General features: G+C 35.3%; 3 protein-coding genes across 5 annotated transcripts; all 3 read left to right on the top strand.

Moving 5' to 3' along the window:
* The first annotated feature begins 21,661 nt into the window (after positions 1-21,661).
* On the top strand, positions 21,662-28,549 carry LOC129259249 (uncharacterized). Its single transcript, XM_064099003.1, has 4 exons — positions 21,662-21,807; positions 23,572-23,948; positions 24,730-24,831; positions 26,633-28,549. The coding sequence occupies exons 1-4, from the start codon at positions 21,748-21,750 to the stop codon at positions 26,649-26,651; spliced, it is 558 nt and encodes a 185-aa protein (XP_063955073.1). The 5' UTR covers positions 21,662-21,747; the 3' UTR covers positions 26,652-28,549.
* A 31,600-nt stretch (positions 28,550-60,149) lies between these two features.
* LOC129259254 (uncharacterized) lies at positions 60,150-116,331 on the top strand. Its single transcript, XM_064098722.1, has 16 exons — positions 60,150-60,503; positions 62,443-62,759; positions 63,262-63,422; positions 63,784-64,043; positions 64,508-66,096; positions 71,730-71,882; positions 75,284-75,472; positions 82,272-82,460; positions 95,117-95,281; positions 100,794-100,958; positions 101,679-101,843; positions 104,421-104,585; positions 106,274-106,438; positions 111,879-112,252; positions 113,004-113,105; positions 114,940-116,331. The coding sequence occupies exons 1-16, from the start codon at positions 60,161-60,163 to the stop codon at positions 114,956-114,958; spliced, it is 4,521 nt and encodes a 1,506-aa protein (XP_063954792.1). The 5' UTR covers positions 60,150-60,160; the 3' UTR covers positions 114,959-116,331.
* Positions 116,332-127,778: 11,447 nt separating this feature from the next.
* LOC129272648 (uncharacterized) lies at positions 127,779-140,872 on the top strand. Of its 3 annotated transcripts, none has more exons than XM_064098720.1 (10): positions 127,779-127,888; positions 129,811-129,938; positions 132,748-133,062; positions 133,763-133,905; positions 134,907-134,991; positions 135,730-135,898; positions 136,225-136,409; positions 137,201-137,366; positions 138,133-138,251; positions 139,765-140,872. In XM_064098720.1, exons 1-10 carry the CDS (start codon positions 127,825-127,827, stop codon positions 140,083-140,085), a joined length of 1,695 nt encoding a protein of 564 aa, XP_063954790.1. In that variant the 5' UTR covers positions 127,779-127,824; the 3' UTR covers positions 140,086-140,872. The 3 variants fall into 3 exon arrangements, with proteins under 3 accessions (XP_063954790.1, XP_063954791.1, XP_063954789.1); XM_064098721.1 differs by having other exon boundaries at positions 127,802-127,888; positions 129,811-132,504; XM_064098719.1 differs by lacking the exons at positions 127,779-127,888; positions 133,763-133,905; positions 134,907-134,991; ... (3 more) ...; positions 138,133-138,251; positions 139,765-140,872 and having other exon boundaries at positions 129,921-132,504; positions 132,748-132,822.
* The last annotated feature ends 3,307 nt before the right edge of the window (positions 140,873-144,179 follow it).

Here is a 144,179-nt window from a genome sequence, read left to right as displayed (position 1 = left end):
GCAAAGAAGAAGACTAGAACTGCAATCGTTTCCGAACGATGTGCATGCATTGACGCGTCTGATTGAAAGGTCAAGTCCACCTCAGAAAAATCTTGATTGGAATCAAAAGGGAAAAATCTGAAAAGCACAATGCTGAAAATTTCCTCAAAATCGGATGTAAAATAAGAAAGTTATGACATTTCAAAGTTTCGCTTATTTTTAACAAAAGAGTTATATGAACGAGCCAGTTACATCCAAATGAGAGAGATGATGATGTCACTCACTCAAAATGGCGCATGCACTGTCATGCATGAATGATTTTAGAAAATGAAATAAGAGGTACACAATAATGCATCATGGACAACATGTCTACCAAATCGGAATGAATTTGGATGAGGAGCGGAGGCAGGGGAGGACTAACAAAAATTACATGTTAATCAAAGTGGATTTTGGTACATTTTGCCCTCCATAGGAAGTTACATTCTCGAGTCAAACAGATTTCGTCCATTTTTAGACCACATGGCCGCTCGACAAAGAGAGAGAAAGACAGAGAGAGAGTGATATGAATAAGCCTACAAATTTCCCTGACAGTTCATTAACGTAACTCAGTGTAAAGTACATAGCTGAACGATGTGCATGCATAATACGTTAAGCCATAGACATTGTGTACAATTCTGTTGTTGATAATGTGTGCATTGTGAGTAGTATACCATGTGTTCAGATTGGCTTATCTTGACATTTTCTTTTGTAACCTATGTCGTATTTGGTATCACTGGATAGAGCATTCCAATGCGGTGACATTGATACCACTTTTATTTGTGCGCAAGCACTAGACCGGAAGTAAATGCCATATAAAGAAAGACATTAAAAATGACAGTTTTGCACAAAAATTTTAGGCTGACGTCAGCTCTATGTCAGTTTCTGTCACAAAAGGTTGACGAACGGTTAAAGTATATATCAATACTCATATCTGACAAGTTAGAAAGAATAAGCTTCAATAATAAGGAAATAAGAGCAAGTTGAAGTTGTGCTGGCATTATAGTGCATTTTTGCGTATTTTGCTGATTTTCGGGAGCATTTTTCAGATATTTCGTCAGTGGTAAGGTATATATTTTTCTAAATGGCATGAAAGGGCATATCTTGAACACCCTAAATCTAAAAAAAGGTACGGGTTTGGCCATGCATGACGCAACGAGGAGCATTCAAAGGTAAGCGTTTTTTAAACTTTAGAGGGCGCTATTTCAATACCGGAAGGTCAATGATGCGTGAAAAATAACTCGTATGTATGATATGTTGCCAGTATTCATTCCTGAATATATGAGCTCGAATTGCAAAAAAAACAGAAAGTTATGGCAATTTTACGATTTTTTGACTTTACATTTCAATAAATATGAAGTTTTTGAAGGAAGGCTATTTCGGATTTGCATTTAGGGCATGAAGATGGCATTTAAAAGGTCAGGTTATACGTTGCAAATGATGAAGCAACTCTTTCACTATCTATAGCAATTTGTTAGAAGTCTGTAGCATGCAGGATGCGGGAGTTAGGACGAGATTAGTAATGGTATGCAAATGGACTTGACATTTACAAAATGGCGCCTGGATGGTCATGCATGAGTGATTTTGGAAAATGGAAGACGAGGTGCACAACTAGGGATGCTGGACAAAATTTCTACAAAGTTTGGATGAATTTGGATGAGGGACAGAGCCAGGGTAGAGCTAACAAAAACCATGTGTTAAACAAATGGGATTTTGTGGAAGAAGCAGAAGAAGAAGACTAGAACTGCAATCGTTTCCGAACGATGTGCATGCATTGACGCGTCTGATTGAAAGGTCAAGTCCACCTCAGAAAAATCTTGATTGGAATCAATAGGGAAAAATCAGACAAGCACAATGCTGAAAATTTCATCAAAATCGGATGTAAAATAAGAAAGTTATGACATTTCAAAGTTTCGCTTATTTTTAACAAAATAGTTTTATGAACGAGCCAGTTACATCCAAATGAGAGAGATGATGATGTCACTCTCAAAATGGCGCATGCACTGTCATGCATGAATGATTTTAGAAAATGAAATATAAGGTACACAATAATGCATCATGGACAACATGTCTACCAAATTGGAATGAATTTGGATGAGGAGCGGAGGCAGGGGAGGACTAACAAAAATTACATGTTAATCAAAGTGGATTTTGGTACATTGTGCCCTCCATAGGAAGTAACATTCTCGAGTCGAACAGATTTCGTCCAGTTTTAGACCAAATGGCCGCTCAACAAAGAGAGAGAAGGGAGAGAAAGACACAGAGAGAGTGATATGAATAAGCATACAAATTTCCCCGACAGTTCATTAACGTAACTCAGTGTAAAGTACATAGCAGAACGATGTGCATGCATAATACGTTATGCTATAGACATTGTGTACAATTCTGTTGTTGATAATGTGTGCATTTTGAGTAGTATACCATGTGTTCAGATTGGCTTATCTTGAAATTTTCTGTTGTAACCTATGTCGTATTTGGTATCACTGGAAAGAGCATTTCCATGCGGTGACATTAATACCATTATTATATGTGCGCAAGCAATAGACCGGAAGTAAATGCCATATAAAGAAAGACATTAAAAATGATAGTTTTTCACAATAATTTTAAGCTGACGTCAGCTCTATGTCAGTTTCTGTCACAAAAGGTTGACGACCTGTTAAAGTATATATCAATACTCATATCTGCCAAGTTAGAAAGGATAAGCTTCCATAATAAGGAAATAAGAGCAAGTTGAAGTTGTGCTGGCATTATAGTGCATTTTTGCGTATTTTGCTGATTTTCGGGAGCATTTTTCAGATATTTCGTCAGTGGTAAGGTATATATTTTTCTAAATGGCATGAAAGGGCATGTCTTGAACACCCTAAATCTAAAAAAGGGTACGGGTTTGGCCATGCATGACGCAATGAGGAGCATTCAAAGGTAAGCGTTTTTCAGACTTTAGAGGGCGCTATTTCAATACCGGAAGATCAATGATGCGTGAAAACTATGTTGTAAGTATGATATGTTGCCAGTATCAATTCCTGAAAATATGAGCTCGAATTGAATAAAAACAAGAAAGTTATGGCCATTTTACGATTTTTTTACTTTACATTTCAATAAATATGACGTTTTTGAAGGAAGGCTATTTCGGATTTGAATTTAGGGCATGAAGATGGCATTTTGAAGGTCAGGTTATACGTCGCAAATGATGGGGCAACTCTTTGACTATCTATAACAATTTGTTAAAAGTCTGTAGAATGCAGGATGCGGGAGTTAGGACGAGATTAGTAATGGTATGCAAATGGACTTGAAATTTACAAAATGGCGCCTAGATGGTCATGCATGAGTGATTTTGAAAAAAAAAAGACGAGGGGCACAACTACGGATGCTGGACAACATGTCTACCAAGTTTGGATGAATTTGGATGAGGGACGGAGCCAGGGCAGAGCTAACAAACACCATGTGTTAAACAAATGGGATTTTGTGGAAGAAGAAGAAGAAGAAGAAGACTAGAACTGCAATCGTTTCCGAACGATGTGCATGCATTGACGCGTCTGATTGAAAGGTCAAGTCCACCTCAGAAAAATCTTGATTGGAATCAATAGGGAAAAATCAGACAAGCACAATGCTGAAAATTTCATCAAAATCGGATGTAAAATAAGAAAGTTATGACATTTCACAGTTTCGCTTATTTTTAACAAAATAGTTATATGAACGAGCCAGTTACATCCAAATGAGAGAGATGATGATGTCACTCACTCAAAATGGCGCATGCACTGTCATGCATGAATGATTTTAGAAAATGAAATAAGAGGTACACAATAATGCATCATGGACAACATGTCTACCAAATCGGAATGAATTTGGATGAGGAGCGGAGGCAGGGGAGGACTAACAAAAATTACATGTTAATCAAAGTGGATTTTGGTACATTGTGCCCTCCATAGGAAGTTACATTCTCGAGTCAAACAGATTTCGTCCATTTTTAGACCAAATGGCCGCTCAACAAAGAGAGAGAAGGGAGAGAAAGACACAGAGAGAGTGATATGAATAAGCATACAAATTTCCCTGACAGTTCATTAACGTAACTCAGTGTAAAGTATACGTATCAGAACGATGTGCATGCATAATACGTTATGCCATAGACATTGTATACAATTCTGTTATTGATAATGTGTGCATTCTGAGTAGTATACCATTTGTTCAGATTGGCTTATCTTGAAATTTTCTGTTGTAACCTATATCATATTTGGTATCACTGGAAAGAGCATTCCAATGCGGTGACATTAATACCACTTTTATTTGTGCTCAAGCAATAGACCGGAAGTAAATGCCATATAAAGAAAGACATTAAAAATTAAGGTTTTGCACAATAATTTTAAGCTGACGTCAGATTTTTGTCAGTTTCTGTTACAAAAGGTTGACGAACGGTTGAAGTATATATCAATACTCATATCTGCCAAGTTAGAAAGGATAAACTTCAATAATAAGGAAATAAGAGCAAGTTGAAGTTGTGCTGGCATTATAGTGCATTTTTGCGTATTTTGCTGATTTTCGGGAGCATTTTTCAGATATTTCGTCAGTGGTAAGGTATATATTTTTCTAAATGGCATGAAAGGGCATATCTTGAACACCCTAAATCTAAAAAAGGGTACGGGTTTGGCCATGCATGACGCAATGAGGAGCATTCAAAGGTGAGCGTTTTTTAAACTTTAGAGGGCGCTATTTCAATACCGGAAGGTCAATGATGCGTGAAAACCACCTCGTTTGTCTGATATGTTGCGAGTATTGATTCCTAAAAAAATATGAGTTCGAAATATATAAAAACCAGAAAGTTATGGCCATTTTACGATTTTTTGACTTTACATTTCAATAAATATGAAGTTTTTGAAGGAAGGCTATTTCGGATTTGAATTTAGGGCATGAAGATGGCATTTTGAAGGTCAGGTTATACGTCGCAAATGATCGAGCAACCCTTTGACTATCTATAGCAATTTGTTAGAAGTCTGTAGCATGCAGGATGCGGGAGTTAGGACGAGATTAGTAATGGTAAGCAAATGGACTTGAAATTTACAAAATGGCGCCTTGATGGTCATGCATGAGTGATTTTGGAAAATGGAAGACGAGGTGCACAACTACAGATGCTGGACAACATGTCTACAAAGTTTGGATGAATTTGGATGAGGGACGGAGCCAGGGTAGAGCTAACAAAAACCATGTGTTAAACAAATGGGATTTTGTGGAAGAAGAAGAAGACGACGGAATAGGAATACGGAACAAGAACAATGCATTGTCGCCATTGGGCGTCAATGCAAAGACGACGAAATAGGAATACGGAACAAGAACAATGCATTGTCGCCATTGGGCGTCAATGCAAAGAAGACTAGAACTGCAATCGTTTCCGAACGATGTGCATGCATTGACGCGTCTGATTGAAAGGTCAAGTCCACCTCAGAAAAATCTTGATTGGAATCAAAAGGGAAAAATCTAAAAAGCACAATGCTGAAAATTTCCTCAAAATCGGATGTAAAATAAGAAAGTTATGACATTTCAAAGTTTCGCTTATTTTTAACAAAAGAGTTATATGAACGAGCCAGTTACATCCAAATGAGAGAGATGATGATGTCACTCACTCAAAATGGCGCATGCACTGTCATGCATGAATGATTTTAGAAAATGAAATAAGAGGTACACAATAATGCATCATGGACAACATGTCTACCAAATCGGAATGAAATTGGATGAGGAGCGGAAACAGGGGAGGACTAACAAAAATTACATGTTAATCAAAGTGGATTTTGGTACATTTTGCCCTCCATAGGAAGTTACATTCTTGAGTCAAACAGATTTCGTCCATTTTTAGACCATATGGCCGCTCAATAAAGAGAGAGAAGGGAGAGAAAGACACAGAGAGAGTGATATGAATAAGCAAACAAATTTCCCTGACAGTTCATTAACGTAACTCAGTGTAAAGTACATATCAGAACGATGTGCATGCATAATACGTTATGCCATAGACATTGTGTACAATACTGTTGTTGAAAATGTGTGCATTGTGAGCAGTATACCATGTGTTCAGATTGATTTTTCTTGAAATTTTCTGTTGTAACCTATGTCGTATTTGGTATCAAATAGGAATGAATTTGGATGAGGAGCGGAGGCAGGGGAGGACTAACAAAAATTACATGTTAATCAAAGTGGATTTTGGTACATTGTGCCCTCCATAGGAAGTTACATTCTCGAGTCAAACAGATTTCGTCCATTTTTAGACCATATGGCCGCTCAACAAAGAGAGAGAAGGGAGAGAAAGACACAGAGAGAGTGATATGAATAAGCATACAAATTTCCCTGACAGTTCATTAACGTAACTCAGTGTAAAGTACATAGCAGAACGATGTACATGCATAATACGTTATGCCATAGACATTGTGTACAATTCTGTTGTTGATAAGTGTGCATTGTGAGTAGTATACCATGTGTTCAGATTGGCTTATCTTGAAATTTTCTGTTGTAACCTATGTCGTATTTGGTATCACTGGATAGAACATTCCCATGCGGTGACATTGATTCCATTTTTATGTGTGCGCGAGCAATAGACCGGAAGTAAATGCCATATAAAGAAAGACATTAAAAATGATAGTTTTTCACAATAATTTTAAGCTGACGTCAGCTCTATGTCAGTTTCTGTCACAAAAGGTTGAAGAACTGTTAAAGTATATATCAATAATCATATCTGCCAAGTTAGAAAGGATAAGCTTCCATATTAAGGAAATAAGAGCAAGTTCAAGTTGTGCTGGCATTATAGTGCATTTTTGCGTATTTTGCTGATTTTCGGGAGCATTTTTCAGATATTTGGTCAGTGGTAAGGTATATATTTTTCTAAATGGCATGAAAGGGCATATCTTGAACACCCTAAATCTAAAAAAAGGTACGGGTTTGGCCATGCATGACGCAATGAGGAGCATTCAAAGGTAAGCGTTTTTGAAACTTTAGAGGGCGCTATTTCAATACCGGATGATCAATGATGCGTGAAAACTATGTCGTAAGTATGATATCATGCCAGTATCAATTCCTGAATATATGAGCTCGAATTGAATAAAAACAAGAAAGTTATGGCCATTTTACGATTTTTTGACTTTACATTTCAATAAATATGAAGTTTTTGAAGGGAGGCTATTTCGGATCGGAATTTAGGGCATGAAGATGGCATTTTGAAGGTCAAGTTATACGTCGCAAATGATGGAGCAACTCTTTGACTATCTATAGCAATTTGTTAGAAGTCTGTAGCATGCAGGATGCGGGAGTTAGGACGAGATTAGTAATGGTATGCAAATGGACTTGAAATTTACAAAATGGCGCCTTGATGGTCATGCATGAGTGATTTTGGAAAATAGAAGACGAGGTGCACAACTAGGGATGCTTGACGACATGTCTACAAAGTTTGGATGAATTTGGATGAGGGACGGAGCCAGGGTAGAGCTAACAAAAACCATGTGTTAAACAAATGGGATTTGGTGGAAGAAGAAGAAGAAGAAGACTAGAACTGCAATCGTTTCATTACGATGTGCATGCATTGACGCGTCTGATTGAAAGGTCAAGTCCACCTCAGAAAAATGTTGATTTGAATCAATAGGGAAAAATCAGACAAGCACAATGCTGAAAATTTCATCAAAATCGGATGTAAAATAAGAAAGTTATGACATTTCAAAGTTTCGCTTATTTTTAACAAAAGAGTTATATGAACGAGCCAGTTACATCCAAATGAGAGAGATGATGATGTCACTCACTCAAAATGGTGCATGCACTGTCATGCATGAATGATTTTAGAAAATGAAATAAGAGATACACAATAATGCATCATGGACAACATGTCTACCAAATCGGAATGAATTTGGATGAGGAGCGGAGGCAGGGGAGGACTAACAAAGATTACATGTTAATCAAAGTGGATTTTGGTACATTTTGCCCTTCATAGGAAGTTACATTCTCGAGTCTTACAGATTTCGTACATTTTTAGACCATATGGCTGCTCAACAAAGAGAGAGAAGGGAGAAAAAGACAAAGAGAGTGATATGAATAAGCATACAAATTTCCCTGACAGTTCATTAACGTAACTCAGTGTAAAGTACATAGCAGAACGATGTGCATGCATAATACGTTATGCCATAGACATTGTGTACAATTCTGTTGTTGATAATGTGTGCATTTTGAGTAGTATACCATGTGTTCAGATTGGCTTATCTTGAAATTTTCTGTTGTAACCTACGTCGTATTTGGTATCACTGGATAGAGCATATCAGTGCGGTGACATTGATACCACTTTTATTTGTGCGCAAGCAATAGACCGGAAGTAAATGCCATATAAAGAAAGACATTAAAAATGACAGTTTTTCACAATAATTTTAAGCTGACGTCAGCTCTATGTCAGTTTCTGTCACAGAAGGTTGACGAACGGTTGGAGTATATATCAATACTCATATCTGCCAAGTTAGAAAGGATAAGCTTCCATAATAAGGAAATAAGAGCAAGTTGAAGTTGTGCTGGCAGTATAGTGCATTTTTGCGTAATTTGCTGATTTTCGGGAGCATTTTTCAGATATTTCGTCAGTGGTAAGGTATATATTTTTCTAAATGGCATGAAAGGGCATATCTTGAACACCCTAAATCTAAAAAAGGGTACGGGTTTGGCCATGCATGACGCAATGAGGAGCATTCAAAGATAAGCGTTTTTTAAACTTTAGAGGGCGCTATTTCAGTAACGGAAATTTAGTGATGCGTGAAAACTGATTCCTATGTATGATATGGTACCAGTATCAATTCCTGAAAATATGAGCTCAAAATGAATAAAAACAAGAAAGTTATGGCCATTTTACGATTTTTTTACTTTACATTTCAATAAATATGACGTTTTTGAAGGAAGGCTATTTCGGATTTGAATTTAGGGCATGAAGATGGCATTTTGAAGGTCAGGTTATACGTCGCAAATGATCGAGCAACCCTTTGACTATCTATAGCAATTTGTTAGAAGTCTGTAGCATGCAGGATGCGGGAGTTAGGACGAGATTAGTAATGGTAAGCAAATGGACTTGAAATTTACAAAATGGCGCCTTGATGGTCATGCATGAGTGATTTTGGAAAATGGAAGACGAGGTGCACAACTACAGATGCTGGACAACATGTCTACAAAGTTTGGATGAATTTGGATGAGGGACGGAGCCAGGGTAGAGCTAACAAAAACCATGTGTTAAACAAATGGGATTTTGTGGAAGAAGAAGAAGACGACGGAATAGGAATACGGAACAAGAACAATGCATTGTCGCCATTGGGCGTCAATGCAAAGACGACGAAATAGGAATACGGAACAAGAACAATGCATTGTCGCCATTGGGCGTCAATGCAAAGAAGACTAGAACTGCAATCGTTTCCGAACGATGTGCATGCATTGACGCGTCTGATTGAAAGGTCAAGTCCACCTCAGAAAAATCTTGATTGGAATCAAAAGGGAAAAATCTAAAAAGCACAATGCTGAAAATTTCCTCAAAATCGGATGTAAAATAAGAAAGTTATGACATTTCAAAGTTTCGCTTATTTTTAACAAAAGAGTTATATGAACGAGCCAGTTACATCCAAATGAGAGAGATGATGATGTCACTCACTCAAAATGGCGCATGCACTGTCATGCATGAATGATTTTAGAAAATGAAATAAGAGGTACACAATAATGCATCATGGACAACATGTCTACCAAATCGGAATGAAATTGGATGAGGAGCGGAAACAGGGGAGGACTAACAAAAATTACATGTTAATCAAAGTGGATTTTGGTACATTTTGCCCTCCATAGGAAGTTACATTCTTGAGTCAAACAGATTTCGTCCATTTTTAGACCATATGGCCGCTCAATAAAGAGAGAGAAGGGAGAGAAAGACACAGAGAGAGTGATATGAATAAGCAAACAAATTTCCCTGACAGTTCATTAACGTAACTCAGTGTAAAGTACATATCAGAACGATGTGCATGCATAATACGTTATGCCATAGACATTGTGTACAATACTGTTGTTGAAAATGTGTGCATTGTGAGCAGTATACCATGTGTTCAGATTGATTTTTCTTGAAATTTTCTGTTGTAACCTATGTCGTATTTGGTATCAAATAGGAATGAATTTGGATGAGGAGCGGAGGCAGGGGAGGACTAACAAAAATTACATGTTAATCAAAGTGGATTTTGGTACATTGTGCCCTCCATAGGAAGTTACATTCTCGAGTCAAACAGATTTCGTCCATTTTTAGACCATATGGCCGCTCAACAAAGAGAGAGAAGGGAGAGAAAGACACAGAGAGAGTGATATGAATAAGCATACAAATTTCCCTGACAGTTCATTAACGTAACTCAGTGTAAAGTACATAGCAGAACGATGTACATGCATAATACGTTATGCCATAGACATTGTGTACAATTCTGTTGTTGATAAGTGTGCATTGTGAGTAGTATACCATGTGTTCAGATTGGCTTATCTTGAAATTTTCTGTTGTAACCTATGTCGTATTTGGTATCACTGGATAGAACATTCCCATGCGGTGACATTGATTCCATTTTTATGTGTGCGCGAGCAATAGACCGGAAGTAAATGCCATATAAAGAAAGACATTAAAAATGATAGTTTTTCACAATAATTTTAAGCTGACGTCAGCTCTATGTCAGTTTCTGTCACAAAAGGTTGAAGAACTGTTAAAGTATATATCAATAATCATATCTGCCAAGTTAGAAAGGATAAGCTTCCATATTAAGGAAATAAGAGCAAGTTCAAGTTGTGCTGGCATTATAGTGCATTTTTGCGTATTTTGCTGATTTTCGGGAGCATTTTTCAGATATTTGGTCAGTGGTAAGGTATATATTTTTCTAAATGGCATGAAAGGGCATATCTTGAACACCCTAAATCTAAAAAAAGGTACGGGTTTGGCCATGCATGACGCAATGAGGAGCATTCAAAGGTAAGCGTTTTTGAAACTTTAGAGGGCGCTATTTCAATACCGGATGATCAATGATGCGTGAAAACTATGTCGTAAGTATGATATCATGCCAGTATCAATTCCTGAATATATGAGCTCGAATTGAATAAAAACAAGAAAGTTATGGCCATTTTACGATTTTTTGACTTTACATTTCAATAAATATGAAGTTTTTGAAGGGAGGCTATTTCGGATCGGAATTTAGGGCATGAAGATGGCATTTTGAAGGTCAAGTTATACGTCGCAAATGATGGAGCAACTCTTTGACTATCTATAGCAATTTGTTAGAAGTCTGTAGCATGCAGGATGCGGGAGTTAGGACGAGATTAGTAATGGTATGCAAATGGACTTGAAATTTACAAAATGGCGCCTTGATGGTCATGCATGAGTGATTTTGGAAAATAGAAGACGAGGTGCACAACTAGGGATGCTTGACGACATGTCTACAAAGTTTGGATGAATTTGGATGAGGGACGGAGCCAGGGTAGAGCTAACAAAAACCATGTGTTAAACAAATGGGATTTGGTGGAAGAAGAAGAAGAAGAAGACTAGAACTGCAATCGTTTCATTACGATGTGCATGCATTGACGCGTCTGATTGAAAGGTCAAGTCCACCTCAGAAAAATGTTGATTTGAATCAATAGGGAAAAATCAGACAAGCACAATGCTGAAAATTTCATCAAAATCGGATGTAAAATAAGAAAGTTATGACATTTCAAAGTTTCGCTTATTTTTAACAAAAGAGTTATATGAACGAGCCAGTTACATCCAAATGAGAGAGATGATGATGTCACTCACTCAAAATGGTGCATGCACTGTCATGCATGAATGATTTTAGAAAATGAAATAAGAGATACACAATAATGCATCATGGACAACATGTCTACCAAATCGGAATGAATTTGGATGAGGAGCGGAGGCAGGGGAGGACTAACAAAGATTACATGTTAATCAAAGTGGATTTTGGTACATTTTGCCCTTCATAGGAAGTTACATTCTCGAGTCTTACAGATTTCGTACATTTTTAGACCATATGGCTGCTCAACAAAGAGAGAGAAGGGAGAAAAAGACAAAGAGAGTGATATGAATAAGCATACAAATTTCCCTGACAGTTCATTAACGTAACTCAGTGTAAAGTACATAGCAGAACGATGTGCATGCATAATACGTTATGCCATAGACATTGTGTACAATTCTGTTGTTGATAATGTGTGCATTTTGAGTAGTATACCATGTGTTCAGATTGGCTTATCTTGAAATTTTCTGTTGTAACCTACGTCGTATTTGGTATCACTGGATAGAGCATATCAGTGCGGTGACATTGATACCACTTTTATTTGTGCGCAAGCAATAGACCGGAAGTAAATGCCATATAAAGAAAGACATTAAAAATGACAGTTTTTCACAATAATTTTAAGCTGACGTCAGCTCTATGTCAGTTTCTGTCACAGAAGGTTGACGAACGGTTGGAGTATATATCAATACTCATATCTGCCAAGTTAGAAAGGATAAGCTTCCATAATAAGGAAATAAGAGCAAGTTGAAGTTGTGCTGGCAGTATAGTGCATTTTTGCGTAATTTGCTGATTTTCGGGAGCATTTTTCAGATATTTCGTCAGTGGTAAGGTATATATTTTTCTAAATGGCATGAAAGGGCATATCTTGAACACCCTAAATCTAAAAAAGGGTACGGGTTTGGCCATGCATGACGCAATGAGGAGCATTCAAAGATAAGCGTTTTTGAAACTTTAGAGGGCGCTATTTCAGTAACGGAAATTTAGTGATGCGTGAAAACTGATTCCTATGTATGATATGGTACCAGTATCAATTCCTGAAAATATGAGCTCAAAATGAATAAAAACAAGAAAGTTATGGCCATTTTACGATTTTTTTACTTTACATTTCAATAAATATGACGTTTTTGAAGGAAGGCTATTTCGGATTTGAATTTAGGGCATGAAGATGGCATTTTGAAGGTCAGGTTATACGTCGCATATGGTGGGGCAACTCTTTGACTATCTATAGCAATTTGTTAGAAGTCTGTAGAATGCAGGATGCGGGAGTTAGGACGAGATTAGTAATGGTATGCAAATGGACTTGAAATTTACAAAATGGCGCCTAGATGGTCATGCATGAGTGATTTTGAAAAAAGGCAGACGAGGGGCACAACTAGGGATGCTGGACAACATGTCTACAAAGTTTGGATGAATTTGGATGAGGGACGGAGCCAGGGCAGAGCTAACAAACACCATGTGTTAAACAAATGGGATTTTGTGGAAGAAGAAGAAGAAGAAGAAGAAGAAGAAGAAGAAGAAGAAGACGACGGAATAGGAATACGGAACAAGAACAATACATTGTCGCCGTTGGGCGTCAATGCAACTAGAACTGCAATCGTTTCATTACGATGTGCATGCATTGACGTGTCTGATTTAGAGGTCAAGTCCACCTCATAAAAATGTTGATTTGAATCAATAGGGAAAAATAAGAAAGTTATGACATTTCAAAGTTTCGCTTATTTTTAACAAAAGAGTTATATGAACGAGCCAGTTACATCCAAATGAGAGAGATGATGATGTCACTCACTCAAAATGGTGCATGCACTGTCATGCATGAATGAGTTTAGAAAATGAAATATAAGGTACACAATAATGCATCATGGATAACATGTCTACCAAATCGGAATGAATTTGGATGAGGAGCGGAGGCAGGGGAGGACTAACAAAAATTACATGTTAATCAAAGTGGATTTTGGTACATTGTGCCCTCCATAGGAAGTTACATTCTCGAGTCAAACAGATTTCGTCCATTTTTAGACCAAATGGCCGCTCAACAAAGAGAGAGAAGGGAGATAAAGACACAGAGAGAGTGATATGAATAAGCATACAAATTTCCCTGACAGTTCATTTACGTAACTCAGTGTAAAGTACATAGCAGAACGATGTGCATGCATAATACGTTATGCTATAGACATTGTGTACAATTCTGTTGTTGATAATGTGTGCATTATGAGTAGTATACCATGTGTTCAGATTGGCTTATCTTGAAATTTTCTGTTGTAACCTATGTCGTATTTGGTATCACTGGATAGGGCATTCCAATGCGGTGACATTGATACCACTTTTTTTTTTGCGCAAGCAATAGACCGGAAGTAAATGCCATATAAAGAAAGACATTAAAAATGACAGTTTTGCACAATAATTTTGAGCTGACGTCAGCTCTATGTCAGTTTCTGTCACAAAAGGTTAACGAACGGTTGAAGTATATATCAATACTCATATCTGCCAAGTTAGAAAGGATAAACTTCAATAATAGGGAAATAAGAGCAAGTTCAAGTTGTGCTGGCATTATAGTGCATTTTTGCGTATTTTGCTGATTTTCGGGAGCATTTTTCAGATATTTCGTCAGTGGTAAGGTATATTTTTTTCTAAATGGCATGAAAGGGCATATCTTGAACACCCTAAATCTAAAAAAGGGTACGGGTTTGGCTATGCATGACGCAATGAGGAGCATTCAAAGATAAGCGTTTTTGAAACTTTAGAGGGCGCTATTTCAGTAACGGAAATTCAGTGATGCGTGAAAACTAATTATTATGTATGATATGGTACCAGTATCAATTCCTAAAAATATGAGCTCGAAATGAATAAAAACAAGAAAGTTATGGCCATTTTACGATTATTTGACTTTACGTTTCAATAAATATGAAGTTTTTGAAGGAAGGCTATTTCGGATTTGAATTTAGGGCATGAAGATGGCATTTTGAAGGTCAGGTTATACGTCGCAAATGATGAAGTAACTCTTTGAGTATCTATAGCAATTTGTTAGAAGTCTGTAGCATGCAGGATGCGGGAGTTAAGACGAGATACGTAATGGTATGCAAATGGACTTGAAATTTACAAAATGGCGCCTTATTGGTCATGCATGAGTGATTTTGGAAAATGGAAGACGAGGTGCACAACTAGGGATGCTGGACAACATGTCTACAAAGTTTAGATGAATTTGGATGAGGGACGGAGCCAGGGTAGAGCTAACAAAAACCATGTGTTAAACAAATGGGATTTTGTGGAAGAAGAAGAAGACGACGGAATAGGAATACGGAACAAGAACAATACATTGTCGCCATTGGGCGTCAATGCAACGACGGAATAGGAATACGGAACAAGAACAATGCATTGTCGCCGTTGGGCGTCAATGCAAAGAAGAAGACGACGGAATAGGAATACGGAACAAGAACAATGCATTGTCGCCGTTGGGCGTCAATGCAAATAGGAATACGGAACAAGAACAATGCATTGTCGCCATTGGGCGTCAATGCAAAGAAGAAGAAGAAGAAGAAGACTAGAACTGCAATCGTTTCCGAACGATGTGCATGCATTGACGCGTCTGATTGAAAGGTCAAGTCCACCTCAGAAAAATCTTGATTGGAATCAATAGGGAAAAATCAGACAAGCACAATGCTGAAAATTTCATCAAAATCGGATGTAAAATAAGAAAGTTATGACATTTCATAGTTTCGCTTATTTTTAACAAAATAGTTATATGAACGAGCCAGTTACATCCAAATGAGAGAGATGATGATGCCACTCACTCAAAATGGCGCATGCACTGTCATGCATGAAAGATTTTAGAAAATGAAATAAGAGGTACACAATAATGCATCATGGACAACATGTCTACCAAATCGGAATGAATTTGGATGAGGAGCGGAGGCAGGGGAGGACTAACAAAAATTACATGTTAATCAAAGTGGATTTTGGTACATTGTGCCCTCCATAGGAAGTTACATTCTCGAGTCAAACAGATTTCGTCAATTTTTAGACCAAATGGCCGCTCAACAAAGAGAGAGAAGGGATAGAAAGACACAGAGAGAGTGATATGAATAAGCTACAAATTTCCCTGACAGTTCATTAACGTAACTCAGTGTAAAGTATACGTATCAGAACGATGTGCATGCATAATACGTTATGCCATAGACATTGTATACAATTATGTTATTGATAATGTGTGCATTCTGAGTAGTATACCATTTGTTCAGATTGGCTTATCTTGACATTTTCTGTTGTGCACTGTCATGCATGAAAGATTTTAGAAAATGAAATAAGAGGTACACAATAATGCATCATGGACAACATGTCTACCAAATCGGAATGAATTTGGATGAGGAGCGGAGGCAGGGGAGGACTAACAAAAATTACATGTTAATCAAAGTGGATTTTGGTACATTGTGCCCTCCATAGGAAGTTACATTCTCGAGTCAAACAGATTTCGTCAATTTTTAGACCAAATGGCCGCTCAAAAAAGAGAGAGAAGGGATAGAAAGACACAGAGAGAGTGATATGAATAAGCTACAAATTTCCCTGACAGTTCATTAACGTAACTCAGTGTAAAGTATACGTATCAGAACGATGTGCATGCATAATACGTTATGCCATAGACATTGTATACAATTATGTTATTGATAATGTGTGCATTCTGAGTAGTATACCATTTGTTCAGATTGGCTTATCTTGAAATTTTCTGTTGTAACCTATGTCATATTTGGTATCACTGGAAAGAGCATTCCAATGCGGTGACATTAATACCACTTTTATTTGTGCTCAAGCAATAGACCGGAAGTAAATGCCATATAAAGAAAGACATTAAAAATGAAGGTTTTGCACAATAATTTTAAGCTGACGTCAGATTTTTGTCAGTTTCTGTTACAAAAGGTTGACGAACGGTTAGAGTATATATCAATACTCATATCTGCCAAGTTAGAAAGGATAAGCTTCAATAATAAGGAAATAAGAGCAAGTTGAAGTTGTGCTGGCATTATAGTGCATTTTTGCGTATTTTGCTGATTTTCGGGAGCATTTTTCAGATATTTCGTCAGTGGTAAGGTATATTTTTTTCTAAATGGCATGAAAGGGCATATCTTAAACACCCTAAATCTAAAAAAGGGTACGGGTTTGGCCATGCATGACGCAATGAGGAGCATTCAAAGAACAGCGTTTTTGAAACTTTAGAGGGCGCTATTTCAGTAACGGAAATTCAGTGATGCGTGAAAACTAATTCCTATGTATGATATTGTACCAGTATCAATTCCTGAAAATATGAGCTCAAAACGAATAAAAACAAGAAACTTATGGCCATTTTACGATTTTTTTACTTTACATTTCAATAAATATGACGTTTTTGAAGGAAGGCTATTTCGGATTTGAATTTAGGGCATGAAGATGGCATTTTGAAGGTCAGGTTATACGTCGCAATTGATGGGGCAACTCTTTGACTATCTATAGCAATTTGTTAGAAGTCTGTAGAAGGCAGGATGCGGGAGTTAGGACGAGATTAGTAATGGTATGCAAATGGACTTGAAATTTACAAAATGGCGCCTAGATGGTCATGCATGAGTGATTTTGAAAAAAGGAAGACGAGGGGCACAACTAGGGATGCTGGACAACATGTCTACCAAGTTTGGATGAATTTGGATGAGGGACGGAGCCAGGGCAGAGCTAACAAACACCATGTGTTAAACAAATGGGATTTTGTGGAAGAAGAAGAAGAAGAAGAAGAAGAAGAAGAAGACGACGGAATAGGAATACGGAACAAGAACAATACATTGTCGCCGTTGGGCGTCAATGCAAAGACGACGGAATAGGAATACGGAACAAGAACAATGCATTGTCGCCAGTGGGCGTCAATGCAAAAAAGGAAAGAAAGAAAAAGAAGGGGACAGAAAGAAGGAAAACGAAAAGGAAAAAATAACAGGAGGAAGGCGAGTAAATAAGATAAAGTCAGGGGAAGTCTTGGAAAATTATTTTTTTTAATAGTTCATATCTGTGTATTAAATGTTCGCTTGCGCTTCGCCCTCGCATTGCCTGTTCGATGAGATACACATCTTGCTCAATAGGCTCATATGTAGCTTAAAATATCAAGTTTTGAAGTCAATATACAAATCATAGTTCAGCTCGGACATCGAGCTTTCATTATTTTGTATGATTTATAAATTTATTTTTTAAGTGCTCTGTAAAATGTCCGTTTCATGTTGTGCAGGGGCGTAGACAACGGGGGGGATGAGGGGGATGGCATGTACAATCATCCCCCCCAGGTTTTGGGGAATGATATTTGGTTACTTAATAAGTCTTAATGATGATAATAATAGTAATAATAATAATGATAACAATTATAATATTAATAATAATAATAAGTATGATGATGATAATAATAATCCTCATCATTATTGTAATTGTGTTTATTGTTATTAGCCGTTATGGTTCCGATTTCTTCACAAACTTACAAAGCAGTATTGTTACTCCATGGATCATAGTGATACTGTTTATGTTTTTTGTATCTGTATGTTAATGAGCCGCCAGCCAATATCCATCTATGGATACTATGCCTGTTTCTTTGAGGTAAAAAAAGCATAGTATGTACGTATTCATTATGCTTTATAATGAACAGACATATTGTTATTTGTTTGTTGTTTATGTGTTCTATTCACAAATGGCCACAGAGGCTGTTTTCATTCATAACTACATACCCATATCAAGACAACAAAGACTATACCTGCGTGTACACAGTTGACATTGTTTTTTCTTTCTGAAGAGGTGTAACAGCAAAATTCACAGAGATAAATAAATACGTAGTGTGGTTCAATATGCAATACTATGTGTCAGTCCATTCTGTATTCGTATGCCACGGTGTGTAGATCTTGTCGATGTATGTCTGTCCATTCAAGGCGTAGTATGTGTGTGGTGCGCGCACCCGTGTGTGTGTGTGTGTGGGTGTGCGTGTGTGGGTATGTGTGTGTGTGCGTGCGCGCTTGTGTGTGTTATTTTACCTCATTAAGTATGCATCATATTGCACGATTTCAAGTTCAAAATTGCAAAAGCTCCCTACCGTGGGAGGGGGGACACCCCCCTCCCACACCCTCCCCCCGCTCGGGCGCTTCGCTCCCTCGCTCGGGCGCTTCGCGCCCTCACTAGCGTTGGCAGCCCAGTCATCCCCCCCAGGTGTACGAACCTGTCTACGCCACTGATGTTGTGAATATCCTTTGCAGCTTTTTGCACTGTGCGCTCGCATTGTTTGATTTGCCAAGTATTCCTATATATTGTCTATGTTTATTCCATAAGATTCTTTATATATTAATTCTATAACAAACTGGTTAAAACCCCCCTTTTATGACAGTTTATCAAAAATTTCGTCTCGTGATTTGCACTCGCATTAATTATTACAAATATATCAACGCATGAATCCAAGCCTCAATGTCAACAAATTTTACTCACTCATTAGGCTTATTACATTATTAAATATGATAATAACATTTTCATTAATTCCTAATGACTGAATTGTCCCTTTTCAGAAAGGAATATAAACAAGTGTCATATCGCGCTTAGGAAGAGGAATAGGAAGATCATTTTCATTTGATTACAAATTGTCCTTAGGTCTAGAATATCAAGGTTCTAGGTCAAAAAAAAAAAAAAATATCAGTCCGCGCTTTGGACTCACATCATATATTAAGTGTTATCCACATCCACTTCACAATTCCCCTTCACATTGCTTCATACCGGATCCAATATTTTCCGCTCTCTCTTCGCACTCTCGTTATTGATTTTCATGATAACAAATGAAATGTATTCAGAATGTCCAGATTCTGTCTTACTCTAAAACACACGCACACATTTAATTGAAATACCCAGCTTGATCTATATTCAGAACGTGCTAAAATTATCCAGTTTCAGATCAGAACATTAAAAAAAATCTGCTCGGGCTTTGCGCTCGCATTAATAATGTAGGAAAATACCAAATTACCAATCCTTTTTCATGATTTATAAAACATAGGGTGTCCCATTTTTAGGTCTGAAATATTTTTTCCGCTCGCCCTCCGCGCTCGCATCAATTGTTTGGTTATTTTCCTATACCGTTAATGATTACAAAAAGTGATGAGAATGTCAATTTCTTCGGTCGGAATGACAAAAATTTCCAGCTCGCGCTTCGCGCTCGCATTATTCAATAGTTAAAATATGGATCGTCTTAACCCTAACTAGGCCGGGCTTTTTTGGCTGTTCTGTTCCTCTGAGATCGCGCTCGCGCGAGCGCCGCAAAAATTTGCACGTTGGTAGTGTGCGATATAATCTACAAGGCCGTATGGTAAAATTTTCCAAAATAATGAGATTTTTATTTTTTATGAATTAATTATGATAAATTATGCATAAATCATACTTTTTGCTCTAATTCACTAAATAAAGCCTCTAGAATGCTAATTTTTGGTAAAAATATTCTTTGTAGCATTGTTAACAATGGCAATTAAAAAAAACTTCGGTTTGGAAATCAATTTCTTATGTATTTTATTGTTTCATGAATTTCTTATGTTTTTCCGTGTTTTTCAACCTTTTGTTTTTCTTTATTTTTTTCACCAGTTTTATTGCACAACTTTTTGAAGCATAATTATGCTAAAATCAATTGCTTTCAGCTATTTAAAGTAAAAATAATTATATCTTTATAAATAAGATGAGAAATCTCAATTTGCACTGACTTTGTACATAAAATCACGTTTTGGAACAATTTTTGGTCTGACATGCACTTACAAAATATTGCCTAATTTCGGAACCGCGTACCCGGGCGTCGTAAATTTGGTCTCAAAAGATGCGCAAGACTTCAAAGTATAAACTCTGCAAGTGGCGCGGTCAAAAAAATTCTCGCAGCGGAATGATCGCAGAAAATGATGAGGGGGGGGGGGGTTGATTCAACCCCCGGCCATTTTAGGGTGAATGGCTACCTGCTAACAGGTCCCTTTTCGATCAAGCAAGAACCCATATAAAAAGTTTCAGCTCGCGCTTCGCGCTCGCAGTAATTATGTAGTTACACACGCATCTTGTTCACGTTTACTAACATTGCTCAGAATGTTCATTTTTCAGGACAAAATGCATGAAACTCCCAAAATGTTTAGCTTCGCGCTTCGCGCTTGCACTATCTAAATAAGGCTTGTGAGATTATTATACTTTTATGTTGTTTCATATGAATAAAGCTTAGAAATGATTGCTAGGACTTGTGCGTTTTGCCCCCCCCCCCCATTTTTCATGACCAAGAGAAAAAGAAAGGGATAAGAAAGAAATCAAGAAATCTTGATTTTTGCAATAAAAATTTGCTTGCTCGCTTCGCTCGCTCTCAACTTCATAATAATGCTGCGTAATACGCCGTATATCAAGCCCCCCCTCAAGATCTTTGGCTCATTACGCCACTGGGACAACCCCCTCAAAGAAACAAACAAAAATAAACTTTTTAGCGGCTGATCGGGGAAAATATGGGTAAAAAAAAAATCCTCCCCCCTATTGGTGGAAGCTGGATCCGTCCCTGTATTTGTGTATTTCTATTCATTCTGATATTCTACTTAATTGTATGATGATTATTTTCAGTGTACGTATATTAAATATTGTTACGAGTGTCATGTTCTCGAAAATGAAACGAAAAAAACATGGATTTTTTTTTTCGGTAACCTAAAAATGCAATGTTAAATACATACCCTTAACAATTATCTAAATAATAATAATTCTTATACCATGATTACTAAAATATCAGATCTGTGTATTATTTCGTGAATAAAATCAACGATATGTAACTACAATGCTCATAGTTACGACAAGTGATTTTAACTTTCATTTGATATTACTATTATAGCAAAGAGACACTCTTGATCTCTATGCTGATCCCAGTGAACGTCCGTCTGCATTACGTCACCTCGCTCAGTGCCTTTGTACATGTTGTAAGATGAATCAGCATCATGATGACTTCTACTCTTCATCATCATCGATGGCCTCGACTGCAAAGGTAATATCTAGAAGGAGGTACTTACATGTATATGTAGCAGTACTTGAAATCAAATCATAGATTTTTTTTTTCATTTCAGGGCTAACAACACCAACTTTAAAGGGTGTGGTAACGTAAGGGTCCTTTTGTAAATCATTTTTTCGTATACCTAAATATTCGGATTTGACGGTTTTTTCAATTCGTTGTTTAAATTATGATTTTCAGTGACTGTTTAGTTGGTCGTTTATACCGTGGTCACATTTGTCCTACGGCGGCCGTACGGCGAGTTGAAAACAGCCGTTTTAACTTTGTCTTTGCCAACTACATATACGTGGTTTGAATTAAAATTAATTAAACGGCAGTTTTCGATTCGCCGTACGGCCGCCGTAGAGCAAATGTGACCAAGGTATTACGAATATCGTGATTTCACCTTTTATAGTCAAACAACAGTTTTGACACAGGGGCATGTGCGGCTCAAACAGAGCAAGGATATACATGTAGTTCGTCTTGAAGTCCGGTATAGTAGAAAGTTAACATCAGAGTAGGCCTACAGATTAAAAGAATACAGCCAAATCATGTTGGTTTTTTTTATAAAAGGAAAATAAATTTGTTCACTGTCTTCCGTCTCACATTTTTTTATTTTTTTTATTATTATTATTATTATTATTATTATTATTATAATTTTTTTTTTTTTTTGGGGGGGGGGTTGAAATGTTGCCTCTCATGCCATGTCCGCTCCCTTAGAATATTTGGTTCGTTCCACTAAATTTGATTGCACTGATATATGTACTAGGGAGTGGAATAGAAATGAATTATCTTTTTCAGCCATTCATGTCTAGCCCGTATTGCACATAAATAATAATAATAACTATGATGATGATTATATATATTTATTTACCAAGGGAAGCCACTTCATTTTACTGCTCTTCGAAGAGTTACATTGAATTAAGAAAAAAAAAGCGAGCTTCTTTCCTGAATCGCCCCCACCCAAATCGGACGCCAAATACGACTTTGTTCAATTTCACAAATTGTTTATGTAGGACCTACACATCGTGATTGGCATGTAAATGAGGAATCTGATGAAGCCATCCCTTACATTATTGTATTTTGATTTTTTTTTCTCTCTCTCATTACAATGTTGAATAATGTTTGATTTTTTCTTGATCAAGGTAAATTTCTATTGTTTTGAACTATTTTGATTTAATGAAGGGTCACTGTACTGTGAAAATGAAATATTGCATAGTGCGAACAAAAAATACAATATGGACAGACTATCTCGTTTGCCTATTGCTATGCCATGCATAAAATTTATAGTGCATACCTTTCTAATTTTACATGCAGTTTTGATTAAATTACAGATTCTACTCTAATTTTTGTTTCATTTCATTTTGTTGTGAAATTACCGATCTTCTGTTTGTATTCATGAAATGAAATATGTGTTTGCAAGAACATGTTGGTTTATGTAAATTTATCATAAAAATAATATGGTGTGGTACAGGAAAGTTAATACAGAATCAACCTTGGTGTTTCCTAAAAATTATGATTAACATGATAAAAAATACAATCATACTAAGGAAAATAGATTATTGATGACTTGCATTTTTCTTGTGATGTGGTTTGGGTGTTTTTTTTTTCATTTAGCTTGTTACATTGTTTCTCTCTTTCCTATTCTATTTTGTTAATTGTCAGCCGATGGCATATGGTAATCATTATATATCATGTTTCCACTAGCATGATCTCTTGCCATCTATTAGGTTTGTTTCATTTATTTTGCATCTATTTTAGGATGATTGTAACACGAGCTCAACTGCGACTGATCTGACCGTTACTGATACGACACTAGAAGGATGGCAGGATTGTGGATCGATGTTTGACAGTGTGAAGAGGTTCACCATACAGGTACGGTACGCGATCACATGTGACGTCATCCACAGGATCCATCTACCAGCAGTAACAGAGCTCACCATTCAAACACATGAGTATACTGATTATCCGGCTATTCTCCACGATGATCCCACCTCACTACCCAATGCTCTTCACCAGGTCTCATCTCATCTTGTCAAGTTCACATTCAGAGATATCGACATCGGTAACGATCAGGCTGAATGCATCATTCAAGCTTTCAGATCAACACACGATCTCAAACATCTGAGGATCCTGGGGTGAGATGTCTTTCTTTTATTTCTATCATCTTTTGATTAGCGATGACCATTTATTGCTTTGATTCAGCTACACCCTTTCTAAATATCCATTGTTCGGTTCTTTATTGTGAAAAATACATATACTGCTGAAAACATAACAAGAAATGCTTATGCAACTCGGTGGGTAATGTTATATAAACGATATTTTATGTATAACGTAAAATAAATACTCATAGAAAGAAGCTCATATCCGTTGTCTAGCATGATTTTATGTTGTGTTTAAGCATGAAATTAAAGATATGGTAGTTATTAAGATTAGAGTTAACCCCCCCCCCCCTTTACTATGATGTCTAAAATGCTCGACCGCACGTATCGACGTAATGACACATACTTTCATTTGGATACTACTCCGAATGTTCGAATGTGAATTACCGGAATAAATGATTGTCTTGCATTTATCTCGGGGCCATTTTGATTTGATGGGCCATAGACATGGATGGGTAGATGCTCTTCTGCTTAAGAATGAAAACACCTTGCTTTTGTAATTCATTTTCTTTTTTTTATTTTATGCAAATCTATTTGTTGTATACTTACAATCTTAACCCCTCATACTTTTAACCTATTAAAGGGCATTCAAATCTTGTCGGTCCATTATTAAACCATAGTTTTGTCCCCGCCTTTGCCGAAGTTTTACTTCGCTTTCCATATAGAGCCCAACCACAAAATATAAACCTCCCCATAACACGCAATACACTCTATTCCGACGAATGTATCTTTTCTTGATGTTAATATATACTATTAGGTTCATAAGATGTGGGACTGATGAGAGTTTTGATCGTTCTATTTTTGATTCCGATGATGAACATAAGATAATAGTGGAGATAGTACATGGCGAACCAATTAGGTAAGTCATAAGACCTTATTTTATCAAACATTTCCTTTTCTTTCTAATTATGCAATCAGATCCCCTCTCCAATGGAATTATCTACGTGTTTTATTTGTTCGTCACTCATGTTCAAATGTATAATATAAAATTATTTTACACTTCTACACTTTCCAAGGAAAGCTGGCTAGAGCCCATTATATTTTCCGATAAATATTATGAATTATATAAAACCAATCATCTCCCTGTCCTTATCATTCTAATCTCATCATAATTCATATTAAATATTTTGACAGAAAGTATGTTCTTCAATACTTGTAGCGGAAGGTATTTTTGGTCGATTAGTCTGGCCAAAAGGAAAGCAAATCACATTTTAAAAATGAATTCAAGGGCTGATCACAAAAAAAAAAAACCAGATGAGAAAAATGAAGATTGTTGCCAAAGTTGAATTTAAATGACTATTCAAGAGAGAGCATGACCACGTTACTACAATGATAAGAGCTTCTACTTATATAAAGTTTACTTCGTTAGCTTACAATGCATACCTGAAAATTGAACATTATTTTAACAATTAATTGTGGTAAGATATGCGTAAAGAAATATATTCATCTAATCGCGTTGGAATCTTATTAAAGCGCCTTTCATCATGGTACACGCGGATTTACAACACTCCCTATACTAGATATTATTGCTAGTTCGAAAACCATCCGTCCTACAGAGTCTCCACCCAAATTGTGTGGGCGTGCGCTCTCTCCCTCGTCCCTCTCTCTCTCCCTCTCTTGACTTGTCCCCCCCTTTTTTTTTTCTAAACTCCATACATGTGAATGTCTTTTTATTACTATTCAAATTATCTTCCCGGGGGGGGGGGGGGAGTCAAATGTATTACTGTAGACACGTGTAGCCAAAGTTTTTCCAAATATCCCTTAAACGAGTTTTTCTCTGAGCGCAAAATAACCCCCTTAACAGGTTTTTCGCGAGCTTCATTAACACATTTCGTCCCCTAAACAAGTTGTCGCCAGAATATGATCCCTAAACAAGTTTTGTCTTCTTGCTAATAATATATTTAAATATAGACAAATATATTTTCATGGGTATTACATACCCCCCCCCCCCCAGCGGCGTACCCAGGATTTTACAAAAGGGAGCAAATTTATTGGAGGATATTTCGTCCGCAAAAAAGAGAGAAAAAGGTCTTCAACCGCAAATAAAAGAGATTTCATACCACACCAAAAATTGGACAAGCCAAAAAAAAGGTCTTCAATTTGCAAATGTTACATAAATTATTAGTCTTGCTTCTCAAACGGGGGAACACGTCCCCTGGATCAGTTGTGACTCGTCAGGACTCGTTAGGTACGCTAGTGTCCCCCCAAGTGCAGTTAAAATTCCACAACAAGGAAGAACCTGAACAGTTTTCAGAAACGAGGAGGAAAAAGCCCCGGGGAAAAAGCTTGAGGAAAAAACATACCCTACACACGTTTGGCTTGTCTTAGAAACGAAAGCTTTGGAAAAAAAAACATACCCTGATACGTTTGACCCCGCTATTGACAATTGACCAGTCTTTCAAAACAACCCTTATTTTTAAAATAGGTGTTCTTAATACCGTTAACGAGTGCACGCGCGGCCAGTGTCCAAAACTGAAAAAAAATACCCCTTTAAACCCCCTTTTTTGGTCACACGTGTGTACAGCAATATTTGAATGCACCCCCCCCCCCGCTTCTCTTTCGCCATTTCCTCATGTTCTTATTGGTATTTTCCTTCCAATTTCTAAACATTCTTATTAATATGTATGTATCTCTCTCTCCTCTCATACACCACTATACAGTAAGCTCTTTCCAGAATGAAGTTGCGGCATCAAGATCATGAAGAATCAGACGATCCTAACATGGCAGCAAACTTGAAAAACAGGGTTCTTTCATTTCGGTTTACCGTAAAGTGGTATATGGAATAGTTTTAGAGGTAGAGATGCTCCCGCTCTCGATCAGTTAGTTTGCCATTGTCATGACCTACCATGACGTAATGACCTACCATGACGTCATGACATACCATGACGTCATGACATACCATGACTGTACAAATAACTGACATGCATGGGCATTAAAAAATGAGAATAGATTTACACTAATGATATCATTCTTTGGTCTCCGTAGACTCTGTCTTGGGAAATTTAGGACAACGTATGTTTGGAGCCAGTACATGTAGTTCTAAAACATTTGCTCCGGCGACAAGCTCCGATGCAAAATCTGCAGGTTACGCCATACATGAAATATAATCTGCAAAATTCTATAAGCCCCAAATCGTTATCTTTGCATTAGTTTGAACCAAAAACTATTATACAATCCTTCTCTAACCTATGCCCTCTGAGATATTAAGACCGGAGCAAATGTCGCATGCAGGAGCAAATGTTGTTTACCCGTTTATTTAAGTGATCCGTCTATTTTTTTTTTCATAGCCATAGTTTGATAATGGGATAGGTCATGTACTGGACAAGATGCTCCACGGTGAACGGTCCTGTGCAGAAAGTATGAGCTAAAGTCCGCCCCAACGAAAAAGGGCATATCAATGAGAAAAAAAAACCAAACAATATAAGACGCTGAAAATTCGTGTAAGCTGTGATATGAAAGAAAACATTTGACATTTCAAAGTTCTTGTTTCATTTCATTCATTTTTTATTTCCAACATATTGCATTTTTCTTCGTACAATATTACATAATATACAAGCAATGAAACAGCATCTTATTCGTACAAAAATTTTAGTTGCGATAATAATACTAGCAGGTTTGAAATGGAGGAGGCTGCTAAAAAGAATAGCTTGTAGGGTGCAGCCTCCTCGTAAAAAAAAGTTCTTGTATAATAGTATATACCAAAACAAAAAAACACACAACACAACTTGAGCATCCTTCTCACTTATTGCCCCGAAGCTCAGGAATAATCTCCCCATTAATGTACGTGAGGCATCATCGTAAGAACTGTTAAGTCCCTCCTAACCCCCCCCCCTTTTTTAATTAAGTTTCACTTGCCTATTGTTCGCTTCTATTCTGTTGTGTTTGAACTTATCCCCCTCAGGTAATTTGCATTATCATATTGTGTTCAGATTTGTTTAAGTCAGATTGTAAGCTTATTTATAAGGATCATTTAAATTTACACACATGATTATCGACCCGTTATATTTAAGCTGTATATTCGCCGATTATCTCTTTATTTGTACGTGTAATTAATTTTTCGTAATGGTGTTTTCACTTTCAATTCCTCTGTTGTTCTTTTTTCTGAGATATCTTGTATTTTTCCCCTTCTTTCTTAGCGCTTTAAAACTTTTGTATTAAGCGCTCTATAAATTGTGTACATCATTATTATTATTATAAAACCAGTTAAAAAAGAAAATGATAAAGATAGATAAATTTGGTTACAGTTACATAACAATGGCTTCGCTAATTCTGATGGTAGTGGAATTCAAATGGGGGAAGTAATGAAGTGACCTACTCACTATTTCTTGTGTATTTCTTGAGAAAGTATGGAATGCCTTAGTGTTTCTTCAGAATAATACCAATATGCTCATATCACTGTCAAATCACGTAAAACAGGGTTTTGTTCCTTCTTGAATAAGTTTCATCGCCATTTGTACACCCATTTGTCGTATATTGGAAATGCTTCCTAAATATGAAAACAAATAAATTCATTGTGATAATAACATTCAAAATAAATAGTGAGTTTATGTTACTATCCTGCTTGGGGTATAACTGTTTTGTAGAAAAAAGCGAGTGTTTAAACTAGTATAACTTCCGCATTTTACATGTAATTTTCTTGAAATGTCCAGCGTTACACTTTTTCAAATCTCCATATTTATTCAAATTATTTTTTCGTTGGGGTGAGACTTTAAAGCGAGACTTTAAACCAATATAACTTCCGTATTTTACATCCGATTTTCTTGAAATTTCCAGTGTTTCAATTTTTCGAATCTTCTTATTTATTCAAATTCATTTTTCGTTTGGGTGGACGTGCCTCTCAAGTTCCTTTCTCCCCAACCGATTTAAAAACTAGTCGAGGATAAAAAAACAACCTTGGCACGGCGACTGGAAGACCGCCCTTACCATCGAGGCTTATAATTGGCCGAATATTGTATTTGTTGTTAATTTTATTTCAGATATTCCAAGGACAAGTCCATCCAAAATAGGTTTATTATGAATAACAGAAAAAAACAATCCAACGAGCATACACTGACAATTTCATCAAAATCACATGTAAAGTAAGGGAAAGTAAGAAAGTTATGACATTTTGAAGTTTCGTTTGATTTCACAAAACAGTTTTATTTACATCTTGGTCGGTACGCAACTGAGGGGAATGGTGACATCACTCACTCACTATTTCTTTGGTATTCTATTTTATGAAATATTAAAATATTCGCCCTCTTGTCATGTGAAATCCAGCTGTTTTCCTCTTTTTTGTATCTGGAATTAACATTGTTAAATATTATGTCGTTCAATCATGATTTACATTTATTGTCAATTAATTAAATATTGAAATATTGTACAATTCAAACAATAAAAAAAGGTGCGTGATGGACAACATCGACTCTCTCAATTGCATATCACTGAGTTATACATATAACTGTTTTGAGTAAAAAGAAATTAAAATGTCGTTTTTTATGTGATTTTTGATAAAATTTTCAGCGTAATGCCCAGTCGTTCAATTTTTCTTTATTAATTCAAATCAACCTTTTTTTTTTCTGAGGCGGACTCGACCCTTTTTCTCCCGATCAGCGATAATCTTTCTTTAACAAATTAATGGATTTTCGTTCACAGTCAATTTTTTATGCCAGGTACCGAGATGCTAATTTCTGGTTTGAACATTTATTTTACATTTATTTTTCACATTGCTATGATCTTGGTTAGAAAAAAGTGATCGTTTTAAATAAAAATGTGATAAAAAAGAATGATGTTCAACATGTTCAACAATCTTTACACACCTCGCAATGTTGCTGGTTGCTGTTAAATAGTATCAAATCTCACAGTATTGGGTGTAAATGGTAAAAAAAAGTGGTACATGTATATACTCATGAGCACTATATTGCATGAACGTAAATATATGTGTATTTTTTTTACATTGCTGTAGTTATTGTTGTTATTTTAGGGGTACGCCTACAATGGCACGTGATATGATGTTTTAAATACATGTGTATGTTTATGGCAAGACAAAAAATAGATTACGTTATCACTATAACCTTATATTGTACTTTCATAAAGTTTGTATATAGGATAAGATCAGACTGTTGAACTGTTGTAAATGTTACCATTCATGCATTTTGTGTTTTTTTATAATTATATTTGATTAATATGCCTAAAGTAGGTCCATATGAGCTCATGTACAATGTGATGTATGCGTTTATATAATTATGTATGTTTACCGCAAGAAAGGGACATTTATTTATGTAATCTATGAAACATTGCATTGTAATTTCACAAAATTTGTACATGTATACAGTTTCTCATAACGTTTTCTAAGATTCTGGTTACTCAGTTATTATCATATTGATCATCGGCAAATTACATAATAATTGAAGGTCATGCATTTGATAAATAATATCAGATTGTTTCACTATTGTAAATTTACTATTCCTAGGCCCAGTTTCGAGGTTTAGTTTAGTTGAATACTCGAGTTCTAACCAAGAAACAAAACCCCTTACTGTTGATGCAACATGCTGCATAGAAATGCCTTAAATAAATCGCATACATTCGTAATTCCGAAGCTTCGTTATTCCGAAGGTTCGGATATTCCGAAGGTTCGTATTTCCGAAGGTTCGTATTTCCGAAGGTTCGTAATTCCGAAGGTTCGCTAGTCCGAAAAGGAAATGAGGTTCGTAATTCCGAAGGTTCGTTAGTCCGAAAACGAAGTGAGGTTCGTAATTCCGATGGTTCGTTAATCCGAAAAAGAAATAAGGTTCGTAATTCCGAAGGTTCGTTAGTCCGAAAACTAAATGCTTAGCTAACCTTATTTCGTTTTCGGACTAACGAACCTTCGGAACAACGAACCTTATTTCGTTTTCGGATTAACGAACCTTCGGAACAACGAACCTTATTTCGTTTTCGGATTACCGAACCTTCGGAACATCGAACCTTATTTCGTTTTCGGATTATCGAACCTTCGGAATAACGAACCTTCGGAGTAACGCCACAAATGTTCGGATTAACGAACCCTTTTACGTTTTCGGATTAACACACATCGAGGTCTCGGCAATTTACGTGTTTCGGAATTACGAACCTTCGCAATAAAGAACCTTCGGAATTACGAAGTGTAACCCAATAAATATATGTAATTATGGTCAAATCTATACATACTGTATTTTCCATCAGTTATTCATGTATTCTCTTTCAGGGTAAAGAAAAAGACTAGAAAGAAATGAATAAACAATTCAAATGAAATAATGAGTTAATGTTATTATCATGCTGGGAATATACCTGTTTTGTTGAAAAAGTGAGACTTGATGAACCATTATAACTTTCCTATTTTTCATCCGACTTTGACAAAATTTCCAGCGTTGCACTTTTTCGAATCAACCTATGTTATCCAAATTAAGTATTCGCTGGGGTGGACGTGCCTTTTAACTTGTTTCTGACCAACCGATTTACAAATAGTCGAAGATAGAGAACCAACATGGACAGGGCGATTGTAACACATCCCTTCCCACATCGTGGTCTGTATTTGACCGATTGTCATTGCGATAACTGGTTTTTCCGATTGTTAATTTGTACTGATCAAATACTGTATAATCTTTCTTTAAAGAAATGAATAGATTTTCGGTCACATTTTTTTTATGCCTGACACGATAAGCTAACTTCTTGGCTGAACAGGCACTTTTCATTGTACTCTTGCATTGTTATGATCTTGGTTAGAAATAAGCAATCAGTTTTTAAACATATACCGCATACGAGGTTGAATGTGGTTTGAAAGGTGTATAACGTTTGTAAATAGAGTAGCTAAATGATGTGTACAAAACGCAATTTAAGCAGAGAAATTAGAACTACCTAATATGTTTTCAGTAGATTAACAAATTATAACTTTGTATTGCCGAACACATTGGTTTGATGCCTTGTTTTTGTAGCATTGTATGTGTAGAGATTGATTGGTTGACCTTAAGTTAAATAGAACACAATCCGATGACTTTATTTTATCTCATAATATCATTTGATATTTCATATCGTTCATTCCCACTTCCCGTGATTTTATTATAAGGCTTTGTTTGTACATCTTGACATAATAATCAATGCAACATACACTGCAAAAACTCTGGTGCTGATTTAACATGTTTAACACCAGCCCGGAATCTATACATGTCCACACCAGTGAAGTGTTAAACAACACCAGTATAGTTTTGATCTAACACCAGATAGGTGTTTATACAACACCGTTTAGTATTAAAACAGCATCGGTTTGATTTTAAAGTGGTGTTGTTTCAATACTTCTCTGGTGCGGATATATATATAGATTCCGGGCTGGTGTAAAATCAGCACCGGAGTTTTTGCAGTGTAATGACAAAACAATGAAGAGCAATCGTACAAACTGGTTATGAATGGAGGATGCTGCTACAGAGCAGAGCATGGAGAGTGCGGCACTCTCTTTTTGAAATATCCTTGTAAATGTTATAAATTATGAAAATAAACACACACAATCCGATAAAAGGAAAAACCTTATTGCCTACGAATTGCAAGGAATTAACAAGAAATAGCACAAGAGAGATCAATATAACAATTTCTTGTCAATAAGGACAGTATTTAAAATGAATGTAAGTGTGCGTGACAAACGTAACATATCTTAAACGGGCGTGCTGGAAAAGATAGGTAATCAGTCATAAATCGCTAAAGTTGAAGTTAAAAAAAAAACGGATGACGTTCAACAATCCTTGCAACCTCACAATATTGCTGGTTGTTTTCTTAGTATCAAACGCAGAGTATTGGATGTAATTGGTAAAAAGCTGATATCTTGTATTTTTTATTGCTTTTTGTGAATAATTTTACATTACCGAAGTCATTTGTTATTTTGTTTTGAGTACGCCTACATGGGCAAGTGAAATGTCGTAGTATGTACATTTGTATGTTGACGGCAAGAAAAAAAAATCACTATAACCTGATAACCTTACATTTTAGTTTCATAAAGTTTGTATATAAGATAAGATCAGGCTAGTGCACTGTTGTAAATGTTACCATTCATGCATTGTTTGGGGTATTGCTTTAATGATTACGTTTGATTGGTATGCTTAGAGTAGGTCCACATGTACACGTGGTATGATGTGGTGTATGCAATCATATATGTTTACAGTAAGAAAAGGGACTGAGAAATCCCTATAACCTAACATCATGTACATTGTAATTTTCTAAAATTTGTATATAGTTTTTTCATAAATTTGTGTAAGATTCTGGCTGCTCCAAGTATTATGATATATTGACCATCCGCATGTTACATAAAGTTTTATTGAAGGTCATCCCGAAGTTCAGTTTAGTTGAATACACAGGTTCTAGCCAACAGAAAGAAAAACAACTTATGTTGATGTAACGTGCTTCTTAGAAACCCAATATATAGAAATTCGGATTCTTAATATGTTTTTAAAGAAAAGCCCCAGCACAGTTTACATGGTCTCATCTACTGTATATGCACATTATTTCTTCAGAGTTTAAAGGGCAAAGAAAAAGACGGGGATGAATATTATACGTCATCATTAAATGATACACGATTAGAGTGTGTGTGGTGTGGGTTACATGCTTGTTACCAGTGCTTATCGATGCTAACCACAATCGTGGTAGTTGTTAATAGATTTGTTATTGAATGAAAATGTTGCCTGGAGTAGGATTCTAACCTACGACCCACTAATTGTAGAGGAAGAATCAAAGCCACTGCTATTCTGCATTATCATCCATGTTTATATGACTTGTTATGTAGATTGTACTGACTGTTATTACATGGATGTGCGTTCCAGCTCAAAATTATAAACCTCGTGGACGCATTTTGTTGTAAATACTTTGAATACATCGCCCTATATCACTGAGAGTGCCTTAGACCTTTTTTGCCACAACTTTTAAGTTTACTCTTTCTGCTCTCCATTGGAATTGTTAATTTGCGCTGTCTATCATGAATAATTTGATTTCTGATGTGTAATATATATTCTTTGTATCTTCTTCTTTTTCGGAATGTAGAATACAAATTGAGAAAACAATATATGTCGAAAATGTATTTTTTGTTGAGTTGGTATACATGTATATATTTAATGTAATGAGTTTTAGGCTCGGATAAACATTGCTTGAAAAACAAACACCTTCATTTTGAGGAAATGCCGTAGGAAATATGTTTTTTTTTATGTGTGATGAAGATCTTGATTAATGACAGAAGCTATTTTCCCCCTTCAGATGACACAAAAATATATACAAGTATTTTAAAATGCTTGAACGAACACTATTATTTTTGTTTGTTTTCTAGGATACTTACAAAATATGGCCTGCGCCGAATGAAAAGAAAAAGTTCATATCGAAAGTAGCATTCTCAATCTTGGATTCTCAATGAACATATATATTCATTCATGATAGTGTGGGATTGATGGGTCAATTTATCATCATTAGTGTAATGTCCTTTTTTTTGCATTTTGCTTGGCTGAAGATTATTGACATGAAATTATACCCCCAGTATCTAACTGGGTTTACATGTACACGACTTCGAATTCAGACAGTGAATTTGGTTTTGACAATTGAGTATCACAATCTTTAATAAGAGTATTTTTTTTGTTAAATATGACTCTGAAAAGGGGTATATGTGAGTGAATGAAATTTATTTTCACTAGAAAATGACAGCTGAATTTAAAAATCTTCTTCATAATTGAATGGCCGGTACGTTAATTTGATTTGTCTTACTATTTATAATATTACATTGTGTATGTTTGAGTGTGTGCTGTGTTTAAAAAGCAGCCAACCTGATTATGAGAGCATCCCTGGTATTTTTATATGACATCGGATGAACAAATCTGGGTAAAAATAAGAAAAAATAATATAAAGTAAATTTTGAAAATTTAAAACTACTCCTCCCTCCAGCACCAAAGGTTTACGACTGTAAAAGCTTTATTGGATAGTTGAAATGAACTTGCATGTTTGTAAAATTGATCGCAATTCGGCCTTTGGCTGCAATGATCTTTTAAATAAACAATTTTGTTACCTATCTACTATAGTTATAGTTACTTTTAGAAAAGGGGTTTCTGGTTTCCTTCATTCCGCTACTACCCATTATCATGCTTAAAGGGGAAGTTCACCCTGACAAAAAGTTTATTGTAAAAATAGCAGAAAAAATAATTAAAACAAATTGCCGAAGGTTTGAGAAAAAATCATCAAATAATGAACAAGTTATTTGAATTTCAATTATTTCATTTGTGACGTCATATGCGAGCAGCATTCCTACATAGCGAATGGTAAAAAATCAATGAAATGTCATTTTCTCAGAAAATTGAAAATGGTTTTTACTGTACCTTTTGTATATCAATAGACAAATCATTTCACACCCGATCATGAATGGAAAAAACAAAATTAAGTCATCAGGAACCAAACAATATTTGAAATTCATGCATTTTATATTACATAACACATGGGGCAGCTGCTCGTTTATGACGTCACAAATCCAAAACTTTGAACTCTAATAACTTTCTTACTATTTAATGGATTTTCCTTAAACCTTCACCAATATTTTTTACAATTTTTTCTGCTATTTTTACAACAAAGTTTTCTTCAGGGTGAACTTCCCCTTTAACCCTAAATAGACTGGGCTATTTCGACGTCTAAGAAGACTGGGGGGGGGGGGTTATGATCTCGGCCGTCGATCGCGCGATCGTGACGAAAATTGGCACACTCATTACCCATGGCATTATCTACAAAGCTATAATATCAAATTATGCGAAAAATCTCATTGCTCATTAATTATGCTAATTTATGCATAAAATCATAAGTTTGCTCTAATTAATAAAATAATGCCCCTAAAAGGCAATTATTTTCTTATTCTATTGTTTTCTAAATTTCTTATGTATTTCTTTGTTTTTCGACTTTTTGTTTTTTATTGTTTTTTTCAATGGAAATCGACAGGGACTTTATTTTGACCGTAAAAAGGATAAAATTAATTGATTTTAAGCAGTAAAAGTAGAAATAATGATACATTTATGAATTTTGGCTAAAAACACCATTTGCATTGGATTTGTACACAAATTCACGTTTTTGAGTAATTTTGGGTCTGCATGCACTTACAAAATGCTTTGTAATTTCAAAACCGCGTACCCGGGGGTCACAATTTTGGTCTCAAAAGTTGCGCAAGACTTGAAAGTAAAAAGTCAAAAGTCAGCGAGTATGGCACGCTCATAGGGAAACAATTAAATATATGTTTCACTTGAAAAAAATATGTTTCTCTTCCACTAAACCATTTCACTCAAAGAAATTTATATTTCACTTATCAAAAAAATATGTTTCACTTTAAGAAAAAAATATATATTTCACTTTTCAAAAAAATATATTTCACTTTTCAAAAAAAATATATTTCACTTTTCAAAAAAATATATTTCACTTTTCAAAAAAATATATTTCACTTTTCAAAAAAATATATTTCACTTTTCAAAAAAATATATTTCACTTTTCAAAAAATAATATATTTCACTTTTCAAAAAAATATATTTCACTTTTCAAAAAATATATATTTCACTTTTCAAAAAAATATATTTCACTTTTCAAAAAAAATATATTTCACTTTTCAAAAAAATGTATTTCACTTTTCCAAAAAAATATATTTCACTTTTGAAAAAAATATATTTCACTTTTCAACAATTTTTTTTTTAATTTTGAGAGAAAACAAATCCTTTCACTTTTGTTGGATAACACATGCGGCTGCCGTATTCGACCGTACGTAGAATTCATCTATCTACCTACATGATATATCTATCTATCTATCTATCACTCTGCCTAATATATATCTATCTGTTTAAATATGTCTATCTATCCATCTATCTGTCTGTCTGTTTATCTATCTATCTCTCAAACTATTTATTTTTCTATCTATCTGTCTAATAATTATCTGATTAAATATGTCTGTCTATCTATCTACGAATCTATCTATCTGTCTGTCTGTCTCTTTATCTATATATCTATCTAATATTTTTTAATATGTCTGTATATCTGTTTATTTATCAATCAATCAATCTATCTATCTATCTTATGATTTATCTGTCTTTTTATCTATCTGCCTATTTATCGTTATCTATCTATCTTATGTCTATCTGTTCAAAATATGTATGTCTATCTGTATGTCTACCTTTCATCTTTCAATCTAATATCTATTGATCTGTTCTAATAATCATGTCTGTTTATTTGACTGTTTATCTATTTAATATATATCTATTAAATATGTTTAATATGTTATTCTATCTGTCTATCTATCAATAAATATATCGATCTATTTTCTCTCTATCTATACATCTATCCATCTATTTATCTATCTGTGTATGTACCTATGTATCTATCTGTCTCTGAATCAGGGGCGGAAATCTCTCCCAAAATCTAATACCTATTTATCTGTTATATATATATATATCTATCTATTAATATATATCTATCTTCTATTAATCTATCCACCTATCATTTATCCCTCCATCCATCCATCTATTTATCTATCTTTCTTATATGTATCTGTTTAAATATGTATGTCTATCTGTCTGTCTATTTATCTTTCATACTTATATCCACTCATTTGTTTAAATAATTATGTCTGTTTATCTATTTATCTACGACAGGCCACCTAATTCGTCCACACGACGAATTAAAATCTAGTTTCACTTGTTACATTTTAAATCTGAGAGAAAACAAATCCTTTCACTTTTGTTGGATAACACATACGATGGCTGCCGTATTAGACCGTACGTAAAGTTCATTCCTCACATAAAATCCATTCCTCTCGCGCGCTACGTAAAACATTTCACTCTTGTTGCAAAATTCATTTCACTCAATTGCAAAAAATACGTTCCTCTTTTTTCTCGGCCTGTAGGCGGCGCGCTTCATTGTTGGCGGGAAATAGAGATGGTTGCAAAATTTTCGCTGTGCTGAGGGGAGAAATCATGAAAGCGGTTGCAACTCACAAAATGACAAGGATATGGGGATATCAGCGAACGCAATTACGTCACTTTCCCACGTGCACGAGAATGCACCACGAGGTGGGCCCATGAACACAAAACGTAAAGTTTGATTTTATCGCTGATTATGCACAATAGCCAGTGCAATCAGCCGTTGCATTCTGCCCTACGATCAATCACTAACCTTAGCACGGTCTGGCTATACGTTTTGTAGGCATGGGGCATGAATACTTTATACATACACTATCTACAGAGCTGAATGGTCAAGGTAAGTGTTGAAATTTCCCTTTTCTCCATTCCGTCTGTCTTTTACTTCATTGACATGCGATGATCGTAATGATTGATTAAATGAAGCTTACAAAGAGCTACAATTCACTGGTCAACTCGCTTGTACCTGCACTGCAAAACCAAATTCTCTCCAGTTTGTCCGAGACATGAATGGGGGTTTTCCAATGCTACTCTCAGAACGGGCAGTACTTCACCGTCTTTTGAACAGACATGAAAAGTGAGTATACGAGACTGAAGTTAAGTGATGACGTCATCGCTCAACCCTAAAAATTTGGTGTTAGCCGAGAATGTCCACCGAAAGCGATGACGTCTCCACCCATTCAGTCATGTATGCTTTACCGCCTATGTCTGGTTTGAAGAAGCACTGCCCGTGACAAAATGGTGAGAATTTGGCTTTGCAACGGAAGTACAAGCGAGTTGACCAGTGAAATGTAGCCTTTTGTAAGCTTCATTTCATCAATCATCGCGATTATCGTATGTCAATGAAGTAAAAGACAGACGGAATGGAGAAAAGGGAAATTTCAACACCTTGTCCATTTAGCTCCGGAGATAGTGTAGTGCCATACGTGGAGCTATTCATGCTTCATATCATGCCTACAAAACGTTAGTGATTGATCGTAGGGCAGAATGCAACAGCTGATTGCTAGTCTGCAGGCACAGACCCTGATTGGAACTTTGATCAATAAGTGTGCCTCCACGCAAAGACTAGCACATAGCGAAAGAGCCTTCAGTACACAAGGCATGAGTAGGCTGCACATTCAGACCCTTAACTCGAGTGAAGTGTTTGCCCAGCAGACTAGCTGATTGCACTGGCTATTGTGCATAATCAGCAATAAAATCAAACTTTATGTTTTGTGTTCATGGGCCCACCTCGTGGTGTATTCTCGGGCACGCGTGGGAAAGTGTCGTAATTGGGTTCGCTGGTATCCCAATATCCTTGTCATTTTGTGTGTTGCAACCGGATTCATGATTTCTCCCCTCAGCACAGCGAAAATTTTGCAACCATCTCTGTTACCTCGTCCTGCCAACAACAATGATGTGCGCCGCCTACAGGCCGAAAAAAAGAGGAACGTATTTTTTTGCAATTGAGTGAAATGAATTTTGCAACAAGAGTGAAATGTTTTACGTAGCGAGAGGAATGGATTTTTACGTGAGGAATGAATTTTACGTACAGTCTAATACGGCAGCCGCCGTCGTATGTGTTATCCAACAAAAGTGAAAGGATTTGTTTTCTCTCAGATTTAAAATGTAACAAGTGAAAAGGAAACTAGATTTTAATTCGTCGTGCGAACGAATTAGGTGGTCGGTCGTAGATAAACAGACATAATTATTTATACAAATGAGTGGATATAAGTATGAAAGATAAATAGACAGACAGACAGATAGACATACATATTTAAACAGATACGTATAAGAAAGATAGATAAATAGATAGATAGATCGATGGATGGAGAGATAAATGATAGGTGGATTGATCAATAGAAGATAGATATATATTAATAAAAGGGATTAATATATAGATAGATATAAACAGACAAATAGGTATTAGATAGATAGACAGATAGACATTAGATAGATATTGATTGATGATAAAAAATACGATGAGGAGGATGATGCTGATGATTGATGGCAAATATGATGATGATGATAACGGTGATTATGATATTATATTTGATATACACATAGATTCAGAGACAGATAGATACATAGATACATACGCAGATAGATAAACAGATGGATAGATATATAGATAGAGAGAAAATAGATTGATATATTTATTGATAGATAGACAGATAGCATAACATATTTAACAGATTTAATAGATAGATATTAAATAGATAAACAGACAAATAAACAGACATGATTATTTGCACAGATCAATAGATATTAGATTGAAAGATAAAATGTAGACATACAGATAGACATACATATTTTGAACAGATAGACTTAAGATAGATAGATAGATAGATATATAAATAGATAGATAGATAGATAGATAGATAGATAGATAGATAGATAGATAGATAGATAGATAAAGATAAATAGGCAGATAGATAGAAATTAAGACAGATATACAGACATTTAAACAGCCGGATAAATCATTAGATAGATAGATAGATTGAATGATAAATAAACAGATATAGACATATTAAAATAAATAAATAGATATTAGATAGATAAAGAGACAGACAGATAGATAGATAGACAGACATATTTAAACAGATAATTGTTAGATAGATAGAAAAATAAATAGTTCGAGAGATAGATAGATAAATAGACAGACAGATAGATGGATAGATAGATAGATTTAAACAGATAGATATATATTAGGCAGAGAGATAGATAGATATATCATGTAGGTAGATAGATAGATAGATGAATTTTACGTACGGTCTAATACGGCAGCCGCATGTGATATCCAACAAAAGTGAAAGGATTTGTTTTCTTTCAAAATTAAAATGTAACAAGTGAAATTATTATTTTCAAAAGTGAAACATATATTTTTTTGAAAAGTGAAATTAATTTTTTTTTTTTAAGTGAAATATATTTTTTTGAAAAGTGAAATATATTTTTTTGAAAAGTGAAATATATTTTTTTTGAAAAGGGAAATATATTTTTTTGAAAAGTGAAATATATTTTTTTTATAAAAGTGAAATATATTTTTTTGAAAAGTGAAATATAAATTTCTTTGAGTGAAATGGTTTAGTAGAAGAGAAACATATTTTTTTCAAGTGAAATATATATATAATTGTTTCCCTATGGGCGTGCCATAAGCGAGTGACGCGGTCAAAAACTTTCGCACGCCGGATTTATCGCGAAAAATGTCGAGGGGGGGGGGGCTGAATCAGCCCCCACAGCCTTTTTAGGGTTAAGAAGGTATTATTGCTGGTGTCCAAAAGTTAGAAATTACTTCTCTTGTCTGTCGCTCTCCTGTATGGAAGAAAGACAAACTGGGATGATATTTTCATATACATGGACCGTACGTTTAATCACCATGTTTTATACTGGAAAATTCTTAATAACAGTATAGGGTGATATTGCATGCAACCGCCATGAGGGTATTACGCGTGTGTTTACGTCTTCATACAAAACTATTGTCCAATCTTCCGCTGTAACAGGGAGAAAGAGAGAGAGAAACATTATGACCACTTGAATGCTGAAACCGTTGCACCATATATACAACGCCAACACGCACGCACACATCTCCACAAACACAAGACCATGTCGTACACGATACCTAGCCATCAAATCAGAAATAATATTAAACATTACTTTAAAAACAGTCACATTGTTATCTCTCTCTTTCTCCCTCTCTCTCTCCTTTACAACCCATTTTCTAATTATGTCTGCCTCTTTCTTTCTGTATTCTATTTCTTCATGCAGTTGGGTTGTTGGACGATCTATTTACATTGAAACACATGAATTATACAATCCAACCCACGATATTTATTAGATAACTAAAAGGGGGTTTCCTTCATCGTTTGTACATTATTACCCACTATATACCAGAAGTGCTCTTAAAAGGTTTCAACAGCACATGCCAAGCGATTTAGAAATGACTTCTCTTTGCATTTGCTGTCCTGTATGGGAGAAGGAAAGACGCATCAGTATATCGTCCCCATCCTTCATGGTATATGCTACCTTGTGCAATTGCGTCATCAAGCTAAACTGTATTATAGAAACAATCACCGAATTTTAACTTGAACTTGTTAGAATATAATTTAGTAATTATTTCCAAAAGACATTATATCCCATTCAGAAAGATCATACCTTCGCAACGTACACACATAAATAACCGCCAAAACACATGCATCATAACGTACACACAAGTCAATTGATGTTATCAAATCAAGAGAGATTATTGTACACGTTCGTTAGACATGACTACACATTGTGCAGTCACATGATTGTCATATCTCTCTTTCTCTCTCTCTCTCTCTTTCTGCCCTTCCATCTGTTTTTCTTTCTTTCCATTCATCCACACCAAACGAAATAATAAATAGTATAGTATATGAAAATTTGAAAACACCCACTCTCTGTTTTGCAAAGTCTAGTTTCCTAAAATCTTTACAGTACATGTGCCCCAAATATACTATCTAGCACACACAATACCATGTCCCGGTTGATTAGGCACATTTTTCAATGTCATATTATGGTGAACCTTTAAAAACTAACCCATTTTTTTTTTATTTCTTTCGGGCGTTAAAAAGGTTTGCAATCGGGTTTAGCAATTGGCAGTGCATAAACAAAGTTTACCGAAAGGCGGGACTCTAAAAGTGTCCTAACTGTTAGGATACGTTTAAGAGGAAGGATACCAATTGACGTCGTATACATCTTAACTCTTAAATGTGCTTGAATGTGGGAGATAAGGTACAGATGAGTCAGCATGGATGGTGACGAAATACAGCAGGAAATTGAGATCTATTTCATCTTTGATATTGGACAAACCTGTTATTAAGTGGTAAGCATTCATATATTCATATCCATACATCTTTTGATACAGATATCCACACACACCAACTACTTAGCGGGGCAAACCGTTTCGTTTTAGGAAGGTTATTTAAGTTTGCAATCTAATCAAATGCACTGAATTGCAATGGTACTTGTGCACTTGTTTATTTTCCTCTGCTTTTTGTTTTGTATCATTATTATTTTTTTTTGTTCATTGTTCTAATTAATTTATCTCATTTCTTTCCCTTTTCCCCCCTTTACAAACCATCCGTTTTCCTTTTGTAGTACAGTTTAAATTGGGTTGGGCTTAGTCTTTCAAAATGACAGGAGGCAAATTTAAGGTTAGACGACTTGTTATTTAGAAGTATATTTCTATTTAGAAATATTCCTAGAGTCTGGGAACATTCCAGGAATCACATATTTTTGGCATATTGGCGCTAACGAGTTGAATATTTGTTGTATTCCATGAAATAAAGCCATTTGATATAATTATTATCATTCCTCTCCGAAGGAAATAAATTAAATTGAGCAAGTCATGTTACTTACCCCCCAAAAAACATCAAACTCTTAAAATGGCTGCCAAATGACGATAATGATAATAATAATAACAACAACAATAATAAAAATAATAACAATTATGTATATATATATATATATATATATATATATATATATATATATATATACATATATACATATATATATATACATACATGTAATATATATGTAATATATATATATATATACATGTATAAGAGGACTAGGGGTGAGATAAGGACTTACATGGGTGAAGAAGGGTGATGATATAAATGTCAGCTTATTTTGTACGCCATCGTCATTTTAATCTTATATTGTCATCCGTTATATCATGGATGTTTTGTTATGCTAAATATGGATAAAAAGGATCAATAAAACATGAATTACAAAAAAAGGTCAACAGAACAATAACCCCCCCCCCCCCCTCCTTCTCCCCGACTGATAGAGTAAGCTTGACTGGGGTTGGCAATATTAAGCCTTCCAAGTTTTTTTTTTTTCATATGGTTTTTTTAGAGTAGAGTCCTCTGGAATTTGCAAAGTTAAGTATGTTATTATAGATCAATGATCAATCAAATTTGAGATCAAAATCGGTTTCTTGAGCAAATTGCAGGAACTGCATTTGTAAGTGTATCATTTTAGCAGTGTGTGTCCATGGGCATAATGGGAGTCGGTAGTATAATATATTGGTACCTTTTTTGCACGCAATGGGGCGAAATAGGGTAAGACTTGGTTAAAAGGACATTCTTCTCCGTGTTCTTTTACACATTTCAAATCATGTACCTCCAAACTCCATCTCCATATCTCCCCCATCCCTCTCTCTTTATCTCTCTCTCTCTCTCTGTAACTCCCTGGCTGGTAATCAAAATTTAAATGCCTAGTGACCGATATTTGATGGGTAAGTTTTTTTTTTTTGAATTGTCCTTAAGAAATTGACTAATTATGATGAATTATGAAAGAATAGAGTGAAAATCTGAAAGGTAAGTGAATGTTTAATTTATCAGATTGATAGCTGAGATAAATATGTGGCAATATTGACGCAGCAATACATAAGAAATAATATTAAATAGTAAAGCAAAAAAAAATGATTAGGGAGTCAAAAAAATTGAAGTGAGGGCTCTGTTTATATAACGAAGTTCCAAACTCGAGTTGATAATTGAAAATAGATGTAATCAATATTTGAAATTATGTAACAGAAGGCAAAGTAATCCAACTCGAGAGCACAGGTCAGCACTCACAGTCCGCACAGTTGTGTTATTGGGGAAACGGTGAAGACACCAAGAGGAAAGAAGTTTATTTTTTCCCAATAAACAGCACAGCCATGGAGCTGGCACATTGGTGCAGGCATCGAATATGTGCTTACGAAAAAAAAAGGAAACAAACACACAAGACCTATAAGTATCTAGCAAAAGTCTTACCGTTAACACAGATATCCCCATGTACCCACAACCACACCAACACACCCACGCACACACCTGCGCTGCAACATTGGGAAAAGAATAGAGAGGAATGAATAAAGTATACACAGAAGAAAAGAAAGAAAAAAAAACAATGAAACGAGGAAGAGAGACCTTGGGAAGGGCAGAGAGGTTAAACAGACATGAGAAGAATGGTACTGGAAGAGAGTTACAACAAAGGAGCTTTGCATGTACATGTACAAAAATAACCTTTTGTATACGCGGCAATGGTACCCGAAACGAGTAATTGTGGTACATTCCTTGACGCTCTCGTCGAGAGCATTCAATTGGTGACTCTGGCATTGAAGTGAAAAGAATGTTGAACAGCGGTGATGAAAACCTTTGGCTTGTTGAAAAAAATGCCAGAGGTAGTAAAGGCAGAGGTAGGGCCTATACCCCATATCAAAAAAGAATGCTATCCGTTTGCCACCGGATAGTCATCCGATGGTTATCGGATAGCATTTAGACAATTATTTGGTAGCTATCAGCAATCATCACCTATCGGATGTCTTCTTGATAGTTTCTTGTCCAGTTATCAACAAGACATCGGCTAGCCAATGGCCACAATAAATAATAGAAACACGTCAGCAAACTCATTTTTTTAAACAGCGTCTCACTCAAACATCAGGAAAGCATCAGCTAGAGGATGTCTTCCTGATGGCTAAGCAGTTGGTACCAGGATGACATCAGAAAATTTAGTTTCTAAAAATCAGTTATCACGAAGCCTTCATGTATTTTTTTCAGTTACAGAATTGGCGGGAATTTCAGTTTTACAAATGGAAATGGACATGCGTCCTACACACGTATGTTCACGGCCTCAACTCAGTGGAGCGCGCCATTGAAAGGCCTTTTCGCCTAGCAATATTGTTAGCGACGTTTGTTAGCATCACTTTGCTCACTCTCCAAAATGTCTGCGACATTAAAATTCTAAAAACAATGGATTTGTTGAATTTTAGTGAGGCTATGAATGTTTATCATTTACATTGACTATCAGTGTACCAACATATACCGAATTTACAAGCAAGTGTGGGTAAGACTTTGAATTATCAGTCATTTCGATGCAATCCCAAAATTGATGAAAATATAACAGAAATTCGATATAGCATTGCAAAATCCTTATTTTCATATCCCCTTAATTTTTAATTATTTGCAAAAGCATCTTAGTACGTTTCCTATAATTTTTCACAACTGATAACGGTGGTGGCTTATTGATTCTAGTTTTTTTTAAGAAATGGCAGGCATTTGAAATCAGGTAAATTGTTGTTATATTTTTAAAAGAAAATCGTTAGATTCGAACAACTTACTAATAGTTCTCCAAAAGAAGGGTTATATTCTATTATCTGTGTGTAAATGATACATGACGACAAATTTTACGAGTATATCATTGCATGTTGGATAACCTTTTCCACGATGAGTTTCGTAATTGAGAGAAAAATCAAGTTCATTCCTAGCACGCGAGCCTGTTTTTGATCAGATCAAAACATATATTAAAATTTTCTGTTCCCGCTTCGCGCTCGCAGTAATTATTATGTAGTTGCGGTGGATACACATATGTCTTAGGATCACAAACATTGCCCAGAATATTTAGATTTTAGGACAAAATACTTTGCACTCGCACTAATCAAATAAGGCTTATGAGATTATTATATATTTATGTTGATTTATAAGAATAAAGCTTAGACTATTATAATAAAAGACTACCCCTTCAAAGATACAAACAAAAATCAACTTCGAGTGGCCGATCGGGAAAATGTGGCTTACAAAATTCTGCTCCCCCCCCCCCATATTGGCAAAGGCTGGATCCGCCCCTGTCTACTGATAGCTCTTAAGGGGGGGGGGGGATGAGTTACCCTTGAATATTATTGTTGAATATTCAGCTCAATATATTGCTTTGACCCCCATCCCTTCACACACGTTTTGTATATCCCCGTCTACTAACAGCTCTGGGGGGGACTGTTGCACCCACAAATGTAATAACGCCCACAAATGTAATAACACTTTACCCACAAATGTAATAACGCCCACAAATGTAATAACACTTTACCCACAAATGTAATAATTTCACCCACAAATGTAATAATGCACTTTACCCACAAATGTAATAATTTTTGATCGCCCACAAATGTAATAATGACTTTACCCACAAATGTAATAAATTTGAAGGGATTCTTAAGCGAATCCGTTCTAAACTAAAATCCTATAGTAATGCGTTCATAAAGCACAAAAGTGCAGTCTTTTTTCCAGACCCGGTTAATAAAACATCATAGTACAAGTCCAAAGTCTTTTTCCAGACCCGGTTGTTTCAAAATTATAATATACGTCCAAAGTCTTTTTTCCAGACCCGGTTAATTCAAAAATGATAATGCAAGTCCCAAGTCTTTTTTCCAGACCCAGTTGTTTCAAAAATTATTATATGAGTCCAAAGTCTTTTTTCAGACCTGGCCAGTTGTTTAAAAAATTGTAATATAAATCCAAAGTCTTTTTTCCAGACCCGGTTAATTCAAATATGATAATGCAAGTCCCAAGTCTTTTTTCCAGACCCGGTTGTTTCAAAAATTATTATATGAGTCCAAAGTCTTTTTTCAGACCTGGCCAGTTGTTTAAAAAATTGTAATATAAATCCAAAGTCTTTTTTCTAGACCCGATTAATTCAAAAATGATGATGCAAGTCCCAAGTCTTTTTTTTTTAGACCCGGTTGTTTCAAAAATTATAATATAAGTCCAAAGTCTTTTTCCAGACCCGGTTGTTTCAAAAATTATATTATTTGTCCAAAGTCTTTTTTCCAGACCCGGTTGTTTCAAAAATAATAATATAAGTCCAAAGTCTTTTTTCCAGACCCGGTTGTTTCAAAAATTATAATATAAGTCCAAAGTCTTTTTTTCAGACCCGGTTGTTTAAAAAATTATAGTATAAGTCCAAAGTCTTTTTCCAGACCCGGTTGTTTCAAAAACTATAATATATGTCCAAAGTCTTTTTCCAGACCCATTTGTTTAAAAAATCACAATATAAGTCCAAAGTCTTTTTTCCAGACCCGGTTGTTTCAATAATTTTAATATAAGTCCAAAGTCTTTTTCCAGACCCGGTTGTTTCAAAAACTATAATATATGTCCAAAGTCTTTTTCCAGACCCATTTGTTTAAAAAATCACAATATAAGTCCAAAGTCTTTTTTCCAGACCCGGATGTTTAAAAAATTATAATATAAGTCCAAGTCTTTTTCCAGACCCGGTTGTTTCAAAAATTTTAATATAAGTCCATACTAAGATACGATAATGATATTCCAGTGGAATAAAAATGAGAATCGAGCTTAGTCTTTTTTCCAGACCCAGTTAATCAAAACTAATGGAATTAATGTCTTTGTTGTTGTTTTAACTTATACGGCGTATATTGTGAATATATGCGCTAAGGGTAAATTGGGAATCAAGCGTACTCTTTCCTCCAGACCTGGCTATTAAAAAAATGAATAAAAAAACTCCAAATCTAAGACCAATTTTCCAAAGTTTCACCCAGTAAAAAATATGTCTCTATCCCACACCCATTTTTTAAAAATAATACTACGACCAGGGGCGGAAATCTCTCCCAAAAGGTAGGGGGACAAGGGTCTGGAAAATTTGACAAGCAAAAAAAAGGTTATCACCCGAAAGTAAAATCATCTCGTCCTAAAATACATGTTTTATTTCGATTTTGAATGATGAATTTCTTACCATCATAAAAGACAAGAAATAGTAGGGGGGACATTTGATAGTGTGTCCCCCTACTATTTTGAATAGGGGGATACGTCCCCCTGTCCCCCCTGGGATCCTTTCTCCAGACTTGGTTATTATTTAAAAAAAAAAAGTTTTTACAAATATTCTAAAACGAATACCCAATAATCTAATTACTGTGGAATAACATGAAGACCGACTGTCGAAGATCGACTTTCCTCCAGACACAATTATTTCAAGAATAAAAAAATCAATAAAACCCAACAACGAATCTGAGAACCAACAATCCTCCAAATTAAGACCATGCATATAGAAAAGCACATGTTAAGAGCGTTGTCTTTATTCGAGACCCAGTAATTTAAAAATGATTTTAACAATCTTAAAAACAAAAGACTTTGTCATATTCTTATTCTTGTGGAATAACACGAGTATTATGCTTAGTCTTTCGTCTAGACCCGGTAATTTAAAAGATAAACAAATATTGAAAAAAATCACAGCTAAGACCAATCTTCAAAATTAAACCCACTTAAAGTGCTTGGGTTTAGAGTGTTGTCTTTAACCCTCACACAGTTCTCTTAAAAATACAAATTAAGCGAAACATTAATCTTAAAACTTAGACCCCAGCATCTTCCAAACTATAAAACCCTTGTGATAACGCATACTTAATTTGACCAGACCAGTTTATCAAAAAAAAAGAACAAAAATTGTTTTACCCTCTTCCAGCCTAACATCCTGTAATAAATGATGTAATTAAACATTCACTTTTTCTTCCAGGCAAAGGAATTTATAATAAAAAAAAACAACATCAAAACTTAGAGCCCGGGGAGCATTTCATGAAAAGAGTTGTCTGACGTTTTATCCGACACTTACCATGGTAGCACTGCTTCTTAGCCAATCAACATCAAGGACAGTTGTCAGATCTGACAACTTGTCGGACATTAATGTTGATGAAATACTCCCCCAATCATCTTATTCATGTTGAACAGGCACAAGAATATGTCTTAGTTATGAGGATTTCATTTATCTTATTTTTGAAAATGACAAGGTCTGGAATAAAGAAAACTGTCTAAGCTTTTATTTATTGAAGGTTCTTAGTTTGAAGGATAGTTGGGTCTTAGATTCTGTTATTCTTTTTTAATGATTTTGGTTATTTTGAAATAATTGGGTCTGGAGGAAAGACTACGCTATATTTCCATGTTATTCAACATATATAGGATCATGGGTCTTTGTTTGCTTTTTTATTATTATTAATTTATTATTATTATTCATCATTTCTTATTTGAAAGATCTGGGTCTGGAGGAAAGACTACGCTATATTTCCATGTTATTCAACATATATAGGATCATGGGTCTTTGTTTGCTTTTTTATTATTATTAATTTATTATTATTATTATTCATTTGTTATTTGAAAGATCTGGATGAAAGACTACGCTATATTTCCATGTTATTTAACATTAATAAGAGAGTTGGGGTCTTTGTTACTTTTCCACCAGTTTTAATTGACTGGGTCTGGAGAAAAGACTAAGCTCGATTATCATTTTAATTCCACTCGAATATCATTATCGTATCTTAGTTTGGACTTATATAATAATTTTTTTAACAACCGGGTCTGGAAAAAAGACTTTGGACTTATATTATAATTTTTTAAACAACTGGGTCTGGAAAAAAGACTTTGGACGTACACTATAATATTTTAAACAACCGGGTCTGGAAGAAAGTCTTTGGACTTATAATATAATTTTTGAAACAACCGGGTCTGAAAAAAAGACTTTGGACTTGCATTATCATTTTTGAATCAACCGGGTCTGGAATAAAGACTTTGGACGTATATTATAATTTTTGAAACAACCGGGTCTGGAAAAAAGGCTTTGGACGTATATTATAATTTTTTAATTAACCGGGTATGGAAAAAAGACTTTGGACTTGCATTATCATTTTTGAAACAACCGGGTCTGAAAAAAAGACTTTGGACTTGCATTATCATATTTGAATTAACCGGGTCTGGAAAAAAGACTTTGGATGTATATTATAATTTTGAAACAACCGGGTCTGGAAAAAAGACTTTGGACTTATATTACAATTTTTGAAACAAATGGGTCTGAAAAAAAGACTTTGGACTTGCATTATCATTTTTGAATTAACCGGGTCTGGAAAAAAGACTTTGGACGTATATTATAATTTTGAAACAACCGGGTCTGGAAAAAGACTTTGGACTTGTACTATAATGTTTTATTAACCGGGTCTGGAAAAAAGACTTTGCACTTTTGTGCTATATGAACGCATTACTATAGGATTTTAGTTTAGAACGGATTCGCCAAAAATCCCTTCAAATTTATTACATTTGTGGGTAAAGTCATTATTACATTTGTGGGCGATCAAAAATTATTACATTTGTGGGTAAAGTGCATTATTACATTTGTGGGTGAAATTATTACATTTGTGGGTAAAGTGTTATTACATTTGTGGGCGTTATTACATTTGTGGGTAAAGTGTTATTACATTTGTGGGCGTTATTACATTTGTGGGCGATTATTACATTTGTGGGTGTAACAGGGACCAATTTTTTTAACTCAACATAATTATTGCTCTCACACCCCCCCCCCCGATCAGATGAATTACGCCACTTGGCGTGCGTGATTTCAATTGCAATATAGCCCCAAGATCCACTGACTATTTATTTAGCATACACATTAAAAAAACTGGAGAGTTGTCAAACTCAACACAAATATACAATAAAATAACAACAAAATAACATACTATAGAAAGAAAGTATTAAAAAATTTGAAAACTTAGTACAATAAAGATAATAAAATGTTTAAATTTTTTACCCCCGTCTCCCACACTCGATCTATTACGTATTAGATAATGATATGAAATTATGCTGATCTGCCTTTATTTGCGCACGATATTCTTAACTAAAGTCATGATATGACCATTGATATAATGGATTATAAATTTTCATAGTTTGATCACACCATATCCACTTTAAATCCCTTGAAATTCCAGCAACAATACATGTTGTCATGGTACGACACACATTTTCTTTATTGAAAAGTATCACGACACCAACGTTGAAACTGTGCAAAGGCCTTTAATGGCGAACTCCGCTGGGTTGATACCAACGAACGTAGAGGGCAGCAACACACAAGCGTCAAGGCCCTATATTTTATATAGGGCCTTGACAAGCGTGTGTTGCTGCCCTCTACGTTCGTTGGTTGATACATAGCCTATGGGTGATGAACATACGTGTACAGCTGAAGATTTATAGTGGTGCAATTCTTTACAATTTTTGGACCTAAACTACCTTCTTTGGCATAAGTTAGGAACTGATCCTTTTGTTTCAAGTACAGTAAGTGATCAGAACTGTTTTATTTCATATTACATCCAAAATGTTAAATCAAAGGTACCGTAAGGGCACTAGTAGTAGTATTCAACCCGTTTGGAGAGTTTCCTCAAATATATAGAAATATAGAATTTACCTGAATTTCAGACCCGTCTTATTTCCAAGAGCAAATGCTGGTTATTTTTTTTCCGTTATTTTTTTCTTCAACCAGTTGACTGTGTGCGCGGGCGATCGAATTATACGGCGACGGATTTTGGTACTAGTATTCAACCCGTCGGCACTAGTATTCAACCTAGCGATGAAAGATGTCCCTGTCTCTCAATCTGCCCTTGTCCCATCCGACTATGGACTAGACCATTTCAGATGAGACCAAACAGGGAATTAATCAAAGCAAGAGACTTACATAGATCTAGATCTAATTTAGCAATCTAAACCCTTTTGAGATTTGCTATCAATCCTCACTAGGTTGAATACTACTAGTAGTATTCAGTGCAAAAGGCCATCGCCGCATAATTCGATCCTCCACGCATACAGTCAACAGATTGACAAAGAAAATATCGACAACAGATTACCCTGGAAATAACAAAGGTGTGAAATTAAGATAAATTCCCTATTTCTAAATATTTTGGGGAATATGTCAAAATCTTTGAATTATGCCGGGTTGAATACTAGTACCCATACGGTATATGCACTCGTACTCCCCGACCATTCGCCATATAACCTCGTTCGTAGGATGAGTGGGTTTATGTTAGATCATGCACAAGTGCGTGATCATTCATTGAAGTCACATGCCTTGAGTTTTATGTAGCGGTAGTCATACAAGTGGAGTGTTCAATTTGTTACTTACAGGTAATTGGTCTTGCATTGGCTTATGTATTAATATTTGGTGTGTATGTGTAGCCTATATGCAGATTTCGAAGGTGCATTGGATCCAATAAAAAAGTGGGGAATGTCATTGTTTTGCCTTTTTAACAGAATGAGGGAAAATATGACGTCATTCAAACTATACAGAAAATATTACGGTTATAACTTATAGGCAATTCCATCGTTACACAGACATTACATTCAGCATTTTGTTTTCGAATTTGGGGGCTGACTGTATCATTGTCGTTCTTTGAACGTTGTATTATATAAATTTTTCAGGGCTGCCAAAACTCATGCAATGAGCGAGAGACTCATTCGTATTTGATCTCACCCGTTTGGACCCTTCCAATTTATCATTGCCATTATTCCGATAGTTATCGCTTGGCATCATTCGATAGCCATCTGATAACCACCAGTTAGCCATCTGCAATACACATTTAGCCATTAGTTAATATCGGATGGCATAGGTATCCGATAGTTCTATCGGATGGCCAGCCGATAGCATTCCACAGTGCACAGCTTGTTTCATATAGGTAGTAATTAGTGGTAATGGCAGTGGTTTAAATTGCAGAAATAATAATTACAGAGGTTAAAATGGCAGAGGTGAACCCCCATGCAATACATTGCCAACAAGCACCTGCATGTACATAAATTAAATAAGAAAGCTTCTGACAAGATAACTAAAACTTTAATGTTGGACTAATTAAAAACAGTAGCATTTTTTTAAATCGTAGATCGTTTGCACCAAATTGATAACATTTTGGTTGGCATGGTTGGTGAGTCTAATCACCCCCCCCCCCCGGAATTGCATGTACGACCTTCTCATCAATTTCCTTAAATTTTCACCAATATATTTTTAAAACTATTTGCATGTCAGGGCGAATTTCCCCTTCAAAAGAGGTCAGTAGAATGGTAGGCCTAACTAAGAAACACCTATACATTTATACCCCTCCTTCTTTTTATACCTCTGCAATTTTTGCCTCTGCCATTGTACCTCTTTCTTTCTCACCTTTTCTTTTTCATTTGCCATTTTTACCTCTGCCATTTACCTCTATCATTTTTACCTCTGCTATTTTTCACCTTTGGAATGTGAAGTTTACAACTCTGTCAAGTGTGATAAGAATGCACATCACAATATGGATTAAGTAAGTTTTTTAAAAGGCCATGTAATATTTTCACATAATTGATGCCGCAAATATAATAAGTGATTTCAATGGTACTGTTTCAATTAGTCCTGTTAGTGATATATTGAAATAATGTTATGAAATGTAATAGAATATATATTTTTTTCAATATTAAAAGCACTGGTTGATGATATGGAGCTACCCCTTGCAAATCCGCCATGCTTGACATACCATGCATACCGAGGATCAGTAGAATTGAATAAAGTTGGAAATATGTTTGAAAGGGACATGTCAGTGGCGGGTCCACTTTAGAGAAGCACATTTTTGGGGTCTTACTGGACGGTGTCATGGATAGGCGATTGGGGATCTTTTTCATTTTTTTTTTTGCATGTCAAATTTCTCCTTGAACAAATTCCCTAGATATTGTAGTAAAAATGTTTTTTTATTTAGTTTGTCAAACTTTTCCTTACAAAATTCCCCCCCCCCCTTCTGGAAAATCAGTAATCTGTCCTTTCTTGTAAAAAACGTTGAGCAGACCAAAATAGAAGAAAGTAAGTATTGATGAAAATGCTCACATAGTCAGTATTGTCGTGTGAAAAGGAAAAATATAGTATTACCCTTAACACCTTTGTAAACGCACCCCCCCCCCAAAATGTATGAAAAAAAGTTTTTTTATGATGAAAAGAACAGGCCAAAAAAGAAGAAAGTAACTCTTTAAATCAGTTGTCTGTTTATTTTTTTTGTTTGCATTCTTAGTGGTCAAATTTGATTAAACACAATTTCAAGTAATAAAACGAGAGAATAAATCGGTATATGACAAAATGAATTCGTCATTGAACATTCATGAAGACATACATAGAACTGTTTCACCGAAATAATGTAAGTCTTTAAAATGTCGAAATTATAATTTGTGTCATTCCTGGTCCAATTTTGAAATACCTATTTTAGTATTGCAAGAGATATAACAAAATTTCAATTACCCTTCTGTATATTTTCAGTAAACACATTCATTCAATTCATTATAAGGGTACATTGACATTCGTATTTTCAACAGAAATTTTCACAAAAAACGTATTTGAAGATTCACATTGTGTAGATAAAGCGTTAATGTAGTAAAAGCAGGGACGTGTCCCTGGTTAAAGAAAGTATAGAGATATTAATTGAATTCAATCAATAAATAGTATTCATTAAGTATGATAATAATAATAATAATACATTTATTAATACTAAGATAGGTATATTTACTGAGGCCGTGAGGGTATCCACTTCAGTTCTGAAAACTGTTCTCCCAGCGGGCCCTGATATCATTATTACCTCGGCTTTAGCTGGGCTGCCTAGGCGCTCAAGCATTCAAGGAATTCCTTCCTAACGGGTAGCCATTCACCTCACCTGGGCTGAGTGCAGCACAATGTGGACAAATTTCTTGCTGAACGCCACAAAGTAATGAATCTTGGTTAACAATTGATAGAGCATAAAATCAATTTCCTGAGAGAAAAGCCTCTCCATTCTATAACAATACTATTTGTGTGTGTGCGTGTGTGTGTGTGTGTGTGTGCGTAACAAGGAAAAAACTACTTGGCTCATTTTTACTATTTGCTCATTGTGTAAATGCATTTTTTCTGCAATAAAGGTACATTGCACTGTCGAATGGTATGTAGCTACAGATGTAATAATGTTACCATTAACATTTAATCTAGGGTATTCTTAATTTGAAACCTGACCTTCCTCATGTAAATCTTTTTGATTCAGGATATTTTTGTGTTGCTTTATGACGACCAGGTTAATTTCCAGACACTTTTTTGTTGTTTATTTTGCCATTGGGGCACACGCGCTTTCCCTAACTCTTCTCAAAGTACTTCGGATGAGGCAAATTAATATTTGTTAGACAAATTAATCGATGTGATAAATGGACTGACTAAAAATGAAAGTTCGAGAATGCCAATTAATTGCAAAAATATTGAAACAATACATCTCAATTTCCAGTTGGTTATAGAATTCATGATGATATGGTTGCGAATGCAAGTTGGAGAAGATAATGTTTACAAGAATAGGAATAGTCACGAATACCCCAAAATTATGAGAAATACAGCTTTGACGACGTGGCCGAGAATTGAACAAATGTGCAATTAATATCTATCGACCAATGCATAAATGTAATGAATTTACTGATGAATTCACAACAATTTTGTCATGTCACTTTTGATGATAATGGTGATATTATTTTTAGTAATATTATTGCTAGTATCATAATAGTGTTGTTAATATCATCAGACTGCTACTATCATAGACTGCAACTACTACTACTACTACTACTCCCACTACCATGACTATTATCACCATGAGTTAATGCATAAATGGAGTGCCTAGTCAACAATCACGCTCCATATCATTTCGCGTTCATGCATCACACATGCAATCAAACATCATTCTCATTGCACTGATCAATCAGGCTAATACAATGTATGTGTTATTTTAAATTTCAGTATTGTTAAAAGATTTGACCATCACAAGAAAGAGGATCGTTATGGAGTATAATACCAACAATTCATGGGCCCGTATTCTGAAGTCGTGTTTAAGTTAAACGTAGGTTTAAAGTTGTGGTTTAAGTATGGACAGCCAATTCTTACATAAATCACTAACAGAAGAGATATAATATTTCAGCCCATTTGGCTCTCAAATCATTCATAATTGTGTAGGAAGTATAAATAAATGATTTAATTCACTACGATTAATCAGGAAAGGGCACAGTAAACATAAGAAACATACAATTAATTATAATTTTGACACGTTTGGCTTCCCATAATTTTAGCACACTAGACCGGGGTCTAAGTTAAACCTCACTTCAGGATACGGGCCTTAGGGTTTTTTTTTCGCGGGTAACTTCCTCTTTCTTTGTGTCTGATGATACTGGTTTTCCCCAAAGTTGTTTTCTGTCGAAATTGTGTAACTGTTCTCATTCTCGTTCAAATCGAATTGGAGCAATATAATAGTAATGGATTTGTTAAAGGGAAGCATACATGTCATAGAACAGAGAACAAAAAATAACTTATCTGCACGATTTTAATATTGCAAACCCTAATAAATATCGCAAATGCTAAAATGCACTATTTTCCAGACAACCAAATACAGCTTAGTAGTATGAACATTATGAAGGAAAGAGAAAATGTGTGCCGAAAGAACTGCATCTTTTTTATTGCAAACGATGCTCGCATGTCATATTTTACCAGCCGCTCCAAATCAACAGCCTGATTTGACAAGGGAAAGCTCTCTGTAAAAAGCTTCCTAGAAAGTCTTCCAAAAGAGAAAAATTGAAAATCAGGTAATTCTTCAAAGGGCAATTCTTCTTCTAAATACTGTAAACAAAGCTTAGAAAGGTGAGTGATAGAAAGGATGCAAGAGTGCTTAGGCACAATTTTTTCGGACTGCTTGGAAGTTTCTTGAAGATTGCACAAGATTTGCTTTTGGTTTAGAATGATATAATAACAATGAATGACTAGGGTTTATTTAGGTTTTGATGTTAGTTTTTTTGTTTGCCATAACATGCAGAGTTTTCGTCGGAGCAAATGAAATGGAATTAAGAAAAGGTCGCGTGACAAGTGTACATGTAGGTTGCCTTCTTTTTCCCAGAAAAAAATTGCACAAATTTTCTCGTACAGTACCAAACGTGACTTGACAACCTAAATCAACAATAAGTTGCCAAAAAGAAGTCATCAGTGTTTAACGTGGAAACGAAGCTAAAATATGAATCGTCAACTCCAAGATCAATACGGACATTTCCCCTGCATGATTGATTTTTCAAAAAGATTAGACCGCTGTCATTACGCTGTTATCAGCATATTTTATATGAATGATTATGTTTTACAATTAATTTCCAGACACTCTTTGTTGTTTTGTTTGCCATTGGGATACGTTGGAAGGTCATCCCTTACTTTACTTGTGTTACTTGTTTTTGTATGAGGCAAATGATTATAGTTAGATAAATCCATCGATGCAATACATGACGTAACTATAAATGATATAGTCGAGGATGCTAATTTCTTCCTAAATTTTGAAAGAATTTATTTCAATTTCAATATTGTAATATATTTCCTGATTAAATGTTTGTTTATATAAGTTGGAGAAGATAATGGTAACAAAAAGAACTGTCACGAAAACTGCGCGTACCTACGGGGGGGCGGAGGGGGCAGTCTGCCCCCCCTGACGAGCCACAACCCATGCAAAGGATGCATCCCTGCCCCCCCCCCCCCCCTGACGAGCTTGAAGACCTTTTTTTTTTTTTTTTTTTTTTTTTTTTTTTGCTTGTCAATTTATTTTCTGGTACGAAATCCTTCATTTGTGATTGAAGACCTTTTTTTTTTTTTTTTTTTTTTTTTTTTTGGCTTGTCAAATTTTTTGACAGAAGGTTTTGCCCCCCCCCCTGTGAAAAATCCCAGGTACGCCACTGCGAAAAATACAAAGTAAATGACGAGTTCAAGGATTGAACAAAGGCGCAACTAATATCTACCAACCCATGCCTAAATGTGGTGAATTTACTGATTCATAACAATTGTGTCATATATTTGTATCATTATTTATAGTATTGTTGTTATTATCATTATCATTTCTACGACTGCGACTACTGCTTAAACCACTACTACTACTACTACTACTACTTACATAAGTAATATATTGCCTATATAGTCAACAGCCATACTCCAAATCACCTCGCTGCAATTAAACTTCATTCTCATTGCACTGATTCGCCAGGCTAAAATGTTTTTCTTTTTCAAATTAAGTAAGATGAAAAAGCTTTTACCATCATAACTGAATGAAAGATGAACTTTATGGAGTATAATACCAACAAGTCATTTGTTTTTCGCCAGTAACTTCCTCTTTGTTTTTGTTTTATACTACTGGTTTTCCCCAATTTTGTGTTTTGTCAAAATGATGTGTTTGTTTTCGTTCTCGTTCCAATCGAGTTGGAGCAATAGTCATTGGTTTGTTAAAAGGGAACCATACATGTCATAGAACAGAGAAACAAATTACTTATGGCAAACTCTAATAAATATTAAAAATGCTAAAGAATGCAAGACTTTCTTTGGCACCATTATTGGACTGCTTGGAAGCTTCTTGGAGATGCCCGTATGTCGCGAATTTGGTCTCAAAAGTTTCGCAAGACTCCCGAAAAAACCCAAAGCACTGCATTGCAAAAAGAAACTACGATGATTGCATGCCAGTTGTATTGTTTACGGAAGTGCTTGGAAGGTCACGTAAGCTCCACCCCTGTCAAAGGATGGTTTGGAGGTCCAGACGTATTTGTACCGTAGTTTGAGTGAAACTTCACTGGAATTTACCTCCTGAGTAGAGTTTGACTTCGTGATTGTGATTAACGTTCGTGATTCTAGTGTGGATTCACAAGTGCTAAAAATTAGTAATTAGAATTATTTTTCACTGGAATCATCGTTCAAACTACAATGTTTGTACCGTGTGAAAGGGTGGTCGATGTTATTGAAATACTCATGGTCGTCAGAGCAGACGATTATCTGTTGTATTTGGGCACGCAACAATAGATGCACCCCATGAACAAATAAATATTTTCTGAGCTAAAAGCCATTGAAACACAGAAATAGTTTTTTTTCACATATTACTCATTTAAAGGTTGTGCGTATGACGTATTGCTTTATGAAAATGCTCATGTTCAATAATGTTTTGTCGTTAGCTTGAGCAATTGGGTAGTCTTATTCTTCGTTTATCCCTTATATTATCAATGTTCCTTTTCAACACTGGTACAATTAATTGAATTGGAATCATTTATGTAATAAACCTAAAATTATCAAACAAATCTACACAATGGTTCAATTTCTGAAATCCAGTTTAAAAAATACAACGTGATCTGGGGTTAAAAACTATGCGAAGCTAAGCACAAACAAATCCTTTACCCAATGCGCCTCATTTGATTTTAATGAGATTTTTCCTGTATTCTATACAGCGTAAAAATGAAGTGCTAGTTTGTAGTGCTTGTAGTGCTTGTATAGTGACTGCACTACAAGTGCTGATTTTCTAGTTTAAATTTGAACTAGAACATCAGCACTCGTAGTGCAGTCACTATACAGGCACTGTAAGTGCTAAATATTTTTTTTAGCACTTCATTTTTTACATTGTATGGTGAAGATTCTTTTTTTCATTTATAATAACACGATTTTCTGACTGTTTGAGTGCCAAAACATGCAAAATGCGATGATAACATTAATCATGTGGTTATGGAGACCTGCGTTACTTGTGGTTCCCTATAATCGAACCCCATCTTAAGACTATGAGTTCAGAATACTGGCCACTATGCCATTGTATGTGTTTATTTAAAGGATAATATATTTTGAATTTTAAACTGATTCTTTTAATACATCACTACATCAATGTGTCCACTATTTATCAATGGTACGTGTATGTTTTCTTATGCCATGCAGTCTCCTGATGTCACCATGCCCGTCTCTCTTAGTGTCTGGCGTGTCAGGATCGGCACGTATCTCGGGAGGTATCGTCATGACCCGAAGAAAGAAACTGAACAATCAAACGAAAATGACAATGCCAATAGCAATAACCCATCTTGCAATGGTTCTTCAAAAGATGAAAATAGCCAAAATGTCAACAAGTCTTCTCAACAACCCCCGTCTTCAGACGTTGTAGACCTGAAAACCTCCCAAACCGAATTTCCAACTAACATCGACAATACAAAAGTCGATGTGTATGGTCAGACTCTGTCGACTTTGGCTATTCCTGGTTGTGCCGCCGTCAATGGATCATCGTGTGATATCAAAAGCCCAGGTAATGTCACTCAACACGCTCAACATGGATCATTTACTATGTGTAATATCGTTACGGTTTGGCCAGCTTGTCCAGGCTCTTGTACTACGTCATCTAGGTTACTGTAATAGTTTACTCTACATGATGCCCGATTCCCAAGTTAACAGGTTACAAGTAATTCAAAATTCTGCAGTACGACTAGTTAACCGTAAAACAATATTCCCACATCACACCTGTCTTAATTGGCTCCTGGTCCAGTCGCGTGTAATGTTTAAAGTACTGTTTTTAACTTATCATTGTCTCCATGCAATGGCTCCAAAATATCTTATTAAAGGGATGCTCCGGGCTGAAAATTATATGATTTAAACAGATAAAGAAAAGTCGGACAAAGAAAACACTGAAAATTTGAACGAAATTGAACAAGGAATAACAAAGTTATGGCATTTTAAACATTTGTATTATTCCGGTGAAACAGTTCTCGGCATGTCTTCATGAATATTCAATGAGCAAATTGATGATGTTTTATCCCCACTTGTTCTTTTGTATTTTATTGTATGATTTTTTAAAACTTTTTTTACCAAGAACTAAAACAATTGGATTGACAGCTGATTAAAGAGAAATGCCAGTAGTTGCAGTAAACACTGATTTCATGAGATAGTCTGTAAAACCAGGCTTAATTATCAGTATATCATCGGGGATCTAGATCTGGTACAGTTACATACACTGAACTTTGTGAAATCTTGAAATCTACGCTGAAAAATGTTCACACTGAAGATCACAGATAGGTACACGTGGGACAGTGTATTATTATTGCAGGAATAAAGATCCGACGGAAGTGACCGAATCCGCGCTTATTTTGCTTATTTCTCAGCAATTTCACAATTTCTTCCAAAATCCTTTGGCACATATTTTTTATTCATACAAACAGACACTTGGGTGGTCATTATATTAGATTCTGTAAAAAGTCATTTTGAGATCGTTACCAGAACTGGAATTTATCTTTAAGTGTATTAGGTATTTATTGTTGCAGCTTATTTCATCATATTGAAGACGCATCATAAACACACATATGAAGAAAATGAAACAATTATGATTTAATGTAATAATATAAGAAAAAGGAAAGTGGGGATGTGACATCATCAACCTACCTAATGAATATCCATGAGGACGTGCATTTAACTGTTTTTTTTTATAAAATTTTGCTAAACTTTGACATTCAATTAATGTGTTATTTGTAATTAGCAATTTGCTCTGTGAATTTTACCCTATTTAGTTATTAAGAAATATCTTCAGCCCGGAGCATCCCTTCAATTGTTTAGTGAAGTTTGTACCTGCTCACAATCTTAGATCAGCTTAAAAGGATCGTTTGAATTGTCCTATTGCTTAGATCACGTTATGGAGAGCGATTATTTGCCCATGCTGCCCCTTCACTTTAGAATACCACCTTATCATAATTATGTCAAGAACTCTTCTACACCCAAGATGAAATCCATTTGGAAAAACATACCTAAGAAAAAAAATATTGAGTTTTTAATAGTGCCACGATGTCCAGAAAATTTTCTTTGCTTTATCTTTTTTTTTTTCTAAAATAGCATATGGACGCAGTTGACAGTGATATGTGCTATATACATGATATAAGAATGTTGGTATTATTATAAGTGTTATTATTATTATTGTTACACTAAAAAACGAAGGGTTAATTTAGCTCTTAACGAGCGTGTATAATGACGGCACTTCGGAGTGCTGATTTGTCTAGTTCAAAATTCAGAACGAGAAAAATCAGCACTCCGAAGTGCAGTCACTAAACACGCTCTTTAAGAGCTAAATTAGCTCTTCCTTTTTAGATTGTATTATTATTATTATCATTATTAACATTATTATTATTATTATTATTATTATTATTACTATTATTATGAATCTCTGTGCGCTGATGACCGTACGCTTTGAACATGTTCCACAGACAAAGAATCCAATCCTGTACCGGATCCTTCTGACGCTAAACCTACCAACCCTTGTGACGAAGACGAGTTGGACATGAGATATATAACCATTCCTCACGCATCACGTGAACTTAGTAAACCAGACCAACCAGACTGCTTATCGGATTCAACCCCACAGTTGCATGTAGCTACAGCCATCACTGGTGATCAGGATGACAGCAAACATGACGAGAAGGAGACATCAAACCCTTTACCATCAGAAACATATGACGAATCTCCGCCTAGTTCTGTGATGAATCTACTAGGTAACGCTGAAAACGTATCATCTTGTACCAGGGTAGGTGTGATATCTAAAATTCATTTTTTTACCAGAACTATTTTTGTCTCACTTAGAATAAGTAGAAACACAATGTTATCAGGATAATACGAAAAAAAAAGACATCTGAAAGCTAGCTGTATTTTTTTTTAATATTTACCTACCGAGATATATCAAGCAACAAGTAAAGAAAGAGCGTGTCTGACGAGTATTATAGAAACTTCTGATAGTATGAGTTAAACATACACAATAATCATGATAATATACATGTATAACAATTTATTTAGTTTGGACATTGTATTCTAAAGATAATTCAGGATATTAGTGCTGGTCATTTTGGCACAACCACTTATAACTAAAAAAAAACCGTCATGTAATGTTTAGTAAAATTTATGTTGGGTTTAACATTTGCAAAAAAAGGGAGTTTGAAAAATATGAATTTCCTAGAACTACCAAGAACAGTTTGCAAAGTAAATTGTGTTTTACTGTTGTCTCTCCCTCTATGTTACTCCCTAATCAAAAGGTCGCAGAGTATCATGAAACACCAATTTCTCCAGTCGTTGGACATGCCAGATCGCCTCTATCGCACGGTGATGTAATCAAAAGGACTTACTCTTCTCATATGACCAACGTGCTCCTACTAAGGTCTGGTGACGTGGAGTCTAACCCGGGTCCAAATACCAAGTAAGGAAATTGAATTTAGTTCCTTATTGTGACAGTATAACAAATTGATTCATAATGTCAATATTGGATGATTATATTCTTGTACAGTCCAATGGCATTTGACGGAAGTCGAGTGCGTCGCTTGATTACGCAAACACTCCTTTTGAGGAATCGTTCAGCCTCAAGCTGCCACAGTTCAGTTTTTGCGTCATATATAATGATTTTTGTTATTATTGATGGGTAAAAATGTATTGCATCAATATGAAACACTTAAATGGATATTCATAATGCGAATCTTTTCCCCGAACATATTCTACAAATAGAAAAAGTAATGTGGGAGCGAACACGATTCTGATTCATTCTCTATACAATATAACCCTAGGAATCTAACTGAACATGAGTTAAATCTCCTTGCTGATGGTATGGATCCATCAGACTTCAGGAAGGTGGGGCTAGCTCTAGGATTCACTGAGGCTCAACTAAGTCGGTTTGAGAGAGATAACACTAGCAACATCATGGGAGCTACGTATAAGATGCTTTGCGAATGGCTGAAGAGAGTGCGAGATTATGAAGCGAGGGAGAAACTATCCAACAAGTTAAAAGACATCAAACTGGTACAGCTTGCCGACAATGTACTGAAAGGTGATTAAAATCACCTATCCTACTGCTGTGTAGAGTAAATAGAATAATGATAATGTTATATAAATGGAAATAATAACAATGAGAGTTTGAGGAAGGATGATGGACACAATAAAGTCGATAATGATAAATGATACGTAATAGTAAATGATATTTATAAAATGAGAATGCAAATGACGATACTGATAAAAAAATGTTCGTTAATATAGAATTTGAAAAAAATTAGTAATCACGAGAGTGTAAAGGTATTTCTTGTTTTTGTTTGTTAGCCATAATGAAGTGGAAAACTCAAATAATTCTGAAATTTACATTAAGTATTTCCAAAGTCATGAAAGTATGCTAAAAACAGCAGCAAGAAAACATAAAGACTATTAACAAATAACACGAAATATCAACTAAAGGTATACATATTTAATTACATTTTATTAGTTAGTCTTAATGACATGCTATTTTCTATCTTACTACAGGTCAGGTTGGTGATCACATACCATCACTGACGGAAGAGGAATTCCAGAATGTCATAAAAGCGGTCAAAGAATATTATTTAATTCACAACTGTCAGATTCAAGCAGATCCACTGAACAGTGGCGTTTTATTCAAGTTTGATGAGATCTTCACCAACCTAATAATGATGGAAGAAAATAAGAGGACAACAAGTAAGGCACCGCTACTCTACGCTGACTTGCTCAAGACTAAAGTCAACGGAGTTCTTCCTAAACGTTTGCTGGTTGAAGGTGAAGGAGGTGTGGGGAAGACAACTCTTTGTGCAAAGATTGCTTGGGACTGGATTCATGGAGCAGGCTACCAAAAGTTCAAACTGGTACTTCTCGTCCTTCTTCGTGACGTAAGTGATAAGACTATTGGAGAGATAATAAAGTCTTACCTCCCAGACGACATTGAGATTACAGCCATGCAGCTAAACAAACATATCTTCTCCCACCAGAAAGACGTCTTTCTTGTTCTGGACGGCCTAGACGAGTTAGCTAGTGATCTAAACAACCCTCACCAGATCGCCTTGATCATCTTAAATCGGCTGTTCAAGTCAGGGAGAGTGCTAATTACATCAAGAGGATGGAAATCAGATGAGATACGGAAGATTAGTGAGCTTAGAAAGCTCTATGCTTTCATTGCGGTCGAAGGTTTTTCTGCTAATAATCTGTCTGCCTACATCACTAAGTTCTTCCATCCAGACACAACTCCGGCTGAAGATTTGAATCGATTCATATCAAACAACGATGTGATCAGAGAGAACATGGCCCCATTCCCAATATACACAGTAATGCTGTGCATCATGTGGAAAGACTTCGACGGCGAACGGCGAAGTGCAATGTCCAAGTTGCAAACGTTTTCCCAACTGTTTGATGAGATGATCCACTTTTTAGTAGACCATTATCTTTCCAAGCTCGATACGTCTGCAATTGATGTTGGTGGGAAAATGGATAGGAAACGGAAGTACATTCTACGTCATCTATCCGATATCGGTTGTATTGCCTTGCAGGGGCTTCATGACAGAAAGCTAGTGTTCACTGAACAGGAGTTCCATAGCTTATCGGGTTCTGTGGATACAGGTTGCCAAGTTGGGGTACTCACTAAGCAAACGCAAAGTCCTTCTCGGAGAGAGAGAAGACACCATTCTCATTCTGCAGTCTCATCTGTCCAGTTCCCTCATAAGCTGTTTCAGGAGTATCTTTCAGGAATGTATCTGGCATCTCTCCACAATTCAGGCAGAAGCGAGTACGACAGGTTGACGAAGGATATAATCGAAAAAGCGAGTGAATTCCGTGAGCTTCTGTACTTCATCTCCGCCCAACAAAAGGAGGTCGGATTGGATATCATAACACGTCTCATAGCATCAACGACAACGCGATCAATGGGATATTGGCGTAATGATGATGACTTCATTATTGATGTAGCATATGAGAGTCAAGACCAAGCAGTGGCCAAAGCTGTGGCAGATCATCTATCAACTTCATCCAGCAAGACACTTGTGATCGCGGAGAAGATACCGGCGCACACAGTAGCGGGACATATATTTATCATGAATCATCGTAAAGTGGTAAGTAAATTTTTAAAGCAATCCGTAAGGAACAGCAACGGTAAAATTTTAAAGAAATTCACTCTGACGACAAATTTGTTTTAACAATTGCGGATGAAATAGCAAAAAAAATATCAAGAGTGGGCTATATGGATCAAACATCCCAATTTTGAAATTTCGATACGCCATCAGTTTTTTGTATCGCCTGCAAAGCAGAGCGAGACTATAGGCGCCGCTTTCCGACGGCGGCGTCGTCAACATTGAAATCTTGACCAAGGTTAAGTTTTTGAAATGTCAACATAACCTAAAAAGTATATAGACCTAGTTCATGAAACTTGGACATAAGAACAGTCAAGTATAACTAGACATCTTGTCTGAGGTTAAGGTCACATGAGCAAGGTCAAAGGTCATTTAGGGTCAATGAACTTCGACCATTTTGGGGGAATCAATATCGAAATCTTAACCAAGGTTAAGTTTTTAAAATGTTGTCCTAACTTTGGCAGTTTATGAACCTAGTTCATAAAACTTGGACATAAGAACAACGATGCACCCTAAAAAACCATGTGTGAGTTTGAGGTCACATGACCAAGGTCAAAGTTCATCTAGGGTCAACAAACTTTGGTAATGTTGGGGATATTTGTGAAATTGTCATCATACCTTCAAAAGTCTATGGATCTAGTTCATGAAACTTGGACATAAGAGCAGCAATGTATCCCTGAATAACCTGTGTGCATTTCAAGAACATGGCCAAGATCAAAGGTTATTTAAAGGTCAATGAGCTCTGGCCATGTTGCCTTGTGTTGGGAGTATGGGTTACATTGGCATCTTAACTTATGAAGTTTATGGATCTAGCTCATGAAACATCGACATTAGAGTAATCAAGTATGAATTATTGTTTTGCACATGTCTTATGTCACATGATCATGGTCAAAGGTCATTTTGGTTCAATGAACATAATATTTTATTATCATATTAGTGTTTTCTTCTGTGAATAATTATTCATTAGCTGTTTTCAAAGGAGGCACTGCCGCTATATCGAATTGCGTAGTGCACACGTACGAGACTGCCAGAGTCGTTCCACTTGTTTTTAATTATTTTTTATGTATTTTTAACATGAAATTATATTTTTGTTTGTCTTGCGTCCGGGAAAGAAGTGTGCCGGGCCGCGCGTTTCCGTTTTACACCCTGGCGAAGGCATTTTCCGGAAAAATAGCCACAAAGCGACTAGTGAAGAGTCTACGTCTACGTTTGTTTACATAATCAGCTGGGCGCGCGATCCAAAAGTCCGCACCGAAGATATCCGCAGAACATCTATCTCTCAAATTCTCTATCTCCCTCTATCTATCTATCCATCTGTCTGTCTTTTGTTCTCTCCTCTCTTTCTCTATTTCTCTTTTTTCAGTCCATATATCTATCTATCTATAACATATCTCTCCATCTCTCAAGTTCTCTCCCCCATCTATCTATCTTATATCTATTTATCTATCTATGTAACTACAGTATCTATCTATCTATCAATCTGTCTGTCTTTTTTTCTCTGTCTCTCTCATTCTTTATCTATCTATCTATCTCTCAAATTGTCTATCTCTCTCTCTCTCTCTCCCTCTATCTATCTATATATGTAACTACAGTATCTATCTATCTGTTAATTTGTCTATCTTCTCTGTCTCTCTCATTCTTTATCTTATATATATCTATCTATCTCTCTCTCTCCCCCTCTATCTATCTATCTATTCATCTGTCTGTCTTTTTTTCTCTCTTTCTCTTTTTCCGTCCATATATATATCTATCTATCTATATATCTATTTATGTAACTACATTATCTATCTATATATCTATCTTTTAATTTGTATATATTCTATGTCTCTCTCATTCTTTATCTATCTATCAAACATCTATCTATCTCTCAAATTCTCTCTCTCTCTCTCTCTCCCTCCCTCTCTATCTATCTATCTATCTATCTATCCATCTGTCTTTTTTTCTCTCTTTCTCTATCTCTCTTTATCCGTCCATACATCTATCTATCTATCTATAACATCTCTCTCCCCCTCTCTCAAGTTCTCTCCCCCATCTATCTATATTTATCCATCTCTCTGCATGTCTTTCTCTCACTCTCTATTTATATCTATCTATCTATGTCTCTATCTATTTATCAGTCTTCTATATATCTATCTTTCGGCATCTATGTGTATCAATCCATCAAACTTCAATTTGTCTTTCTATTATAGGTATCTGTTTATTTTGATTTTGTCTGTCATTAACATTCATTAAAAAAACGTAACTGCAAAAGCATGTTCGGATTTCACTCATATGACTGCTCTCTGTACATGAAATGCCGAGGATTGCTGATTGCATGCGGTGGTGTGTCGCACGCTGCAACCAGCGACGTGTGTAGACTCTTCACTAGTCGCTTTGTGGCTATTTTTGCGGAAAATGCCTTCGCCAGGGTGTAAAACGGAAACGCGCTGCCGGGCCTAAATTCAAAATGGCCGCCACCCCCAACCCAAAGAAAAAAATCATTTGTGGCCGCAACTTCTTTACTTGGTGGCCCTTAAATTTCTCTGTTTTTGCTGTCTATTTATATGCTTTTAGGGTAAGACAAATTGCTTTTCCAAAATGTTATAGGTTTTCCCGTCCAATTTCATCAGAGTTGCATTTAAATTAATGAAAGGACGTTCAAATTCAAAATATTTCGTCCACCCTCTGCACACATGGTTCATTTTCATTTATTTTGCATTCAATTCCGTTCTATATCATTCCTTTGAATTTTCTAGAAATTCAATTTAGAGAGAAATTCGTTCAAATCAATGGCCCAAAGGTGTCATTTGATTTCGCGACGATGAACTGATCATTTAATTTCGCCTAAAATACCATTTTCAATTTCATTTATCGGCACACATAATTGCACTTTTAACATCCAAATTGAGATAACATGTTTCTGTGTTCATGTTTTTTCATTACTTTATACAATTTTTGTTTTACTTTACCCTATTTTCTATTTTTTCTAACATTTTCAGTTAAAATAATTATATTCCATTATGTTTAATAAAGACTTTATTCATGTAAAACTTATAGGATATGGTTGTAAACGCTTATAAGGGGGGGGGGGGCACATTTTCCCGAGGAATTTGACGAGCAAAAAAAAGTTTTTAACCAAAGAATAAGGGTATGACTATTACAGTACATCCCTTTTGTTGCCGTACTGTACATCGTATTGATAAAATCACAAAAATTAATTGTGCCAAGAGGGGGGGGGGGGGGGGGCACGAGTCGGTTGTGCCCCTCCCCCCCTGGATTCGCCAGTGAGTGGGTGGATGACCTATGCCAGTGGAAGGTATTTTCTCTTCATCATCTTGTTCTTTTTTATTTTACATAATTGCAATTTATATCGTTTTAGGGTAGGGATAAGAAACATGGTATTGTAAGTGGCACAAAAACGAGTTGTTGTTCCGATGATGGTTTGTCAGAGGGATGATACATTTCAGTAAAATTGTAAACATCCAATTTAGGAGTAAAATCCATTTCCATAAATATTCAAAAAAAGTAAACAACATCAACAACGAAAAACACTGTCCATATCCTATAAGTGATTGCATATTAATGATTTTGAGTTCCTAAACGTTCGAAACGAAGGTACCGGTGCGAATTTGAAAACACTTCTTCAGTTATTTTAATTTGATCGTGATTTATACATGTTTCAATGAGATAACCATGGAATCGCGCGCCAATAGAATTAAATTGAATTAAGTATTTGGATATTTAAATGCTGATCTCATAGGTCATTCAAATTAGTTGCAAATTGAATTATTAGATCATTAGATCGGTTGAAATTTTGACGAAATTGGACGGGAAAACCTATATTACTTTTAAATCATTCTTTTTTTGTAGAGTTAAAAGGCAATTTTACCCAAATTTACATTTCTGAACCCCTGTTTTAAGGCTAAAAAATAGGTTAAATCGTATTATGGTTCATTGGATATTGGATATTTATATATACTAGTGTCATTAGAAGTGAGCTTCTGATGTTTAACATTAGATATGACATATCTGTCATGATTGCCTTTCAGCTGATGTACATGATGTTACCCAATGTAACATAAATTGCAAGTAAAACACCACATGTATGTCATATGTACATCACATTTCTCGCCAATTCTTCTTCATTTGGATTAAAAAAAAGCTGATTGTTGTGTCTCACCCTATGTTTACGGGGTCAGGCTATCTGTTTATGCATACCAGAATGGCTAAATGCCATTGCGTGGGATTGGCTATTATCCATTAAAATTCATGTCAATTGTTTTAATTTTTCACCTTCGATTTTGCATATCTATAATTGACGTAGAAACATATAATCACATTTGAAGTATACACCAAAAAATAACACATTACAGTGGACAATGTATTATCAAAATGAGTAATAAACTGAAAGGGAGGGAGAACCAACTGAAAACCAGAGCTTGCATCGTGAAGTCCCCTTCCCCTGAAATTGTTATTTCTTGTATGTATAGCATCTTTTGTTTTATGATAAGACAATCAAACAAATTTAGGAGAAATAATTTCATATTTGAAAATGTGAATTGAATTGCTTTAGAACCCATACATTAGTCAAACAAACGTATTTTGAGCGAATGATGTCCCATTGAGTGGTAAATGAAAAGGGTTTGCTTGGCGAGTGAAGTGACTATGAATCGAACTATATTTAAAAAAAGAGAACATATCAGTAAGAGGCAAAGGCAATTGTTTAGTGTTAAGCTTGAACATAAGCTGTACAAGTTGAAAGAGTATACAATTCTTTAAATTTAAGAATTTTATTTTCAAAAATAGATTAGGTGTATGTGTCCGCAAATCTGCATTATGTATTATACGAATGTTTTTTTTTTTTTTTTTTTTTTTTTTTTTTTTTTTTTTTTTTTTTTTTGGGGGGGGGGGGGTCAATATAAATAGTCTATTAATTAGCAAACTTGCTGCATTACCCCCAAGCTATAAGTCCGTAATTTAAGTAAAGAAGGATTAATTTAGAATACAAGGATAACATAATATTGTTTGGTAGCAAGTGTTTTAATTTACCAAGGATGCCAGTTTTCCTAGCAATGATTTTGCAGACATTGTCAACTGTGCGGTTTCCAAGATAGTTTTTCATCTATGACTAGCCCTAGGAATCGAGTTGATCGGACTCTCTGGGTGACAGTACCATAAAAAAAATTACGTAATTTGGTAAAGTTTCGAAGATATTTAGCTATCTCCGCCGTCCCCCCTAATCTTCAATATTTGAGGCATTGCTTAAAAATGCTAAATCGGCTTCCGTGTAGAGAAGTCCCATGCTCCAGAAACTGTGACAGGCACAATATGTTGCTTAATTGTTTTCTGAATGTCGTCAGTGCCAGGTGGTCTGTGTCAAATTTCCAATATTTCCATATTCAGTACCTACATGCACCAGATAATCAACCCGAAATGGTTCATCTCTATTAGGATCAAGGTAAAGCCCAATGTACATGTACCATCTTTTGGACAAATACTCCACACCATAATTTAACAAGATACACGTAAATAATAAATCGAGTAAAATCGATCTTTGATTGTCTCCCCCACATTACTATGGCGTTATCTTTTCTCATAAATGATGTGCATACTTGAAAAACCTTGTCATTAAAAAGGCATGTGGAAAGACTGCTTCAGAGGACCTGGCTGACTTCATGTGGTCCTCATCCACTCTGAGATCAGCATGGATCGCTATCTCTGCAGGCCGAGTAGAGGATATGCATGAAAATTTATCCGAGGTGCTTGCTCATAACGCCACTCATTCGAAGGTACGTACTTAAATTATTATTATTTGTTCATTTTAACACTTATTTATTCAAAATTATTGTTATGATTGTTTTTTTTTTATGGGGGGGGGGGGCGTTTCACCTAACAAAGTTTACAGTTAATTTCTATAGATTATCATAATGTGTATAATCGTTGTAAAACTAATCATACATTATTATCATGTCCGGTTATCGGGAATGTTTTGTAATACCCTCTACATCTCCAGGAAATAGGAGCACTTTATAAGAGTAAACATGGTAAATCTTTTCTTCCAAAGGTTAATTTGCTAAAACTGTGTCTGCTTTACACACAATATTTACTGGTAATCAGAGGCGTATTTTCTTCTAATATCCGTGACCGATTAGAAACAAAATGGAATTATGAAATACTTATTTTAGCGATGATTTTCATAAAATATATCATTCTGTTTGAATTCCAGGTTCCTTCCTATGCCTTTCTTGTTCATCTTGGCCAAAATTGTTCTTATACAGTGCGTATAAAAAACAAAACGGGACAGATTTGAAAAGTCTATAAAATTTTTGTTTCAAATTATGATGTCTATATTTTGGTGTAAATAGGTGCTCTAATGTCTTATCTTTGAAATGCAATAAAAAAAACAAATTGTTCATGCTTGAGCGAACACGGGACGTTTTTGTTGGGGGTTCAAAAAGAGGCTTGCGCCAGAATTGCAGAATATGAGTAATATGATGATCAGACTTCTTGCTAATCAGGAGACTCCCTCTTGACCTTTTCATTATCTGTGCCACAATTTTCGAATTATGCAGTCAAATTTTATTTACAAATCTTTTTATTCACTTGAATTATTATTTTTTTTTTTTCATTTGAACTTCTCTTACGTTTTAATTTTCCTTCATAAGTAACTGAAAAAAAAATATTTTTTTTGTCAACCCAAGCAAGAAGATTTGCATTATTAATTGGGACAATTGGTGATGATTCAAATCCTTTTATTATGTGAAAAAAAAGGTTATGTACCTTTAAAGGATCTATTTTTCAAGGGGTCATTGATTCCTTGACCAAGTTTTATTGCTTGACAGGAAACACAGGAAGGGATCCATGTCTTTCAATGACAATGGTGTATTGAGTCAATTTTGAAGGAGCTAGATATAGCAGCTAAGGTAAAATGTATTAAAAAGTTGTGAGCGAGTGAAGTAAGCAGGCAAATATTGCCACTTTTTATTACAATGTCAAATTTTGTGATAGATTTTGACATAATATTTAGAAAATAATATCATATTTTACTTTCTATCTTTCCTTTTATTTCCTGTCCACTTTTTTCTTGGTCATCATTTTTTTTTATTGAGGGGGAGGGGGGAACATCCCAAGCCCCCGCCCATCATCTGTGTGGCACTGTTCAAAAGGCACCATTACCTTTGTAGCACACAATGATAGGATTTGAAAAAAAAAAATCCACGCTCTCCCATACTCCGGTTGAAACAAAATTGTTTGTAACAGAGAGCATATTAAAACGAAACAACAACATAACAACTCAAGCAAAATAAATAAATCTGAAAATGAATTTGACCGCATGATTGGAAGGTTATGGCAAAGATAATGAAAAGGTTAAGAGGAAGTGCTAATTAGCAAGAAGTCCGATCATCATATTTATAATTTTATGCCATTCTGGCGCAAGCCTCCTTTTTAACCACAGACAAAAACATTCCGTGTTCGCTTAAGCATGAACGAAACCATTTTTTAAATAGCATTTGAAAGATAAGACCTTAGAGCACCTATTAACACCAAAATATAGACATTAACATTTGAAACAAATATTTCATAGACTTTTCAAATCTGTCCCGTTTTTTTTATACACGCTGTAGTATCGGTTTATTTATGGTGATTTAGCGTTCGGTTGGACGTATGGAGGTTATGTAGGGCTGTTTCCCGTCATTTCAACACCCCCCTTAAAAAAACCTGACCAAGAAAGCAAGCTCCGATTCCGATGTCGCTTAGTATGTGGGTAGTGTCGGATTCAATTTTACCTGTGCCAAATGATGATGGGGCACATGCATGCTAATGACCTCATTTGCATATTTCTTTGGTTTGGCTCATAAGAACAAAGGACCGGTGAGCTTCAATTAGTCCGATTTCGATGCCGCTTATTGTTTTAGCATGTGGGTACGTCGTGGTCTAGTGGTTCGGACTCTCGTCTTTCAAAAAAAGGGTCATGGGTTCGAATCCTAGCCATGGCGTGTTTTCCGTCAGCAAGAAATTCATCCACACTGTGCTGCACTCAACCCAGGTGAATGTGCACCCGGTAGGAAGAAAGTCCTCGAATGCTCGTCTCGAGCGCATGTACGTGTTTCATCTTTATTAGTAAAAAAAAGTTTTATATTCAACTCATGTCCATAGTACATAACAATAACAATATACTTGTTTCATTGGTAGGGTGTAATGCATAGACAACATACTTTATGTATACATGAAACATAAACGAAATTGAAATAAGAAACATTAATCTTAAAATAATAACGGAACCTCGTTTTCAATGATACTCAAAACGTATAGTCTAGTCTTTCCGAAAGCTACAAACCATTAATAAGCAGAACTAACCCATTTTAGTAACTCTTTAAATAAGCTACAATATGAGCAACATTTACTAAATTTATCTGCTTTCAAAACGCTCGGGTACTTATCAAAGAATGCTTACTTGTTTGTGTCAATATGGTTTGACAGTGAACTTTATTTTAGTATGGTATTAAGGAAGAACATAATCATATACATAACTGTATGTGTCGATCCTGGAGGAATAGGATATATCCTATTACCTGGTGGGGGGGGGGGGGGGCTGTATTATCCCACTAATTCCGGGGGGGGGGGGGCTGTCAATTATATTGATGTACACATGCGTGACACACACACACACAAAGAAATACGAGTTTGAAAGTGTGGTGTATAGTTTTTGTTGGCGGGTCGCGCGTGCAACTCGTTAAGGGTATCAAAACACCGATTTTTGAAGAAAAGGGTGGTTTTGAGAGACTGGTCAATAGCTAATCGCGGGGTCAACCGTATTTAGGGTATGTTTTTTTTCCAAAACCTTTTTTCAGACTAGCTAAATCAATGATCCACTGATGATTGCGTGGCTTCAGGTTCAGATTAAAATGGATGAATTACGAGTACAAGAACTAGATTACCAAGATCTATCGTTCTAACTTATAAACAGTAGAATATAAAAAAAATATTCTAGACATTTATTTCGAAAGTATAGAGAGGATTATTCACCCTTGGTTCTAATTGCAAAATTGCTTTTTGCTAAAAATAGCAAACCTCGGAAAAATTATTCCCACTATTCTTATTCAAAGCCTGGTATATTTGTATAATGGCTCATTCAAGACCTTGTTTGATGACGTATTTTTGTTTCTTCATTATGTCACTTTTATTCCAGATTGTGCGTCTTGAGATAAAGTACATTGATCTCAGTCAACGTCTGTCTACATCACGTGATCTCGCTCAATTCATTTGTAAGATGCCTAATCTCAGGGAACTTTGTCTCGGTGGTGGATATGGAGACACACATCCCTCACTTCATGAAGAGTTCTATTCAATGTTGTCATCATTAGCACCATCTGCAAAGGTATCCTTTCCACCTTCTCATTTTTTTAACGGAAATTAAATAACAATTTGCCCCAATTAGTACAGCCACAAGGGATGATCATATCATTCTGATAATCATGAGTTATTTTTACCTTCTATCTGTCCATATTCACATCTGTTTAATGTGCAATTTGTATATACATTTCTACTTAATACAAGGTTGATTATGCAGCTATGCAATATGCATACATTATACGAAATGACCAGTCTTTCATTCTGTATGTAACATAATTTTAAACGATGGTTATATGACACTTTGATAGATCCTTGTCGTTTGATTGGTAGTTTGATTTCAATCATTCAGCCCATTTTACAATGACGTCATCAACCGTGCAATTTTTGATCCATACGATTTTGTCCATTGCGCGCGCGCATGTTGTATGTACGCGACAATCAACAGACCGAGCATATTTTGCCTCGAAATTCATAAATTTCATTATTAAAAAATATATATTTGTAGGTGTCATATAAACCAAATAATGAACTTTATTATCATTCGTGCAACGGACATAATACTTCATTTGGTGAAGGGTGAAATGAACTTTGACCAATTCAACTCGGCTACGCCTTGTTGAATGGATCATTTCATCTTTCACCTCATGAAATATTCTGTCCATTGCACTCATTAACATTCATGATTTGTATACTATCGATTTAAAAATAAGAAGGGGGGGGATGTCTTCCAGCTCGACTCTCTTCCGCTGAAGGTAGAAGAGAGTGTAGTGGTGGATAACGTATTTTGTTTTTTTCATCATCTGTTACTACTATTATTCCAGATTAAGCGTCTTGATACCACACGTATTGATCTCAGTCACCCAAATCCAAATATCAAAATATTGGTGCCTTTGTATCAGTATAACGCGATAAACATGGTTTTGTTGAAAAATAGCTATTTAATATTGACTGTTATGGCATCTTTACATTCTAGAGATAATTGGTGTGTTTTATAATTTGTGACCTTTGACCCTGGAGAGCTGGCAAAGGTCAACAAACTTTTAGAATATTGCAGTACAATTAATTTCAGCACAATGCATTTCCATGAAGACCCCAAAGTACCAGTTTATAAAATCCAAGTGGTAGAAAGACGTCTAATTTGCAAAAAAAAAAAATTAAAATGGCTGCCATCGTGAGAATCTTTTATGATTAATCGTAGTTGTACAAACACTGATCGGATCCTAGCAATTTAAAATAAATGATTTAAGCATTAACCTTTCACTATTGCTATATCTCGTCATAATATCCATTTCAAAATTGAGATGTAAATTTTCAGATTTGACCTCTGCTAACCTTTAGAGGTAAATGACCTGAATGTTCACGACCTTGAAATATCATACAATTGAAGTTTTGCATCATTTGTTCATAATAATAGAAATGGTTCTAGTACAAAAAAGGTCTATTTGGTATTGACTTTCAAGGTACCCTGATATTCTAGACAGATTTCGTGTATCATAAGTCTTAACCATTGACCATCAAGAGCTGGCAGAGGTCAATGAATTAACATTTTAGAATATTGATAATTAGCATCACTGGTTAATGATAAACAGGAATATCATTTGACAAAAAAAAATCAATTTATTTCAGCCAGTGTTGTATTGGGTTGATAATCGGCCTTGGCCTTGAGGCATACTTTTTTCAAAGGATTGGCCTAAGACTTTCAAGCCTTGGCCTTGACCTTTGGAATAAGTAGGCTTGTGTCGAAACAGAAATATCAAAGAATAAGAACAAAGAAAGTTTGAGCAAAATTGGACAAATAATGAGAAAGTTATGAGCATTTGAATATTGCAATCACTAATGCTACGGAGATCCTCCAATAGGCAATGCAACAAGGATGTGTGATGTCACATGTGAACAACGTTCCCTTTGATTGACTATAAAATACCCTCAAAATGTCCCTTTCTGCTTTTTCTTGTGGTGATACCAAATCTTTATCCATGATGTATTCTTTAAAAATCTGTATTACATGCCCTCCTATAGAAAGAACACATGATCTACTGATAGATGTTATAAACAAGGCAATTTGAGTGAAATATATAGTTAAGTAATAGGGAGAGTTGTTCACCAGTGACAGCACACATCTCTATCGCATTGCCAATTTGAGGATCTCCATAGCATTAGTGATTGCAATATTTAAATGCTCATAACTTTCTTATTATTTGTCCAATTTTTCTCAAACTTTCGTTGATCTGTTTCTTTGGTTTTTCTGTTTTCACACAAGCTATCTTGTTCCAAAGGTTTCATTTTCCTTTAAGGAATATGAAGCTTGGAATTTCAAGACTTTTTGTTGTTATACTTTTAATGGCCCTTTCTGTAATAAACTTAAATATATAAATTGTTATAGATTCTTGTACATGTTCAATGACAATAATGGCCAAAATACAAGTAGTGGTAGTGCCATCCACTTTATTTTATGATGACACTTATTAAAGATGATAGTACTAGTTGTAATAATAATGATAACTGATCATGATTTTGACAACAATCATTGTAATCAATATTAATAAATACTGATGATATGGATTGTTATAGAATGTTTTAGCGATGCATTATAAATGCACATTTTTGTCTACATCAGTGGTCTGCATCAATACGAGAGCGTATTGGGCAAAGGACTGTTATCCTCCGTATATCCCATAGGCTAGAATAAAAAAAAACTGAGCCATCCAATATAATGTATTCACTGTTGTTTTACTGTTAGGATAATACTGCAGATAATTACTACAAATGCAGTTTACAGTAGTTTACTTTTCCCTTTTTATCTGCAGCAAGAATGTTTTATTCTGAATGATATCATAAACAATGATCAACTTGATCACATATTAGCTGACTTTTGTCAAATTCAAAAGCCTCGTGCCGATGGCATGATGAACCCCCTATATTGTGGGGGTAAAACATTGTGTATTGAACAAAAAGTCTTAAGGAATCGAAGAGAGCAAGCAAAAAAAAAATTGACCCTCTTAGCTAACTTTGGAATTGGTGAGAAAACAATGTAGAAAATGGCAATACCTTGTTTGTCTTTTTTTCTCATTATCTTGGTGATTGAAGTCTTGGGGCGGGCATGGCCGCAAAGCTTACTCTTTAAATTGTCCTAATTTAATACGTGAGAAAAGAAAGAGAGTGATAGAGAAGGAGAGAGATACACACACGGAGGGGAAAGAGGGACGGGGAGTCGCAGTTGGCTAACAGAATATTTTTTTAAAAATCCGTTAATAATTAATAGGTTGATAGACAGTACATCTCTTCTTAATATGTATATTGAGTGTAGGGTCTAAGATCGGCAAGACATATACAACGTTTGCTTGTTTTGTGTCAATATGCTTTGACAGTTAACTTTATTTTGCTATGGTTTTAAGGAAGAACAATGAAAACTTTCAAACATATTTCTTTATTGTTTCATAATTACATGCATAATTATGCCTAGTACTCCTTAAATGTCGCACATAATACCGTAAAGCGCATTTATGCTATGACGGCCCTTCCCTATATACGTACCAACCTACCAACTGAAATAAGATATCAAATTAGCCTTGGATCATTTAAATATCATTTGATGAAGCATTCAGCATTAGCTACTTTTGACCCATGAGTTGTACTGAAATTACATTCATAATTAACATTCGACCATCTATTTTGTTATTTTGTTCGACTCACAACTTCAGCTTACTTTCTTGATTTTACAGATTTTGGCTAATTGTAATTGTAACAATCCACGTCTTAATAATTTAACGTCATCTGTTTTTATTTTAAATCATTGTGCTTGTATTGTTAAATGACGGCTTTTAACTTGCAACTTTAGTTGTGAGATTTCTTCACATGTACTTACTAATTTATGTATGCCTATCTTATGATGCTACTATGTAAATGAATTGTTATAAATGTTATGTTATGCTATGTACATTGTCACAGGGCCCCATGGCAGACCAACATATTGTTGAATGGGCTTCCTTCTTTTTAAACAAATAAATAAATGCGTCGATCCTGGAGGATGATACTATATCCCATTTCCGGGGGGGGGGGGATGTATTACCATCCCACTAATAATATATAGTAGAACAGTACACTGTATAACAACCAAACGGCGACTGTCCCCATTGCCTGATTAAGACTAACAGGTGTAGTTGAAACGTCGCAATAATAGTTTGTTTTATCCACAGATCAACTCCTACAGCGATGATCAGCATCTTCCGAACTTGTATCGGTTTAATTGTATCTTCTATAGTGACATCTGTTCATTGTGTTTTTGAAACATTTACTTAATTGACAAGTTGAAATGGTTATAGCATGGAGCTATATAGCTCTATGCATATGGTTATAGCATTGGCTATGTCCACATACAAACAAGTTTTCAAGTTTTCTCCATTCCACTAAAGATAGAAAAGTGTGCATTACATCCTACATAAATTAAATACTGTATGCTAATTGGTTTAAAGGGCATCATGTGACCAAACATATTTCTTTTTATTTTCATTTCATTTATTTATTAAATAAATAAATAAATTAATTAAATTAAAATTTCCACAATCAGTACAACCAAAAGGAATGATCATATTATTTTGATATTCATGATTTAATTTTGCTTTCCATCTTGACATCTGCTTATTGCGCAATTTGAAGCATATACATTACTTAAAGGTCAATTCCACCTCAGAAAAAAATGTTGATCTGAATAAATATAAAAAAAATCAAACTAGCATAACACTGAAATTTTCATCAAAATCGGATGTAAAATAAAAAAGTTATGAAATTTTAAAGTTTTACTATTTTTCACGAAACAGTGATATGCACAACTCAGTGACATACATGTACAAATTAAATAGACGATGCTGTCCCTCACTCACTATTTCTTTTGTTTTATATTGTTTGAATTATACAAAATTTCATTTTTTTGCAGATTTGACAGTAAGGACCAACTTGACTGAAGCATATAGTATTAAATACTGCTAATTCCACATGTACAGGGAGGAAATAATTGTTGTTTCACTTGGCAATGAGGAGAAAATTAAAATATTTCATATTTCTTATAATAAAATGCAAAATAAATAGTGAGTGGATGACATCATCAGTCTCCTCATTTTCATACGGACCAGGATGTGCATATAACTGTTTTGTGGAAATTAAGCGAAACTCTAAAATGTCATAACTTTCAATTTTCAGTGTTGTGCGTGTTGGATTTTTCTCTTTTTATTCAGATCAACTTTTTGTTGGGGTGGACTTGTCCTTTATATTAAAGGAGAATGAAACCCTTGAAACCAGCTGAATCCATATCAGAGAGAAAAATCAAAGAAACATATTGTTGAAAGTTTTAGGAAGATTGAATGAATAATAAGAAAGTTATGAGCATTTGAATATTGAGATCACTAATGCCATGTAGATCCTCCTATTGGCAATGCGACTAAGATATGTGATGTCACACACGTACAACTCCCTCATTACTTTAGTACTTATTTCACTTATATTCTCACTTTTATGGAGTCTATCACAAGGTGAGGTGTTCTCTTTATGAGAGGACAAGTACTTGGTTTCACAACATTATATCATTGATGAATCGTTTGTCATATGATTAAAATGAGCAAAAAGAGATGTTTTGGGGTATATTTTCAGTGTCCAAAAGGGGAGAGTTGTTCATCTGTGACATAATAGATCTTGGTCGCATTGCCAATGGGAGGATCTCCATAGCATTAGTGATCTCGACATTCAAATGCTCATAACTCTTCTATTGCTGGTCCTATTTAACTCAAACTTTTGTTGATCTTATTCTTTGATTTTTCTGCTTTCACAAAAGCTAACTTGCTCCAAGAGTTTCATTCTCCTTTAATACAAGTTTGAATATACAGCCATTAACATCCATAGGCTATACAAAATGGCAAATATTAGTCCAGTTTTTCATTTTGTTTATTACGTGATGTTTAGACATGGTTATTGATGTAAAAAAAAAAGGAAGGCGTTCAGCTCGCCTCCATTCCGCTGAAGGTAGAAAAGAGTGTAGTGGTTATTCAAACCCTTGTTTGATGACGTAGTTTGGCTTCATCATCTTACTATTATTCCAGATTAAGCGTCTTGATATCAGACGTTTTTAGTCAACTAACTCCAAACTTGCCAAATATCAAAATATTGTTCTTTTTGCATCATTGTTTTACGATAGACATGGTTTTGTTGCAAAAATAGTTATTTAATATTGATTTGTATGGCATCTTTATATTCTAAAGATAATTGGTGTGCATTATAAGTTTTGACCTTTGACCCCGGAGAGCTGGTAAAGGTCAATCAACTTAACATTAACAAATTTGTCATAAACAACCATCTCGTGTAAAAAAATTGCAGAACAATTTAATTCAGCATAATGCATTTTCATGACGTCTAAAAAATTAAAAATTTAGAAAAACCAAGTGATGAAAAGACGTCTAATTTGCAAAAGACAGCTGCCACCGTGATAATTTTTCATGATTAATCGTAGTAGTACAATGACCTTAAGTTCAAACGTGAATTACGAGTACAAGCACAACATTACCAAGATCTATCGAATTTATCAAGAGTAGGATATACAAAAAATAATACAATAAATATACCAGGCCTCTTTTTTCGAAATAATAAAGGGGATTATCCACCATTGGTTTTAATGGCAAAATTGCTAGTTGGTAAATATAGTAATGGCACTCCAACCTCAAACAAATATTTCCCAGTATACTTATTAAAATCCGGGTATATGTATAGTTAAAATGGCTCATTCAATCCCTTGTTCGATGACGTATTTTAGTTTCTTCATTATGTCACTATTATTCCAGATAGAGTGTATTGAGATCGAGTACATTGATCTCAGTCAACGTCCGTCTGCATCACGTGATCTCGCTCAGTTCATTTGTAAGATGCCTAATCTCAGGGAACTTCATCTCGTTGATAAATTAGCATTCACCAGTCCCTCACTTCATGAAGAGTTCTATTCAACGTTATCATCCTTAGCATCATCCGCAAAGGTATCCTTTTCACCTTCTCATTTTGTTTTTTAAACGAAAAGTAAATAACAATTTCCCCTAATCAGTACAACCACAAGGAATTATCATGTTATCCTGATATTCATGATATAATTTTGCCTTCCATATTGACATCTGTTAATTGTGCAATTTGAAACATATACATTTTCAGTTAATACATGGTTGATCAGCCATCATCATGCATACACTATACAAAATGATAAAATATTAGTCCAGTTTATCATTCTGTTTATATCGTAATGTTAAGACGTGGCTATTGATGTAAAAAAAAAAGAATGTCGTCCAGCTTGCCTCCATTGTGAAGAAGGGAGAATAGAGCGTATAGTGATTATTCAAGCCCTTGTTTGATGACGTAGTTTGGCTTCTTCATTATCTTACTATTATTACGGATTGGGCGTCTAGATATCACACGTATTGCTCTAAAAGCCCCAGTCACATATAGACACGGATCCTCACGGATCAACACGGCAATGCCGGCATGATCCGGGGAGGTCCGGGATCGTTTTGCCCCGGATTGAGCGTTCATGACTGTAAACACGGCATCTACACGGCATCTTCACACGGATCTACACGGACCATGCCGGCAGAGCACGTCGTCAACACGGACCAACACGTCAGCAACACGGACCTACACGTCAGCAACACGGACCAACACGTCAGCTACACGGACCAACACGTCAGCAACACGGACCAACACGTCAGCTACAAGGACCAACACGGACCAACACGTCAGCAACACGGACCTACACGTCAGCAACACGGACCAACACGTCAGCTACACGGACCAACACGTCAGCTCAAGGACCAACACGGCAGCTATATTGACCAGCACAGCAAATGAAAATCTGCTCATAATAATGAGCTGATATTTTTTTTCTCATCCTTGTCGCAACATTATATTATGTTGTTTTTAAAAAAGATATCAAAACTCAAAACTTCTTTAATCAGTAAAAACGCTGTTATTTTAATACAACACAGTTTACTGTTTTAACACTAGTTCTTAAGTAGGCCTACTTTAAATCTTGAACGACAAATTTAATGTTGATTTGATTTGATATCACTTTATTGAAATCAGAACAAAGGAAAGAAATTTACAAAGTCAATAGAAAACATAATAAAAATTAAGATAGGCCCAGGTCATGACGCATAACTGTCGATGCAGGGCAGTAGTATAAAACTTAATGTACAATTTCGATGTAACAGGTACATAACATATACATATAACATATAAAAAAATTAAATGTGAAGTAATAATAACAGACAAAGTTGGGGTAAATATTAGAAAAAAAGGAGAAAAATAATTATTCATACATGCACTAAGTTTACAAATATTAGGTTGGGGCCAATCTCCAAAGCGTAAGAAAGTATCCTGAATTATTTAATCATCCATTTAATCAAAAATAAATTAAGCAAGTTTGTGTCAACTGTTTAACAACTACTGAAAAGTTCATAAAGTAAATAGCGTTGTAAAGATTTGATGGGAAAAAAGAACACGGACTGCCAAGGATACTCCAGGCAGCCACACGGACCTACACGGCAGCTACACGGACCTACACGGCAGCCACACGGACCATCCCGGATGGCTATGCCAACCCGGCAGTCCACGGATGACGTCGGATGTTTTTGACTGTCAAAAACATCCGGCGTCATCCGTGGACTGCCGGGTTGGCAAAGCCATCCGGGATGGTCCGTGTAGCTGCCGTGTAGGTCCGTGTGGCTGCCGTGTAGGTCCGTGTAGCTGCCGTGTAGGTCCGTGTGGCTGCCTGGAGTATCCTTGGCAGTCCGTGTTCTTTTTTCCCCATCAAATCTTTACAACGCTATTTACTTTATGAAATTTTCAGGAGTTGTTAAACAGTTGACACAAACATGCTTAATTTATTTATGATTAAATGGATGATTGAACGATTCAGGATATTTTCTTACGCTTTGGAGCTTGGCCCCAACCTAATATTTGTAAACTTAGTGCATGTATGAATAATTCTTTTTCTCTCTTTTTTTATATTTACCCCAACTTTGTCTTATTATTATTTCACATTTCATTTTCTTAAAATAAATGTTATGTACCTGTTACATCAAAATTTTACACTAAGTTTTATACTGCTGCCCTGCATCGACAGTTATGCGTCATGACCTGGGCCTATCTTAATTTTTATTATGTTTTCTATTGACTTTGTACATTTCTTTCCTTTATTGTGATTTAAATAAAGTGATATCAAATCAAATCGAAATTAAATTTGTCGTTCAAGATTTAAAGTACTTAACAACTACTGTTAAAAAAGTAAACTGTGTTGTAAAAAAAAACTGCGTTTTCAGGATTTTTAGTAAATGTAAAGATGAAAGATCAGACATTTTTCTTTCTAGAAATACAGGTTTTGCTTCTCAAATCAACAGAATAGTTAAGAAATTTATGAGGAAAAAGTCGTGTTATTTTGTAAAAGCTTCGCTTTTCCCCCAAGTCAATAGGCACTGTGTACAAAAATGCGTAAGGGCAATCAGCACGCGTGGACAGGTCGGGTTCGATCGATACCGCTTTGTTGTCTGCTCTAGTGCTTTTTTTCATTGCCTATTGTCCCGCTACTCATGAATTGTCTCTTTACCTCCTTGTAGAGAGATCATTTGCAAAGTGTATAATTACAACGATAATCCGTTTTGGGTGAAATCACAGCATACCATATACCTTTATTTTCCAGAATGAACAAAAAAGCGCGAATTTTCCCTTGCAAGTGCGATGATGATGCCGCGCAACGAAAGTCCGAAACTATTTTGTGATTTTTTTGGGGCTTCAAGACGGTGGCCTCAACGTTTCACTAAATATCGTCTTTGGTATCTTTTCATAAATTAGGGTTTGTATTAAAAAAAAACAATTTTGTTCCTGAAGATTACATACCAGTATTCAATATGTTTTCCGTTGCAATTTCAAAGAGTGAAGGGTGTAAATAAGTTTCAAATTATATAGAGGATCTGAAATCATACCTCCCAACGCTCTCCTCGTCTCGTTCTACGTTTCATTTTTCTTATCTTCTTTTTCCCTCCAAAATAACCATGCTACCGACTACTGTTCGTCACAATGAGAGAAAGTAAATTATTTTCATCTAATGAAATTGTAACATCTAAATTAAAAGTGTTTTATTATGTTCCTCCATTTTATTCATTTTTTAATCGCTCTGGTTTTTTCATAATCGAAAACAAAATTAATAAATAAATCATGAAAAATTTGTATCATTTTTTGTCTCTTTCTTTTTAATCGTTCAATTAAAACAGTACAGGGGTGTTGGAGTTGGTAGGAGGCGGGAGTCCACACCCCTCCCCTTCAGGAAACGTATACAAAAAGGGGAAGTATTTCTTTTTTTATAAAGTGCTGTCATGCTCAAGAAGAAAACGTTCTTGCCATTTCTTAAGCGCCTGCATGGTTTGTCAATAAACAAGTAGACATTTACATTGTTTAAATGTTACTGTCGTAATATGAAAAGCAGTATTCCTAAGAGCTTTTTGTACTGCTAAATACGAAAAGCAGTAGGTCATCCTGACGAAATCACTAATCTTCATTTTATTCAGGGCGTTGGCTATTTGTTCCCTGCTCTTTTTATAAGGGATTTGTTTTAGCGTCCGCCATGACTTTCTTTTGTTTGGGAGTGCCGAGATCAAGAACTACAAGGACGTTTTCATTTTCGAAAGAGTAGAGGATAAACGGTGTTCTAAATTGCTTTATTCTCTATTTATTTCCTTTGAAATATAAAGAAGACAAAAATAATAGCAATAAGATGAGAGAATGAAAGAACGCAGGGGGGGGGGTGGGATTCAAAGTGCACCAGGGGCACTGGAAAGCTACTGAAATCATTATATGTGACTGGCAGATGATTTTTTTTTTTTTTTTTTTTTTTTTTTTTTTTGGGGGGGGGGGGGGTTATTGCGCATTTGTCAATATAAAGTGTAGTAGTCTACATGTATTTAAATACATGTATTTTAAAACGGTACCAAGGGATTGTTTTTTCGTTTTCCCTTTCCCTGGTTTCTAACCTGTAACTGAATGTATTATCTACCGCTTTCATTCCCTTTCCTATATCTAATGTATTTCTATATCCCCTCCCCTCTTAGTTCTTCTCATTTCAATGATATATGTATCGTCTTCCTTCTCCCCGATTTGGATTACGAGGTATATACCCGCCCCATCCCCCTCTATCCATTCTCTCTGATTTATTTCTTCTCAGTTCCTGTCATTTTACATTACTTCTAACTCCCCCCCCCCCCCCCTCTCTCTCTCTTTCTCTCTCTTCATCGGAAATCGTTCCGAGAGTATGCCTCGATTTTGCCAACTTGTATTGATCAGAGATTGTTGCATTTGTGAGCCTCTCATCCTATTGCATCGTGGCCATCATGTCGAAAATTTAGGGGGGTTTTCTCCCAGGTTCTCAAAAAAAGTCCCGAAAAATCTTTTAAAACTACTACAGTATTGTAACTCTCATTTCACAATAAATTTTATATCATCTTCCATTTCCAATAACGTGGGTAGATATCTATCGCAAAAGAAAATGCACGACTAATCTATTTTTTGTGAACTTGGGGCTTAAGGATATGGCAAGACAGAGGCCTCCATCTTTCACTAAAAGTCATTTTTTTAAAGATTTTTTTTCGTAAATTATATGTCTCAATTAATTCAATTTGCCACGCAGCTATTGTAATAGTAAAATAATTTTCTTCCTGAAGTTTGCGCACCAGTATTCGATTTGTAATATCCTGAAATTATTTCAAAGTTACACGAGTACGAGTGACTAAAATTGTAAGTCTGAAATCATACCTCCCGACTCTCTCCTTGTCACTTTCTACGTTTCTTTCTTTATTTTACTTTTCCCTCAAAAAGAGCCATGCTAGCAACTACTAAAAGTAAGAGAAATGATTTTTTCTTGAATAAATTATAACATCTACAATTAAAAGTGTTTTTTATTTGTTCTTTCGTTTTGTTCTATTTTTTATGTGTCTCCTTGATTTCACAACCAAAAACACATGAAATAATCATGGTAATAAATAAATCATTAAAACAAATCATAATAGTAATAGTATGCAGCGCTTAGAAACATTTGTATTATAATTGCTATATAAATGTTGCATATTATTATTATTATTATTATTATATAATTCACTTTTGCCTCTATCGTTTTAATCGTTCAATCTAATAGTACAGAAGCGGCGGAGTTGGTAGGAAGTTTCAGTCCTCTCCCCTTCAGCAAACATATACAAAAAATCCGAAGTCTATATAAATTTGTAATTTTTCTTTTAGCCGGTGCACTCCCTCCAACTATCGGCTCAACCCCTCCATTATCAAAAACGCTCAGCGGCCCCTGTTTTTTTATGTAAGAAATAAGATATTTTGGTTTTGCTGCTAACCAGGGTAAGCGACTTAAATGTTTGTTTGCAGTAACGGGAACAAAAACGGGTGGGTCGGATTTTTTCTAAATAAATCTTTTCTACCACGCTTTTCGCCGGTTAAAAAAAAATTAAGAAATTGGCGAAAAACCCCCCAGAAAATCGGAGAGAGGAGACAAACAAGCAATATTAGAGTGCAGGTCAGAACATTTCTATCTGGAGGGGGAAGGGGTATGTCAAACTAGAATAATAAAAAAAAAAAGTCATCAGTTTGACAAGGGTCTGAAGACCGAGTTGCGACAAACAAACGTTGTGGGATTTTTTTTTAGTAATCTATAACCAAAAATAAAGTCATGTTGTTATTCGTTTAAGTGGATATTCATGGATTTTAGCAAAGCGCACTTGTCTATTAACCCTTTTATTCTCTGTCTCTCATTCTCTCTCGTTCTCCGTGACATCTGAACATTTTTTTATACAATTTCCCTAAATGGTTCTTCTGTCATCCTTATATGCATCATCACCAAGGGGAAGCGCTTTGAATCACTGACGGATGTCATAAGCACCTACGAGTTGTTGGTAAATGAGACAAAGTTTGTTGTTTTTAGTTCCGGTATGTTGGTCGAAATAAAAAAAAGTATTCATAAAAGCTTTTTGTATTGCTAAGTACGAAAAGCATTCAATAAGTCATCCTCTCGATAAACACTAATCTTCCTTTTGTTCGGGGCGTTGACCATCTGTATCCTGCTCTTTTCGGAAGGATTTTGTTTGAGTGGCCGCCCTGACCTTCTTTTGTTCGGGTAGTGCGGATATCATGAAAAACATGGACGTTTTTCTTTTGAAAACAGCATAAGATGAATGGTGCGCTAAACTGCTTTATTTTTTCTTTTTTTTTTACAGAATAGTAGACAAAAATAATGAGAAGAAGAGAGATGATTATAGTGAAAAAGTTCAAAAGTGTACCGAGATCAGCTCAAAGTACTAAGACATTACTCTCGTACAAGCTATTCTGTGTTTCTGAAAATACAATCGATCGATGAAACCGAGGAGATATCATTCTAGAGTGAAATCTCCTTGATGAAACAAATAATAAGACGGAAATGGTGAATAAACGCGTAGCTCATTACGTGACGATCTTGCAGAAAAGATGTTGGTGTACGATATGGATCAAATCACGTGATCCGAACACGTCACGTGATCAGGCCTTTTGCGCGCGCGTACGTGCTCGTCACCAAATTTATTCGTCCCCGTCTGAATCCAACGAAAAAATCGGGTAAACTTGAAATGATTTCCTATTTTCGGGATTTTTCCCCACGTAGCTGTATATTTTTTTCATTCTGTTATCGAAATAGGTTTATAAAGGAAATAATGGCAGAGGTTTTAGTACATAACAATTACGAAAAAGCTGAAAAACTTCATCGAATTAGACCAAAAAAATCTCGGCTTCTGTAGAAGCCCGTCGTAGCTAAGTGAACAACTCGCTGGGCTTCTGTGGAAGCCCGTCGCACGCAAAGGGTTAAGGAAGTTTTAAGTTTTGATATTTTTTTTAAAAACAGCATAATATAATGTTGCGACAAGGATGAGAAAAATAAATACATAAATAAATATCAGCTCATTATTATGAGCAGATTTTCATTTGCCATGCTGGTCAATATAGCTGCAGTGTTGGTCCTTGAGCTGACGTGTTGGTCCGTGTAGCTGACGTGTTGGTCCGTGTTGCTGACGTGTTGGTCCGTGATGGTCCTTGTAGCTGACGTGTTGGTCCGTGTTGCTGACGTGTTGGTCCGTGTTGGTCCTTGTAGCTGACGTGTTGGTCCGTGTTGCTGACGTGTCTGTCCGTGTAGCTGACGTGTTGGTCCGTGTTGCTGACGTGTAGGTCCGTGTTGCTGACGTGTTGGTCCGTGTTGACGACGTGCTCTGCCGGCATGGTCCGTGTAGATCCGTGTGAATATGCCGTGTAGATGCCGTGTTTACAGTCATCAACGCTCAATCCGGGGCAAAACGATCCCGGACCTCCCCGGATCATGCCGGCATTGCCGTGTTGATCCGTGATGATCCGTGTCTATATGTGACTGGGGCTTTAGTCAACCAACTCCAAACCCGGGCTTCAAACTTGCCAAATATCAAAATATTTTTCTTTTTGCATCATTGTTTCACGATAGACATGGTTTTGTTGGAAAATAATGATTTAATATTGATTTGTATGGCATCTTTATATTCTAGAGATAATTGGTGTGCGTTATAAGTTTTGACCTTTGACCCCGGTGAGCTGGTAAAAGTCAATCAACTTAACATTTTAGAATATTGACACTTAGCATAACAAATTTATCATAAACAGCCCTCTCGTGCAAAAAATGCTGTACAATTTATTTCAGCACAATGCATTTCTATGAAGTCCAAAAAATTACAAGGTTAGAAAAACCAAGTGATGGAAAGACGTCAATTTTCAAAATCACCAATCCCTTACTTCATGAAGAGTTCTATTCAACGTTGTCATTCCTAGCATCATCCGCAATTTCCCCCAATCAGTGCAGCCACAAGGAATGATGCAATGTTAAAAACAAACACAGATAAACATGTTAATGTGGAAGATAAATATGTTCTTTAAGATTTAATGCATTGCTGCTTATAAGTTTTTTACATGTTAAACAATCATGCTTGATTGATGATTTAATATGTTACAACTTCGTTTATTTATGATTTTAAACACTTCTTTAATCTGTACTAAATACATTTATATTAAACAGCGTTGTATCAATAATTTACATAGTTTTGTATAAAAACGGTAATTTTATTGTGTAAATAATTATTTTATTCTAAAATTAGAATAAACTGAAAATAAATCACATTATTATTTTTACACTATTTTTGTCTCACCTGCATAGCAGAGTGAGATTATAGGTGCCACTTTTCCGACGGCCGCGACGGCGGCGGCGGCGGCGTCAACACCAAATCTTAACCTGATGTTAAGTTTCTGAAATGACAGCATAACTTAGAAAGTATATAGACCTAGTTCATGAAACTTGGCCTTATTATTAATCAAGTATCACTAAACATCCTGCCTGTGTTTCATGTCACATTACCAAGGTCAAAGGTCATTTAGGGTCAATGAACTTAGACCATGTTGGGGGAATCAACATCAAAATCTTAACCTAAGGTTAAGTTTTTGAAATGTCATCATAACTTATAAATATATGAACCTAGTTCATGAAACTTAGACATAAGATTAATCAAGTATTACTTAGAGTCCTGCATGCGTTTCACGTCACATGATCAAGGTCAAAGGTCATTTAGGGTCAAAGAAATTTCGCCAAATTGGGGGTATTTGTTGAATTACCATCATAACTTAGAAAGTATGTTCATAAAACTTGGACATTAGAGTAATCAAGTATCACTGAACATCCAGTGCGCATTTTAGGTCACATGACCAAGATCAAAGGTCAATGAACTTTGGCCATAATGGGGGTATTTGTTGAATTACCATCATAACTTTGAAAGTTTATGGATCTGACTCGTGAAACCTGGACATAAGAGTTATCAAGTATCACTGAGCATCCTGTGCAGGTTTCAGGTCACATGATCAAGGTCAAAGGTCATGTAAGGTCAATGAACTTTGGCCACGTTGGTGGTATTTGTTGAATTACCATCATATCTCTGTAAGTGTATTGGTCTAGTTCATAAAACGTGGAAATAAGAGTAACCAAGTATCACTGAACATCTTGTGCGAGTTATAGTAGTTTTCAAAGTCTGCACTGCTGCTATATTTAATCGCGTGATGCAGGGGAGACCGCCAGAGACATTCCACTTGTTTGGTATAACCATTTCATGATTATACAGAAATGTCAGAGTAACATATTTCATAATTAAGTCTGAGTATGAGTACGTTACATTTTGATAAAAAATACATAAAACAACGCACAAAAAATAAAGCAGAAAAGAAAAGAAACATAAGAAAGCAATACAGGTTTGTTGAATTTCTCAAAATCCAATAGCTTGAAATTTTTAACAAATCTACATGCATGAATAGTAGTGTACCTATAAGAAATACATTTTTGTCTCGCCTGCATAGGACAGCGAGACTACAGGCGGCGCTTATCCGACGGCGGCGACGGCGGCGTCGTCAACATTGAAATCTTAACCAAGGTTAAGTTTTTGAAATGTAATCATAACTTAGAAAATACATGGCCATGTTGGGGTTATTTGAGAAATTGTCATCATAACCTTAAAAGTTCATGGATCTAGTTCATGAAACTTGAACATAAGAGCAATCAAGTATCCTTGAATATCATGTGCTAGTTTCAGGTCACATTACCAAGGTCAAAGGATATTTAGGTTCAACAAATGTTTGGGATATTTGTGGAATTACCATAACTTTAAAAGTCTATGGATTTAGTTCATGAAACTTGGACGTAAGAGCAGCAATTTATCCCTGAATACCCTGTGTGTGTTTCAGGAACATGGCCAAGATTAAAGGTCACTTAGAAGTCAACGAACTCTGGCCGTGTTGGGAGTACATGTATGTGTTGAACTTGGGAAGTTTATGGTACTTGCTCATGAAACATCGACCTAAGGGTCATCAAGTATGAATGATTATTTTGCACATGCCTTAGGTCATATGATCATGGTCAAAGGTCAATTTGGGTCAATTGACATAATCATCGTTATAATATTTGTGTTTTTTCTGTGAATAGTTATTCATTAGCTTTTTTTTCAAAGGAAGCACTGCTGCTATATCGAATTCCGTAATGTAGGCGAGACTGTCAGAGGCGTTCCACTTGTTCTGTTTGGTATACTTGTTTTAATTTGGTGATAAACAAGCCAAAACATGGGAGGATATATATATACATATATATATATATATTGATTTATATAGCGCAGAAACTATATGCATATATTCTATTGCGCTGCAATTAAGAGGTGGTGAAATGCTTGAGAACATAATTAGAAAAGGGGGTAAAAAGATGTATGGGAATTATTTAACCAGATAGGTTTTTAGTTTAAGTTTGAACGTTTCTACTGATGGACAGGATCTTATTACATACGGCAAACCATTCCATAATTTTTGGGCTGCATAGGCAAAAGCACGAGATTGATATGCCTATACATAGATTACACCAGGCCTTAAATGATTGCATTTCAAGATTTCCTTCAGATAAATTGAGGATAATGCTTGGAATTGAACTGAACCCTGCCAAAATATAATATTTGATACGGAGTAGATGGAATCAAGTTTTATTAGATTCTATCGGCTAATAATTATGACAGATTGAACACCAATTTACGTTCTATGACGATTTTTTAGTTGAAAAAGCTAATCAAAAATGGCGGGTTTAGTAGTACATTTCTTAACATAAATTTATATATCGTTCTTTATCCCTGAACATGCTGAATATGCTGCTCATCTTTGTCTTAATTCAACATGTTTTATACATGCGCTTTGAATCGTTTTGATGCTGTTACCAATCCATTGATTTTGAAGTTAACAGCACAAGTCAGTGCGAATGTCCACTCTTTTAAAGACACTTAGAATTTATTTTAAGTCCCCGGTTTTTACAAAAAAAAGTTACAAGACTGCAATACAAAATAATTGTTTATCCTCATTTCGATTATTTCACTACAAATCGGATGAAACACAATGAATTGTACAAATAACACAATTTCATAATTATACATTCTCTACAAAATAACATACCTCAAAATACAGTGTTAAAGTAGGATTAAAAAATAGATATTCCAGGCCTTTTATTTCGAAATTAAAGAGGGAATTATTCACCCTTGGTTGTACTGGCAAATTTACTTTTTTACCGTTGTGACGGCTGGGGCGGGTGTGGCGGCTGACGAGGGGTTCATCTTTTTTTCTTTACAACACTGTTCATCCCCGATGGAGGGCTATTTTATTATTTATCCATTTTCGTTCTCTTTGGGGTGGAACGGTGGTGTAAAAAAGATGAATCCCTCGTAATCCGCCACACCTACCCAAGCCGCCACATCGTTTTGAAGGAAAAGGGAGAGAACCAAAATGTAGCAATAATAAATATCGGAGTGGAACAGAGATTTATCCCGTGTCATCCGTCACACCCGTCCCAGCCGCCACAGCGTTTTGAAGAAAAAGGGAGCAATTAGATATAGAACAGGCATGGATTAATGACCTAATATGTATTAACATGATTAACAATGATACAACATACATTTGACATGCTTGATCTATATTTAGATTTTTGCTGACCTCCTGAATATGATTTTCTTTTGTTTTACCATTTGATTTCATTTAGCATTCTTTTGTCTTTTCATGCAATATTTGATTGAAAGCGATTTATCTTTCCACTTATACTTAGAACTACTTAATTAGATCCATAATAATGAAAATCTTTGTGTAATTTAATCTACTATGTATTGAATGATTGTTTTTCTTTTTAATTATGTACTCTTTGTAAAATATCTTTGTATGTTCTCATTTTGTAAACATGTATATTTCAGCCACCGGCTGCCAAGCATGTATATATTGTCAATAAACCATTACTATACTATACTATACTATATTGTGATAAACAAAATACATATCTCGCTCAACAATATATGTATTCTGTATATTATACCAATCATTAATTTCAATATAGTTCCAGTGTAGTAATAAGGTGGTGCAATAAATGAAGGCTATTAGGTTTATAATTCGAACGAAACAAGCATTGTGATCCAAGGACCAGACTAAAATAATGTAAATTATTACTACTTATAATCAAACAATGATTCGTTCTCCTATCCAATTCCTTTTAATGTATTATGAAAACCGTTAAGATAAAGTCATATTGGATACATGTTGTTCGATAAACCGCTTCTAATTCGTTATTATTTGAAAGCTAAAAACCTCGCAATAAACATTTTGAATATTAGTTACTCTTTTAACTTTTAGGACTGTGTGCTTTCTGCTACAAACCGGTGGAACGATGCTATGTTGCGAAATGAACCTTATGTAAAAAAAAAATTGTATTAAACTTGTATTACTATATCTGTTTTCAGTTAATAATTGGGATGACAATTTCCAAAATGAGGGGTAAAGTGTTATAGGAGACACTCAAAAGGAAATGTAAAACACATTTCAGTTGTTGTTGATTTTTGTTTTATTACATTGATCTTTTATCATGAATACTGTCATACAACATTAGCGTCTTATTATGTTGTTGAAATTAAGTATTGATATGGTATATATGATTTCAATACTCACTGGAATGTAAGGAATGTAAAATAATTTTTAATTCATTTTGACGTAACTATTATATCAGACTGAGACACTTCGGCACGATGGGAATCTCAGTGAACGCCCGTCTGCATCACGTGATCTCGCTCAGTTCATCTGTAAGATGAATCATCTGAAGAACCTCACACTCGATGGTAGCTATCATGATGACTTCTACTCAACACTGGCATCGATGGCATCAATTGCAAAGGTAATATTTATTTGGAGATTTTTTATATGTAAAGAAAAAGTACTTAATGAAATTATAATGATCTTAAAATTGTCTCATGAGGCTATAATACCTTATATAAACTAAATTTGTAAATTCCACTTTGCAATGAATCTTTTCTTGAATTGTTATTAAAATCAATTGTAATTTAATAGTCAATAGTAAACAGGTCCAGGCCATTGAAAATTCAGGAATCATTGTTTCTCTTTTCATTCTTATTTTTAGAATCTGCAAAAAATGAATTTATCAATAATAACCCATTGAGCTATTTGTATGTAGCCCGACTAGCTCAATTATTTAACGTAGCTTCTAAATATGCTTTGTACTTGGTATTTGATTCTTCAACAACCGAATAATATCCCATGAAAAAAACATTTACAATCACAAACACATTTTTTTCTCTCTTTTATTTATCAAATTGTAAAGTTTGATTCTCCACTGGCGTAAATGAGGTCCAAGTAGTGGGGGATGATAGCAATATATTGACAAAAATATATAAATTTTAGTGACATTCCACACCAAGGGCTATGTATAACGATACATATGTACATAATACTACCATCTTTCATATAACGATGTCTTCATGGCTATAAAGTAATGATTTACAACTGATATCAATATGCGAGCAAGCGAAGCGATCGATCAAATTTTCAGTAGTTGTAAAATGATTCCCAAAAACCTTTTTCAATTAGTACGTAATTTATCACATCACGGCAATGTATGCGTGCGTTTATACTTTGTGTAGATTACATTATACCATCTATGAGTAATTCAGTTACAAGCCTATCGTGATTTTGTTCAATGGCTATATTGTAGTGAATGTGTTAGGATATAAAGATATGAATATAAAAATGCAAGCGAGCCAATTTTCAATAGTTGTAAAATGATTTCCGAAAACCTCTTCCAAGTGGTGTGTACTTTATCACAGCACGGGCTATGTAGACGCGTGTATATACTTTGTGTACTGCCCGGGGGGGGGGGGGGCACTTACATTGAGGAGTGGATACCATGCGCGACCAAAAAAACACGTAAAAAGGATGTCTTTTTTCACGATAGGGCACGTTACGTACGTAACGTGATAAGGGTGTCAAAAACACAAAAATAATGAAAAAAGGGTATCTATTTCGCTAGGAAAATTACGTGTTTAGGGTCGAATTTTCGGGGATGATAAAACAAAATTAAAATGTTTTATAAAGGACGTCCTTTTTGCCCCAACACTTCGTGTTTAGAGTCCGATTTGCGCGAGGTGTAGAAGGTGGGGTCGTACTAAACCAAATAAAGTAAAGCCGACAACCGAAGGACCCTAACAATAAAACATTCCTGTACTGCTTTAGGGGTTCATTTCAGGGAACATTTGCCAAGAGTATCGTTTTGTTTCCAATACTTGTTAAGGGTAGGGGTTTCACGCGCCAATATTTGTTAAGGGGTGCATTTTCAGAATATGGAAATTACGTGTTTAGGGTGCTTTTCGAGACCCCATGGTCGCGCATGGTATCCACTCGTGAATGGAAGTGCCCCCCCCCCGGGGTGTACTGTTACATGCCTATCATGACTTTGTTCAATGGCTATATTGTAGTGAATGTGTTAGGATATAAAGACATGAATATCAAATGCAAGCAGATTTTCAATAATTGATGCACAAAACGATGACCAAAGACCGCCTTTCAAGTGGTGTGTAATTATGGGAGAAATTCAGCGAGTGAACGTAGTAGGTGAGCCTTGGAAAGTTGCCTCAGTGGTTTAGAATGATGTGAATATTACAGAGGATGATAAAGGTAAATTATCAATAAATTAAACTACAGAAGAAAGGGGGAAACATATAAAGAGTAAATAAGTATGAAACGGTCAATATTTTGTTCAATGAAAACTCATTTGCTGACTGGTCAAAGGAGACATTAGAATGAAAAGGGGAATCATTATTATGGAATTAAGGGTGATAATGTGTGAAATGATTATTGGTCATTACAGCCACAATATAAACTTCCCAGAACGAAGAAATATCACAATGGGGCAAATTAAAAGAAGAATATTGCAGAAAGGAAAGATTTTGAATTATTTTAAAGATTGTATTGGGAGGAGATGCAACATTCAAAATTTGGAACAAATTTCGTATTTGAAATATTTATTAGATTGCTATGGAATTAAATGTAATTAAGGATGCGTTTATCCGCCACTTTTTTACCCTAGAATCATGATCTGAATCATGATTCAAATCATGATTCGGCTCCTACAAACGGGTGAAATTGTAAGGTGTGTGGTAAGTATTCTTGTCCTAACTTGCCTAGTTGTGTTTCTTTAATGGCAATGATTTGGTCAGTAACTCATTGTTAGACTTATATTATAATTTTTGAAACAACCGGGCCTGGAAAAAAGACTTTGCATTTTTGTGCTATATGAGTATATGAACGTATTACTATAGGAACGGATTCGCCAAAAATCCCTTAAAATTTATTACATTTGTGGGTAAAGTCATTGTTACATTTGTGGGCGATCAAAAATTATTACATTTGTGGGTAAAGTGCATTATTACATTTGTGGGTGAAATTATTACATTTGTGGGGAAAGTGTTATTACATTTGTGGGCGTTATTACATTTGTGGGTAAAGTGTTATTACATTTGTGGGCATTATTACATTTGTGGGTAAAGTGTTATTACATTTGTGGGCGATTATAACATTTGTGGGTGTAACAACCCCCCCCCCCCTCCCTTCACGTCAGTTTATTCAAAGAATGTTTTGATTGGTTTATGCTCAAAGTTAGAACCATATTTAAAAGACATTTGTAGCCAATTCTCCTTTGGTATAATGACCACTTGGTCTAATAGCCAATTAGTCTAATGACCACTTGGTCTAATAGCCAATTGGTCTAATGACCACTTGGTCTTATAGCCAACTGGTCTAATGCCCAGTTCGGCTAATCCTCACTTGGTCCATTACTCAGTTTGTCTAGTGTGTAGTTGGTCTAATGTGCAGTTGGTCTAATTTACATTTCGGATAATTTCCACTTGGTCTAATTTCCAGATAATCTAACATTTATTTCGTCTACATGCCACTTGGTCTAATTTGTAAAGTTTGGTGACTTGTTTTCGAATTTCTGTAAAAAAGTGTTAAGTTTCAAGCCGCGGCTTCAAATCTTCACACACGCGCCCCTCGATATTTGAGTACAGTTAAAGTGACGTACGGCATATTTCCATCCTCAAATTTTGAAAATCTTGGGATTTTGAAAGGCCTTTGTGGAAGAAGAAAACATATTTAGGGATTAAACAAATTTTGGGAAAATTTTGTCTATTTAAGGGGACGTTTGAAGGTTTGATGAAAAACAATGAACTTTGCTATTTTCTGTAAAATAACGCTGATAAACAATCATAGAGGTGAAAAAAGTAAAATTAGTATTCATCCAAATCTATGTAAGCCTATACGATCTACTGTAGATAGTTAATGGCTTGCTTAACACAGTCAGGGTTCAGTTTTTTCAAGAAAACAAAAATCCCTGATTTTTCTCTGATGAAGTTTAAAAATTCCATGATTATTATTCAAACCCATTCCCAGTATTTCATATTTCCTAAGTTGTTGCAGTGAATTACTTGTATTATTATTTTGTTTACATATATACATGTAGGCCTATTATTATTTCTAATTATGTACCCGTAGGCCTACTTGTACTGTAGTAAAGGAAGCTACACTAAAAATGCCTGACTGACTATTGTGCTTTCAACTTTTGAGCCGATCACAATTCCCTGATTTTGCCCTCATTTAAGGCATTTTCCCCTGATTTGAGGTTATCCCCTGATTTATCCCTATCCAGGGTGACCAAATTTCACAAAATGAAATACGGGACAATTGACAAAGAAGGCTACACAGTGTTACACCAGTGAAAAATTATAAAGAATTGGAAGGGAGGGTGAACAAAAGGATAAAGGAGAGAAAGAAAAGACGAAATAAAAGACAATAATTGAGAAGAAAGAAAAAAATTCAAGGGGAAAATGAAGGAAAAAATAAAAGAAAGTTAGACCAAGTAGTCATTAGACCATTTGGCTACAAGACCAAGTGGTCATTAGACCAAATGAATATTAGACCAGGTAGTCATTAGACCATTTGGCTATTAGACGAATTGGATATTAGACCAAGTGGGAATTAGACGAATTGGATATTTGCCGAACTTGCTGTAGACGAAATGAGTATAGACTATGTGAATTTGGACGAACTGATAAGAAGACTTAGTGGTATAAGACCATCCGATAATTCACCGCTTGAACTTGAAAGTGATAACCGTTTTTTTTTTTTTTTTTGGTTGTCAAATTTATTTTGGACGAAATGACCTTACATTTTGGGTGATGACCTTTTTTTTTTTTTTTTTTTTTTTTTTTTTGGGGGGGGGGTGTTAAAATTCCCGGGGGAAATGTGCCCTCCCCCCCTTGGAAAGTCCTGGATCCGCCCCTGGTCCCCCTACCTTTGGTGAGAGATTTCCACCTATGGCTGGAGTTCTTTCCTATTTGCATAGGTGGATCCAGGGAGCCGAGGCCTCCCCCCCCCCCCCCTATTGGTGGAGGAAAAAAAAAAGAAGGGGACAGAAAGAAGAAAAACGAAGAGGAAAAAAAAAGATGAATCCCTCGTAATCCGCCACACCCACCCAAGCCGCCACATCGTTTTGAAGGAAAAGGGAGAGAACCAAAATGTAGCAATAATAAAAGAGCCCTCTATCGGAGTGGAACAGAGATTTATCCCGCGTCATCCGCCACGCCGCCCGCCCCAGCCGCCACAGCGTTTTGAAGGAAAAGGGAGCAATAAGATGAAGAACGGACATGGATTACTGAGCATGACCTTATATGTATTAACATGATTAACAATGATACAACATTTTTACATATTGTGATAAACAAAATACATATCTCGCTCAACAATAAATGTATTATGTATGTTATACCAATCATTAATTTCAATATAGTTGTAGTAATAAGGTGGTGCAAGAAATGAAGGCTAGGCCTATTAGGTTTATTATTCAGATGAAACAAGCAATGTGATCCAAGGACCAGACTTAAATAATGTAAATTATTACTACTTATAATCCAACATTGATTCGTTCTCCTATTTCACTTACTTTTAATGTATTATGAAAACCGTTAAGATAAAGTCATATTGGTTACATTTTGTACGATAAACTGCTTGTAATTCGTTATTGTTTGAAAGCTAAAAACCTCGCAATAAACATTTGAATATTAGTTACTCTTTTAACTCTTGGGACTATGTGCTTTCTGCTACATACCGGTGGAACGATGCTATGCTGAGACACGCAAAAGGAAATGTAAAACACATTTTAGTTATTGTTGATTTTTATTTCATTGATCTTTTATCATGAATACTGCCATACAACATTAGTGTCTTATTGTGTTGTTGAAATCAATTATTGATATGGTAAATATGATTTCAATACACACTGGAGTGTAAGAAATGTAAAATAATTTTGAATTCATTTTGATGTTTTACTATTTTATCAGATTGAGACTCTTGTTCTCGATGAGGATCTCACTGAAAGTCCGTCTGCATCACGTGATCTCGCTCAGTTCATCTGTAAGATGAATAATCTGAAGAACCTCACACTCCGTGGTGATTATCATGATGACTTCTACTCAACATTGTCATCGATGGCATCAATTGCAAAGGTAATATTTATTTGGAGATTTGTATATGTAAAGAAAAAGTACTTAATGAAATTATAATGATCTTCAAATTGTATCATGAGGCTATAATACCTTATATAAACTAAATTTGTAAATTCCACTTTGCAATGGATCTTTTCTTGAATTGTTATTAAAATCAATTGTCATTAAATAGTCATTAATCAACAGGTCCTGACCATTGAATAATCAGGAATCATTGTTTCTCTTTTCATGTTTATTTTTAGAATCTGCGGAAAATGAATTTATCAATAATAACCCCTTGAACTATTTGTATGTAGCCCGACTAGCTCAATCATTAATGTAGATTCTAAATATGCTTTGTACTTTATATTTGAATCTTCAACAACCGAATAATATCCCATGAAAAAAAAAATCAATCACAAACACATTTTTTTCTCTCTTTTATTTATCAAATTGTAAAGTTTGATTGACCACTAGCGTAAATGAGGTCAAAGTAGTGGAGGGGTTGAGAGCAATATATTGATCCAAAAATCAAAATTTTAGAAACACCCTACACCAAGGGCTATGTATAAGGATGTATATGAACATAATGCTACCATCTTTCATATAACGATGTTTTCATGGCTATGAAGTAATTATTTACAATTAATATCAATATGCGAGTGAGCGAAGCGATCAATCAAACTTTCAGTAGTTGTAAAATGATTTTGAATTCATTTTGATGTTTTACTATTTTATCAGATTGAGACTCTTGTTCTCGATGAGGATCTCACTGAAAGTCCGTCTGCATCACGTGATCTCGCTCAGTTCATCTGTAAGATGAATAATCTGAAGAACCTCACACTCCGTGGTGATTATCATGATGACTTCTACTCAACATTGTCATCGATGGCATCAATTGCAAAGGTAATATTTATTTGGAGATTTGTATATGTAAAGAAAAAGTACTTAATGAAATTATAATGATCTTCAAATTGTATCATGAGGCTATAATACCTTATATAAACTAAATTTGTAAATTCCACTTTGCAATGGATCTTTTCTTGAATTGTTATTAAAATCAATTGTCATTAAATAGTCATTAATCAACAGGTCCTGACCATTGAATAATCAGGAATCATTGTTTCTCTTTTCATGTTTATTTTTAGAATCTGCGGAAAATGAATTTATCAATAATAACCCCTTGAACTATTTGTATGTAGCCCGACTAGCTCAATCATTAATGTAGATTCTAAATATGCTTTGTACTTTATATTTGAATCTTCAACAACCGAATAATATCCCATGAAAAAAAAAATCAATCACAAACACATTTTTTTCTCTCTTTTATTTATCAAATTGTAAAGTTTGATTGACCACTAGCGTAAATGAGGTCAAAGTAGTGGAGGGGTTGAGAGCAATATATTGATCCAAAAATCAAAATTTTAGAAACACCCTACACCAAGGGCTATGTATAAGGATGTATATGAACATAGTGCTACCATCTTTCATATAACGATGTTTTCATGGCTATGAAGTAATTATTTACAATTAATATCAATATGCGAGTGAGCGAAGCAATCAATCAAACTTTCAGTAGTTGTAAAATGATTCCCCAAAATCGTGTTAAAGAGGTGTGTAATTTATCACATCACGGGCAATGTATACGTGTGTATATACTTGGTGTACATTATATATTACCATCTTTCAGTTACATGCCTGTCATGTTCGATGGCTATATTGTAGTAAATGTGAAGGGATATAAATATATAAATGTCAATATGCGATACGGGGTAGATGGAATCAAGTTTTACTAGATTCCATCGGTTAATAATTATGACAGATTGAACACCAATTTACGTTCTATGACGAATTTTTAGTTGAAAATGCTAATAAAAATGGCAGGTTTAGTAGTATAACTCTTAACATTAATTTATATATCGTTCTTTATTGGTATTGGTGGTGATTTTTTACCTGATTGCTAAAAAAAAAAATTGCTAAGCAACCAGGGGACCGACGGCTTAAGGTCCTCTCCGAAGGACCTGGTACTGAGAATTGATGCCTTACCAAAGGGCACTAGCGCTCAAAGTGGCAATCGAACCCGGGTCACCGGAATACGAATCCCCTGCTCTACCGACGAGCTATCGCGCCTCCTTATCCCTGAATATGCTGCTCATATTTTTCTAAATTCAACATGTTTTATACATGCGCTTTGAATCGTTTTGATGCTGTTACCAATCCATTGATTTTGAAGTGAACAGCACAAGTCATTGAGAATGTCCACTCTTTTAAAGGCACTTAGAATTTATTTTAAGTCCCCAGTTTTTACAAAAAAAAGTTTACAAGACTGCTAGACAAAATAATTGTTTATCCTTATTTCGATTATTTCACCACAAATCGGATGAAACACAATGAATTGTAAAAATAACACAATATCATTATTATACATCCTCTAAAAATATTACATACTTCAAAATACAGCGTTAAAGTAGGATAAATAATAAGTATTCCAGGCCTTTTATTTCGAAATTATAGAGGGAATTGTTCACCCTTGGTTGTACTGGCAAATTTACTTTTTTCCCGTTGTGGCGGCTGGGGCGGGATTGGCGGCTGACGAGGAGTTTATCTTTTTTTCTTTACAACACTGTTCATTCCCGATGGAGGGCTATTTTATTATTGATCCATTTCGTTCTCTTTGGGGTGGAACGGTGGTGTAAAAAAAGATGAATCCCTCGTTATCCGCCACATCCGCCCCAGCCGCCACAGCGTTTTGAAGGAAAAGGGAGCAATTTGATGAAGAACGGACATGGATTACTGAGGATGATCTTATTAATATGTATCAACATGATTAACAATGATACAACATGCATTTGACATATTGTGATAAACAAAATACATATGTCGCTCAACAGTATATGTATTATGTATGTTAAACCAATCATTAATTTAAACATAGTTGCAGTGTGGTAATAAAGTGGTGCAAGATATGAAGGCTATTAGGTTTATTATTCGGATGAAACAAGCATTGTGATCCAAGGACCAGACTAAAATAATGTAAATTATTACTACTTATAATCCAACATTGATTCGTTCTCCTATTTCATTTCCTTTTAATGTGTTATGAAAACCGTTAAGATAAAGTCATATTGGTTACATTTTGTACGATAAACCGCTTGTAATTCGTCATTGTTTGAAAGCTAAAAACCTCGCAATAAACATTTTGAATATTAGTTACTCTTTTAACTCTTGGGACTGTGTGCTTTCTGCTACATACCGGTGGAACGATGCTATGCTGAGACACGCAAAAGGAAATGTAAAACACATTTCAGTTGTTGTTGATTTTTATTTCATTGATCTCTTATCATGAATACTGCCATACAACATTAGTGTCTTATTGTGTTGTTGAAATCAATTATTGATATGGTAAATATGATTTCAATACACACTGGAGTGTAAGAAATGTAAAATAATTTTGAATTCATTTTCATGTTACTATTTTATCAGATTGAGACTCTTGTTCTCGATGAGTATCTCACTAAAAGTCCGTCTGTATCACGTGATCTCGCTCAGTTCATCTGTAAGATGAATAATCTGAAGAACCTCACACTCCGTGGTAATTATCATGATGACTTCTACTCAACATTGTTATCAATGGCATCAATTGCAAAGGTAATATTTATTTGGAGATTTGTATATATATGTAAAGAAAAAGTACTTAATGAAATTATAATGATCTTCAAATTGTCTCATGAGGCTATAATACCTTATATAAACTAAATTTGTAAATCCACTTTGCAATGGATCTTTTCTTGAATTGTTATTAAAATCAATTGTCATTAAATAGTCATTAATCAACAGGTCCTGACCATTGAAAATTCAGGAATCATTGTTTCTCTTTTCATATTTATTTTTAGAATCTGCGAAAAATGAATTTATCAATAATACCCCCTTGAACTATTTGTAAGTAGCCCGACTAGCTCAATCATTTAACGTAGCTCCTAAATATGCTTTGTACTTGATATTTGAATCTTCAACAACCGAATAATATCCCATGAAAAAACATTTACAATCACAAACACATTTTTTTCTCTATTTTATTTATCAAATTGTAAAGTTTGATTCTCCACTGGCGTAAATGAGGTCAAAGTAGTGGAGGGGTTGAGAGCAATATATTGATCCAAAAATCAAAATTTTAGAAACACCCTACACCAAGGGCTATGTATAAGGATGTATATGAACATAATACTACCATCTTTCATGTAACGATGTTTTCATGGCTATGAAGTAATGATTTACAATTAATATCAATATGCGAGTGAGCGAAGCGATCAATCAAATTTTCAGTAGTTGTAAAATGATTCCCAGGCCTTTTATTTCGAAATTATAGAGGGAATTGTTCACCCTTGGTTTTAATGGCAAATTTACCTTTTTCTCGCTGTGGCGGCTTGAGCGGGATTGGCGGCTGACGAGGAGTTCATCTTTTTTTCTTTACAACACTGTTCATCCCCGATGGAGGGCTATTTTATTATTGATCCATTTTCGTTCTCTTTGGGGTGGAACGGTGGTGTAAAAAAAGATGAATAACTCATTATCTGCCACATCCGCCCCAGCCGCCACAGCGTTTTGAAGGAAAATGGAGCAATTTGATGAAGATCGGACATGGATTACAGAACATGATCTTATGAATATGTATTAACATGATTAACAATGATACAACATGCATTTGACATATTGTGATAAACAAAATACATATCTCGCTCAACAGTATATGTATTCTGTATGTTAAACCAATCATTAATTTAAACATAGTTGCAGTGTGGTAATAAAGTGGTGCAAGATATGAAGGCTATTAGGTTTATTATTCTGATGAAACAAGCATTGTGATCCAAGGACCAGACTAAAATAATGTAAATTATTACTACTTATAATCCAACATTGATTCGTTCTCCTATTTCACTTCCTTTTCATGTATTATGAAAACCGTTAAGATAAAGTCATATTGGTTACATTTTGTACGATAACCGCTTGTAATTCGTCATTGTTTGAAAGCTAAAAACCTCGCAATTAACATTTTGAATATTAGTTACTCTTTTAACTCTTGGGACTGTGTGCTTTCTGCTACATACCTGTGGAACGATGCTATGCTGAGACACGCAAAAGGAAATGTAAAACACATTTCAGTTGTTGTTGATTTTTTATTTCATTGATCTTTTATCATGAATACTGCCATACAACATTAGTGTCTTATTGTGTTGTTGAAATTAATTATTGATATGGTAAATATGATTTCAATACACACTGGATTGCAAAGAATGTAAATTAATTTTGAATATATTTCCACGTTACTGTTACATCAGATTGAGACTCTTCATCACAGTGAGAATCTCAGTGAACGTCCGTCTGCATCACGTGATTTCGCTCAGTTCATCTGTAAGTCGAATCTTCTGGAGAAGCTCACACTCTCCGGTCAGTATCATGATGTCTTCTACTCAACATCATTGTCGATGGCATCAACTGCAAAGGTAATAGTTATTAGGAGGTTTTATATGTAAAGGGACATTACTTAATGAAACCATAATGCTCTTCAAATTGTCTCTTGATGCTATGATGCCTTATATAAACTAAAATTGCCAATTTCACTTTGCAATGAATCTTTTCTCGAATAGTTATTAAAATTAATTGTCATTAAATAGTCAATAGTAAAATGGTCCTGACCAAAGAAAATTCAGGAATCATTCCATAATTTTTTCTCTTTTCATTTTTATTTTTTAGAATATGCGAAAAATGAATTTATCAATAATGCCCCCATGAACTACTTGTATGTAGCCCAATTCGCTCAATCAATTAACGTAGCTTCTAAATTGTGCTTGATATTTGAATCTTCAACAACCGAATTATATCCCAGGAAAAATAATTACAATTATATATTTTTTCTGTTTTATTTATCAAATTGTATTAAGTTTGATTCTTCACTGGCGTAAATGAGGTCCAAGTAATGGGGGATGATGATTTATTGATTGATTGATTGATTTTATTCGTCAAGATTACAATGAAATTGAAGAATACCTTGACAGGATAGCCCATGAAAGCCGAAAGGCTTATTACCAATGGGGTCCTATAGTTAATGTAAAACATTAACATATTGTAACAAAAAGTATAAACTACAACAAGTACTGGAATATGGTTTTAAAAAAAATACATACATACATACATACATACATATCCATCGGCCAAATAATATGCAAACATCTGAAGCAAACAACAATCCTCCTAATATGTGAAACAAGATTATATTTTAACATACCCTAATGTATACATTATCCACAATACTAGAAACCAACTGTACAAAATGTTTGATTTTAATGTTAATATTGCTCTCGAGTAGCTTCCAGTTTTAGGTGCTTCTTTAATGCACTCTTAAATTGAGAAAATATCTTAACTGCTTTTACTTTATTAGGAAGAGCATTCCAAGATTGGATGCCATTGAAATAAAAAGTGTTCCCTATATGTCCTTCACGTTTTGGTAACACAAAATTAAAATTACTATTTCGAGTACCGTACCTATGGATATTTGATACACAGGTGAAATGATTTGCTATATAATGATCTAATGTATCCGAATATAATATTTTAATTGTTGTGATCTGTGATCTACATGAAGAAATCCTGCCTTTTCAAGTTCATTACATCCGACATGTGCTCTTGGTCCTAAAACATTTATGTATCTCACAATTTTATTTTGAATTATTCTTAGCTTTTTCTTATCCGTAACACCCAGACTCCCGTACCAAGCCGCATTAGCATAGTCGAATAGACATTGTATTAAAGCAAAGCATAAAATACGTCTAGACTTCATATTCAAACAGGTTTGATATCTATACAAAAATTTCAAGCGCGAATTTGCCTTTTTGACGATTGAGTCTACCAAACCCGTCCATGATAGGTTACTTGTCATACTAATTCCTAAATATTTCACTGAATCTTTTCTGTCAATTACCTGATTATTATATCAAACCTTGAAATCGTGTGTATATCTTAACTTTCGTTTCGAAAAAAATAAAATGCTTTCTGTTTTCCCAACGTGTAAACTAAGCTTGTTGTCAGACATCCATTCAATGTAATTTGCCAAATCTGCACTAAGTTTTTTATCAATTATCTTGGGATTTGTATCCGAATATAGCAAGACACCATCATCAGCATATAAAATTAATTTAGATTCGTTAATACAAGTACACATATCATTGATGTATGACATAAAAAGAATGTGGCCTAAAATGCTTCCTTGAGGGACTCCGCATTTAATATAGCAATATATTGATAAAAAAATGTAAATTTTAGTGATATCTCACACCAAGGGCTATGTATAAGGATACATATGTACACAATACTACCATCTTTCATATAAAGATGTCTTCATGGCTATAAAGTAATGATTTACAATTAATATCAATACGCGAGCGAGCGAAGCGAGCGATCAAATTTTCAGTAGTTGTAAAATGATTCCTAAAAACCTTTTTCAAGTGGTGTGTAATTTATCACATCACGGGCAATGTATACGTTTGTATATACTTTGTATGCATTACATACTACCATCTTTCAGTTACAGGCCTATCATGACTTTGTTCAATCTCTATATTGTAGAGAAGGCGTTAGGATATAAATATATGAATATCAAAATGCGAGCGAGCAAATTTTCAATAGTTGGAGAATAGAACGATGATAAAAAACCGTATTTCAAGGGGTGTGTAATTATGGGAGAAATTCAGCGAGTGAACGTAGTGGGCAAGCCTTCTAATGTTGCTTCAGTCGTTTAAAATGATGTAAGCATTACGGAGGGTGAAAAGGGTAAAACATCAATAAATTAAACTACAGAAGAAAGGGAAAAACATATAAAGAGTAAATAAGTATTAAACAGTCAATATTTTGTTAAATGAAAAAAAATATCATTTGCTCACTGGTCAAAGGTGACATGAGAATGAAAAGGAGAATCATTATTATGAGATTAAGGGTAATAATAAATGCAATGATTATTGGTCATTACAGCCAAACATATAAACTTCTAAGAACGAAGAAATATAACAATGGTGAAAATTGAAAGAAGAATATTGCAGAAAGGAAAGATTTCAAATTATCTTAAAGATTGCATTGGGAGGTGATGCAACATTCAAAATTTGGAACAAATTTCATATTTGAAATATTTATTATAATTGTTATGGAATTAATGTGATGTAGTCTCTCCTACAAACGGGTGTAATTGTAAAGTTTGTGTTAAGTATTGTTGTCCTAACTTGCCTAGCTGTGTTTCTTTAATGACATTGATTTGGTCAACTCATCGTACCCTTAACCTGAAGTAGAGACTATACCTGTATCTTTGTACAAATTATCCCCGCTTCCACAAAGACGCCAAGATAGTATGACTCCCCCCCCCCCCCCTCCCGTCACGTCAGTGTATTCAAAGAATGTTTTGATTGGTTTATGCTCATAAAATGCATAAGTGTAAGTATTATAACCATACTCTTATGATGCAGGGTTATAACATTTTTAATAAGCTAACGGATTTGTCATGACCAAAATCTTGTTAGATTAGATTGAGCGCGGGAGCGGAGCTCCACGGCACGCGAGAAATTTTGCATTTTGAGAATGCAAAATCATGAAAAAAGAGCAAATAAAAAACACTCACTGCACTTAAAGATGAATAGTACATTTGTATCGATCATTAACCGTTTCTTTTCCAAAGTGTGCCCCCCCCCCCAACTGAAAGTGATAACTTTTTTTGCTTGTCAAATTTATTTTGTACGAAGTAACCTGACATTTTTTTGGTTAAATTTTCCGCAGGAAATGTCCCCCCCCCCTTTGAAAAGTCCTGGATAGGCCCCTGGTCCCCCTACTTTTGGGGAAAGATTTCCACCCATGACTGGAGTTGTTCTTTCCTCTTTGTTTATTTCTATTCATTCTGATATTGTATTTTGAATATTGTATAATGATTATTTTCAGTGTACATATATTTAATATTGTTACGAGTATCATGTTCCTGAAAATGAAGCGGAAAAAAACATAATTTTTTTTTCGGTAACCTAAAAATGCAATGTTAAATATATACCCTTAACAATTATCTAAATAATAATAATTCTTATACCATGAATACTAAAATATCCGATCTGTGTATTATTTTGTGAATAAGATCAACGATATGTAATTACAATGCTCATAGTTACGACAAGTGATTTTAACTTTCATTTGATATTACTATTATAGCAAATAGACACTCTTGATTTCTAAGCTGATCCCAGTGAACGTCCGTCTGCATTACGTCACCTCGCTCAGTTCCTTTGTACATATTGTAAGATGAATCAGCATTATGATGACTTCTACTTCAAATCAAATCATAGATTTTTTTTTTCATTTCAGCGCTAACAACACCAATTTTAAAGGGTGTGGTAACGTAAGGGTCCTATTGTAAATCATTTTTCGTATACCTAAATATTCGGATTTGACGGTTTTTTCAATTCATTGTTTAAATTCTGATTTTGAGTGACTGTTTAGTTGGTCGTTTACGAATATCGTGATTTCACCTTTTATAGGCAAACAACAGTTGACACAGTGGCATGTGCGGCTCAAACAGAGCAAGGCTATACATGGAGTTTTGAAGTCCGGTATAGTAGAAAGTGAACATCAGAGTAGGCCTACAGATTAAAAGAATACAGCCAAATCATGTTTTTTTAATTAAAAGGCAAATAAATTTGTTCACTGTCTTCTTTCTCACATTTATTTTATTTTTATTTATTTTATTTTTTTTTTTTTTTGGGGGGGGGGGGGTTGAAATGTTGCCTCTCATGCCATGTCCGCTCCCTTAGAATATTTGGTTCGTTCCACTAAATTTGATTGCACTGATATATGTACTAGGGAGTGGAATAGAAATGAATTATCTTTTTCAGCCATTCATGTCTAGCCCGTATTGCACATAAATAATAATAATAACTATGATGATGATTATATATATTTATTTACCAAAGGAAGCCACTTCATTTTACTGCTCTTCGAAGAATTACATTGAATTAAGAAAAAAAACACGAGCTTCTTTCCTGAATCGCCCCCCCCCCCACCCAAATCGGACGCCAAATACGACTTTGTTCAATTTCACAAATTGTTTATGTAAGACCTACACATCGTGATTGGCATGTAAATGAGGAATCTGATGAAGCCATCCCTTACATTATTGTATTTTGATTTTTTTTTTCTCTCTCTCATTACAATGTTGAATAATGTTTGATTTTTTCTTGATCAAGGTAAATTTCCATTGTTGTGAACTATTTTGATTTAATGAAGGGTCACTGTACTGTGAAAATAAAATATTGCCAAATGCGATCAAAAATACAATATGGACAGACTATCTCGTTTGCATATTGCTACGGCATAGCAATAGGCAAACGAGATAGTCTGTCCATATTGTATTTTTATATTGTATAGTATGTCCATATTGTATTGTATGCATAAAAATGTTTAGTGCATAACTTTCTAACTTTACATCCAGTTTCGATTAAATTACAGATTCTACTCTAATTTTTGTTTCATTTCATTTTGTTGTGCAATTACCGATCTTCTGTTTGTATTCATGAAATGAAATATGTGTTTGCAAGAACATGTTGGTTTATGTAAATTTATCATAAAAAATAGTATGGTGGGGTACAGGAAAGTGAATACAGAATCAACCTTGGTGTTTCCTAAAAATTATGATTAACATGATAAAAATACAATCATAGTAAAGAAAATGGATTATTGATGAATTGCATTTTTCTTGTGATGTGATTTTTTTTCGTTTTTAGCTTGTTATATTGTTTCTCTCTCTCCTATTCTATTTTGTTAATTGTCAGCCGATGGCATATGGTAAACATCATGATTATACATCATGTTTCCACTAGCATGATCTCTTGACATCTCTTAGGTTCATTTCATCTATTGTAGGATGAATGCAACACGAGCTCAACTGTGACTGATCTGACCGTTACTGATTATGCACTAGAAAGATGGCAGGAGTGTGGTTCGATGTTTGACAATGTGAAGAGGATCACCATACAGGTATGGGACACGATCAGATGTGACGTCATCCAGATGATCCATCTACCAGCAGTGACAGAGCTCACCATTCAAACACGTTGTCTGTTTCACCCGGATTCTCTCCACGATGATCCCACCTCACTACCCAATGCTCTCCTCAAGGTCTCATCTCAGCTTGTCAAGGTCACATTCACAGATCTCAACATCGGTAACGATCAGGCCAAACGCATCATTCAAGCTTTCAGATCAACACACGATCTAAAAAATCTGAGGATCCTGGGGTGAGATATCTTTCTTTTATTTCTATCATCTTCTGATCTATCAATGATTTGATTCAGGTACACCCTTTAAAAAAAAAATCAATGTTCGGTTCTATATTATGGAGAATACACATACTGCTATGTAGCAAGAAACGCTTATTCAACTCGGTGGACAACGCTATATTTTGTGTATAACCGTAAAATAAATACTATTCATAGAAAAAAGCTCAAATGCGTTGTCTAGTATGATCTTATACTGTGTTTAAGCATGACATTAAACATGTTAAAAATATAGCAATTATTAAGATTAGAGTTAATTCCCATTTGATGTGTACAATGTTTGACCGCACGTATTGACGTAGTTAAACATACTTTCATAAAATATTCGAACGAGAATTTACCGGCATGATTTATTGTCTTGCATTTATTTTGGGGTCAGTTTGTTTTGCTGGGCCATGCTGGAAATGGATGGGTAGATGCTCTTTTGCTAAAATTGACGACACCTTGTCTTTGCATTTCATTTTCTTTTTAATTTTATGCAAATCATATGTTCTATATGCTTTCATTTTAACCTCTCATACCGTTAATCTATCAAATGGGTATTCATGTCTTGTAGGTCCATTATCAAACCATAGTTTTGTCCCCGCCTTTACCGGTGTTCTTACTTTGCTTTCCATAGAGCCCAACCACACAATATAAACCTCCCCCATAACACGCAAGGCAATCTATTCCGACGAATGTATATTTTCTTGATGTTAATATATCTTATTAGATTCACAAGATGTGGGACTAATGAGAGCTTAGATCCTTCTAGTATTGATTCCGATGATGAACATAGGATAAAGGTGGAGATAGAACGTGGCAAACGGGATCGGTAAGTCATAAGACCTCATTTTATCAAACATTTCCTTTTCTTTTTTTTTTTATTATGCAGATCCCCATATGGTGATGGCGTTTTGCTTGTTCGTCTTTGATGTTCAAATGAATAATATAAAAAAATATTTTGCATTTGTACACTTTCCAAGGAAAGCTAGCTAGAGCCCATTTTACTTTCCAATAAATATTATGAAATATAAAACCAATCATCGACCCGTCCTTATCATTCTGATCTCATCATAATTCATATTAAATATTTTGACAGAAAGTATGTTCTCAAATGCTTGTAGCGGTATAAATAGCTAAATACTTTTGTCGATTAGTCTGGCCGAAAGACAAGCAAATCACATTCAAAAATGCTTTCAGGGATGTGTGTGATCACAAATAAAAAAAACGAGATGAGAAAAATGAAGATTGTTGCCAAAGTTGAATTTAAATGACTATTCAAGAGAGAGCATGGCCACGTTACTACAATGATAAGAGTTTCTAATTATATAAAGTTTACTTCGTTAGCTTACAATGCATACCTGAAAATTGAACATCATTTTTACAATTAATTAAAGTAAGATATGCGTAAAGAAATATATTCATCTAATCGCGTTGGAATCTTATTAAAAGTCGAAATTAATGAGTGCCTTTCATCATGGTACACGCGGATTTACAACACTCCCTATACTACATATTATTGCTAGTTCGAAAACCATCCGTCCTACAGTCTCCACCCAAATTGTGTGGGCGTGCGCTCTCCGTCCCCCTCTCTCCCTCTCTTGACTTGTCCCCTTCTCTCTCCAAACTCTATACATGTGAATGTCTTTCTATTACTTATCAACTTTTTTTCGGGGAGGGGGGGGGGCAGTCAAATGTATTACTGTACACACGCGTAGCCAAGTTATTTCCAAACACCCCCTAAACAAGATTTTCTCTGTGTGCAAAATAACCCCCTAAACAAGTTTTTCGCGAGCTTAATTAACACATTTTGGCCCCTAAACAAGTTGTCGCCAGAATATGACCCCTAAACAAGTTTTGTCTTCTTGCTAACAATATATTTAAGTATAGACACAAATATATTTATGGGTATTACATACCCCCCCCCCTAGCGGCGTACCCAGGATTCTCTGAAAGGGGGGCAAATTTATTGGAGGATATTTCGTCCACAAAAAATTTGACAAGCAAAAAAAAAAGGGGAAAAAAAGTCTTCAACCGCAAATAAAGGTGATTTCGTACCACAAAAAAAATTGACAAGCAAAAAAAAGGTCTTCAATTTGCAAATTTTACATTATTAGTTTTGCTTCTCAAAAGGGGGAACACGTCCCCTGGATCAGTTGTGACTCGTCAGGACTCGTTAGGTACGCTAGTGCCCCCCTCCCCCTCCCCAAGTGCAGTTAAAATTCCACAACAAGGAAGAACCTGAACACTTTTCAAAATTAGGAGGAAAAAGCCCCGGGGGAAAAGCTTGAGGAAAAAACATATCCTAAGCACGTTTGGCTTGTCTTAGAAAAGAAAGCTTTGGGAAAAAAACAACATACCCTGATACGTTTGACCCCGCTATTGACCATTGACCAGTGTTTCAAAATGACCCGTATTTTTTTAAATAGGTGTTTTTAATACCGTTAATGAGTGCACGCGCGGCCAGCGTCCAAAACTGAAAAAACACCCCTTTAAACCCCCTTTTTTGGTCACAGGTGTGTACAGCAATATCTTTGAATGCCCCCCCCCCCCCCCGGGCTTCTCTTTCGCCATTTCCTCATGTTCTTATTATTTTTTTCCTCCATTTCGCAACAATCTTATTAATATGTATGTATCTCTCTCTCCTCTCATACACCACTATACAGTAAGAACTTTCCAATATGAAGTTGCGGCATCAAGATCATGAAGAATCAGACGATCCTAACATTGGCAGCACACATGAAACACATGGTTCTTTCGTTTCGGTTACCGTACAATATATGGAATAGTTTTAGAGGTAGAGATGCTCCCGCTCTTGATCAGTTAGTTTGCCATTGTCATGACCTATACCATGACGTAATGACATACCATGACGTCATGACCTACCATGACGTAATGACCGACATGCATGGGCATTAAAAAATGAGAATAGATTAACACAAATGATATCATTCTTTGGTCTCCGTAGACTCTGTCTTGGGAAATTTAGGACAACGTATGTTTGGAGCCAGTACATGTAGTTCTAAAAGATTTGCTCCGGCGACAAGCTCCGATGCAAAATCTGCAGGTTACGCCATACATGAAATATAATCTGCAAAATTCTATAAGCCCCAAATCGCTATCTTTGCATTAGTTTGAACCAAAAACTATTATACAATCCTTCTCTAACCTATGCCCTCTGAGATATTAAGACCGAAGCAAATGTCGCATGCAGGAGCAAATGATGTTTACCCGTTTATTTAAGCAATCCGTCAATTTTTTTTTCTTATAGCCATAGTTTGATAATGGGATAGGTCATGCACTGGACAAGATGCTCCACGGTGAACGGTCCTGTGCAGAGAGTATGAGCTAACGTCCGCCCCAACGAAAAAGGGCATATCAATGAGAAAGAAAAAAAAACAATAAGACGCTGAAAATTCGTGTAAACTGTGATATGAAAGAAAACATTTGACATTTCAAAGTTTTTGTTTCATTTCATTCATTTTTTATTTCCAACATATTTTATTTTTCTTCGTACAATATTACATAATATACAAGCAATGAAACAGCATATGTTTCGTACAAAAATTTTAGTTACGATAATACTACTAGCAGGTTTGAAATGGAGGAGGCTGCTAAAAAGAATAGCTTGTTGGGTGCAGCCTCCTCGTAAAAAATGTTCTTATATATAATATATACCAAAACAAAATACACACAAAACGACAACTTGAGCATTCTTTTCACTTATTGCCCCGAAGCTCATGAATAATCTCCCCATTAATGTACGTGAGGCTTCATCTATTAAAACTGTTTAAGTCCCTCCTAAAACCCCCCTCTTTTAATTAAGTTTCACTTGCCTATTGTTCGCTTCTATCGTGTTCTGTATGAAATTATCCCCCTCAGTTAATTTGCATTATCATATTGTGTTCAGATTGGTTTCATTCTGATTGTAAGCTTATATATATTAGGATCATTTACATACATGATTATCGACCCGTTATATTTAAGCTGTATATTCACCGAATATCTCTTTATATATGTTGCATGAAGAGTTTAAATAATTAAAAAACACAATCAGGAAAAAGAAAAGCTTTGTTGCCTACAAATGGGCCTACAAATGGTATGAAAGTAAAAAGTAATGACACAAAAGAAATCAAGATAACCATTTCTGTCAGTACAGGGCAGTCCCATGAATGTGAAGTACATGGCATACCTTAAACAGCCGTGCAGGAAACCATGGATTATCAGTCACAAATGGGTCGCTATTAAAGTTGAAGTAAAAAAAAATGATGTTCAACATGTTTAACAATCTTTACAAACCTCACAATGTTGCTGGTTGCTGTATAAGTATCGAATCTTACAGTATCGGGTGTAAATGGTAAAAAAGTGGTACATGTATATACTCATGAGCACTATATTGCATGAACGTAAATATATGTGTATTTTTTTTTACATTGCTGTAGTTATTGTTGTTATGTTAGGGGTACGCCTACAATGGCACGTGATATGATGTTTTAAATACATGTGTATGTTTATGGCAAGACAAACAATAGATTACGTTATCACTATAACCTTATATTGTACTTTCATAAAGTTTGTATATAGGATAAGATCAGACTGTTGCACTGTTGTAAATGTTACCATTCATGCATTTTGTGTTTTTTTATAATTATATTTGATTAATATGCCTAAAGTAGGTCCATATGAGCTCATGTACAATGTGATGTATGCGTTTATATAATTATGTATGTTCACCGCAAGAAAGGGACATTATGTAATCTATGAAACATTGCATTGTAATTTCACAAAATTTGTACATGTATACAGTTTCTCATAACGTTTTCTAAGATTCTGGTTACTCAATTATTATCATATTGATCATCGGCAAGTTACATAATAATTGAAGGTCATGCATTTGAGAAATAATATCAGATTGTTTCACTATTGTAAATTTACTATTCCTAGGCCCAGTTTCGAGGTTTAGTTTAGTTGAATACTCGAGTTCTAACCAAGAAACAAAACCCCTTACTGTTGATGCAACATGCTGCATAGAAATGCCTTAAATAAATCGCATACATTCGTAATTCCGAAGCTTCGTTATTCCGAAGGTTCGGATATTCCGAAGGTTCGTATTTCCGAAGGTTCGTATTTCCGAAGGTTCGTAATTCCGAAGGTTCGTTAGTCCGAAAAGGAAATGAGGTTCGTAATTCCGAAGGTTCGTTAGTCCGAAAACGAAGTGAGGTTCGTAATTCCGATGGTTCGTTAATCCGAAAAAGAAATAAGGTTCGTAATTCCGAAGGTTCGTTAGTCCGAAAACTAAATGCTTAGCTAACCTTATTTCGTTTTCGGACTAACGAACCTTCGGAACAACGAACCTTATTTCGTTTTCGGATTAACGAACCTTATTTCGTTTTCGGATTACCGAACCTTCGGAACATCGAACCTTATTTCGTTTTCGGATTATCGAACCTTCGGAATAACGAACCTTCGGAGTAACGCCACAAATGTTCGGATTAACGAACCCTTTTACGTTTTCGGATTAACAAACATCGAGGTCTCGGCAATTTACGTGTTTCGGAATTACGAACCTTCGGAATAAAGAACCTTCGGAATTACGAAGTGTAACCCAATAAATAATGTAATTATGGTCAAATCTATACATACTGTATTTTCCATCAGTTATACATGTATTTTCTTTCAGGGTAAAGAAAAAGACTAGAAAGAAATGAATAAACAATTCAAATGAAATAATGAGTTAATGTTATTATCCTGCTGGGAATATAACTGTTTTGTTGAAAAAGTGAGACTTGATAAACCATTATAACTTTCCTATTTTTCATCCGACTTTGACAAAATTTCCAGCGTTGCACTTTTTCGAATCTACCTATGTTATCCAAATTAAGTATTCGCTGGGGTGGACGTGCCTTTTAACTTGTTTCTGACCAACCGATTTTAGAATAGTCGAAGATAGAGAACCAACATGGACAGGGCGATTGTAACACATCCCTTCCCACATTGTGGTCTGTATTTGACCGATTGTCATTGCGATAACTGGTTTTTTTTTCGATAGTTAATTTCTACTGATCAAATACTGTATAATCTTTCTTTAAAGAAATGAATGGATTTTCGGTCACATTTTTTTAATGCCTGACACGATAAGCTAACTTCTTGTCTGAACATGCACTTTTCATTGTACTTTTGCATTGTTATGATCTTGGTTAGAAATAAGCAATCAGTTTTTAAACATATACATGTACAACATATGAGGTTGAACGTGGTATGTACGTGTATATCGTTTGTAAATAGGGTAGCTTAATGATGTGTACACCACGTAATCTAAGCAGAGAAATGTAAACTACCTAATATGTTTTCATTAGGGTAACAAATTATAACGTTATATTGCTGATTACATCATTGGTTCGATGCCTTGTTTTTGTAGCATTTTATATGTAGAGATTGAAGGGCTGACCTTAAGGTAAATAAAACACAATCCGATGACTTTATTTGATCTCATAATTTCCTTTATTTCATATCGTTCATTCCCATTTCCCGTGATTTCATTATAAACCCTTTGTTTGTACATCTTGACATAATAATCAATGCAACATACACTGCAAAAAATCTGGTGTTGATTTAACACCAGCCCGGAATCTATATATGTCCACACCAAAGAAGTGTTAAACAATACCAGTATAGTTTTGGTCTAACACCAGATAGGTGTTTATACAACACCGTTTAGTATTAAAACAGCATCGGTTTGATTTTAAAGTGGTAATGTTTCAATACTTCTCTGGTGCGGATATATATATATATATATAGATTCCGGGCTGGTGTAAAATCAACACCGGAGTTTTTGCAGTGTAATGACAAAACAATGAAGAGCAATCGTACAAACTGGTTATGAATGGAGGATGCTGCTACAGAGCAGAGCATGGAGAGTGCGGCACTCTCTTTTTGAAATATCCTTGTAAATGTTATAAATTATGAAAATAAACACACAGAATCCGATACAAGGAAAAACCTTATCGCCTACGAATTGCAAGGAATTGACAAGAAATAGCACAAGAGAGATCAAGATAACAATTTCTTGTTAATGCAGGACAATATTTAAAATGAATGTAAATATGCGTGACAAACGTAACATACCTTAAACGGGCGTGCTGGAAAAGATAGGTTATCAGTCAAAAATCGCTAGTTGAAGTAAAAAAAAAAACGGATGACGTTCAACAATCCTTGCAAACTCACAATATTGCTGGTTGTTGTCTTAGTATCAAACGCACAGTATTGGATGTAATTGGTAAAAAGCTGATATCTTGTATTTTTTATTGCTTTTTGTGAATAATTTTACATTACCGAAGTCATTTGTTATTTTGTTTGGAGTACGCCCTCATGGGCAAGTGAAATGTCGTAGTATGTACATTGGTATGTTGACGGCAAGAAAAAAAATCACTATAACCTGATAACCTTACATTTTAGTTTCATAAAGTTTGTATATAAGATAAGATTATTATTATATGGATTTGCGTTGCAGCTCAGAAATATTAACCTTTTGGACGCATTTTGTTGTAAATACTTTGAAATACATCGCCCTATGTCACTGAGAGTGCCACAGACGGCTTTTTGCCAGAACTCTTCGTTTGAATTGTTAATTTCTGCTATGTATCATGAATTATTTTATTTATGATGTGCTATATATATTATTTGTATCTTCTTCTTTTTCGTAATATAGAATAAAAATTGAGAAAAATCAATATATGTCGAAAAATATGTTTCTTTATTGAGTTAATATTTCTATATAATGAGTTCGAGGCTCGGATATACATTCCTTGTAAGAAGAAAAACACCTTTAATTCGAGAAGCCGTATGAATTACGTTTCTTAAATGTGTGATGACGATCTTGATTAAGTGATATGAATAAAAAGCTGTTTCGTCTACGTCAGATGACACCAAAAATATGTACAAGTCTTTTTTTAATGCTTGAACGAACACTAACCCTTTATCCAGGATACTATAACAAAATATGGCCTGCACCGAATGAAAAAAAAGTTCATGTCGGAAGTACAGGTGCCACGAGCCTAATTACATCAGGAGGGCTAAAGATATTCGTTCGACCCAACCCATTCAAATTTTTTCAATTTGATATTGCTGACTGACAAAAATGTATGAATATGATTCAAAATCTAACACTGATTCTAGAAATGGTAATTACTTAACTTCCTTCGACCAAATTGGGAAGATAAATAAGTGACTTGGAACTATTTTTTGACTGGCGGAATAATTAGGGCTATTTTACTGTTTCAGTTGATGAAATCGATCCATTCATAGTTATCTTCATTAATGGCGATTTCATTTTTAAAATGAGCTGGCACGGTAGGGGAAGGCGGGGTAAGTTGAGCATAGGGGCAAGTTGAGCCACCACCCCCAGGCTAATAATGAATGAGTTAGACATTGTGGTGGTGTCATTTATTGATGACCCATTGCATAACCCTCAACCCCACCACATTGTTCTCAACTTTGAATCAAAAAGTACTTTTTTAGAGGGAAAAATAAAAATTTCAGCCAAAAAAGTAAAAAAGGATGTGAAATAGATACGTGCTTTTTACCCTCACACGTCTTTGAATATATTATAGAAATAAGAACAATATTGTTAGTCAAGGTATGGATTCTCACTCTTGCCATAGTCTTTTACTTGATGGATGCATAACAAATGTGTGGATGTGAAAATATCGCAAAAAGTTCGGACGGGGCTAATTTAAGCCAACCAACATGGGGCAAGTTGAGCCATGGTAACTCTTATGGTAATATATAATAATAAACAAATTAAAAACATAAAAAACCATTGATATGCAGGCAGAAAGGAGCAAATTCACATGACAGTTCTTTTACTTGTAGAAGATGTTAGTATTTATAGAGAATTAGCAAGTGAAAAGACTTTAAATGAAAAATTGACATCCTGGTTCTCCCGCATACATTTTGTACATAGTTTTTGTGGCTCAACTTACCCCAGACAGGGGCACAACTTACCCCACAGATGGGGCAAGTTGAGCCATTTGACATCAGTTTTTTCAAAGGTCACAACGATTTTCAGTGTGGGGGTAGAAAGCTATATATAGGTGAAAAATATTTCCCAAGAATCAAATTTAAAGGCAAGGTACTTATTTCTACAATATTACTAGTCATATCAATTCTAACATGCAAAATGCAAAAAGTGTCACAACGTACCCCGCCTTCCCCTACTCTTTCCTTGTCAGATTTGGAATGTCAGATATATATCCTATCCATTGGTAGTAAACATTCCACTCTCTAATTTCACATTTATTTTTTTATGAATATGCCATTTTAACACACAAGTCTATGGGGGGGGGGTGTTACGTGCGTGACACCTACACTGTAAAAAATGAGTGATAATTTAGCACTTACAATGCTTGTATAGTGACTGCACTACGAGTGCTGATTTTCTAGTTTAGATTTGAACTAGAAAGTCAGCACTAGTAGTGCAGTCACTATGCAAGCACTGTAGGTGCTAAAATAACACTTCATTTTTACATTGAATGAATATATATATATATATATAGTGTGATGATAAGTTTACTTCTACCAATCGCTGTTGAGTTGTGAATATTAAACATAATGAGATGAGGCGAGGCAACAGCGATTGGTAGAAGTAAACTTATCACTATATTATTGGCATCGCCTCATCTCATTATATATATATATATATATATATATATATATATATATATATATATGTATATATAATTTATGATAGTGTGGGATGTATTAGTCAATGTATCATCATTAGTGAAATGTCCTATTTGCATTTGCTTGTCTGAAGATTATGAATATAGAATTACCCCCTTATATGGTCGGTATCTTACTTGGTTTACATGTACACGAATTTGGTTTGACTGTTTAGTATCACAATCCTAATATTAAGAGTATTTTTGTTAAATATTACTCTGAAAAGGGGTATATAATTATGAGTAAATTTACTTTCATTACAAAATGACAATTAAATTTAAAACTCTTCTTCATAATTGAATGATTTGTCTTACTATTTATACTATTACGGTGTGTATGTGTGGGCGTGTGTGTGTGTGTGTTTAAAAAGCTGCCAACCTGATTATGAGAGCATCCCTGGTATTTTCATATTACATCGGATGAACAACTATGGGTAAAAACTAGAAAAAATAATAATAATAATAAGTAAATTTCGAAATTTTAAAACTCCTCCTCCCTCCAGCACCAAAGGTTTACGACTGTAAAAGCTTTATTGGATAGTTGAAATGATCTTGCATTTTTGTGAAATTTATCACAATTCGGCCTTTGCCTGCAATAATCTTTGAAATAAACAACTTTTATTATCTATCAATTATAGTTAGAGTTACTTTTTAAAAAGGATTTTCCGGTTTCCTTCATTCCGCTACTACCCATTATAATGCTTAGAAAGGTATTATTGCTGGTGTCAAAAAAAGTTTGAAATAACTTCTCTTGTCTGTCGCTGTCCTGTATGGAAGAAAGACAAACTGGGATGATATTTTCATATACATGGACCGTACGTTTAATCACCATGTTTTATACTTGAAAATTCTTAATAACAGTATAGGGTGATATTGCATGCAGCCGCCATGAGGGTATTGCGCGTGTGTTTACGTCTTTATACAAAACTATTGTCCAATCTTCCGCTGTAATAGGGAGAAAGAGAGAGAGAGAAACATTATGGCCACTTGAGCGCTGAAACCGTTGCACCATATATACAACGCCCACACGCACGCACACATCTCCACAAACACAAGACCATGTCGTACACGATACCTAGCCATCAAATCAGATATAATATTAAACATTACTTTAAAAAAACAGTCACATTGTTATCTCTCTCTCTCCCTCTCTCTCTCTCCTTCTCCTTTATTTCTTCATGCATTTGGGTTGTTGGACGATCTAGTTACATTGAAACACATGAATTATACAATCCAACCCACGATATTTATTTGATAACTTAGAAAAAGGGGATTTCCTTCACTCATCGTTTGTACATTATTACCCACTATATACTATTAGTGCTTTTGAAAGGTTTCAACAGCACATGCCAAACGAGTTAGAAATGACTTCTCTTGGCATTTGCTGTCCTGTATGGGAGAAGGAAAGACACATCAGGATATCATCCCCATCCTTCATGGTATATGCTACCTTGTGCAATTGCGTCATCAAGCTAAACTGTATTATAGAAACAATCACCGAATTTTAACTTGAACTTGTTAGAATATAATTTAGTAATTATTTCCAAAAGACCTTATATCCCATTCAGAAAGCTCATACCTTCGCAACGTACACACATAAATAATCGCCAAATCACATGCATCATAACGTACACACAAGCCAATTGCTGTTATCAAATCAAGAGAGATTATTGTACACGTTTGTTAGACATGACTACATACTGTACAGTCATATGATTGTCACATCTCTCTTTCTCTCTCTTTCTGCTCTTCCATCTGTTTTTCTTTCTTTCCATTCATCCACACCAAACGAAATAATAAATAGTAGAATATGATAATTTGAAAACACCCACTCCCTGTTTTGCAACGTCTAGTTCCCTAAAATCTTTACAGTACATTTGCCCCCAAATATACTCTCTAGTACACACAATAACATGTCCCGGTTGATTAGGCACATATTTCAATGTCATATTATGGTGAACCTTTAGAAATCAACACTTTTTTCCTTTCTTTCTTTCGGGCGTTAAAAATGTTTGCAATCGGGTTTAGCAACTGGCAGTGCATAAACAAAGTTTACCGAAAGGCGGGACTCTAAAAGTGTCCTAACTGTTAGGATACGTTTAAGAGGAAGGATACCAATTGACGTCGTATACACCTTAAATCTTAAATGTGCTTGAATGTCGCAGATAAGGTACAGATCAGTCAGCATGGATGGTGACGGAATACACCAGGAAATTGAGATCTTTTTCATCTTTGATATTGGACAAACGTGTTATTAAGAGGTAAGCATGCATATATTCATATCCATACATCTTTTGATACAGATATCCACATACACCAACTACTTAGCAGGGCAAACCGTTTCGTTTTAGGAAGGTTGTTTAAGTTTGCAACCTAATCAAATGCACTTAATGGCAATGGCACTTGTTCATTTTTCCTCCCCTTTTGTATTCTATCTGAATTTACTTACCCCAATGGCATCATCAAACTCTTCAAATGGCTGCGAAATGACGATGAGGTTATTAATAATAATAACAATAATAACAAAAACAATAATAAGAATAATAACAATTATATATATATATATATATATATATATATATATATATATATATATATATATATATATATATACATACATGTAATATATATCTACATGTATAAGAGGACTAGGGGTGAGATAAGGACTTACATGGGTGAAGAAGGTTGATGATATAAATGTCATGTTATTTTCTACGCCATCTTCATTTTAATTTTATAATGTAATCCGTTATATCATGGATGTTTTGTTATGCTTAATATAGATGAAATGGATCAATAAAACATGAATTACAAAAAAAGCCAACAGAACAATAAGTACCCTCCCCCCTTCTCCCCTCCTGATAGAGTAGGCTTGACTGGGGTTAGCAATAATTAACCTTCCAATTTTTTTTAGAGTAGAGTCCTTTGGAATTTGCAAAGTTAAGTATTTTATTATAGATCAATGATCAATCAAATTTGAGATCAAAATCTGTTTCTTGAGCAAATTTCAAGAAATACTTAATTGAATTTTAATGAATGAGCGAGCAGGAACTGCATTTGTAAGTAAATCATTTTAGCAGTGTGTGTTCATGGGCATAATGGGAGTCGGGATAATATATTGGTACCTTTTGCACGCAATGGGGCGAAATAGGGTAAGACTTGGTTAAAAGGACATTCTTCTCCGTGTTCTTTTACACATTACAAATCATGTACCTCCAAGCTCCATCTCCCCCTCTCCCCCATCCCTCTCTCTTTATCCCTCTCTCTCTTTATCTCCCTCTCTCTCTAACTCCCTGGCTGGTAATCAAAATTTAAATGCCTAGTGACCGATATTTGATGGGTGAGTTTTTTTATTGAATTGTCCCTAAGAAATTGACTAATTATGATGAATTATGAAAGAATAGAGTGAAAATGTGAAAGGTAAGTGAATGTTTAATTTATCAGATTGATAGCTGAGATAAATATGTGGCAATATTGATGCAGCAATACATAAGAAGTAATAATAATAAATAGTAAAGCAAAAAAAAATGATTAGGGAGTAAAAAAATATTGAAGTGAGGGCTCTTTTTATATAACGAAGTTCCAAACTCGAGTTGATAATTGAAAATAGATGTAATCAATATTTGAAATTATGTAAAAGAAGGCAAAGTAATCCAACTTGAGAGCACAGGTCAGCACTCACAGTCCGCACCGTTGTGTTATAGGGGAAACGTTGAAGACAACAAGAGGGAAGAAGTATATTTTTTCCAATAAACAGCATAGCCATGGAGCTGGCACATTGGTGCAGGCATCGAATATGTGCTTACGAAAAAAAAAAGAAACAAACACACAAGACCTATAAGTATCTAGCAAAAGTCTAACCGTTAACACAGATATCCCCATGTACCCACAACCACACCAACACACCCACACACACACCTGCGCTGCAACATTGGGAAAAGAATAGAGAGGAATGAATAAAATATACACAGAAGAAAAAAAAAAAAAAAAAAACGAAACGAGGAAGAGAGACCTTGGGAAGGGCAGAGAGGTTAAACAGACATGAGAAGAATGGTAATGGAAGAGAGTTACAAAAAAGAGCTTTGCATGTACATGTACGAAAAATAACATTTTGCATACGCGGCAAAGCGACCTGAAACGAGTAATTGTGGTACATTCCTTGACGCTCTCGTCGAGAGCATTCAATCGGTGACTCTGGCATTGAAGTAAAACGAATGTTGAACAGCGGTGATGAGAACCTTTGGCTTGGGGAAAAAAATGGCAGAGGAAATAATGGCATAGGTAGTAAAGGCAGAGGTAGGGCCTATACCCCATATCAAAAAAGAATGCCATCCGTTAGCCACCGGATAGTCATCCGATGGTTATCGGATAGCATTTAGACAGTTATTTGGTAGCTATCAGCAATCATCACCTACCGGATGTCTTCTTGATAGTTTCTTGTCCAGTTATCAGCAAGACATCGGCTTGCCAATTGGCACATAATAACTATTAGAAACACTCAGCAAAATCATTTTTTTTAAACAGCGTCTCACTCAACAATCAGGAAGACATCAGCTAGTGAATGTCTTCCCGATGGTTAAGCAGTTGGTTTCAGGTAGCTATCAGGTATTCTGTCAGTTACAGAATTGGCGGGAAATTCGGTTCTACAAATGGAAATGGACATGCGTCCTACAGCTTAAAATTACACTGTAAAAAATTAAGTGCTGATTTAGCACTTACAGTGCTTGTATAGTAACTGCACTTTGCGAGCTGATTTTCTAGTTTAAATTTGAACTAGAAAATCAGCACTGGTAGTGCAGTCACTATACAAGCACTGGAAGTGCTAAATTAGCACTTCATTTTTTACAGTGTATGGTGGTGCAATTCTCTACAATTCTGGACCTAAACTACCTTCTTTGGCATAAGTTAGGAACTGATCCTTTGTTTCAAGTACAGTAAGTGATCAGAACTGTTTTATTTCAATTTCATATTGCATAAAAAAAATGTTAAATAAAATGTTTAAGCTAGATAATGCACAATTGCATGATCATTCATTGAAGTCCCATGCCTTGAGTTTTATGTAGCGGTAGTCATACCAGTGGAGTGTTCAATTTGTTACTTACAGGTAATTGGTATTGCATTGGCTTATGTATTAATATTTGGTGTGTATGTGTAGCCTATATGCAGATTTCGAAGGTGCATTGGATCCAGTAAAAAAAAAGTGGAGAATATCATTATTTTGCCTTTTTAACAGAATGAGGGAAAATATGACGTCATTCAAACTCTACATAAAATATTACAGTTATGGGCAATTCCTTCGTTATACAGATATTGCATTCATCATTTTGTTTTCGTATTTGGGGGGATGACTGTATCATTGTCGTTCTTTGAACGTTGTATTATATAAATTGTTCAGGGCTACCAAATCTCATGCAATGAGCGAGAGACTCATTTGTATTTGATATCACCCGTTTGGACCTTTCCAATTTATTATTGCCATTTATTCCGATAGTTATGGCTTGGCATCATTCGATACACTCTTAGAAATGGGTGGTAAAGAAACTTGTGGTTAAACAGTTGTGGTAAAAATATGTGTAAAAATGTACACATATATGTGTAGAAGCATGAAACAAGGGTACACAGGTTGCGAGTAACAGTTTACACCTGCACAGGGGTAAAATGAAACCCGGATCTTGGTTTAAAAGAATGAAATGTTACCCCATTTGTCGGCTCTTGGTAAAAAATTGAGATGTTACCCCATTTTGGATAATCATCAACACACGCACTTTACAAGTTTGAGGTTTACACCTATACACGCACGTGGTGAACTGGTGATGTGTGAAAGAAGCCATCATGGACATGGAGTCGCTGCTGATGTCTTGGGGGATGCCCCAAGATGTAATCACTTCATTTAAAGGTAAACACATTACTATTTATATTATTTAGATTATATTAATTTTATTAATTCATCATATAGATCCAAAGAACATCTCAAAGATGATTGTAAATACTAAATTGGAAGGTGATTGATGTCGCGTTTCAGTTCGGAAGCCCCCGTCGCGAAGGCCAACGGCGGCCCCTGGCGTCCGTGCGGAGCCCTCCGATTATCGGCGTTTGAAGTCTGCTGCACTAAATAATTTGTATTTTCGCAACCAGTTAAAAGGGCTATAGCAGACAAGATATTGCTCAGATTTTAGGCGCTAACTGAAATTGACACGTATACGTTTGATGCAGGTCTAGGTCCAGCCTCATTGAAAAAAGGAAGAGATGATAGGCCAAGGGTTGGGAGTTGTGACTTCTGTTTATTAATGCAAGGTTATTACCTGGCACAACATGTGTGCCATAATTTGTGCATTGTATGAGTGATGTGTGCTACGTTAGACCTGGGGATTTAGCTCATTTCAAATCCAGTTATGTCCCCACGGAATTGTTGAAAACCCAGTGGATTTGTGTGTACAAGATTTGCATGTGCTGGTAGGTCCCCTGACTGCCTGAGTGGGACTTAGTCTAATAAAGTTTAGAATTAGGAGTCTAAGGTAGATCTGGACCTACTACTTTGTTTAGCCTAGCTTGGCCGCTTTTAAAGTCAACTTCTATATGCCAGGCCATTTTCTCCCCAGTTTATTTCTGCATCATTTTGATGGATTACAATTTTGGAATCAGGATTGGGAAGGGCTGACCTTGCTATACTCAAAGTTGACAGCGAGGGGGGGGGGGGCAACTTATCACTTTGTTAGGCCCCCTTATGCAACTTGCGTGCATGTTTTTCAAAATTGAGTCAAAATCCCACCCCATTGCAGGAGCGTGGGCAGCTGAAGTACATTTTATTTAATTATTTTGGCATTAAATTTTAATGTTGAAAAACTTGGTATTTTTTGTGATGTGTCATGGGGTCACCCCACCAAAGAAGGTGGTGCTGTTACATATTTTGGTAAAGTTGTGTATTTTTTCTCATTATCTCCAGGAGGTATTTCATAATCTGGAAATTTTCATTTTTGTTGATTGTAAAATATTTGAGTTATTTGTAATTAAAGTCTGAACACCAGCGGTGTTGCTGTAAGTGGTGCTACAGGAAGCAGTGCAACCTGTACAAAATCTATGGGAAAATTCTGGTGCTATTTTTTTGAAAAACATCAATATCAAATTGAAAACACAGTTTGGCAGTGTCAAGGATGTGTAAATCATGAAACACCAAGGTAAAAACAAAAAAAAGAGATGCAAAAATGATTGCAATATTTGCTTTGGGGGGCACTATCCTCCCACCCCTCCCCCCCCCCCCCCCAGTCAAAAGCTTTTCCCCCATCCCCAACAACTTTTTTTTTTTTACCTTTCACCACACTGGCCATGCCCTACCCCTAAACTTGAACCTTGCCCTGCCAATGCCCCCCCCCCCCCCACTCGAAGAAGTAATTGCAGCACTGACAGTGTAAATTTTGCCGGAAAAAATGGTCAAAGCAAATGTTAAGAGTAGGCTAAGAGATAGAGAGAGAGGGATGATGTCAAGACTTCAATGGAAATATCAATGCCCAGCCCCTAAAATTGACCAAAAAAAACTAAAATAGTTTACCTTGTCAACTTAACCCTTAAAAAAGCTGGAGGGAGGATGAATCAGCCCTCCTTGATGTGTCACACAATATGTCCACAACAAGAAGAGGCATTGCAGTGACATTCCGTTACTTTTTTTCTGTCGAGAATCGCAATGTCTATCATTTCTAAGCCATACCCATGTTTATTTAAAAAAAATGTAAAACCCCAAAATCCATCTCAAGTTTAAATAGAATTATTCATATTTGAAATAAATGTTTTCTTTCTTTTTCTCTTTGTCTTCTTTATTCACAGATCAAGAATTTGATGAGGAATCGATTATGCTGATTGATATCAATGACCGTGCCATGCTGGAAATGATTATCCCAAAGCTGGGACAAAGACTGAAATTTGTGAAACATTTCCTGCATCATAAAAGTCAGGTTAGTTATAGAAGATGAGAAGTTGCTGCACATGCCAAGAATATGTTTAGCTGTTTTAAATGTCTTCTAAAACTAGCAGATAATGAGAAACTGTGGAAACACTTGAGAACTGTCCACAACATAACTACAAAAACAAAAGGAAAGATCATATGTGGACAGGGAAATTGTACAAATATTTATTACTCTGGCTATGCCTATAAAAGGCACTTGGACTCCGATCATAATTCATTAAATGAAGTTGCTGCACTTCAAGGGTCAAATTCTCCTCAACAGTTAGCTCAGCAGGAAGCTGCAGTGATTGGTACATTTCCTGAGAATAACCAAGAAGACACCATAAGTGAAGTTCTCCCAAGATCCTCAACAGAAATAGGAGCAGCAGTTAAAGATGCAGCAGCAAGTTTCATAGCTGATTTTAAAAGTTCCTCCATACCAACTTGTACTGTGCAAAGATTTATTGAAGGGACCAGCGAACTTATTCATAACATTGTATGTGCAGTTGAAGAAGTTGTAGCCCCTATTATAAAAGATGCCAATGACAGTGTATGTCCTTCCAAAGAAAGCATTGAAAACATTCAATCAACTTTGCAATCAGTCAAAGAGCCATTTTTAAACCTCACAACTGAATACCAACAAAAACAACATGCAAAGGAGAAGGGAGCTCTTGTAGAACCAGTGGATATTACATTAGGTTACATTCATAAGCAAGCAATTGACAGGGAGTCTGGAAGGACACACCAAGACAGAGTAGCTGAAACATTTCAGTATATTCCTATAGAGGAAAATTTGAAAACTTTTCTTGAAAGACCTGGATGTATTTTCAGTATACTTCAATATAAACAGAAAGTCAGTGACAAAATTATTCTGGAAACCTACCAAGATGGATTGTATTATAAGCAATCTAGACAGGCAAATGATGGGGAAATTACAATTCAACTGTTACTCTACACTGATGAATTTGAAACTGCAAATCCATTAGGATCTAAAAAAGGACAACACAAGTTATTAGGCGTGTATTTAAAATTGCTTTGTTTGCATCCAAAATACCAAGCAAAGTTAGATAATATTCTTTTGGTAGCGCTAGCCAAATCAACACTAGTTTCAAAGTACGGACTGGACTCCATTTTTTCTCCCATTGTTCGTGACCTGGAAATTGTGTCTGTGAGTGGCATAAATGTCACATGTGAAGGATACAAAGGAATGGTAAAGCCAAAACTATTCCAGATAATTGGGGACAATTTGGCGATGAACACAGTCCTGGGATATGCAGGAAGTTTTTCAGCAAATTACTTTTGCCGTTTTTGTAAGACTATCAAACAAATTACTTACACTCAAGTTGTAGAAGATCAGGATTCTCTCCGCACGTGTGAAAACATTGAGCATGACTTGAGGCAAAATGCCTTGCCATTAACTGGTTTGGCAAGATCATCAGTATTTAATAACCTGAGCTACTTTCATGTATCACACAATGCAACTGTGGATATAATGCATGATTTTTTGGAAGGACTACTTCCCATTGAAATGAAACTTGTGCTAAAAGAATTCATTTCTGATCAAAGAATTTTCAGCTTGGATCTTATCAACAGCAGAATAGGGTCATTTAGCTATGGTTTCAATGACCAAAAGAACAGGCCTTGTCCCTTAACTCAGAGTCAGCTAAATAATCCATTTGGAAGCAGTGGGCAAAAAGCATCCCAAATGCAATGTCTTGCTCTTTTTCTGCCACTCATGATCGGAGACAAAGTTCCAAAAAATAACATGTATTGGGAATTGTTCATCATGCTGTTAGAAATATATAAAGTAGTGTGTTCACCCGTTATCAGTATTGATGGAACTTACTACTTGAAGTCAAAAATAAAGGAGCATCATACTTTGTTTTTAGAGCTGTTTCCTGAACGCCACCTCATACCAAAAGCACACAACTTGTTGCACTATCCAAGAGCCATACGTCTCTTGGGCCCACTCCACCAGTACACATGCATGAGACTAGAGGCTAAACACAATCCATTGAAACAATGGGCGAGGACATGTTATAACTATAAGAACATAGCCAAAACCTTGGCATCCAAACATCAGATGGAGCAGGCATACAAGAACTTGGGGAAACAACCTATGGAGAGTACTTCTATTGAAATTCAGAGTCAAACAGTTACCCCAGCTTCACTATTGGATCATGCTGATATCATAAGTAATTTGGTTGGATGCCCTCTTGATACTGAAGTAATTGTGTGCAAAACCATCATAGTCAATGGCTACATGTACAGGTGCAATGTGATGATCTTAATTGACTGGAAAGATGACTTGCCTGTATTTGCTAAGGTAGTGCAAATAGTAAACCATGAATCCCAGTTGTATTTGATTTTGCAACCATGGGACACACTCTATTTTGATGATCACTACCAAGCTTATGCAGTGAAAGAAAAAAGGACAAAGGAATTTCAAGTTAAGAGACCAGATGATCTTACGGAGCATAGACCTTTTCATACATGCACAAACTATGAGCGCTCAGACCACAGCTGGTACATTGTCACTCGTTACAACATGGTCTGATGGATTTCTGAAATACAGTGTGAGAAATCCATTATCCTTTTTTTTTTTTTTTTTTAAACCTGTTCATTGTAGCATATCTAGCCTGTGCAGTAAGTCCAAAAAAGTAAACCCTGTATCCTTTGGAATTAAAAAAAACCTCATGCATATTTCAAAGAAAAATTTCAGACATAATGTAAATCCAACTTCATTTTAGTATAAGAAGATATGATGTAGACACAATTTAATGAGGACACTTTTACATGTTTTTGTTTGTTTAATGCAGGTGGAAGCTAGCGCAATGGAAGTCGTGACTGTTGCTCCTGTTACATTTCCTGATTTCATGTCCTCTCAGCATTTTAATAGATCCAATGATGCTGAAGCTGGTGATAGTTCCTTTGATTTGATGAACTCAGTAGCTTCTGCAGTATCTGTAGACGATTCAACTAGCCTTTTCAGCAGTTTGGAAAGTGATGAAGATCAGTCCATACTTTCCCAGGCCGAAAAAGTGGTAGAACCTTATGTCATCAAACCATCAACATCAACAGAGGCAGTGCCTGCAAAACTACCTCCATTGAAGAAACAGAAATCTTGCAAATTTGTGAGTATTTACTTTTGATTACCATTCATATAGCCATGTAATTTAAGGGATCCGCATTTCAGCCAGCAGGCGTTTATTTCCAGCTTGAAAAAAAAATTGGATTGCATCTGTTTGTTTGTGTTTATAGAGTTACATGACCTCTCTGGTGTTAGATATTTGTCTCTGATCATGAAACCAAGCCCCTGAAGCTCCATTTTGAAAGCAAGCAACTATGTTCCAATTTGTTTGCATTAAGGATGTTCCAGAGCAGACAGCAGTCATGATTTTGCATCCTGTGATCTCCATGATCTCAGCATGTTTAATGCTAAGGGCAATGATGTTATAAGAAATCTTTGGTTACTAAGAGTGTGCAGGTATTATAAACATGCATATTCTTTGAAATCAATCAAGGCAGATATACATGTTTGAAGAATTCAAAGTTCATAAACAATATATCATATGAAATACACAAGTAAAGAAAGTTATTACAATAATATATAGATGCATCTGGCAAAAAAGAAGAGGTACAGAAGGCATAGAGTGAAACAAAATGATAATAGGATTCTATTTTGCTGTTATTATTCTTACCAGTATTAATATTATTGTTATTATTACTTTTGTTATTATTATTATTATTATGTAATATATTTTACAATTTTAAAACAACTGTATACATGTTTTAGTAATACAACATAACATCACTTGTACTTTTTTTGTTCAGGATGTTCAAGCTATACTGGAAACGACTGCTAAGGGCAAAAAAGCATGTGCATCTATAACCAAAGATCGTATACTCACTAATGAAGCCCAACGGGTTATTGCTGATATGTGTGCTCAACATCTCATACAAAATTATTGTGAGAGGTAAGTCCTAAAATTGGATAATATTTTAATGGTTGTTTGAAGAGTCGAAATTTACTACATTTTGGAATGTAGAAACATTTGACATGTGTAGTGCATGAATACTGATGGTTCGGAATGGTTGAAAATTGGAGAGACTTATAAAAATAAAAACAGTAAAATAAGAAGTTCTTATAGCCAACAAATATTTCAATCTCTAGTTTGTGCTATATTTCTTTTTAGATCATTGCATTTTTGATAACTGCCAATCCTGAGGAAACTGCTTTAGACTAGAGCAGCATCCCTTTTACCCCAATATTTCAGATAAAAAAAAAAAAAAAAAAAAAACTCTAAACACATTATGACCATGCAATATGGCAATAACCAGAACAAGTTATAAATATATATATATTCCCTCCCCCCCCCCCTCTAAATAAGGTATGAAATATTTTTTTTTTTTTCATTTTAGGGTACAGATTTTATACATTTTGTTGTTTTCTTGCCATTTTTAACGCCCTATCAATTGATCTTCAAAGGCAACCATTTTTACATGCCTTTGTACACAATGGCATGTAAAAAAGGTTGCTTTTGAAGATCAATTGATAGAAGAGTGGGGAGGCCTTCAATCACAGCCCATCGCATGTAATGTTGCCATGGTAACGAATTTGAAACAAAGACCTATGGGTCCTGGATTGGTGATATAATCCATACCTATCCACTCCCTACAAGAAAGGCTAATGCCTGTTTGGTATGAGTTGGTGAAAAGACCAGCTCTCATGTACCTTTTGATCAGTTCATACTCGCCCCAGAGTTATTTGGTCTTATCATGGACCTACTAGGTCCATGGTCTTATGTACATCACATACATTTTTGCACATATTAGTTTACAGGGATAGTGTGTGTATATTGGTTATACAACATGGTTGCCCCCACCCCCTTGTGAGAAATGATATTTGAAAAGTCATAAAAATCCTGAATACACCTGACATATTATGTTGTAATTGTGTCATTAATTAACGTTTCAGACCCAGCTCAGATGTTAAAGAAGCAATGGCTCACTCAATTGTAGTTGCCTTTCCATGCCTAAAAGACCCGGAGGGAAAAGGATATGTAAGTAAAAAATATTGCTCTTAATTTGTCATGCTTGAATGTGTATGGATGCATATTGTCTTGAATAACAAAGGACAAGGAAAGAAAACAAAAACCATAAAAAAATGAATAAGAGAGCTTGGAAAATAAAAAAGGAGCAGAATGAAGGGGACTTTTCATTGGTAAAGAGGGAAGATGGAAAGGGGGAGGGGCTATTTAGGAAAGAAACGACTGGGCAACAAAGATTTTTTTAAAAGGGAGAAAGAATTATATTATATATATATATATATATATATGTGTGTGTATATATATATATATATATATATATGCTTCATGGCAGGCTGCTCACGGTGGGGGGGGGGGGGGGGCTTATGCCTGCACATTTTGGACTTAGTTACAGGGAAATTGTTATGGCTCTTGCCCCCTGTCAGCTGACATCTGTTAATTACTCCCCTGTAGAAAGGCACATATGGAAGGCCTCTTAGTTCGGTTAAGAAATCAATCAAGCTGTACTTAAATCAGGAAGGTACCAAAATGCGCATAACTTTTTACCACCCATTATTTTATTTCTCTTTTTTTTCTATGTCTCTGCCCACTGGAGGTGGTTGCAGTAGGTATTATATTCTCTCTTATTTTCAAATAGATACATTCTGTGATAAAAATTGTCATTTTTGGAGTTAGAAGTAGAAAGATGTGTTTAAACTTTATTTGTCACTTCCAATACAACAAATTGTACTTTTTTCCCTCCCCATAATGCAGGAACAGTGGTATACCAAAGGATCAAAAATATGTACGGCATCAGGTATATTGGAGAATAAACTGAGAAATCTTCGGAGAAGTAAGGTTAAGGAGGAGCAGGAATCAGTGATGTTCTCTGAAGAATGTGATGAAGGAACTTCTAGTGAAAATGCTGTGCCTGTCACACATGGTATGTATTAACCCTTAACTGGTTAGGCTATTTTAGACCTTGCTAAAGCTTACATAGCATAATATGCCAGATTTTTCATGAAAATGGTCTTAAAAGTTGCAAGAAGATTTAAAGAAAAAAAAAAATCCGAACATTTACACTCCCACAAATCTTTCTCCATCTCACGTCCTGTACACAACACTCATCAACCCTTCTCTTTCTCAATTCTTCACACACTTTTGTCCCTCTTTTACACATGGTCCCCACATTCCACATTGCAAACCTTGTCCTGAAACTTCTAAGGTAACTATTAGCCTTTATTGCATTTTGCAATTCATTTGATGTAGATGATGCAGATAAGAAGAAGATGGAGCAGATTGCAGAACAAATGAATCATATAAGTGATCCATCAAAGGTTAGAGACCTGATGAGAGAAACAGCAGAATACCGATGGAGTTTACTGCATAGTGCTGAATGTCCGGATTTGGCTGAAACTCTTATAAAATTCCCTCATCTCTTGGACATTGGAATGGTATGTCTTATTAAAAAGAAAAGAAAGATTTCTTAAGGCTCACATGGAAGGATAGTTATGAGTCTCTTTCAGTCTTGCACGAACCTCTTTTTTCACACAGGTTTTACATAAGTCATAAAGGTCAGTGTGTATGATTCTACAGGCACGCATGACTGCTTACCAAATCTTTGTGGTTACTTCAGCTATTTGAATGAGCCACTAAAGCTGACACTCTGATACCCTGATTTGAAGGGAAAATTAGAAAAAAGGTTTTGGTCAGGAGTGTGCATGCTTATGGTGTAAGGTAAAAGGGCCTGATGAGATTCCACCATTAATTACCAACTTCATCAAGTAATATAACTAGGGAGTGGAAGCTGGGTACAGATGAGAAAAATGAATAATTTATGTGTGTGCCACTTAATACTTTGATTGTTCCTGCCTAGAACATGGCATACTGCGTTATTGGTAGTATTCTTGTCAGCCTGAGTGTCCTTCCCAGTGGTCCCCGTCCATTTGGGTCATCAGTGATTTTAATACTACAGTGGTATACCATTATAACGAGAACCTTAAAAAAGGATGTTGTCCTTGACATATCAGGTTCCTATGCTTGCTACAACAGAGTCCAGAAACAAAGAGTTGGGACCTCAAAATGATTTTTTTATATGAGGAAATTGTTCTGCCTGACCTCATTATAACAGCATTTCACTATATCCCCCCCCACAACAGGGTTACCCAGGGAACTGTTTAGAAAACAAGTAGACCTTTTATTACACATGTTAAATCTGGATGTGCTATTTCTTAATGTTTTGCAGATTGAACAAGACTATGAGGTCATCTTCCCAGAAAAGGCAAATCTCTTGTATGAAAAATGGAAAGTCATGTCAGCATGTATTTTGACATACGCTGCCAGTGTGGCACCGCAATGGAAGAAGAAAATTGGCTTGGATGAAGAATATGCCAACAAAACCCTGAATGAGAGTAGGTATTGACAAAAGCCCTGCCCTATGAAAATCAATGAATTGAAAAATAATTACAAAATTGCATCTTAAAAGCTGTCTTTTATTTACATTTTTTTCTCAAATAAATTGGAAAAGGTTATAAAAATACCAAAATGTTTTTCTACTGGTCTTGTTAGATCTAACAAATGCCCAATCTGTAGATTAAGACTTTCTTCACTGCTTTGAATTATAAACTTAAGATATTGTAATGTACGTACTATATTTTGTCTCCATATATAGGTACCAAAGTAAATGTTTAATGTTTGGTGTTAATGGCGCTGATTTTACTTTAATTTTGGAATATTGTTAAATGCAGTTCCCTGTCCAAATGACTTCTCATCTTGACCATATTTAAACCGAAAATGGCCGGAGGGGGGGTTGTTTAAGTACCCTCCCCTTCCAAATTTTATGCAACCATTGTGTTGCGCGAAATTTTGATAATGTGTTGCTCACCAACTTTTTACTTTGAAGTCTTGTGCAACTTTGGAGATCAAATTCGTGACACCCAGTTACACGGCTCTGGAGTTATGCAACATTATGTAATTGCATGTCAGACCTGCTCAAAAACATGATTTTGTGTACAAACCAATACAAATAGAGTTTTTATCTCAAATTCATTCGTGGATTTCGTTGAGGGAGTGTCAAATTTGCTAAAATTGAGCTTACATCCACATTATGCGACTTATGATATAACCACAAGAATTTCATCCGAGGGTTCCTTGTTTACATGTTTTTTACTTGGACAGATGAGAGGATGAATCTTGCCTTCTTCGCACTGCCAGTATTATTTGAAGGAAGGAAGAGCAGCAAGGGGGGCCGGGTAAGCTCTACTCAGTCACTGGATTTCTTCATTGACTTCCAGAAGGTATGTTTATAACACTACATATTAGAAAAATTATTTTTGCAGTATGTTATAACCATTTTTTGTGTGTTACATATTACCATTTGAAGGATTTTTTTTGGGGGGGGGGAGTGGGGCCCCAAAAAACTCCTTGAGGGCTAGTATTACAATCAATTTTCAATTTATGTATGTTTTTGCAAATGTAAACTTACTTGCACAGAAAATGTAGCTATTGAAACCAGTGGCTGCACAATGGGGTGGCTTTATGGAAACCAATGGCTGCACAAAGGAGGGGGGGGGGGAGCACCCCTTCAGAATGGTACGAAAATGTCATGTCAGTTGAGGGAAAAGTTAGGCCAGTTTGGGGAAATTACTATTGGGTGAACATGGTATGAGTGCTCTCTCGGCCCCCCCCCCCTTCCAAAATCTTGTGCACGCAACTGATTGAAACACAAACTCCGATGTCAACTATACACAAAATTCAAATAATCATGGCTAGCCATACTTGGATTAATTGTGTACTGAGCAGACCATTCAATTTTATGACATTTATTTCAAAGGTTTGTATTATTTAGTTAAATCGGTTTTATGCTATGCGTGTTCAAATGTTCATGATATGTGGGGCCATGTGGAAATGGACGGTATGTAGCACATGTTCATTCTAAATTAGGTGGACACATAGAAATATTTGATATTTTTGTTATTTTCAAGTGAATATCCCTTTTGCTGTAATATATGTACATGAATTTCCATTCCTCTTTGAAACACTGTTTGGAAGGCACTTCAAATTTTGCCTGACAAACATCACAAGAAAAAGCTAAATTTGGTCCATTTATTGAGTTGAAATAGAAAAATATTTGAGTTCATAATTAACTGTTTCCCCGCTACAGTCGACTACTGTCAGAAGTGCTTGCCCCTCTGTCGACTATCGTCACAGACAGCATGAACAAAAGGATTAGTCCGTATTCAACTGTATTGACCACACCACGTTGTAATCTTATTGCGTGTGTGTTCTTGATTTTGTTCATTGATAACTATTGCTTACATTGGATTCTTTTGATAAATTGTTACTGTTTTATGGTTGGCCACGCCACTGTAGAAAATAATGCAGCAGCCCTGGGCATTATAATGAACAGAGTTAAGGAAAATCATTTCAAATGTTTCTTAGACAGCATTAACACTAAAACAAAACATTAAATTAACAATACTAACTCATGCTAATTTTACATGTAGATAAAAAATCATTGTGACAGCCACAAAAAAAAAAACTAGTTTTCATTGTGAGCCTGCAAGATCGACTCACGCTCAGCATAGGTCTGTCTGAAATAGTAGCACAACATTGGCTAATGTAGTGGGCAAGTGCCCTTTCTGTCGTGATCAGGACTTTTTTTCTCTCTGATAAGATGCCATCAGGGTTTTAAAATGTTTCATATGTGATGCTTATCTTCATAAATATACATTAAAAAATCCAATGTCACATTCATATTTAATTGATTATTATTTTTGTTTTATTATTGATTTTAAAAATCTTTTCTAGGAAGGTGTTGGTGTCGACAACTATCTGAGAGAAATTCCAGGAGAGAAAACCCAGCCATATATACTAGCTCTTGGAGGAAGACAAGCAAATCCACAACAACAGTTTGTGATTGTCGAAAGAAAAGCCCTTGAGACCAAGACACTGCTAGGGGCTGTCAGTGTGTGCTACAAAACATACCAAGTATTGGATCTGAAATACTCTACGCCAACCCAAGGAATCTGGGCATTTTTTGATTCACTTATCTTCGGCGTGAAAACCAGAAATGAACCTGGCTCTATTAGAGCTTTCCGTGCATATTATCACTTTGATAATCATTCATAAGTGTAAGATGTGCTCTTAAGTTGTTCTGTGAAAATTGCTCTGTTTTTTGGTTGGAATTAATGTGTTGTTTGCATTTTTGTTGTTGATGCTTTTGAATGGACTTACTGCCTCTGCCCCCTCAAGGGTTCAACTTAACACATATGCTGGTTCCTGATTTTTCACAAAAAAGCACATTTCGGGGTCATAAAAAGAGTCATTTTCGCAACTTTTGCGTTGTTTCCACTATTGAAGCTGACCAAAAAGGGAGTAATATGGGGAGATTTTGCAGCATTTGTCTCTTAATAGGGCTATGTTTAAAAAAAAATTGTTTATTCACTGAAAAGAAACAGAAACAGGTGATGAATTACAGACACTTTTTTTTTTTGGGGGGGGGGGGGGGGGGACAGATGGCATTGTTTTTCAGATGGCCAGAATATAGAGGGGACCGTAGCTCCCACTTCACTCTGGCAACACCACTGATTTAGACTTTCCAACAATTTTGCAAGCAAACAAATGATTACACTCATCCAACAGAAAAGTTTCAAGCCTGGCACAGATGCCACTAACGTGCCACAAGACAATTGTCATTTTCACATGCCTAGTCTTGGCCCGTTTTCATTATCACAAATTATCAAAGAAGAAGCCATATTGCAAAATATAGTGCAGATCTGCTGCACGCACTTTGTCCTTGTGTGACCCTTTGTATATCTATTATGAATATTCATATTCACATCTGTTCGCGAATACTTGCCGCAGACTTGCCATAAACCTGTCAAAGATCTGCCTAACTATTGCACGATGCGAAGTTAAAAAAAAAGGATTGAAAAAATATTTTTGAATTTATGAACCAAAAATCAAGTCAGATCACAACTTTTCCATGTGATTGGAAAGATTGAAGCAATGTAACAAAAAGTATAGATCTAGCTACAGATGTGGATAAGAATATTCATAATGGCAACTTCTTGCCGCAGACCTGCCATAGACCTGCCGCAGTTCTTGCCATAAATCTGTCACAGAACAGCCTCACTATTGTACTATGTGATGTTAAAAGCAGGAATTTTTATTATATACTTTGAATTTATGAACCAAAAATCAGGTCTTATAACTTTTCCAAATGATTGCAAAGATTGAAGCATGATACAACAAAAAGTATGTATATTGTAATAAGTAACAAAGAATGAATTAGAGTGAAAAAGGCCTACTAAATAGGTAAAAGTTCCAATAGAATTAATATGTTTTCAGTCCAAAAACAAGGTAGCAAAAATCAAATGATCTTGGACTATCCAGCAATCGTAGCTGCTGCTCAGTAAAATACAATTCTGTTGTAGTCTATATACATCTCAATAAAAAATAACAAAATTATTGACCTAGATATTTGGTCTGGGACAGATTTGCACAATTTTTTTTACTTTTCTATGGGAAGCTTTTATTGTTTTGACCCTATCTTACCAGGTGGGGGGGGGGGGGCATAATTGCCCTTCTCCCTTGGTGGATTTCTTTACCATTATGGGGTGCAAAATTGATTTATTGGGCTGCTCACTGATGTTTTACTCTCAAGTCTCATGAAACTTTATAGAGACCACAATTATTTGGCCTGCACATATCCTTATTCTGCATCAATGCCCAAACTGCTATATATATATATTTACTAAATTTGAAAAAAATTATATTCTAAATATAAATGGCTGAAGTATTACATGGTAATACTTTAAAAAAAAACCCACCCCCTGAATTTAATCTTGAGAATTAGCCCAGATAAGATAGGGTTAAACAAAAACAAACAAACTAAGCAAAACAAAATGAAATGTTTGAAAAAGTTGTTATTGAATGTGGCTGTCAAAGCCACATTGTAATATTTAGAATACAGTGGTATGCAAATTTTGTATAAATCATTTTTGTTTTAAGGTTTAAATTCAACCTTTCTGATCATGTTTGTAGTTTGAAGTCTGTTATTGTTGTATTTTGATTATTGAAGTGGAAGTTTTTTAGTTAAATCATGTTTGTCCAAATCGTTTCAAAATGTTAAAGACCATTTTCTAAATAAGTAACATTTAGTTTTTCCCTTTTTCTTTTGCCAAATTGACCCAGTTGTGAAAATGAGCTGTGCTCATACTCCAAATTAATTAATTGTGATTGACCCAAAGAGCAACATTTAAACCATACAGTTGTATGCAAAATGTGTGGCTATCTGTTTTATGCAAAAATTAACATTTTGATGATGTTTACAGCTAAGAGTCTGTTGTTTAGATATTCCGTTGTCAAAATCCAATTTTTAATTGAAAAAACTGTTTGTCAAAATTATATCAAAATGTGTAACATATATCATAATGGGTAACATAAACTTGTTCTGACATATCCCCCCCCCCAAAAAAAAAAAAAGAGAGAAGCAAATATTTGTACATTTTTTTTGTCTTTGTTTTGTTTCAAAATGAACCAATACAGATTGCGTTCATGTTGCCATGTTTATTTTGTAGAGGGTGCATGTGTAGGTGCATGTGTGAGTGTGTGTTAAAAAACACTCAAATTCATTATTTGTTATATTGTGATTTCTCAATCATACCAAATAATTTGTTTTAATCAAATAATATTTTTTTTTTTTAATGGATCATTCACTGTATAAATCAAGCTTTCTGATCATGTTTATATTGTTGAAAATTATTAATATTATTAAAGGTTTACATGATTGATATTCAAGTTTTTAAATTTTAAAAGTTTGGCTAAGTTGTTTGCCATTTTCTTTTGCAAAATTGACCACATATTTTTTTGGAGAAAAAAAAAATTATTGTTATTGCCATTGCCCCACATTTCAGCATTTATAGTATACTTGTTATGTAAATCATTTTTTTAAATGTGAACATCAACCTTTTTATCATTTTTGCATACATTGTGCTGTATTTTAAAATTGTTGTTATAACTTTGTTTTTAGCCTTTTCATTAAAATGCAAGTTTAAAAACTTCATGTTAATTCTACTATTGTTTTCCTTCCTGTTTCAACTCATCGTGGTGTAGACATTTACCATTCTGTTGTGTAAAAAATGACACGTTGGGATGTGGTAAGAAAAACTGGGTAAATTCTTTACCTATTTCGGGGTAAAATTATAACACATATGTGGGCTGAATTGTTACACATCTGGTAGTGGTTAAACTTTGCACAGCATGGGGTAAAAAAGGGAACATGGTCGTTTCGGGGTAAAATGTTACCCTACCCCGCGGTGTTAACATTTTACACATTAGATGTGTAAAATATTACACAAGTGTCGGGTAAAATCTAACCACTCAAGGTTTGTAATTTTTTACACCACAGACGACCATGTTCCCTTTCAACACATTTTGGTGTTATTTTTTAACACCAGTGGGGTAACTTTTTCTAAGAGTGTAGCCATCTGATAACCACCAGTTAGCCATCTGCAATACACACTTAGCCATTAGGAAATGTACCAATCAGCAGACCATCATAACTATCGGATGGCATCTATCCATCTGATAGTTATCGGATGGCATAGGTATTTGATAGTTCTATCGGATGGCCAGCCGATAGCATTCCGCAGTGCACAGCTTGTTTTATATAGGTAGTAATTAGTGGTAATGGCAGTGGTTTAAATTGCAGAAATAATAATGACAGAGGTTAAAATGGCAGAGGTAAAATAGCAGAGGTACAAGTGGTCGGTCTTGAACCCCCATGCAATACATTGCCAAAAAGCACCCGCATGTACATAAATTAAATAAGAAAGCTTCTGACAAGATAACTAAAACTATAATGTTGGACTAATTAAAAGCAGTAGCATTTTTTTTAAATCGTAGATCGTCTGCTCCAAATTGATAACATTTTGGTTGGCATGGTTGGTGAGTCTTATCACCCCCCCCCCCGGAGTTACATGTACGACCTTTTCATCAATTTCCTTAAATCTTCACCAATATATTTTTAAAACTATTCGCCATGCATGTCAGGGCGAATTTCCCCTTCAAAAGAGGTCAGTAGAATGGTAGGCCTGCCGAAGAAACACCTATACATTTATACCCCTCCTTCTTTTTTTTACCTCTGCAATTTTTTTCACCCCTGCCATTGTACCTCTTTCTTTCTCACCTTTTCTTTTTCATTTGCCATTTTTACCTCT

Source organism: Lytechinus pictus, chromosome 4 (genome assembly GCF_037042905.1).
Source record: "Lytechinus pictus isolate F3 Inbred chromosome 4, Lp3.0, whole genome shotgun sequence".
Lineage (NCBI taxonomy): Eukaryota > Metazoa > Echinodermata > Echinoidea > Temnopleuroida > Toxopneustidae > Lytechinus > Lytechinus pictus.
The sequence above is the reverse complement of the archived record's forward strand: the minus strand, read 5'-3'. Positions and strand labels throughout refer to the sequence as shown.

What these genes read in the sequence shown, in the direction of transcription:
- LOC129259249 (XM_064099003.1), top strand. Translation starts at nt 21,748, where the DNA reads ATGAATCAGCATCATGATGACTTCTACTCTTCATCATCATCGATGGCC. An exon ending in CGATGGCCTCGACTGCAAAG is followed by an intron (nt 21,808 to 23,571) that starts GTAATATCTAGA and finishes CATCTATTTTAG; the next exon opens with GATGATTGTAACACGAGCTC. An exon ending in AAACATCTGAGGATCCTGGG is followed by an intron (nt 23,949 to 24,729) that starts GTGAGATGTCTT and finishes ATATACTATTAG; the next exon opens with GTTCATAAGATGTGGGACTG.
- LOC129259254 (XM_064098722.1), top strand. Translation starts at nt 60,161, where the DNA reads ATGCCCGTCTCTCTTAGTGTCTGGCGTGTCAGGATCGGCACGTATCTC. An exon ending in CGATGGCATCAATTGCAAAG is followed by an intron (nt 95,282 to 100,793) that starts GTAATATTTATT and finishes CTATTTTATCAG; the next exon opens with ATTGAGACTCTTGTTCTCGA. An exon ending in CGATGGCATCAACTGCAAAG is followed by an intron (nt 106,439 to 111,878) that starts GTAATAGTTATT and finishes CATCTATTGTAG; the next exon opens with GATGAATGCAACACGAGCTC.
- LOC129272648 (XM_064098719.1), top strand. Translation starts at nt 129,981, where the DNA reads ATGTTTAGCTGTTTTAAATGTCTTCTAAAACTAGCAGATAATGAGAAA.